Source organism: Bos javanicus, chromosome 26 (genome assembly GCF_032452875.1).
Source record: "Bos javanicus breed banteng chromosome 26, ARS-OSU_banteng_1.0, whole genome shotgun sequence".
NCBI classification, from domain to species: domain Eukaryota; kingdom Metazoa; phylum Chordata; class Mammalia; order Artiodactyla; family Bovidae; genus Bos; species Bos javanicus.
In genome coordinates this window covers 6786138-6930316 of record NC_083893.1, presented here as the reverse complement: position 1 = coordinate 6930316, position 144179 = coordinate 6786138, and the positions used below count along the sequence as shown (strand labels likewise).

At 38.7% G+C, this 144179-nt stretch overlaps 1 protein-coding gene, 2 long non-coding RNA genes and 1 other non-coding gene across 4 annotated transcripts; 2 read left to right on the top strand and 2 right to left on the bottom strand.

Moving 5' to 3' along the window:
• The first annotated feature begins 11253 nt into the window (after positions 1 to 11253).
• DKK1 (dickkopf WNT signaling pathway inhibitor 1) lies at positions 11254 to 14296 on the top strand. Its single transcript, XM_061402662.1, has 4 exons — positions 11254 to 11716; positions 11950 to 12106; positions 13255 to 13398; positions 13515 to 14296. The coding sequence occupies exons 1-4, from the start codon at positions 11474 to 11476 to the stop codon at positions 13766 to 13768; spliced, it is 798 nt and encodes a 265-aa protein (XP_061258646.1). The 5' UTR covers positions 11254 to 11473; the 3' UTR covers positions 13769 to 14296.
• A 38332-nt stretch (positions 14297 to 52628) lies between these two features.
• LOC133239655 (uncharacterized) lies at positions 52629 to 82105 on the bottom strand. The gene is made up of 3 exons (XR_009733920.1): positions 82017 to 82105; positions 81792 to 81848; positions 52629 to 53218 (listed from the first exon to the last, which is right to left on the bottom strand). It is a non-coding gene; the product is annotated as an uncharacterized LOC133239655 (long non-coding RNA).
• A 115-nt stretch (positions 82106 to 82220) lies between these two features.
• On the top strand, positions 82221 to 96158 carry LOC133239111 (uncharacterized). The gene is made up of 3 exons (XR_009733722.1): positions 82221 to 82602; positions 92172 to 92292; positions 95959 to 96158. It is a non-coding gene; the product is annotated as an uncharacterized LOC133239111 (long non-coding RNA).
• Positions 96159 to 99216: 3058 nt separating this feature from the next.
• On the bottom strand, positions 99217 to 99323 carry LOC133239684 (U6 spliceosomal RNA). Its single transcript, XR_009733934.1, has one exon. It is a non-coding gene; the product is annotated as a U6 spliceosomal RNA (small nuclear RNA).
• Positions 99324 to 144179: the final 44856 nt, after the last annotated feature.

Genomic DNA, 144179 nt, shown 5'->3' with positions numbered 1-144179 from the left:
CAAGCCCATGAATGAGCATATACCCTGAGGAAAGCCATAATTAAGGGAAAAAAAAAAAACCACACACATGTACCCCAATGACATGGAAGCAACCTAGATGCTCATTGACAGATGAGTGGATAAAAAAGTTGTGGTATATATATACACAATGGAATATTACTCAGCCATATAAAGAATGCATGTGAGTCAGTTCTAGTGAGGTGGAAGAAACCACAACCTGTTTTACAGAGTGAAGTAAGAAAGAGAAAAACATATTATGTATTAATACATATATATGGAATCTAGAAAAATGGGACTGATGAACCAATTTAAGGGCAGGAAGAGAGACACAGGCATAGAGAACAGACTTGTGGACACAGCAGGGGAAGGAGAGGGGAAGGTGGATTGAGAGAGTGGCACTGAACAAATATTACCACATGTGAAATAGGTAGCTAGCGAGAAGTTACTGTATCACACAGGATGCTCAACTCAGTGCTCCTTGGAAACCTAGAGGGGTGGTAGGGAGGGCCAAGGTGGTGGGATATAGATATATTTATCTGATTTAATTAAGATGACCATTATATCTACTACTGTGGGCAAAAATTGCTTAGAAGAAATGGAGTAGCCCTCATAGTCAATAGGAGTTCGAAATGCAGTACTTGGGTGCAGTCTCAAAAATGACAAAATGATCTTGGTTCATTTCCGAGGCAAAACATTCAATATCACATCAATCCAAGTCTATGCCCCAACCACTAATACTGAAGAAGCTGAAGTTGAATGGTTTTAAGAAGACCTACAGGACCTTCTAGAATTAACACCAAAAAATGTGTTGTTTTCATCATAGAGGACAGGAATGCAAATGTAGGAAGTCAAGAGATACCTGAAGTAACAGCAAGGTTGGCCTTGGAGTACAAAATGAAGCAGAGAACACACTGGTCATAAAACACTCTCTCCAACAACACAAGAGACGACTCTACACATGGATGTCACCAGATGATTAATACTGAAATTAGATTGATTATATTCTTTGAGTCAGAGATGGAGAAGCTTTATACAGTCAGCAAAAACAATACTGGAAGCTGACTGTGGCTCAGATCATGAATGCCTTTATTGCAAAATTCATACTTATATGAAGAAAGTAGGGAAAACCATTAAGCCATTCGGGTATAATCTAATCAAATCCCTTATGATTACACAGTGGAATTGACAAATAGATTAAAGGGATTAGATCTAGTAGAGTGCTTGACAACTATGGATGAAGGGTTCATAATAATGTACAGGAAGCAGTAATAAAAACCGTCCCCAGGAAAAAGAAATGCAAAAAGGAAAAATGGTGTCTGAGGAGGCCTTAGAAATAGCTGAGAAGAGAAGTGAAAGACAAAAGGAAAGATAAACCCATCTGAATTCAGAGTTTCAAAGAATACCAAGGAGAGACAAGAAAGCCTTTTTACATGAACAGTGCAAAGAAATAGATGAAAACAATAGAATGAGAAAGACTAGAGATCTCTTCAAGAAAATTAGAGATACCAAGGGAATATTCCAAAGAAAGATGGGTACAATAAAGGACAGAAATGGTAAGGATCTAACAGAAGCAGAAAATATTAAGAACAGGTGGCAAAAATACACAAAAGAACTATACAAAAAAGATCTTAATGACCCAGATAACCATGATTGTGTGATCACTTACCTAGGGCCAGACATCCTGGAGGGTGAAGTCAAGTGGGCCTTAGAAAGCATCACTACGAACAAAGCTAGTGGAGGTGATGGAATTCTGGTTGAGCTATTTCAAATCCTGAAAGATGATGCTGTGAAAGTGCTGCACTAAAAATGCCAGCAAATTTGGAAAATTCAGCAACAGCCACTGGAAAAGGTCAGTTTTCATTCCAATCCCAAAGAAAGGCAATGTCAAAGAAAGTTAAAACTCCCAAACAATTGCACTCATCTCACACGCTAGTAAAATAATGCTCAAAATTCTCCAAACCAGGCTTCAACAATACGTGAACAAAGAACTTCCAGATGTTCAAGCTGGATTTAGAAAAGGCAGAGGAATCAGAGATCAAACTGCCAACATCCATTGGATCATACAAAAAGCAAGAGAATTCCAGAAAAACATCAACTTCTGCTTCACTGACTACACTAAAGCCTTTGACTGTGTGGATCACAACAAACTATGGCACGCATTTAGGTGACAAACCTAAACAGCATATTGAAAAGCAGAGACATTGCTTTGCTGACAAAGGTCCATCTAGTCAAAGCTATGGTTTTTCCAGTAGTCATGTATGGATGTGAGAGTTGGACTTCAAAGAAAGCTGAGCACCGAAGAATTGATGGTTTTGAACTGTGGTTTTGCAGAAGACTCTAGAGAGTCCCTGACTATACAGTCATGGAATTCTCCCAGGCCAGAATACTGGAATGGGTAGCCTTTCCCTTCTACAGGAGACCTTCGCAACCCAGGGATCAAACAGAGGTCTCCCACATTATAGGCGGATTCTTTACCAGCTGAACCCTCGAGGAAGCCCAAGGATACTGGAGTGGGTATTGAATACTGAAGCTGATCCCTTCTCCAGCAGATCTTCTTGACCCAGGAATCAAACCAGGGTCTCCTGCATTACAGGTGGATTCTTTACTAACTGAGCTATCATGGGAAGCTCACTAGTAAAGACCTTGATGCAGGGAAAGATTGAAGGCAGGAGGAGAAGCAGATGACAGAGGATGAGATGGTTGGGTGGCATCACAGACTCCATGGACATGAATTTGAGCAAGCTCCAGGAGTTGGTGATGGACAGGGAAGCCTGGCATGATGCACTCCATGGAGCCACAAAGAGTCAGACACAATGAGCAACTGAACTGACTAATCAAATCAATGACATTTTGAAAAGTTTGACTGAGGTCAGTATGTTTCACAAAGTCATTGTTGTGAATATATTTTAGATTATAATACTGAGTAGTGTACAATTTTATACTTTGTATCAACATAGCTAAGAATTCAGTATACTACTAAAGTATTTCTTAAATTGAATGTTTAGTGTTTGGCGCATATCTGCAGTAAAATAAATTCTGGTAGCAAAACACTTTTTCCTACAAGGACTTGTGTTTAAGAAAAATGAGTTATAAAAAGAAACTTGGGGAGAAGTTTAGAATTGGTTGTTGTGTTTAGTTGCTCAGTCGTGCCTGAATCTGAGACCCTTCGGATTGTATCCTGCCATGCTCCTCTGCCCTTGGGATTTTTCATTTACTTCTCCAGTTTAGAATTATTAACTGTTAATTAACAAGAATACATTCAGTTCAGTTCAGTCACTCAGTAGTGTCCGACTCCCTGCGACCCCATGAACAGCAGCACGCCAGGCCTCCCTGTCCATCACCAACTCCCAGAGTCCACCCAAACTCATGTCCATTGAGTTGATGATGCCATCCAACCATCTCATCCTCTGTCGTCCCCTTCTCCTCCTGCCTTCAATCTTTCCCAACATCAGGGTCTTTTCAAGTGAGTCAGCTCTTCGCATCAGGTGGCCAAAATTTTGGAGTTTCAGTTTCAACATCAGTCCTTCCAATGAACACCCTGGACTGATTTCCCTTAGGATGGACTGGCTGGATCTCCTTGCAGTCCAAGGGACTCTCGAGTCTTCTCCAACAACATTACTGGTACTAATTTTAACTGCTACATGTATTATGTAGGAGCTGTATTCCAGCATGTTCTTTTATTAATTTTTCTGCTGTTCTTTTTCTACTTGTATAACATGTTGACTCCAAAGAAATGGAAGTATTAAATAGAAGTAAATGGAAGTATTATATAGGGTATATAACAGTTATATAAGTTTATATCTTTTTTGATCATGGAACTCCAAAATGGTTAATATTTTCTCATTCAAATGGATTAAAAAATAATATTCTTTTAAAATTTTATTCTCGTTGAAGTTATTTATGTATGACCTTTCTGAAAATTTATTTGGCCTAGTATGTTCCTATAATATGATATTTATAACAATCTGTAGACCTTGAAATTTTTATCCAGGAGTGCAATATATCTTCAATCAAACAAAACGAACATTTATCGAACCTATGTCTCGAATCCCAGATGTCATTTTAATTTTAATCTGTTGAAGATTTCAATCTGTGAACAAGGAATTTTGTGGAACATTAAGAAGTACAAGAGATTATTCAACTTCGAATATGCTTAAGCATGAAGAAGGTATACAATATGCAAATAACTAGACCTGGAGAAATCAATCTCAAGAATAAATTGCGTGATTAATAAATCCTTTTTATCTTCCCTATGAAGAACTTCTAAGGATCTTCCACCAGGGGGCAGCAGAAGAGCGGCTTTCTCCTACTTGGCGGCCAGACACAGGGGAGCCTAATGCGCCTGAAGCTTTTTATCTTCCTCTCCATCGCCTTTCCTCTCACCCCCTTTAATTAAGTCAGAAGGGCCCTATATTCATTTGCCCATGAACTGACATCGCAAACTAACAGCAGCTATTGTAGTGTGAACGGATTTGTGACCAGGCAAGGGGCTTCAGCCGAGATTACTCGCCCCGCAGCCGGATGAATGTGCTGAGCACAAAGTCTGCTCAAAGCCAAGCAAACGGACTATTTGTGAAAATGCCATCCTGGCTCAAGTCTGATTAAGACCGGGGGTCCCCAGGCCGTTTGATCTTCACTCATCAAAGAGAGTCTTTAAACAAGCTTCATTTTACACTACTATATGCTGGCGACGGGTTGTGACACCAAAGTGCAGCCACCGTGAGCAGCCTCCAGGAGCACGTGAACAATGGGAATTCTCGGCTTCCTTAAATGCACATCACCCAGGCCTGCCTGCTGGAAAATTATCCAGGGCTGGAGGTTGGTCATGGAGCGCAGGGCTCCCACTTTGGAGGTTATTGGGTCTGCCCAACAGGTAGCTCCCCCATCTCGCCCCCTTCCACCCTTCTATACCCCTGAACTCATTTGAAAATTCTTTTTTAGTTTTGGGACTTAGGGGTCAGGAAGAATCTTTACCCAATTTTTACATGTGTCCCCTTTCCTGCTAAAATGAATAGTTCTGTCTCTAGTCTATATTCTGGTCCACTCCCTGGCGATTCTAAGATAGGGTCTCAGGACATAAAAGTGTTTTCAAGGTCCTGATTTATATTTTTCACCTTTAGACCCCATTATAATCCACTAGCCTGAGATTTAGTGATTGTTGGGAAAAAAATCAGCTCTAAAACATCAGAATCAATTTTGTGAAGCAAAAATATTTCTCTCTCTCTTGCTTTCCATCCATATATATGAGTTTGTGGGCATGTGTGTAGAAACTGAATGGTGGGTTTGCACATGGCATTTATTTTGTTTTTGAACTCTCTGTATTTGTTGAATTTTCTAGGACTATGATATAAATCACAAATATATATTTATGTCTATCTATATCCATCTTTTAAAAACATCACCTGGTTCAAGTAATTTCCAGAGACTTAAAACCTGGTTGTTTTCTTCAAAAACTTTACATATTTTCTTCAAAATCAAAATACAGTATTGATGTCAGTGACTATTACTGTATCTTAAGGCTTCTTGGAAAAAATAGGTCTCTTGCAGGAGGTTCTTATTTAATCAGAGTACAAAAGGCCTTGCCCTGGCAGAGCTTAAAGAGGGAGGGAGGGAGAAAGGTGGGGAAGGGAGGGTGAGAGATGCTTTTGTAGTCAGAAGAGACCTCTCTATGCACATACACCCCTAACCCCATTTTATAAGTGAAAGACCAACATCAGCACTGAGAGTTAAGTGGCTTGAGCAAGTTCCCACATTTACCAAGCAGCTGCTGGCTGTCACAGTTCCCCGGTGCACAGAGTTCCAAGCCCCAGAATCCTGAAACCAGGGTACAACATTTCTCTTGGGCATGACCCTTGCAGAGTGCTTGCATTATAAAGGGGGTAATAATAGGAACTCAATGACACAGAAGAAAATGATTTTTCTCTAGCTCTGGAGACTGTTTTAAGGAGATCTCGAATCTCGCCTTCTCCTGTCATTGGTCTGTCTTCATGGCTGGAAATGTCAACTCCTTTAGGGAGTATTAAGGAGGCAGTTTTGTGCTCCCTGTATCTACTGGGTTGGTCAAAAACTTCGCTCAGGTTTGTCATAAGTTGTGGAAAAACCCCAAAGGACTTTCTGTCCAATATATCCTACAGGACCTTTCTGAGTGTCAGGATATCAGAAAAGGTCTTCTCTGATTTTTAGTTAAAAGTTTCTGGGTTCTGAGCTCTATTTTCAGATTAGCTTTTAACATCCTGCTTCTGAAAAACACATCTTCTCAACCAGGGCAGAAAGCTACCATGGAGCCTGATTTATCAGGGCTGGCCATCTCCACTGACCAAATAAACATAATCATTGTCAAATCTCACCTTCTGTTTTTACTGCGGAGTGCAGAAAAGCCTAATCTGTCCTCTCGGGAGTCATAACATGGGCCTGGTCTAAAAGCTCATTTAACATCAAGAAGAACATTGAGACCAAAATCTTTTGAAGGCCAGTGAGAAAGTCATTACACTCACACACACACATACACTATCCTCAAGAATGAGGAATCCCTACTAAAAATTCAAGAGCAGTGCCTCCAAAAATGTTGGCAACACTCATCAGAAATGACATTTATTCAGTGTTTTCCCAGTGAGGCAAAATTATATGACAACAGATCTGCTCCCTTTAACAAAGAGAAAGAAGCTAAGAAGGAGGAAGAAAGGGAGAGAGGGCAGAAGAAGAGAGTTACCTAATGAATTAAAAATGTCGCAGTCAACTAGCTTGCAAATTGTATTGTGTTTATTTGTCTATCTCCCTTATGGATAAAAAGGTTGATGAATATCCCATGGCAGACACTCAGCACTTAGAATGTGAGGAAGGCACACAGCATGCCCTTTGTGAGTTACGTGGTTCAATCCCACAAGGTAAATATTTCACCCATTTTAAAATCTAATGGACAATATTAAACTTATTGCATTGATTATGGTTCTATTTAAATCAGATCAAATAAGAGGTAGGCTTTCCCTTCATAATGAAATAAACTAGGTTGGGAGAAGTATCAACAACCTCAGATATGCAGATGATACCACTCTAGTGGCAGAAAGTGAAGAACCTCTTGATGGAGGTGAAAGAAGAGAGTGAAAAGGCTGGCTTAAAACTTAACACTCAAAAAACTCAAGATCATGGCATTCAGTCCCATCACTTCATGGCAAATAGAAGGGGGAAAAGTGTAAGCAGTGACAGATTTTATTTTCTTGGGCTCCAAAATCACTGCAGACAGTGACTGCAGCCATGAAACTAAAAGATGCTTGCTTCTTGGAAGAAAAGCTGTGACCAACCTAGACAGTATATTAAAAGGCAGAGACATTACTTTACCAAGAAAGGCCCACTTAGTCAAAGTTATGGTTTTTCCAGTAGTCATGTATGGATGTGAGAGTTATACCATAAAGAAGGCTGAGTACCAAAGAATTAATGCTTTTGAATTGTGGTGCTGGACAAAACTCTTGAGAGTCCCGTGGATGGCAAGGAAATCAAACTAGTTAATCTTAAAGGAAATCAGACCTGAATATTCATTGGAAGAACTAATGCTGAAGTTGAAGCTCCAATACTTTGGCCACCTGATGCAAAGAGCCAAACCACTGGAAAAGACCCTGATGCTGGGAAAGATTGAAGGCAGGAGGAGAAGTGGGTGGCAGAGATGAGATGGTTAGATAGCTATCCCTGGACTCAGTGGACACGAATTTGAGCAAACTGCAAGAGACAGTGAAGGACAGGGGAGCCTGGCATGCTGCCGTCCATAGGGTCCCAGAGTCAGTCACAACTTAGTGGCTGAACAACAACAAATAAACTAAATATACCTGCCCTGATTCCTATCACCTCTGTCATCTATCTGCTCAGAGAGACTCAGTCATCAGAACATTCTGTTCCCTGAGACGCGTTGGTCACATTTCCTAGATTTAATATGTCTCTAAATATAATCTTCCCCATGAACTAATAGTTAAAAAAGAATAGTCTATTTTGGAGGAATTCTTCCCCCATTCCATGTAGGCATATTTGTTTCTCCAACTACTCTCACATACAAAGCTTTCTGAGGACAAAAAGACTGCCTTTAATATTTTGTGGGCATGCTCCCAAAGGAAGTAGGGTAGCATTCTGTAATGGGAACTCACTGAAAAAAACTGTATGTTCTTGTAATCCTCCTTACTCATCCTGCTCTTTTGTGGCCACTGAGCAAACTCAATCATGAAAAGAATTTTCAAATGGAGATTCCATTGACAAACTAAATTTTTCCACTTGGTCCAAAAGGTTGGCCTGCTACAGACCCAGGTTTCTCTAAGGACCTCCTACAAATGTTCATTCCTGTATAATTTAGGAGCTTCCTCCCCCCACTAAATTATTTGTATATAGATAACATGAGTGTTAGTCACTCAGTCATGGCTCAGATAGTAAAGAATCTGCCTGCAATGCAGGAGACCCAGGGTTGGGAAGATTCCCTGGAGAAGGGAATGGCAACCCACTCCAGTATTCTTGCCTGGAGAATTCTATGGACAGAGGAGCCTGGCAGGCTATCACCCACAGGGTCACAAGCAGTCAGACACAACTGAGCTGACTAATGTCAGCACTAACATGATACTCATCTCTTTTCATACAGTATCACATATAGTGCTTAACTCATAGCAGAAACTCAGATATTGACCAAATCCCTATTACTAGCTTTCAAATCATGATTACAGGAAGAATATGGGAAGTAGGGAACGATTTGATCATGAAACTGTACTCTTGACTTACCTCCCCAAACTCAATGTATCAGGCTCTGTCCAAGGTTAATGAGTATCAGACCATATCAGATGTACATGGTCAAGGATCAAGACTGAATTTATGCAACATGGCTTTTTGTTAAAGTTTTCCTTTTACATATGAAACTGTTCCACGTTTTTCTTTCTTTCTTCTTCTTTTTTTTTTTTTTTTGGTCTCTAGACAATGGCTTCATTTGTGAATTCAAGCTTTTAGTGGACTAAATTCATGAAATGGATTCACATGTATCATCTCTTCCAAAAAAGAGGAAAAGAAACTGGCTTTCAGTGTGGCAAAGCATATTTTGTATTTAAACATTTAAATAGGAGAATGGGTCTAGGAAGAAACATTTTAAACCCATCCCAAGGGCATGGGGTTCTTTCTCCATATTTTTGTACTGCAAGAATTTAAGATAGACTCTAGATTTCCTACCACATGGAAGGGCTCAACACACTGATTACTGGAATTATTGTCAATATTCTGCAAGTGATAATATAGCACCTAAAATCCCCTATGCCTTTACCTTTTTATGCTAGAATACCTCTCCATCTATAAACATGTAAACTGCATCTTGGCTGAGGGTGATAGCGTATCTGCCCAGGGGAGACCTGGTTCATTGCTGATTCTCAAAAGGTGTACTGACTTGTTCATTTCTTAAGCTCATTTTTCAAAAGCCAATATAAACAACCTCCCCTTTGTTTCCAAATTTCAATTTGTTCCAAAATTTTTTAGGGTAGTAGCCAAGTCTGGGTCATTGTAAATGTTCTTAACAAAATCTGAAGAAATAGGTGAGAGTTAATCCATTTTGGAATCTTGAGGAAGAATTATCAGTAAGCCAGAGGAGATTTCACAGGATAAAGAGTTTGGGATAGGAGGGAATTGCACCAGTGGAAGTAGAGGCATTATTAAATAATTGTTTACAAGATAATCTTAACATGACCTCTGAAACCCAAGGAATTAGAACATAGACCATTGCAAACTTCTTTTTAAAATCATCCCTTTCCCTCTCAACTTTCGGATTATTATACTACTTCAAGACCACCAAGGGTTACCCTTGGTAGTGGTCTCAGTAATGAATATTATAGTTAATCATGCAAAGTGATTATAAATACCCTGGAGGTTAGGGAGCACAAAATAAATATATCCTACTCTTTTTTACTCAACAGTGATTATTCAATCATCTTTTTCTAAATTCACAAAGCAGTTGTCTATCTTCTGATACTTATAACATCAACCTACTTTAAAAAGAACTGTGTACGTTTATTAACTTTCACTATTACTTTAGTCAGAGTATTTGTATTCAGTGTACCCCCACCCCCTCCTCCAGAGGGCAACAAAGCGAAGTACAGACCACTGCCAGGACACTAGGCTTCCAATATATTTTTGTTGAATCAATTACTTGCAATGCATCAGCAGGACGACATTCTTACACACTAGCTTTGCTTTATTATTTTTAAACACTGCTTTAAATGATGATAAATTCACTTTCAGCTTCCCCTTTCCTGAAGCTAGTCTCTTATCTCCCCAGAGCGGGTCCCAGGAAAGGGCTGACTTGGGATCAAACACAGGCGTTCTCAAGCTTTGCAATATGAAATACTAATGAGGAAGTCAGGCGCTAAGCCTTAAGGGTTTCTTATCTCCTTGAGTTAACCCACCATTGAGAAGGGAGAATCAGGGAAGGACCACTGACCCAGTCGTTGGACCCTGTCCGCTTTTGCTCCGGCCACTTTGATCTTGCGTGTCTGCCTAATCAAGTTCATCTACAGCCGCGACTGCTCAGATTCAAAGGACATTAAATAGCTTGATTATCGGATGGTCATTTCCCTCTTCCCTCCGCCCCTGATCTAATTTCCAAACACCAGTCTCTCGCCTCCCTCTCTAAACTTCCCATCAAAAGAGCATTCGTTCTTCTTCCTTCTTACCCTCGTTTGATGTGCAAATGCCCTTCTCTTTGCACATTTTTCTCGTGGGGGCGGGGGAAGGGGAAGAAGGAGGGGGGACTGGAATTAAACAAAGTTAAAGCCAAGGATCTCACCCCAAATCTGCAAATCGTGACTCTAAAGGGTTAATCAGCAACTCGCAACAGCCACCTGGCCCTCTCGCTGAAACGTTTTCATAGGGACTTTGAATTACTAATTGGGTTGTATTTAATATTAAATATTATGTGCACGATAAAAAAAAATAGTACTAGCGTAAAGAAGAGAGGAGAAAAGTGGCTTTACAGAGAATATCACAATGCCTGTCTGAAAGTGTTTCAGATCCCAATACTCCTACTCCAAGGCAAGGGCACCCGAGTTCCCGAGGTTCCTCCCACTTCCCGCATTTATTAAAGTTGTCTCCTCTAATGCTCGCTGATTACCGTCACCCCAAGGTGAGCTGGACAGGGGCAGGACTTAGCAAGGGACGGGTGGGGTGAAGAGTGTCAAAGGCTCCCCTTCATGTACACAAACACACCCCCTTCCAGCCCCTCCCAACGCTTTGAAATCCCAATCCTGCTTTGTTGTCTTCCCCGGAGGGGCCGGAATGCTCGGAGCCCGCAGTATAAAGGCAGCCTCGGTGGCGGTGGCGGCGCAGAGCCCTGCAGTCAGGGTCAGGACTCTGGGACTGGTGGAAGCGCTCGGAGCCCTGTCTCTGCAACTGCGCCAACACAGCTCCGTGGGGACTAGGCGTGCAAAGTGACATTCCTCCTTTCTCTTTTTCTCTCTTGAGTCCTTCTGAGATGACGGCTCTGGGCACAGCGGGTGCTGCCCGGGTCTTGGTCGCCCTGGTGGCTGCGGCTCTTTGCGGTCACCCTCTGCTGGGAGTGAGCGCCACCTTGAACTTCGTTCTCAATTCCAACGCCATCAAGAACCTGCCCCGACCGCTGGGCGGCGCTGCCGGGCACCCAGGCTCCGCAGTCAGCGCGGCTCCAGGAATTCCGTTTGAGGGAGGCGGCAAGTACCAGACCATTGACAACCACCAGGTGAGAAGGGTCTTGGGGATCGGGAATACTGCGATCCTAAACGGGTCTCATTTGGGGACGAGGGCGCAGAACGGGCTGTGTAAGAGTAGTTCAAGGTGCGTTTGGCGACTGCCTTTGGGAGCAGTGAGCGGCAACAGTTTTTGGAGAGGTGGGCTGAAAGGGACTGTGAGGAGTCCAGGAGTGTGGTACTGGGTGCCCAAGGGCCTCACCCTCTCCCGGCCCCGTTCCCGCAGCCGTATCCGTGCGCTGAGGACGAGGAGTGCAGCACAGACGAGTACTGCGCGAGTCCCACCCGCGGAGCCGGTGCGCAAATCTGCCTCGCCTGTCGGAAGCTCCGAAAACGCTGCATGCGTCACGCTATGTGCTGCCCTGGGAATCACTGCAAAAACGGTGAGTCGGGCAGCTCTCTTGCGGACTCAAACCGTCCTCTGCTTGCGCGCCTACAGCTGAGACAATGCTCTCAGCTGAGAACACTTTGGCACTACCTTGCCAATGGGAGTTCAACGTGCGAGGATCCCCAGAAAGGATTTCAGGCTAGTCTTTAACCTGGGAGCAAAGATAAGTACGGAGGTCTTGGAGCTCCTTATATCCCTTTGTGCCCCTCGATTGCTTAAGAGGGCGTCTTACCTCAGAGTGGACACTTCCATAAGAATTTGTCTAGAGAGACTTGATTCAACTTGAGAATGAAGATGGGCAGGGAGGTGGAACTTACAGAGACTCCAAGGAAATCAGAACGGCCATTTAGTTGCCTGTTTAATTTTTCTTACCGTACTTCTCACAGCTCTGCCAGATAGCCTCTTTCAAGGTCTGCGTTCAAGCTGTTGTTATTTCGAGCGATTTATCTGTGCAGATCATTCTTTAAGGAGATCTTGATGCCCTCACATCCTGGCTTCTCCATCTTTATCTGCCTCTACCTCCTGCTATCTTAAAATAAGTACTCCTCCCCCCAACCACAGATCCACGAAATTTTAATGTCTCAGAGAGGTAGACTCAGCCCAAGAAGGCTCCAGAAATAAACTTATGGGTGGCGATCCTCCTTAGGACCCAATAATACTCTGGGATGAACTAACTAAATCTCTCTGTAATATAGAAATTATACAGTAAAGTAATTGGTGGAAAAGAGTGTAATCTTCCAGGCAGCAGGCATTGCATTTGCTTAACTTAGTCTGGCAGAATCCTTATAGCACAGAGGGCAGAAAAGTTATTTTTAAATACAATTTTTTAAGTGACTGATTTTATTTTTCTTACCCCAAGGGTGATATTAAAATGGGCAGAAATTTCATTGCCACTACCATGGTTGCTGAGGAAGTATTTCAAGTGTCTAGATGGGGGCTGTTAAGTATGAGTGCACAGTGCACACACTGATGCTTCTGTCCATTAGGGAGTTTTGCTTTAACACTAGGAAGTTTGGCTCATGTTTAATGTCACCACAACGAGGTAGCTCAAGTTGGCAGAGGCATAGCAGACTTCCACTGTCACAGCTATTAGCAGGAACATATTACAGCTCTGGAGTTAATCACTATCTCCTGCTTCCTTAGGGATATGCATGCCTTCTGATCAAAATCATTTCCATCGAGGGGAAATCGAGGAAACCATTATTGAAAGCCTTGGTAATGAACACAGTACCTTGGATGGGTACTCCAGAAGAACTACACTATCTTCAAGAATGTATCATACCAAAGGTAGGTGAAAGGATCTAAAGACTTTTTTGTTAGCACATTTATAGTATCTTTTGGATTACCTTAATGAAATAATGCAGGCTTAGCAGTGACCAAGTACTTTCCTATTGTCTCCCCAGGACAAGAAGGTTCTGCCTGTCTTCGCTCATCAGACTGTGCTGCAGGATTGTGTTGTGCTAGACATTTCTGGTCCAAGATCTGTAAACCTGTTCTCAAGGAAGGTCAAGTGTGCACCAAGCACAGGAGAAAAGGCTCCCATGGGCTGGAGATATTCCAGCGCTGTTACTGTGGAGAAGGTCTGTCTTGCCAGATACAGAAAGATCACCATCAAGCCAGTAATTCTTCCAGGCTTCACACCTGTCAGAGACACTAAGCCAGCTGTCCGAACACAGTGGACTCCATTTACATAATATATGTTATGAAAACCGTTTGTGACTTTTGTGAGCTCAGTCCTTAAGGATGTACAAGTTCTGTGGTTACAGTTAAGCATTCCAATAATACCTTCCGAAAATCTGGAGTGTAAGAGCTTTGTTTCTTTGTGGAACTCTCCTGTCATTGATTGCAGTAAATTACTGTGTTGTAAATTTTCAGTGTGGCACTTACCTGTAAATGCAACAAATCTTTTAATTATTTTTCTAAAGGTGCTACGTTGTCTATTGTTCCTCTTGTCATGTAAATTTTTGTACACATTGATTGTTATCTTGACTCTGATAAATACTCTATATTGAATTGAAATAAATACTTTCAGCTTATTCTATATTGAATTGAAATAAATACTTTCAGCGTATACTTCCTAAATGTAAAACCCTTCCCCCTTTTAATTCTAGAATCTAGAGTGTAAAGAGCTTTTGGAATGATGATAGGTATGTAAGATTTATCATAAAAATATTATTTTCCCAAATGTATTATCTCAGTACTTAGATCCTATTTATCTCTAGGTTGTGACAGTCCTTGAAATAAAATTTAACTTAATACCATGAAATATTAAAAGTATAGATAAATTTTGGCAGTGTGATCTTAGAGGGCTGTATGTGCCAGGGTGTGTGGGAGTGTGTTTGTGTGGGTGTATAAATACAGTTGACAAATATATGCAGATTTTGTACCAAATTAGTGCGTCTGAACTATCTTAAATACTACTTCATGCCAGGAAGACCTGTTCCAACTACTTTGCTTTGTAAATCATTATTACCTAAAAATCACAAATCCTCTCTCATTTTGTTCTTTGCTTCTCTTGCTAGGTGAATTGACTATTTCAATTTTTGTTCAACCAGACATCTGTTCACTGGAAAAGGATAGGATATACTGTTTAAAAGAAAACCCACAGAAATGAAGCCTAAACTGGCTTTGTATTTGCATTTGCCAACTTTGATACTGACAAATCTGATGCTCTCTCTGAAGAAGAGAGCAACTGTCCCAATTCACACCTATTCTGTAATATTCAAAAAGTCTACATCAAAACCACAAAATGCTAGGTCCAAGGCATTCCAGAGGAAAGTCACTGATCAATTTCTCTAAAAGTTTCATGAAATAACACAGATGTCCTAGAATGTTTGCTGTTTTTGTATTCCCGGAAGTGGTTCAATCTCAAGGGGTTTTGCCAACAGGACACAAGTGTTGGTTGGTTCTTGCCCGAGAAGAGAACTGGCGGGATGTCTGCTATTACATTCCTTTTGTTTGGAAGCTCCGGTTTCCTTACCCTGGAGAAACTTTCTTTTTCTACCTGTGCTAGTTGGCTGATGTGCCAAGAAGGCCAATTCTAAGGCCTGCCATCTCCAATAAAGCACAAGAGAGGAAAGGAAACATGAAGCCCTTTCTTCGGAAAGAAGAAAGAAGGGCCTCTGTTTCCAGGAGGGAGAGGAGCAATCATTTAAAAGGCCTTGGTGATGGGATCCCTTCATTTATACAGGAACCAGCTGTGGCCAGACTTCACCTTTGCATGTATCAGCTCATCAGCCCTGGTTCTAGCCCTCCTTGCTTCCCATCCCATAATGGGGATGGGAGAATGAGAAGCCCACCGAGGAGGCATGCCTCTTCCTCCTGCCCAACTGACTACTTAGGAAGGGATATCACAAAGAGATTCTGCACATCGAAAAAGGTGAAAAAGGAATTTATCAAAACTATAGACACTTTTATTAGTAATGGAGGCTAGAAGTTGGAAGTCAGATACAATACAAAATCAAAAGGATCATTTAAAGAATCTCAAACATTTGAGACAACGGCTGCTGAAACTTGAATTTCTAAACAACTTATTTGAATGGAAGATACATGAACTTGGGAATGCATTCCCAAGGTATTTTATCAAATGAGTTTAGCGTACTGTACACTATCCTGTACCTTGCACTCTTATTTAACGTGCCTTGCAGATTCTTCTGTGTAATACAGAGAGGTGTCTTATTCCTTTCAACAGTTGCCTTAAGAGTGTAGCCTATTGGAAAAGCTATACCTTAGAGTCATTATTGAGAGATATTGAAATTGTCTCCAGTGTTTTTGTTATGACAAATATTGTGCCATCAGTATAGATTTTTTCTGTGTGTTTTCCTGTACTGATATAGTTGTAGGATAAGACAATGACTCGTTTTTGAAGGAAAATTCAAATTTAAAAAGCATGCTTGCTGTAGCTACTCATAAGGTCTAATGTGGGCAAAATGACGAGATGTCTCTTATCAAGGATCCAGTGAGGATTAAACTTTATGCAGTTTAACTGCATAAAAGGAGGAAGAGAGAAGAGGTGTATCTTATCCATTTCACAGTAAACGATAATCTATGACATTCAGTTAAAGGTAGCCTTGTTCTATTGCTTTGATTTTGAAATAATTATTAAATAAAAGTGCAAACAAGTCATTTCCCTATCCTCTCTTCTTATTTTGCTAGGAAAATTCAATAGTACAAACTTTGCTTTACTCGAAATCTATTAATAGGAATGAACATGGGAATATATTGTTTAAAAGAAAAATACAGACATGCAGGCTAAATATCGCTATTCATATTTGGCAGCTGATCAAAATGCTTTATGGACTCTTCCCATGGTAAATAAAATTGTACTAATTCAATCATGGCATTAGAAACAAAATTATAGAATCAGAAACTGTCAGTTTCAGGATTTCTAACTACATAGTCATACTAGTACTCATTGCCACTTATGGAAATATCAGCTAAAATCATTAAAATTTCCTTCACTTCAAACCTGATTGTTGTACCTAACTTGATCATGTTACTAGCTTTTATATAGTCCTAAAGAAAAATGGACATTGCTACCATTAGGTTTATTAAATGTGTTCCACTGAGTTTTATATTACAATTTTCATACTTTCTAAAATACGACTGAGTACAGTATGCAGTACCAAAAAAAAGTAGCTACTTTGAAAAAAGTAGGGAAAACCACTAGGTCATTAAGGTATGACTATATCAAATCCCTTACAGTGGAAGTGAAAATTAAATTCAAGAGACCAGATCTGGTAGACAGATGCCTGAAGAACTATGGATGGAGGTTTGTGACACTGTACAGGAGGTGGTGACCAAAACCATCCCCAAGAAAAAGAAATGCAACAAGGCAAAATGGTTGTTTGAGGAGGACTTACAAATAGCTGAGAAAAGAAGAGAAGTGAAAGGCAAAGGAGAAAGGAAAAGATAATACCTATATGAATGCAGAGTTCCAAAGAATAGCAAGGAGAGATAAGAAAGTCTTCTTCAGTGAACAATGCAAAGGAATACAAGAAAATATAGAATGAGAAAGACTAAAGATCTCTTCAAGAAAATTAGAAACACCGAGGGAATATTTCAAGCCAAGATGAACACAGTAAAGGACAGAAATGGTATGGACCTAACAGAAGCAGAAGAAATTAAGAACAGGTGGCAAGAATACACAGAAGAACTATACAAAAAAGGTCTTAATGACCCAGATAACCACGATGGTGTAATCATTCACCTAAAGCCAGACATCATGGAGTGTGAAGTCAAGTGGGCCGCAGGAAGCATTACTATGAACAAAGCTAGTGGAGGTGATGGAATTCAGCTGAGCTATTTCAAATCCTAAAAGATGATGCTGTGAAAGTGCTGCACTCAACATGCTAGTAAATTGGGAAAACTCAGCAGTGGCCATAGGACTGGAAAAGTTCAGTTTTCATTCCAATCCCAAAGAAGGGCAACGCCAAAGAATGTTCAAACAACTTCACAATTGTTCTCATCTCACATGGTAGCAAGGTAATGCTCAAAATCCTTCAAGCTAGGCTTGGAAAGTATGTGCACCAAGAACTTCCAGATGCACAAGCCGGATTCAGAAAAGGTAGCGAAACCAGAGATCAAATTGGCAACATCCACTGGATTATAGAGAAAGCAAGGCAATTCCAGAAAAACATCTACTTCTGTTTCATTGACTGTGCCAAAGCCTTTGACTGTGTGGATCACAATAAACTGTGGAAAGTTCTTCAAGAGATGGGAATACCAGACCACCTGACCTGCCTCCTGAGAAAACCGTATGCAGGTCAAGAAGCAACAGTGAGAAACGGACTGGTTCCAAATTGGGAAAGGAGTATGTGAAGGCTGTATATTGTCACCCTGCTTATTTAACTTATACACAGAATACATCATACAAAATGCTGGGCTGGAGGAAGCACAAGCTGGAATCAAGATTCCTGGGAGAAATATCAGTAACCTCAGGTATGCAGATGACACCATCCTAAGGCAGAAAAGGAAGAGGAACTAAAGAGCCTGTTGATGAAAGTGAATGAGGAGAGTGAAAAAGCTGGCTTAAAATTCAACATTCAAAAAAATGAAGATCATGGCATCTGGTCCCATCACTTCATGGCAAATAGATGGGGAAATAATGTAAACAGTGACAGACTTTATTTTCTTGGACTCCCAAATCACTGCAGATGGTGACTGCAGCCATAAAATTAAAAGATGCCTGTTCCTTGGAAGAAAAGCTATGACAAACCTAGACAGTGTATTAAAAAGCAGAGACATTACTTTGTCAACCAGGGTCCATATAGTCAAAGCTATGGTTTTTCCAGTGGTCATGTATGGACCAAAAATAAGGCTGAGCATCAAAGAATTGATGCTTTCAAACTGTGGTGTTGGAGAAGACTCTCGAGAGTCCCTTGGATTGCAAGGAGATCAAATCAGTCCATCCTAAAGGAAATCAATCCTGAATATTCATTGGAAAGACTGATGTTGAAGTTCCAAAACTTTGGCCATCTGATGCAAAGAGCTGACTCACTGGTAAGGACTGTGGTGCTGGAAAAGATTGAGGGCAGGATGATAAGGGGGTGACGAAGGATGAGATGGTTGGATGACATCATCAACTCATTGGACATGAGTTTGAGCAAACTCCGGGAGACAGTGAAGGACAGGGAAGCCTGGCATGCTGCAGGGCATGGGGTCACTGAACAACAGTATAAAAATATAAAACAAATACATTATCACCACACCGAGAAAACAGAAAATTAAGAATCTCCATAATTTGGGCACCTGCTGTTTGTTGTTTAGTTGCTTAGTCATGTCTGACTTATTTGTGACCCAAATGGACTGTAGTCCACCAGGCTCCTATGTCCATGGGATTCTCTAGCCAAGAACACTAGAGGGGGTTGCCATTTCTTTCTCCAGGGTATCATTCCCATCCAGTAACTGAACCCATGTCTCCTGTATTGGTAGGCAGATTCGTTACCACTGAGACATCAGGGAAGCTCTTGGGCATCTGATGTTTGTACAAATGCCCATATATATGTGGGACTTTATATGTTTGTCCTAATATTAATGGCTTAGAAAGAAACAGATCAGTAACCAGAGACTACAACCTGGGTAATGCTAGAGAATTTTAATTTAATGTTAACCTATATTGAGCATTTGGTGCTCAATAGGTACTATCCCGACATTTGAAACAATGCACATAGTACCATAACTTCAAGGAGCTCACCATTTAGCAAGAGAGATTATAAACAACTATTAGTGCTGAGGGTCGGTTTAATACAGTGGTTTGAGATGCGTTGCTTGAAATTAGGCAGATTTGATATGCAATCATGGCTCCTTCTCTTTCCAACAATGATGTTGGGCAAAGAAGAAAACCTCATTAATAATAATGGAGTGAATGCCAACTTTATAGAGTGTTGATATGAGAATAATGCATGTATTATAATAATACTTAACATTATGGATAGTTTATAGTGAGCACTTAGCAACAGCAGCAACAGCAGCAGAGTGAGCACTCAATTTTAGGTCTTCACTTGAAAAAACAAATTGGCAAGATATTGTATCATATGTACAAATACCCAATAGATTAAAAGTAATTTAACTGGTCTACAGGTACTCAGTAAAAGCTTCAAGAAAGCAGTGACATTTGATCTATCTTCTTTTCAACATCCTTTTATTTCAAGGGTGAGAAATGGTTTAAACTAGTAGAAAGTATAGATGGATTGGAATTCTACCTCTTATGAAAACTCAGTTATGGAAACTCTTCTGCAGACTGGCTATGATTTCTGCTCTACTTTAACTGTACATGTCTAAGGTTTGTCACATTGGCATCTATTCCGTCCCCAATGCAAGTCACCCTTCAGTTTCAGCTCTGCACAGCCTCTCAGCTGCTGCTGCTGCTGCTGAGTCACTTCAGTCGTGTCCGACTCTGTGTGACCCCATAGACGGCAGCCCACCAGGCTTCCCCGTCCCTGGGATTCTCCAGGCAAGAACACTGGAGTGGGTTGCCATTTCCCTCTCCCAGCCTCTCAGAGACTCTCCCAAATTCCTCAGCAAGTGTTTGGTTTAGCTCAGCTTTGTCCAGTGGTTCACCTCTGGTGCGCTTGGCTAGCCTGGTTACCCAGAATCCTACAATATAAACACTGCTGACTATGTCCAGTCCACTTTTAATGGGAAGGAACTTCAGTAGTTCTACCAGGACTGTGTAGGAACAGGCATCATGTGTCATATCTACCACATATAGTTTTTTTTTAATTTATTTATTTTAATTGAAGGATAATTTCTTTACAATATTGCGGTGGTTTTTGCCATACATCAACATGAATCAGCCATGGGTGCACATGTGTCCCCCCATCCTGAAACACCCTCCCACCTCCCTCCCCACCCCATCCCTCTGGGTTGTCCCAGAGCGTCAGCTTTCAGTGCACTGGTTCACGCATTGAATTTGCACGGGTCATCTATTTTACATATAGTTTTGAAGAGCGAGAAGCTCACCAAAACACAGGGTATTGGAGGCAGAAGAAGCAGTGTGAGCCAGACTACAAAGGGATAAAAATGCATACTGTGTTTTTAAAAAGTACAGTAGTCTACAGTGGCTAGAACATGAAGGTACCTGGGAGAAGCAGGCTTTTGCTCTGATTTTTTTTTCCTGTAATTTGTTACCCAGGAAAGAAAAAAGGTTAAAACTCTTCATTTTTGGCAACAGTTACCACATTAGGTAAAAGGAGTTGAAGACAATACATTTGAGACATATCTTGTCTCAAAAGATTAAACTGTCTGTCTTGGTGATTATTTTGCCAAAACAAAGTTACAAAATATGGATACTATTAATTCATTTCCAGAATGAGTTGTTACATTAAACTTTCTTGAAGTTTAAGAAATTTTTTTTGAGACAATTCTGTTTTTGACTGAAGTACTTACTATGTGTGTGTGTTTGTCGCTCAGTCATGTCTGGCTCTTTGCGGCCCCATGGATTGTAACCCACAAGGCTTCTCCATCCATGAGAATTCTCCAAGAAGAATACTGGAATGAGTTGCAATGCCTTCTTCCAGAGGATCTTCCCCATCCAGGCATTGAACCTGGATCTCCTATATAGCTTTCACAAATCATGTTTTTATTTTTTTTTCCAAGTTTTAAATTAAAATCATATGACAATTTTAGAAATGTAAAATTACATTTGAAGGCCAATGATAATCAACCCCCTAAAATTATAAACTAATAAATTCTAATAGAAAAGTCAAAGTGGTAAAAGACATGAAGCGTGTCTGAGCATAGTAATTGCATATTACAATTTCACAAAATTACACACTAACTTTATCCTGATAAGAAAAATTTACTTTTTTAAAAAAGAGATACTTTTGCAACATTTCAAATATCTGTGAGATTCTGAAGTTCAAATTAAAAGGGGATGGGTAGTACTCAATCTCAGCACGGGGGCAAAAAACAGGACGTTCTCATACATCATTAGTAGGAACTGCAGTCAGCATTAACTTCCTGAAAGGCAATTTGGCAAGTGTTTTTAAAATAAATTCTCTTATTTTAGCTTATAGCAATTTTAAGAACAGAATCATGAATGTATATACAGTCTAACTGCAGTGATATCATCATAGCACAAATTAAAAGTGAATTGTATCCAATGAGAGAAATGTCAGACAAATTATGATATGTCCTAAAAATATCCTGCAATCAAATTTATCTAAATAAATGTTCATAATTCTACATGTAAGATTTTAAAAAATCATATTACAGAACAAATATATAGAGTTGGCCCAAAGTTTGTTCATTCATACTGTCTTATGGAAAAACTTGAATGAACTTTTGGGCCAACCCAATAGTATTATCACTTACCCATAGCAACATCAAATATGTTCATCTAGACAACCATATCTGGAAGATAGGATTATGAGAACTATTGATATTTAATCTTACTTTTCATTGTTTTCCATTTTTCTATAATAAACAGGCAAGAGATGACTATTAGTAGAAAATATAAACTAAAACTTGGATTCTTATAAAGTTTTGGACATATTAGGCAGATATCTTGATACACTTCATTCTAATTAGGAATGTTACTGGCAGTGCAGAGTTTCTCCTCCCTGAATTGCCCAGAAAGTACAGAAAAACATAGCCTCCCCTCACTGACAAAATTATTTTCCATACGAGGAGTACTGACTGGGAGACCCTTATCTGGTACAGAGAAGACCTTCAGCAAGTATTTGCTGAATGAAGGAACAATGAATAAGGGAAACAGAGTTTTTGTACAAATTTCAGTAAAATTACAAAACATACTAACACTCTTTAAAGCAGCGGTCTCCAACCTTCATGGCAGACAATTTTTCCACTGTCAGGGGTGGGGGATGGTTTGGGGATTATTCAAGCGCATTACATTTATTATGCAACTATTTTCTATTATTATTACATCAGTTCTACCTCAGATCATCAGGCATTAGATCCTGGAGATTGAGGACCAAAAGAAGGAAAGGGGACTAGACAAAAGGAATAAAATAGCAATTCCATCTTAACAGATACACTGTTTCCTATGAGCTTCCATATTCCAAAAACTTTATATATCAACAATTAAACATTGTGATAGACTGTTTGACATGATACATAAATCATACAAATACATAAACTACCAAAGCAGGACATGGCCTTTAGCTTAGACATCTTTATTGATGAGAAAAATCTCACCTTCCTGACAATATAGTTAGCCTTCTCAGACAGGCTGGGTTTTAATCTCACAGGCAAGGGCACTGGATTTTATACCTAACCTAAACAGAAAGCTAGAGACAAGGAAGATGGAAATTCTTTATTCAGGGATCTCTACACATTTCACTGTTTTATCACCAGTCTTAATTATCTTTATGATCAAGTAGGCATAAGCACTAGGTTCGACACTCAGGAGTCATATTGCAGAATATGTTTAAAACAAACAAAAAAGCCAGAACTTCCACTTTTCTACACATGGGCCACTGTCTGGCAAAATTCAGAAACTATCCAATGTTTTTCTTATATTAACACTTCATTCAGCAACTTTCTCCTCACTGCTCCTCACACCATCATTCCCTCTCCCTTTAAGAAATGCTATTTCTATTTCCAGTTTCATTCATCCCTTCTCATCTACTCCCTTACTCTTTTCCATAAGACTGTCAATGTCTTCATTTTTTTCCCATTCTGTATGAATACTAAACTTTTTTGTAGCTGCATCCTCCCAGATGTGTCCTTTCAGACCCTGTGGCTGAAACTGTTATCTATTTACCAAACTAGTTTCCCTTTCCTCCTAAGCATGTTTCCCAACCTTCGTTGCAGTCATGTGACCAAACTTGGCCAAGGGGATATTTGCTTAGAGACACCTCACTAGCTTTTCCTCCATCTGTGAATCTCCAGGGAGATAATGACAGCCCTGCAATTTAGTGAAAGAGCCAACCACTCTCAGCGTGCATTTCTAAACAGCAGCAGGAACAGATTCTCTTGTCCCCATTCTCCATTTATATGAACAAGAAGTAAACTTAACTGTGATATACCACTGAGATTTAGGATTTTTGTTTTACTTTAACCAATACCCGGATTTACATTTCTCCTTCCCTTTCTTCTCCAAAACTCTACCAGCCTGCCATTGATAACAATAAGGGCATGAAAATGTGGGGTGCAAATGAATTCATATTGTTACCATTCATATGAAAATATGAAAGCAGGCATCAACGTGCTGATCAGTAATAGGAATTCAATTAACTACTTTTTCATAACTGGGGCCTGTACAAATAAAACCTCCTCCCAACTAAGGAATATAAGTGGCAGGAAATGATTATAGTAATTTTTGAGAGCATCTTTCAGGTACCAAAGATGAACAATACATACATATATATATATATATATATATATATATATATATATATATATATATTTGTTTCATTCTCACAGGACCTCTATGAGGGAGGTATGTTTATTACTCTTATTTTAAAGATGAGGAAACAGAAACTAAGAAAACTTATGGCATTTGCCTGAGATTGTGTAGCTATTAAGTGGCAGCCAGAATTTCAAAACAGAGTCTGCTCCAAATTCTAGGTTCTTAACACTATGAGTATGGATGGGTATTCAACCATCTAAAGTTTTTGCATCCTGTAAGTTACTTAATGTAACTCTGTGTGTTCTCAGTTGCTTCCTACTCTTTATGACCTCACAGGCTGCAGCCCACCAGGCTCCTCTCTCCATGAAATTTTCCAGCAAGAATACTAGAGTAGGTTGCCATTTCCTCTTCCAGGAGATGTTCCCAATGCAAAGATCAAACCTGCATCTCTTACCTGGGAAGCCCAAGTTACTTAACAGTATACTTAAAATGGGCTAAAGATTTATCTGGTGACTTGGAAAATGCAGTATGTCAAGTTTCTGAATTGAAAAACTTGAAATTCTATATAAAGATATATTTGAAATGTAACACCCTCTATGGTCTTTCTTTTGTGTTTAGAAGACAAAAGAAGTCAAAGATTAAATTAATAAAATTGTTGAACTGCTTTAAGTTTAAAAATTATCATCTCTTTCATTAGATAAGTAGTTTAATAAATTAATTCCCAGAAAAATTGAAAGTCACTATTATATTTTTACGCTATTTCTCCCGTCTAGAAGAATGCTTTCTACACAGTAATATAACTACAATATGGCAAAATACTTGCATTTAAGTTCACTTATCAAGTCACCCACACACTATGTGTACAATTTCACAAATGTTCTTGCATTCTGTTTATAGCTGTTTTTCCTTTAAGTCCATCCTTCAAATTATACCTTGTGTAGTGACAGCAAATGATAACCATAGATGTAGTTATTAACAAATGAGGGCTGAGTGGTTTCAACTTCCGGAAGAAAAAAAACCTGGCATAGGATTCATCCTGAAGAGCTAAAAATTGCTGATACACACATACACACCTAAGTTCAATGTTTAAGAGACTGTTTTTCTTAGAGCCCAAAATTGATGAGCTCACAGCTTTGAGGTAGAACTTGGAGTCAAGGTTGAATTTTTACATAGTTTTAGATCTTAGGATAGTGCCTGGCATAAGTATGAGAGTAATAAGTGGTGGTTGTTCTACAATCATGCATCAACTTCAATGTGGCCGTTTTCAGTGTATCCTTGAGTGAAAATCATTTCAGCTGATATATTAATTCAAGATGCTGTAACTACATCACAATGTGATGTGTCTCATGTTATCAGGAATGGATTTTCCTTGCCAGATTAGGTTCAATCAGAAGTTAAGGTACTGAATTTTACTCCTATATATGCTCTGATTACATTTCAAAAGGGATGGTAATTTTATAACTTTCTTACGTAAGTGGTTTCTAAACTCAGCTCACCTTCTGAAACACATGATGTTTCATGAAACACATGGGCCCCTTACAAGAGCTACTGCCTCAAAATCTCTTGGGATTAGGCTACACACTTTTAAGCTTTTCCATTGATTGGTATTGTACACCTAATTTTAGAACCCACTGCTATGTGTCCTTTAATTGCTTTACTTTCAACACAATAGCCATCTGTGTAAAGGGGTTCTGTGTAAAGAAGGAGCTAGTGGTTGAGCACTCATATACCAGTACTTGAACTTGGGGAGTCTCATTGCATATGATTCATTCAAAACCCTAGCACGTGTATATGCACATGTTCTCTGTAATCAACAAGGCAATGAGACAGGAGATGTTTAGAGATAAACTGGTATCATTCATGTCACAGAGCTAGGAAGTGGCAGAGTGATGACTGAGAAGTCTATGCTTATGGTCCCAAAGCTCACTTTATGCCAATGGTGGTAAAAATGGTAACTCTAGGTGCTAATTTTTTATGTTTGCAGACACTTCTTTGTAAAAACTCATTTCTACTCAACTTCAAATTTGTATGAAACAAACAAAAATGAAAACCCTTCACTGGAGTCACCCCCCATTTTCTCCTAGTACCAATTTTGTCTCATGAAGTCCCAGATTCCTTTTATTCAGATCAGATCAGATCAGATCAGTCGCTCAGTCGTGTCCGACTCTTTGCGACCCCATGAATCGCAGCACGCCAGGCCTCCCTGTCCATCACCAACTCCCGGAGTTCACTCAGACTCACGTCCATCGAGTCAGTGATGCCATCCAGCCATCTCATCCTCTGTCGTCCCCTTCTCCTCCTGCCCCCAATCCCTCCCAGAATCAGAGTATTTTCCAATGAGTCTTCGCATGAGGTGGCCAAAGTACTGGAGTTTCAGCTTCAGCATCATTCCTTCCAAAGAAATCCCAGGGCTGATCTCCTTCAGAATGGACTGGTTGGATCTCCTTGCAGTCCAAGGGACTCTCAGGAGTCTTCTCCAACACCACAGTTCAAAACCATCAATTCTTCGGCGCTCAGCCTTCTTCACAGTCCAACTCTCACATCCATACATGACCACAGGAAAAACCATAGCCTTGACTAGACGAACTTTTGTTGGCAAAGTAATGTCTCTGCTTTTCAATATGCTATCTAGGTTGGTCATAACTTTCCTTCCAAGGAGTAAGCATCTTTTAATTTCATGGCTGTAGTCACCATCTGTAGTGATTTTGGAGCCCAGAAAAATAAAGTCTGACACTGTTTCCACTGTTTCCCCATATATTTCCCATGAAGTGATGGGACCGGTTGCCATGATCTTCGTTTTCTGAATGTGGAGCTTTAAGCCAACTTTTTCACTCTCCTCTTTCACTTTCATCAAGAGGCTTTTGAGTTCCTCTTCACTTTCTGCCATAAGGGTGGTGTCATCTGCATATCTGAGGTTACTGATATTTCTCCTGGCAATCTTGATTTCACTTTGTGTTTCCTCCAGTCCAGCATTTCTCATGATGTACTCTGCATATAAGTTAAATAAACAGGGTGACAATATACAGCCTTGACGAACTCCTTTTCCTATTTGGAACCAGTCTGTTGTTCCATGTCCAGTTCTACCTGTTGCTTCCTGACCTGCATACAGATTTCTCAAGAGGCAAATCAGGTGGTCTGGTATTCCCATCTCTTGAAGAATTTTCCACAGTTTATTGTGATCCACAGAGTCAAAGGCTTTGGCATAGTCAATAAAGCAGAAATAGATGTTTTCCTGGAACTCTCTTGCTTTGTCCATGATCCAGTGGATGTTGGCAATTTGATCTCTGGTTCCTCTGCCTTTTCTAAAACCAGCTTGAACATCAGGAAGTCCACAGTTCACATATTGCTGAAGCCTGGCTTGGAGAATTTTGAGCATTACTTTACTAGCGTGTGAGATGAGTGCAATTGTGCGGTAGTTTGAGCATTCTTTGGCATTGCCTTTCTTTGGGATTGGAATGAAAACTGACCTTTTCCAGTCCTGTGGCCACTGCTGAGTTTTCCAAATTTGCTGGCATATTGAGCGCAGCATTTTCACAGCATCATCTTTCAGGATTTGGAATAGCTCAACTGGAATTCCATCACCTCCACTAGCTTTGTTCATAGTGATGCTTTCTAAGGCCCATTTGACTTCACATTCCAGCATGTCTGGCTCTAAGTCAGTGATCACACCATCGTGATTATCTGGGTCATGAAGATCTTTTTTGTACAGTTCTTCTGTGTATTCTTGCCATCTCTTCTTAATATCATCTGCTTCTGTTAGGTCCATACCATTTCTGTCCTTTATTGAGCTCATCTTTGCATGAAATATTCCCTTGGTATCTCTGATTTTCTTGAAGAGATCCCTAGTCTTTCCCATTCTGTTGTTTTCCTCTATTTCTTTGCATTGATTGCTGAAGAAGGCTTTCTTATCTCTTCTTGCTATTCTTTGGAACTCTGCATTCAGATGTTTATATCTTTCCTTTTCTCCTTTGCTTTTCACTTCTCTTCTTTTCACAGCTATTTGTAAGGCCTCCCCAGACAGCCATTTTGCTTTTTGCATTTCTTTTCCATGGGGATGGTCTTGATCCCTGTCTCCTGTACAATGTCATGAACCTCATTCCGTTGTTCATCAGGCACTCTATCTATCAGATCTAGGCCCTTAAATCTATTTCTCACTTCCACTGTATAATCATCAGTGATTTGATTTAGGTCATACCTGAATGGTCTAGTGGTTTTCCCTACTTTCTTCAATTTAAGTCTGAATTTGGCAATAAGGAGTTCGTGGTCTGAGCCACAGTCAGCTCCTGGTCTTGTTTTGGTTGACTGTATAGAGCTTCTCCATCTTTGGCTGCAAAGAATATAATCAATCTGATTTCGGTGTTGACCATCTGGTGATGTCCATGTATAGAGTCTTCTCTTGTGTTGTTGGAAGAGGGTGTTTGTTATGACCAGTGCATTTTCTTGGCAAAACTCTACCTTTCTTAACTCACCACTTACTACAGGTCAAGTCAGATGTTTCATGCTCTCTTATAAGTTATTTTTCATAGTTCTTATTCCAATACTAAGAAGCTGTTTTTATATTTATTAAAGTGAATTTCTTCCTCATTAAACTATAGACTTCATGAGTAAAGGATCTTGCCCATTATTCTACCCACAGCACTCAGTTCTGGTTTTCACCTATAGTATTTAAGGATAAGTTCAGTTCAGTTACTCAGTCATATCCAACTTGTTGCGACCCCATGGACTGCATCAAGCCATGCTTCCCTGTCTGTCACCAACTCCTGGAGCTTGCTCACACTCATGTCCATGGCATCAGTGATGCCATCCAACCATCTCATCCTCTGACATCCCCTTCTCCTCCTCCTGCCTTCAATCTTTCCCAGCATCAGGGTATTTACAAATGGTTCAGTTCTTCACATCAGGTGGCCAAAAGATTGGTGTTTCAGCTTCAGCATCAGTCCTTCCAATGAGTAATCAGGACTGATTTCCCTTAGGATTGACTGGTTTGAACTCCTTGCAGTCCAAGGGACTCTCAAGAGTCTTCTTAAAACCACAGTTTAAAAGCATCAGTTCTTTGGTGTTCAACTGTTTTTATAATCCAACTCTCACATCCATACATGACTGCTGGAAAAACCATAGCTTTGACTAGATGGAATTTGTTGGCAAAGTAATATCTCTGATTTTTAATATGCCCTCTAGGTTGGTCATAGCTCTTCTTCCAAGGAGCAAGCGTCTTTTAATTTCTTGGCTACAGTCACCATCTGCAGTGATTTTGGAGCCCAACAAAATAGAATCTCTTATGGTTCCCATTGTTTCCCCATCTATTTGCCATGAATGATGGGACACAATGCCATGATCTTAGTTTTCTGAATGTTGAGCTTTAAGCCAGCTTTTTCATTCTCCTCTTTCACTTTAATCAAGAGGCTCTTTAGTTCCTCTTCCTTTTCAGCCTTAAGGGTGGTGTCATCTGAATACGTGAGGTTATTGATATTTCTCCTGGCAATCTTGATTCCAGCTTGTGCTTCATCCAGCCCAGATTTTGCATGATGTACTCTGCACATAAGTTAAATAAGCAGGGTGACAATATACAGCCTTGACATACTCCTTTCCTGATTTGAAACCAGTCTGTTGTTCCATGTCCAGTTCTAACTGCTGCTTTCTGACCTGCATACAGGTTTCTCAGAAGGCAGGTAAGGTGGTCTGGTATTCCCATCTTTTTCAGAATTTTCCACAGTTTATTGTGATCCACACAGTCAAAGGCTTTGACGTAGTCAATAAAGCAAAAGTAGATGTTTTTCTGGAACTCTCTTGCTTTTTTGATGATCCAGCGGATGTCGGCAGTTTGATCTCTGGTTCCTCTGCCTTTCCTAAATCCAGCTTGAACATCTGGAAGTTCATGTACTGTTGAGACCTGGCTTGGAGAATTTTGAGCATTACTTTGCTAGCATGTGGGATGAGTGCAAATGCGTAGTATTTGAGCATTCTTTGGCATTGCCTTTCTTTGGGATTGGAATGAAAACTGACCTTTTCCAGTCCTCTGGCCACTGTTGAGTGTTCCAAATTTGCTTGCATATTGAGTGCAGCACTGCAACATCATCATCTTTCAGGATTTTAAATAGCTCAACTGGAATTCCATCACCTCCACTACTTTGTTCGTGGTGATGCTTCCTAAGAACCACTTGACTTCTCATTCCAGGATGTCTGGCTCTAGGTGAGTGAGTACACTATCATGGGTATCTGGGTTATGAAGATCTATTTTGTATAGTTCTTCTGTGTATTCTTGCCACTTCTTAATATCTTCTGCTTCCGTTAGGTCCATACCATTTCCTTCCTTTATTGTGCCCATCTTTGAATGAAATATTCCCTTGGTATTTCTAATTTTCTTGAAGAGATCTCTATTCTTTCCCATTCTATTGTTTTCTTCTATTTCTTTGCATTGATCATTGAGGTAGGCTTTCTTACGTCTCCTTGCTATTCTTTGCAACTCTGTATTCAAATGGGAATATCTTTCCTTTTCTCCTTTGCCTTTAACTTTTCTTCTTTTCTCAGCTATTTGTAAGGCCTCCTCAAACAACCATTTGCCTTTTTGCATTTATTTTTCTTGGGGATGGCCTTGATAACTGCCTCCCAGACAAAATCACGAATCTCCATCCACAGTTTTCAGGTACTCTATCAGATCTAATCCCTTGAATCTATCTGTCACTTCCACTATATAATCGTAAGGGATTTGATTTAGGTCATACCTTTATAGTCTAGTAGTTTTCCCTACTTTCTTTTAGTCTGAATTTTACAATAAGGAGTTCATGATCTTAGCCACAGTCAGCCCTGGGTCTTGTTTTTGCTGACTGTATAGAGTTTCTCCATCTTTGGCTGCAAAGAATATCATCAATATGATTTTGGTATTGACCATCTGGTGATGTCCATGTGTAGAATCTTCTCTTGTGTTGTTCGAAGAGGGTGTTTTCTATGGCCAGTGTGTTCTCTCGGCAAAACTCTGTTATCCTTTGCCCTGCTTTATTTTGTACCCAAGGCCAAATTTGCCTGTTACTCCAGTTATCTCTTGACATCCTACTTTTGCATTCCAGTCCCCTATAATGAAAAGGACATATTTTGGGGGTGTTAGTTCTAGAAGGTCTTGTAGGTCTTCCTAGAACCCTTCAATTTCAGCTTCTTCAGCATTATTGGTTGGGGCATAGACTTGGATTACTGTGATACTGAATGGTTTGCCTTGGAAACAAATAGAGATCATTCTGTTGTTTTTGAGATTGCGTCCAAGTCCTGAATTTTGGACTCTTTTGTTGAGTATGAGGGCTACTCCATTTCTTCTAAGGGATTCTTGCCCACAGAAGTAGATACAATGTTCTGCCGCCACCACCAAGTCACTTCAGTCGTGTCCAACTCTGTGCGACCCCATAGATGGCAGCCCACTAGGCTCCCCCATCCCTGTGATTCTCCAAGCAAGAACACTGGAGTGGGTTGCCATTTCCTTCTCCAATGCATGAAAGTGAAAAGGGAAAAAGAAGTTGCTCAGTCGTGTCCAACTCTTAGCGACCCCATGGACCGCAGCCCACCAGGCTCCTCCATCCATGCGATTTTCCAGGCAAGAGTACTGGAGTGGGGTGCCATTGCCTTCTCCAGATACAATGTTCACCTGAGTTAAATTCACCCATTCCAGTCCATTTTAGTTCACTGATTCCTAAAATATCGATGTTCACTCTTGCCATCTCCTGTTTGACCACTTCCAATTTACCTTGATTCATGGACCTAACATTGAAGGCTCCTATGCAATATTGCTCTTTACAGCATTGGACTTTACTTCCATCAGCAGTCACATCCACAACTGGTATTGTTGTTGCTTTGGCTCTGTCTCTTCATTCTTTCTGGAATTATTTCTCCACTGTTCTCCAGTTGCATACTGGGCATCTACTGACCTGAGGAGTTCATCTTTCAGTGTCCTATTTTTTTTTTTGCCTTTTTATATTTTTCATGAGGTTCTCAAGGCAAGAATAATGAAGGTTTGCCATTTTGTTCTCTAGTGGACCACGTTTTGTCAGAACTCTCCACCAGGACTCTTACATCATGAGTAGCCCTCATGGTTTCATTGAGTTAGACAAGGCTGTGGTTCATGTGATCAGATTGGTTAAGTTTTCTGGACTGTGGTTTTCATTCTTTCTGCCCTTTGATGGACATGCCAAAGCCTTTAACTACATGGATCACAACAAACTGTGGAAAATTCTGAAAGAGATGGGAATACCAGACCACCTGACCTGCCTCTTGAGAAATCTGCATGCAGGTCAGGAAGCACCAGTTAGAACTGGACATGGGACAACAGACTGGTTCCAAATAGGAAAAGGAGTACATCAAGGCTGTATATTGTCACCCTGCTTATTTAACTTATTTGCAGAGTACATCATGAGAAATGCTGGGCTGCATGAAGCACAAGCTGGAATCCAGTTTGCTGGGAGAAATATCCATAACCTCAGATATGCAGATGACACCATCCTTATGGCAGAAAGAGAAGAAGAACTAAAGAGCCTCTTGATGAAAGTGAAAGAGGAGAGTGAAAAAGTTGGCTTAAAGCTCCACATTCAGAAAACTAAGATCATGGCATCCAGTCCCATCACTTCATGGGAAATAGATGGGGAAGCAGTGGAAACAGTGGCAGACTATTTTTGGGGGGCTCCAACATCACTGCAGATAGTGATTGCAGCCATGAAATAAAAAGACACTTACTCTTTGGAAGAAAAGTTATGATCAATATAAAGAGCATATTAAAAACCAGAGACATTACTTTGCCAACAAAGGTCCGTCTAGTCAAGGCTATGGTTTTTCCAGTAGTCATGTATGGATGTGAGAGTTGGATTATAAGGAAAGCTGAGCACCGAAGAACTGATGCTTTTGAACTGTGGTGTTGGAAAAGACTCTTGAGAGCTCCTTGACTGCAAGGAGATCCGACCAGTCCATCCTAAAGGAGATCAGTTCTGAATATTCATTGGGAGGCCTGATGCTGAAGCTGAAACTCCAATACTTTGGGCACCTGAAGCGAAGAGCTAACTCATTTGAAAAGACACTGATGCTGGGAAAGATTGAAGGCAAGAAGGGAAAGGGATGACAGAGGATGAGATGGTTGGATGGCATCATCAACTCAATGGACATGAGTAAACTCCGGGAGTTGGTGATGGACAGATGCCTGGCATGCTGCAGTTCATGGGGTCGCAAAGAGTCAGACATGACCGAGCAACTGTTCTGAACTGATGGATAAGGATAAGAGGCTAATGGAAGCTTATGGGAGAGACTAAGGGGAAACTGGGTCTTATTCTGATGGGCAGGGCCATACTCAGTAAATCTTTAATCCAATTTTCTGTTGTTGGGCAGGGCTGTGTTCTCTCCTTGTTGTTTGACCTGAGGCCAAACTATGGTGGAGATAATGAAGATAATGGTGACCTCCTTCAAAAGGTCCCCTGCAGGCACTGCTGCACTCATGCCTCCCCAGAGACTTCTGGACACTCATGAGCAAGTCTAGGTCAGTCTCCTGTTGGGTCACTGCTCCTCTCTCCTGGGTTCTGATGAGCCCAAGGTTTTGTTTATGTCCTCCAAGAATCTTTTCCCCAGTCCTGTGTAAGTTCTGGTGGCTCTATGGTGGGGTTAATGGTGCCCTCCTCCAAGAGGGCTTATGCCATACCCTGGTCTGCTGTACCCAGAGCCCCTGCCCCTGTGGCAGGTGACTGCTGACCTGTACATCTGAAGGAGATACTGAAACACTCAAAGGGAGGTCTGGCTCAGTCTCTGTGGGGTCTGCTGGTGCACGCAGGTTTTGCTTGAGCCCTCTGAGCATCTCTGGTGGGTATGGGGTTTGATTCTAAACGTGAAGGCAATGGCACCCCCCTCCAGTACTCTTGCCTGGAAAATCCCATGGATGGAGGAGCCTGGTGGGCTGCAGTCCACGGGGTCGCTAAGAGTTGGACACAACTGAGCGACTTCACTTTCACTTTTCACTTTCATGCATTGGAGAAGGACATGGCAACCCACTCCAGTGTTCTTGCCTGGAGAATCCCAGGGATGTTGGAGCCTGGTGGGCTGCCATCTGTGGGGCCGCTCAGAGTCGGACACGACTGAAGCGACTTAGCAGCAGCAGCAGCAACCATCTTGCTGGGGCTTCTCCTTTGCCCTTGGATGTAGGGTATCTTTTTTTGTTGGGATCCAACATTCTCCTGTTGATGGTTGATCAGCAGCAAATTGTAATTTTGAAGTTCCTGCAGGAGAAGATGAGTGCATGTCCTTCTACTCTGCCATCTTGGAGATCATTTAATCATAAAGGCCTTGTTAAATGAATCAATAAACTTCTGTGTTCTTTCAACCCTGAACAGATATGTCTATTATTTGTAATATATGTAAGTATAAAAAGGCTCAGTAACTACATCATTTTTTTCTATAACAGGACCATTTAAGAGAATTAAATAAATTTTAATTACCCAGTTACAAAGGATTCAGTAATTAATAAAGTTAGGTAATAAAGCTAACTCTAATAAAATTATTAAATCATAATTATTATAATTTAGACAAAAATTACTTCCTGATTTACTTTATCTGTCATTGCTTTGGTACTTATTACAGACATAATCTGATCAAAAATGAAAATTAATCACAAAACATTAAAATAGGTAATAATTTTTCTGCTATAAAATAATCTCATGTATTTTGCTTATATAATAATGATTAGATGGTTTTGAGAAAAACTTAATGGATGGCTTGACTTTTCATGGCTTTCAAAAGAGAAATTTTACTTTCTGCTTCAATTTACATTCATTGAGATAAAGTAACCACAGAGATTCCTCTGGCCTCACTTGTTCCTGTAGGTTGACCATAAAAAGATATTTTCATTTATTATAGACTCTACTATTCAAGAGACAGAATGGTAGATTCAATACTTGAGACAAAACTAAAAAATTGGTGGATGCCATTAATTCACAGGTCCCAATTTTTTTTTGTCACATAGGGGTCACCTGGAAAGCTTTAAAAGCTACAGATGCCTGTGATCCTTGCCCAGAGATTGTGACTGACTGGTCTGATGTTGAACAGTTTTGGAATTTTGACAGCTGATTCTAATGGAAACAAGTTTGGGAACCACTGTCACTAGTTTCTGCCTTCTTCAGGCAAAGAAGCAGAAGTATTGATGTTTCCACCTTAATTCTGAAATAGACTTGTAGAATGCCATGTTAACTCTGAAACAAATTTAGATCTGAATTTTTAGACCTAAGCTTGTCTCCATAGGATTGCAGCTAGCACTGAGAATGCTTAGAGTATTTCTTAATTTGAGAATCTTTCATAACCTGTGTGTTAAAACCTGAGACTGGGACCAATACAAGTTTTTAAAGTAAGTTTCCATCGAATGGGAAAGTTGAAAAGGAGTAAGAATAATATATGGATATTTTAATGCTTCCTATCCCTACTCATCAAAACATAGCTGAATTGAGCAGGATGAATTATAACTTTATTAGTTGAAAAGTAGGGATTTAAGTGAGTTTAACATGGTATGATTTATTAGCTGAAGAGACTCATCATAGCATGCTCTGCTGAAGTACCAGTTAAATTATTTTTAACAGAGCAATTTATGGTCTGAGAGGGGAATACACACATTAGCACTATTATTACTATTGCTGTGTGCTGACTTCACAAAATGTTCTTTCCAAAGCATAGAAGGCAATTCAAAAATCAGTCATTTCTAAACCACAGAGACCACAAAGACAATTTAAAAAATCAGTGAAACTAAGCTGATCCATTTTTTTAAAGCTAAAAATGGGCAAACCTTTAGCTAGACTTATCAAAAAAAAAAAAAAAAGAGAGAGAGAGAGGACTCAAAAATCGGAAATGAAAGAGGAAATATTACAACCAATAAAATACAAAGGATCACAAGAGACTATTATGGGAAAATATGTTTAACATCACTAATCAGGAAAATGCAAATCAAAACCACAATGAGCTATCATTTCACACCTGTCAGAATGGTTATAGCAAAAAAAGACACCCCAGTCTACATGCCAATAGAAAATTAAAAACAACAGAACACTGTAAAGCAACTATATTACAATAAAAATTAATTTAAAAAAAAGACAAATACCAAGCATTGGGCAGGAGGAAAGGGGACTCTTAATGCACTGTCAGTGTGAGTGTAAACTGGTGCAACCATTATGGAAAAGAAAATGGAGATTCTTCAAAAAATTTAAAAAGAACTATCACATGACCTAGCAATTCCACTTCTGGGGATCTATCTGAAGACAACGAAAACACTAACTTAAAGACATATGCACACACACACCCCAGCCCTCATGTTCACTGCAACTTTATTTACAAAGCCAAGATATAGAAGCAAGTTAATTATCTATCAATTGATGAACGGCTAACAAAAATGTGGTACACACAGGAATATTATTCAGCCATAAAAAAGAATGAAATTTTGCCATTTGTACAACATGGATGAACCTTGAGGGCATTATGTTATGTGAAATATGTCAAAGAAATACCCTGTGATTTCACTTACATGTGGAATCTAAAAAATTAAACAAAGTTCAGTAATACAGAGAACAGATGGCTGATTGCCAGAGGCAGAAGTAGAGTGAAGGGGATTAAAAAGAATAAACTTTGAGCTACAAAATAAAGTCATAGGAATGTAAGGTATATGATGGTGACTATACTTAATAATTGGAGAAGGCAATGGCACCCCACTCCAGTACTATTGCCTGGAAAATCCCATGGACGGAGGGGCCTAGAAGGCTGCAGTCCATGGGGTTGCTGAGGGTCAGACACGACTGAGCGACTTCACTTTCCCTTTTCACTTTCATGCACTGGAGAAGGAAATGGCAACCCACTCCAGTGTTCTTGCCTGGCGAATCCCAGGGATGGGGAAGCCCGGTGGGCTGCCATCTATGGGGTCGCACAGAGTCGGACACAACTGAAGTGACTTAGCATACTTAATAATACTGTGTTGTGCATGTGAAGTTTCCAAGAGTAGATCTTAAAAGTGCTTATCAAAAAAAAAAAAAAACGTGATTGTATGGTGATGGATGTTAACTAGACTTACTGTAATAATTTTTCAATATACATAAATATCAAATCATTGTATTGTACACCTGAAGTTAATGTTATCTGTCAATTAAAAGAAAATGGGAAAGGAGCAGGTGGGGAGGAAAGGGAAGACTTAACTTGAGGCTTCAGAATTTATAATTATGGTGGTCATTGATTGAGTCTATTTAAATGTTTGTTTCTTAGGTGATGACAGGCTGCTTTTTCCAACTAGATTAATCTGGATTAACCAAAAGTTGCATGAACTGCTTAAGAGATTTGAACACAGATGACAAGACTGAATATGAGCTATCAGTCAATTTTTCTTAAACCAAACCAAAGCAACTTGTCTATAGTTATCGTCTTAATAGCAAAGACACCAAATTTAGTTTTAAAAAAGTTTTAAATGAGCTATAAAACCAGACCCCAGTCATTTTTCATCAAAATTTTCAAATGGAGAGTCCAAACTCACCTGAGTCCCACTTTAGGTAAGAAGCCAAAGACAGAAACAAGGCATTTCTGGTTAACACAAGGCATTTCTGATGCCAACTTTTTTATAGACTCAAAAAAATTCACAGTATGATCTCTAAGTCTCAAGATCTCCATCCGGGACAAATTATCTCTGTTACGTGATGCAGGGAGGGAGATTAGGTGAAGACCGGAGTTGATGTTTTTTGGTCATAGCCACAGTCAATCGTCAGCAAAGGCGGAAGCGTGGCTCAAGTCCATTCAAAAGGTCTCATGTCACTACTGGTTATCACAAACGACTAGTTTCCAAAACTAGTTTACCGAAATTACCTAAATAAATTCATAGTAACGAAAATGAAGTTTTTCCGCGCCCTGCCCCACTTTCCACTTCTCCAGACCAAACCCCAGCCAGCAGTGTACAGAGCTGTCTATTTTCCCTGACAGCAAATGTGGAAGACAGGTCCACGGACTTCGAAAGACCAGAGGTCGTGCAGCGGGGCAATGGCATATCTAGGGGACCAGAGACTGGTTCTCCGGACTTGAGGTCGGAGCACCAGAAGGGCAAGAAGAGAAAGAGGGCGCGGGGGGGTGGGGGTGGGGGGGTGGGAATCGGGAACAAGAAAGCTGGCGTGGAGAGGAGGAGGGACAGGCACGAGGACAAGCCGGATTGGCTGGGCCAGATTGCGCCGCCCGCTCCTGGGTCTTTTCATTGGTGGAATTCCCGCCCGCCCCCCCAGGCAATTTAAATGTTTCTTGATCACACTTCCAAGCCACATCAGGTTGTGGCCATTTACACAGTGGAAAGTGAGGACTGAAAATTATATAAACCATTCTCTTAACCTCTGCCGAAGATACGGGTGTCCCCCACTGCTTCTGGAAAAGCATTCCCTCTTTTAAGAAAAAGAATCTCCCTCAGTGGGGCTCAGGGGTGAGCACACATTTCTAGGCTGCCTCTGGTCCCCAACTCCCTCAGACCTCCTAGTTTGTTCTTCACACACACATACACAAAACCAGAAAAAACAAAATCTGTGGTTTCTGTGCCTAAATGGACATTTAAAAACCGTTAAACTTTTGAAAAGCTTGTGGTCTTAAAAATGGCTGAAATTAGTGTTCCAACAGCATATATTCAAACATCTACTGTGGCCATAAGGTGTTTAATATTTTTTTGTTTTTGTTTTTAATGAATGAATGAACAGACACATATTCCATCACCCTGAAAGCTTTGTTCAGCGGCTGCCAGGTGACACAGTCCTCTTGTATCGGCACAGAGAATATGTAGAAAGTTGTTTAAGTACAAAAGAAAGAAAACCAGTAAACCACCTGCTTAAGCTGATCTCTACTATCTTCTAATTCTTTTGGCTCTACTCTCTAAATAATTGAACCTTGATCTCATTGAGGTGAGAAAATACACACAGGTGGCCTAACTTCTAATTATTTTATTTCCAATGAAAGGCACAGGTGTCAAAGTCTTAAGGACTGTGGGCCTTTATTTAGTGCTCTAAATCTTGTTTTTATCTTTTAAACAAAACATCAACGGCCCTGTTAATCCAGCATGATGTCTGTGGCTCCTTTTACCTTGCACTATTACTTCTACTACTTCCTCTGGCTCTTCTGATTTGCTGTGGCTGCTGCTGCTCTGAAAGTCTTTCATGTTCTCAACCACGCTGGTTTTCAGCCTTAGCTGTTATTCAGATCACTTGGGATGCTTGAGAAACAGCTGACGCCCAGTGTCTCACCAATGGAGATTCCACTATAATAGATATGGAGTGAAGCCCAGCCACTTGGAGGTTTTAAATCTCCCCAGGTGATTCCATATGTTGCTAAGTTCCAGAATGACTTTTCCAGGATCTTTCTTCAGAGCTGACTTGCATCAGCTATATTCGACCTCACGTTCATGAATGTGATGAAATCACATTTAGTGATGAAATGCACAATGCGAGTACATAGTAGGAGGGCACTGTCAACTTAGTAAACCTGTTGAGTGTGTATTAAGAAGTTACTACATTTACTTTTAGCATAGACTGGACTTGGTGCTTGCAGAGTAGACATAGATGTGTGTCGCCACAGAGTACAGAACATGTCAGAACATTATCTGACATGACAACTGTTATCCAGTTATGCAAACAGATTAAAAGAAATAAATAAGCATATCCAGAGAGAGTTATATTTATTTCTGATTCTAAATCTAAGTAATATTAGGAAGTGAAAACCACCAATGAATGCATAATGAAAATAAAAGCTTGTCTCTATCTGACAATAAGCAGTGACTTAAAATCAAAACTTTAATTTGGAATAATGATGCAAGGAATAGTGAAACCATACTAATCCAGATTTTACTGATTCAGGCTCTTTAATTCTGAGATGGCCTAGCTAATTCTTTCTGCATTCAGAGTGACTTCTTCTCTCTCTCTTTTTTTAAAAATAAATCTGTGAATTTCTTAAAGCAGGAAGAATTTGAATTAAAAGCATTGTTTTCAAATGGTTTTAATCAAATGACAATTCTGGGCTTGCTATTCTTTTAGATTATTTACTGGACCAGTATCATTAGCAATAGAAACCAAGTTGAAAGAAAAAAAATTTTAAAGGCAGCCATAATATCCCAAAAGATATAGTATTTCCAAACCTGAAGTTTAACTTTCTATTTTTGTATCTATAGGTAAGCAATTTATCAACAATTCCTCTAGGCAAACATTTTCTTTCTGATACTGATACATTATTATATAGATGGCCTTTCATGGATTAATTTTTTATTGACATGCTTCATTTTATTTATTAAATTATACCTTAGTTTATAAGGGGGGCTTCCCAGGTGACTCAGCGGTAAAGAATCTGCCTGCTAAGATCGCCTGGAGAAGTCCGAAATGTCAGTTCAGTTCAGTCGCTCACTCGTACCCGAGTCTTTGTGACCCCATGGACTGCAGCACGCCAGGCCTCCCTGTCCATCACCAACTTCTGGAGTTTACTCAAACTCATGTCCACTGAGTCAGTGATGCTATCCAACCATCTCATCCTCTGTCATCCCCTTCTCCTTCCACCTTCGATCTTCCCCAGCATCATGTTCTTTTCAATGAGTCAGTTCTTCACATCAGGGGGCCAAACTATTGGAGTTTCAGCTTCAGCATCAGTCCTTCCAATGAACATTCAGGACTGATTTCATTTAGGATGGACTGGTTGGATCCCCTTGCTGTCCAAGGGACTCTCAAAAGTCTACTCCAACACCACAGTTCAAAAGCATCGATTCTTCGGCTCTCAGCTTTCTTTATAGTCCAATTCTCAATCCATACATGACTACTGGAAAAACCATATCCTTGACTAGATGGACCTTTGTTGGAAAAGTAAGGTCTCTGCATTTTAATATGCTGTCTACGTTGGTCGTAACCTTCCTTCCAAGGAGTAAGTGTCTTTTAATTTCATGGTTGCAGTCACCATCTGCAGTTATTTTGGAGCCCCCCAAAATAAAGTCAGCCACTATTTCCACTGTTTCCCCATCTATTTCCCATGAAGTGATGGGACTGGAAGCCATGATCTTAGTTTTCTGAATGTTGAGCTTTAAGCCAACTTTTTCACTCTCCTCTTGCACTTTCATCAAGAGTCTCTTTAGTTCTTCCTCACTTTCTGCCATAAAGGTGGTGTCATCTGCATATCTGAGGTTATGGATATTTCTCCCGGCAATCTTGATTCCAACTTCTGCTTCATCCAGCCCAGCTTTTCTCATGATGTACTCTGTATATATGTTAAATAAGCACAGTGACAATATACAGCCCTGACATACTCCTTTTCCTATTTGGAACCAGTCTGTTGTTCCATGTCCAGTTCTAATCGTTGCTTCCTGGGAAAGTTATGACCAACCTAGATAGCATATTGAAAAGCAGAGACATTACTTTGCCAACAAAGGTCCATCTATTCAAAGCTATGGTTTTTCAGTAGTCCTGTATGGATATGAGAGTTGGACTGTGAAGAGAGCTGAGCGCAGAAGAAATGATGCTTTTGAACTGTGGTATTGGAGAAGACTCTTGAGAGTCCCTTGGACTGCAAGGAGATACAACTAGTCTATTCTAAAGAGCACCCAGTCCTGGGTATTCTTTGGAAGGAATGATGCTGAAGCTAAAACTCCAATACTTTGGCCACCTTGTGTGAAGAGTTGACTCACTGGAAAAGACTCTGATGCTGGGAAGGATTGGGGGCAGGAGGAGAAGGGGACGACAGAGGATGAGATGGCTGGATGGCATCACCCCAACTTGATGGGCATGAGTTTGAGTAAACTCCGGGAGTTGGTGATGGACAGGGAGGCCTGGTGTGCTGCAATTCATGGGGTCACAAAGAGTCGGACACAACTGAGCGACTGAACTGAACTGAACTGAACTGACCTGCATACAGATTTCTCAGGAAGCAGATCAGGTGGTCTGGTATTCCCATCTCTTTCAGAATTTTCCAGTTTATTGTGATCCACAGAGTCAAAGGCTTTGGCAGAGTCAATAATGCAGAAATAGATTTTTTTCTGGACCTCTCTTCCTTTTTCCATGATCCAGCAAATGCTGGCAATTTGATCTCTGGTTCCTCTGCCTTTCCTTAAATCAGCTTGAACATCTGGAAGTTCACTTTCATGCATTGCTGAAGTCTGGCTTGGAGAATTTTGAGCATTACTTTACTAGCCTGTGAGATGAGTGCAATTGTGCAATAGTTTGAGCATTCTTTGGCATTGCCTTTCTTTGGGATTAGAAGGAAAACTGACCTTTTCCAGTCCTGTGGCCACTGCTGAGTTTTCCAAATTGCTGGCATATTGAGTGCAGCACTTTCACAGCATCATGTTTCAGGATTTGAAATAGCTCAACTGGAGTGCATCACCTCCACTAGCTTTGTTCGTAGTGATGTTTCCTAAGGCCCACTTGACTTCACGTTCCAGGATGTCTGGCTGTAGGTGAGTGATCACACCATCGTGATTATCTTGGTTGTGAAGATCTTTTTTGTACAATTCTTCTGTGTATTCTTGCCACCTCTTAACATCTTCTGCTTCTGTTAGGTCCATACATGTTCTGTCCTTTATTGAGCCCATCTTTGCATGAAATGTTCCCTTGGTATCTCTAATTTTCTCGAAGAGATCTCTAGTCAACCCACTCCAATATTCTTGCCTGGAGAATCCCATGAACAGAGGAGGCTGGTGTGTTATTGTCCACGGGGTTGCAACAGAGTTGGATACACCTGAGGGAATTAACAAGAACAAAGTTTATAAGGGCAACTACTCTTGAAAAATCAAGATTAAGACACATTTTTTAAAACAATGCCCCGGTAAGCCAACCTCTCCCAGTTCCTGAAAATGTGTGTGTGTGCTTAGTTGTGTCTGACTCTTTGCAACTCCATGGACTGTAGGCCCTTATGTCCATGGGGATTCTCCAGGAAATAATACTGGAGTGGGTTGCCATGCCCTCCCTCCAGGGGTTCTTCCCAACCCAGGGACTGAACCCAGGTCTCCCACATATGCACTGGATTCTTTACAATTTGAGCTACTGGAGAAGCCCATGAATACTGGGGTGGCTAGCCTATCCATTTTCCATAGGATCTTCCTGACCAAGGAATTGAACCAGGGTCTCCTGCATTGCAGGCAGATTCTTTACCAGCTGAGCTACCAGGGAAGCCCCCAAATTAGTGACACTTTGCTGTATTAAAAAATCTGCTTATTTTTCAACTTTGGTGCTTATTTTCTTCTTATTTCTTCTTTCAGCCTATATCTTTTTAAATGTTTTTACAATAAAAACACATCCATGTACCATTTCTGAATTATTTTCTTCTACCTCCTTTTAATTCAAAATGATAAATGTGTTTTTATTGTAAAAACATTTTTTAAAATATAGGCTGAAAATCTTCTTTATGATTTTATTTCCCAATCCTTCCACTTGCCTAGTTATAATTATTAAATGCTTCAGATTTACCCTTCTTGTATAAATGGGACAGTTCTATATTAATTGGCTTTAAATTCTTTTTAACCCACTAAATATGTCTTGGAGAGTTTTCAAAATGAAATATATGGATGCTTGTCACATTCTTCTACAAAGATTTTATACTATAGCACACATATTCCTGGGGTCTTAATTATTTCCTTCTTGATTGACAATATGTTCCCAATTTTGTATTGTTCCAAGAAAAAGAAATGCTGAACATTCTTATACATTCATTTCTGCATATATATAAATTTTCCATAAAAAACCACTTTCTTTTATAGCTGATAGGTACTGCTAATTGCCTTCTAATAGTTTCTGCCATATTATATTCCTACCATCAGTGTTTGTTAGGGGATTCAATTCCTCACATCTTTACTAGCAGTTCAGTTCAGTTAGGTTCAGTTGCTCAGTTGTGTCTGACTCTTTGCGACCCCATGCACTGCAGCACACCAGGCCTCCCTGTCCATCACCAACTCCGAGTTTACTCAAACTCATGTCCATTGAGTCGGTGATGCATCCAAGCATCTCATCCTCTGTTGTCCCCTTCTCCTCTTGCCTTCAATCTTTCCTAACATCAGGGTCTTTTCAAATGAGTCAGTTTTTCGCATCAGGTGGCCAAAGTATTGGAGTTACAGCTTCAGCATCCAATGAACGTTCAGGACTGATTTCCTTTAGGACGGACTGGTTGGATCACCTTGCTGTCCAAGGGACTCTCAAGAGTCTTTTCCAACACCACAGTTCAAAAGCATCAATTCTTCAGCGCTCAGCTCTCTTTATGGTCCAACTCTCACATCCATACATGATTACTGGAAAAACCATAGCCTTGACTAGACGGACCTTTGTTGGCAAAGTAATGTCTCTGCTTTTTAATATGCTGTCTAGATTGCTCATAACTTTCCTTCCAAGGAGTATCTTTTAATTTCATGGTTGCAGTCACCATCTGCAGTGACTTTGGAGCCCCCAAAAATAAAGTCAGCCACTGTTTCCACTGTTTCTCCATCTATTTGCCATGAAGTGATGGGACCAGATGCCATGATCTTAGTTTTCTGAATGTTGAGCTTTAAGCCAACTAGCAGTAGATAATGCCAATCTTTAGTTTTTAACAACCAAATGGGTGAAAATAATTCACTTATTGCTTTAGGTTGCTGTTCACTATTTACTAATGAGATTCATTTTATTTAGAGTATTTATTGTCCGTTCATATTTCTTTCCTAACTTTATTGCAGAATTGAACTCTTGAATCTCCTTTATGGCTCTTGGTCCCCACACCAGCATTGTAATTAGGACCAATCTCCTGGGCAGAATGTTCATATTACCACAAGGAGCCAATACACAGAGGTTTCTAAAGCATCCCATGGTTTTCCCTTGATCTCACGACCCTGCTAATGATATGAGTGTTCCTTCACCTGGGCTGCCTGCTCAAAATACTGGGTGCTTATGTGATATGTCAACTCCACAGTCTTTGGGTGACTCATGGTATCTGGGAAGGAAAACACGAAATCTGCATTTCAAATAAATTGCACAGAAAATCTGAAGAACAGTAAATTCCTAAGGAATTAACTAGACATGTTTTGGGCTTTATTTTTCTTTAAATGTAAAGTGGGAAATAGGTTGGATTAAAGAGGGCACAATCTCTTAAATTTCCTTGGGAAAAAATGACACAGATATTAATTCAGTGACATTTGTAAGATCTCTCAAAGTAGAAAAAAAAATGTTAGAAACTTAAAAATTTACATCTACTTAAAATTATAATAGCTTGCGTCCTGTGAGAACTGATCAAGTACTTTCTATTCCTGTAATTAATAGAAACATTCTAATCACAAAGACAATCTTTTTTTTTTTTTTTAAGTTGTCTCTGTGGCATGCTAATTGCTAGCAGGATTTTCACCTATGGGAAAGAGGTCCTGGGAACGAAGGGGAAGGGGTATTGAGATCTGAATTCAAGCCTGTGATGGAATGACATGCTGTGCCCCAGACAGACAGGAGAAGAAGGCGGGGGGACATCTGCCAAGCAGAGATGTCACTGAGGAACAAGAGCCAGAGGGAGAGGACAGGGGAGAGACAGTGAAGCAGGAGGAACCAAAAATCCATCTTTACAAAGGAAACCTGGGAGTAGAGGGAAGGAAGTAAAAGGAAAGCATATTAGGAACACATAGAATTTTTTTAAATTAATGGTTAATTTACAAGTATATAATTATAATTTTCAGCCCTTCATTTTGACTGATGCATATGTGACTTTGAGCAACGTTTTGGTAACTCATGAAGTTTATTTGCATATCCGTTTCACTTTTTCACTGAGAGTTTCGTACAAACCACTGTTGATTGTTCTTTTCACTTGATTAACTATTCTAGAAATTAAACTCAGAAAATTTAAAAAGTAGGAGCAAGATTTTGAAACAAGAATGGCTTCTGATTAGTGATTTACTGTTAGTGTTATCATAATCTAATCTTCATTTCTTAGCCCTTTTACTTTGAAATGGATTTTCCTATGACCACAGATATATGATAAATGCTTTAATATATTAGAAAAATACATGCTGATTGTATTGAATAAAGTGCCAAGTCACCAAATTTAAGGCATTATATGAACTGTAAGGAGGTTTTGATTGCTATAATCAGTATTTTTGAAATAATTGACATTGATGTCTTAATAAACAATATAACAATTAGTGTATCCATCTCACCTTTAAGCCTTTCTTATCTCCCTTCCACAGTAGGAAGCAATATCTCTTTATATGATATAGAATGTTAGAAGCAGATTATAGAATTTTGCCATAAAAGCTAAAGGAGAAAAAAAAAGATTATACTATTTCCTGTTTGTTTTATGAAAATCAAAATGAAACACTCATATTGAAAGAGTCTTCTGGATCAAGCTACACATATGCGTATAAACTCAAGCAAGTTCACTGATTCTCATTTCATGCATTTACCACTTCACAGGTAAAAGGACGTCTCCAAAACATGTGTTGATTCTGTTGCCATCTTTTGAATTTCAATGATGTAAGTATGTTTAGTGATAACCTGGAGCTTCTAATTATAGGCTCCAATCTTGACTGTTATTTGGCCTTAATTATTAAGTTTATAAAATAAATACTGCTAAATTGCCTTCAAATGCTTCTAAGTTAAAAGCACTTTAATGGATGCTACATATTCCTGGATTTAAAGCCTAAACCAGAACTAGCTATTCTAAAAATTGTTAATTCCCACTATAATTTTTACTTTATTAAAATATCACTCTAATTCCTATATTGCTCTGAAAGATAATTCTTTTGAACTAAAATCAAAGAGAGTGTTTATGGATAACCCTTTTCTATATAGTAAAGAAAAGATAATATGAAGCATAACTGTAATGAATTCTTTTTGTTCCACCCTATTTTGCTAAATTATCTGAAGACTTAAAAAAAAAAACAAAAAACAAAAAAACACCTTGGAGTATAATGCTTTATAGTGTTGTGTTAGTTTCTGCTGTAAACCAATATGAATCGTATATATATTATCCCTCTTAAGCTTCCCTCCAACTCAAAACATCCCTCTGATAAATTAAAGAATAAAAATCAGAACTTAGAGGACCATGCAAGGGTGATGAAGTTCTAGGAGAGTCTTATGTGGTGCAGCAGAAAGAGCATGGGCTTTGAAAGTATTACAGACCTAGGGTTAAATTTTGACTCTACTTATGATACATTGTCCATTTAGTAGCTATAAAAAAAGAGAAGAACCTATCTTGCATGATTATTTTTCAGAGTACATAAGAATGTAATAATATATGTGAAAACATGATCCTTGCAAATGGCTAATGTTATTAAGGCTTTATTACTGCCAGATACTGTACTAAGGGTTTTTAATGGATTTAGCTCTTCCAAACTAATCCACAGTATAAATATGATGATTATTATGCTTTTTTAGGTAACTACTCCAAGATCAGACAACTAGTCAGTTGTAGACAGAAGCAGCTCAGTAGAGAATCTACACTCTGGACTTTAACCAGCCTTTCTCATCTGTTAGTCAAGTGAATGAGCATTTCAAGACTGTAGACTGGAATCTGAATCAAGCTTTATCATAGACTAAATTTGGGCCTTAGGCAAAGTACTTTAATTCTCTCAATCTAATTTTCCTCCTACTCACAACAGGAATGACAGTACCTACCACATAGGAATGCTACCAAATTTAGGCAGCCTGAACACTAACTCTGCATATGAAGTACTTATTATAGTTCTAGAGCAAAATAAGCTATAATATGTGATTTTCAAAATGTTAATCTAAAAAGAAGTATTAATCCCTTTCCTTGTAGTTCTGTGTAAGGATTTTTATTTTTATTTATTTATTTTTGTAGAATCAATTACAAAATGTTGCTAATGCTGCAAGCTGACATACTCACAAATTTCCTCTATTTTAAAATATTCACCCTGACTCTCTGTACTTTCCCTCCAATTTTTTTTTGGGGGGGAGGGGGGGAAGGCTGAAAGACTAGTACAGTGAAAATCCTTCCCCTAGATTAGTAACGGTAAACCTTTTTACCATTTCATTTCTCTCTTTCCTATGTATATATTGCTGAAGCATTTTGAAATAAATTGCAGACATTATGCCGTTTCCACACCCCCAACCTGAATACTCCACAGTTATTTCAGAAAGAGGATATGCTTCTGTTGTTGTTATTTAGTAACTCAATCTACCTGACTATTTGCAACCCCTTGGTCTGTAGCCCACTGGGCTCTTCTATCCATGGGATTATCTAGGCAAGAATACTGGAGTGGGTTTCCATTTCTTCTTCTTGGAGTTCTTCCTGACCCAGGGATTGAACCCACATCTCCTGTACTGCAGGAGGTTTCTTTACCACTGAGTCACCTGGGAAGCCTCAAATATGCTTCTACATAACCAAATTAACATTATCAAACCCAATAAATGTAACCTAGGTAAATAATATTATCTAATATGCAGTATTTGAATACAGTCAGATTGCGTCACTCGCCCCCACAATGCCCTTTATCACTTTTATTCCTAAATCTAATTTAAAACATCACATGTTTGATTTGGCTATCATTATCTCTTTGATGGAGAAATTGACCCATCTTTGTTTTTTCATTGACACTTGAAGGAAAAGTTTAAGACAAGACCAGGCCAGTTGCCACGTGTACCACAATTTGTATTAACATGATCATTTACTCTGATCAAACATTTTTGGCAAGTTCACCACTATCACATCTGAGCCCCCAAAGATCAGTTTGTTCCATTACTCACGATGTGAAGTTGAATTATTTGATGAAGGTGGTATCCACTAGATCTTTGCATTGTAAAATCACCCTTTTTCTTTTACGATCAATATACAAATAGCCTGAGGGGTGATAGTTTGAGACCATGTGAGCATTCTATTTCAGCAACTTCTCAGACAGTAGGTTTTCTATCCACTGATGAGATCTTCACCAGAGGCATTAGTAGGAATTCATTTGTTTAAAAATATCTATTTTTTTCTAGCTCTATTGAAATAATCTAGAAGCCATGACATTAGTGTACAGATCTTGATTTCTAAATATAAATTATACAGATCTTGATTTCTAAATATAAATTACCTCTTGGGGGGAAAAAAACAAACAAACACTGATTGGGGGAGAAAACTCTTTTAAGAAATTTCTAATTTCAAGTCTGGGACAGGCAAAAAACAAAGTAAATCCCCCAAACCTAGGAGATGCTCCAAAGCTAGTGGGGACATGTAAGAAATACACCAAAATCAGACTTAAGGGGCTCTCACTGGCCAAATTTGAGCATCAGAACAAAAAAATTACCACATTATTCAATAATGGCACAATGTGTATAAAAATATATTCTGATTCTAAGAAGATATATAACTCTAAATTCATTTAGAATTTAGAGGAAGTGAATTTAGAATTATGTGAAAGTGAAGTTGCTCAGTTGTGTTCAACTCTTTGCGACCTGTGGACTGTAGCCCACCAACCTCCTCCGTCCATGGGATTCTCCAGGCAAGAATACTGGAGTGGGTTGCCATTTCCTTCTCCAGGGGATCTTCCCGACCCAGGGATCGAACCCGGGTCTCTCACATTGCAGGCAGAAGCTTTAACCTCTGCACCACCAGGAAAGCCCCAATGTAATTATAGGGAGCTTAATTAGCTACTGTTTTTTTTTTTTTTTAATTTGACCTGATGATTTAATAATGTTCTATAGGTCACAGATTGGAGAACAGCTTCTTCTTTGTCTTATTTTTACCTTTACTCTGAAGGAAAGAAAGTAAGAAGGAAGTTTCATTGTTAATATTTGGTCCTAACACTTCCAAACTGATTTACTGAGCAGGAATGTGTTCCAAATTCTAAAGCAAGGTAGTTGATCAGCTTTTCTATACCTGGAACCAATCTTCTGAGTTGACTGTGGAAACTTTGAGGATGCTGGATTTTAAAATATATTACAAGTTGGGAGAAAAGGTAAAATAACAAAGCCTGTATACTTCAAAAAATATGACAGCTGGAAATAGAATTCCATTCAGAGGGGTTTTATTGAAAAGAATTTAATGAAGGGGCTAGTTATCAACATGTGAGCAGAACTGAGGAATAACTAGAAATTCTGAGAACTATCCCTAGTAGGAAGGAATGGCAAGAAATCATCATGACCCCTTGGCTTGATGGAGAGTCAGAGCAGAGAGAACCAGAGTCATGGGGTAGGGGATGCTGAGAAGAAAAACAGAGACATGGAGAGGGGAAGGGGAAGAAATATCCACAGAGAAATATAAAGTTTGGGAAACTAATTAAAGGTGAGTGTATGTGTGAGAGAGAAAACAACGGTAAATAAGAAAGGTTCTGCTTGCAAAGCATTTGCTATCTACGGGAGGTGAAGAGCTGATATAGAGGAACAATCCAACAAGATAAGTGCTGGAATGGAGGGGTATGAACAGGATGGTCAAGATGGTTTTCACACTGTCTGAGGATAAGGGAATAGAAAAATACAAGGTGTCCATAAAGTCCACGTGCATAGATTATTTTATGAGATATTAGAATGCATTAATAAATCATGTACTATATATCCACCTGTCTTTTCAGACTTAGTAGGTACCCTATTGATTCCAACCAAACACAACATAGAAATTGTCTTGGGACAATATAAGAGATGATAATGAATGTTGTTAAAACCATTGCAGTATGTCATGCCACTAAAATTGATTGGTTGTCTAAAATCTAGAATGTCTACATCTAGGTAAGTGGTGTTTGGGGTTTCCATTACAACCTTAACTTCTACATAATGCAAATATTTCCATTTCTTAGAATAAATGCATGAAGTACTAATATAACTTCACTTAAATTTCACTCCATGGGTATACGTGGGCCACAAATTAAGCTTATTTTACCTTCAATTTCTCTCATAAGTAATTTTGGCAACCAAGGGTTATAGCCCCATGTCTTGCTCCCAAATGAATTAACTATCATGTGATCACCACCTAGGCTATGATGCTATATTTTTTTAGATACTTCATCTCCCATAGGGCCCAGAAGCTTTTGCTGACTGTGACTTCTTCTGAGTATTTTGACATCTACTGAGCAAACCAGGCTGTCTCCTCTAGTTCTAGTTGTAGTTGTCCACTGAGCAGTTAAGCCCCTCAAATAAACACCACCAAAATTGTTGACAAGTTCCCAAGGTGCCTCAGCCATGGGCATTCTGAGTACCATTCAGGAGAATGTGAACAAAGTCCCTGCAATTTTTAAAATTTTGGTTCTAGCCCCTCTTTGAGAATTGAGTTCTGAGAGGCACTTCTAACATTCTATGATAAAAAAGCCATCTTCTCTTATTTAAATTTAATTTTTTTTGTCTGTAATGGATGTCCTAATTAATACCAAGAATTAGACAAAATATTCTTTTGTGATTCTATTTTGGAATCAGAAAAATAAAATTTTGAATAGCATGACTCAATATCCATTCCCACTATTTACAGATATTTAATAGGGGTATTTGAGGAAAAGTATATGTAATAACATAATGAATTGTTCAGTTCAGTTCAGTTGCTCAGTCGTGTCCGACTCTTTGCGACCCCATGAACCACAGCATGCCAGGCCTCCCTGTCCATCACCAACTTCCATAGTTCTCCCAAACCCATGTCCATCAAGTTGGTGATGCCATCCAACCATCTCATCTTCTGTCATCCCCTTCTCCTCCTGCCCTCAATCTTTCCCAGCATCAAGGTCCTTTCAAATGAGTCAGTTCTTCGCATCAGGTGGCCACAGTATTGGAGCTTCAGCTTCAACATCAGTCCTTCCAATGAACACCAAGTACTGATTAGTGATTATAAATTACTTTCATACTATTTCCCCCCTGCTTCCCAAAAATAGTTCTATAAAGGAGGGAAAAATCTCATCCACTTGGAAAGATGTGACATGGTCTCTTAGAGATATGGTGTTCTTGCTAGGGTTTTGGATAAACTGAGATGGGCGCTAAGAAAGGGATCTGGACACGGGAAACCAAAAAATATATGAGGAAGAAAAACAAGTGTTGGCCTTATTGCGTTAGACTGGATTTTCAGGGCTGAGTACAAGAGTGTTTCAAATATAAATTTGGTTACTATCAGCATGATAGTGATGATGAACACAGATCAACATAGGTTTCTTATGAACAAGATACTATAGAACAGTGCTTGAATTAATAGACATTTTCACATTGAATTCTCACAAAACTGTCCTAAGAAGGTACTGCTATTAGCTTCATTTTACAGATGAGCAAATTGAATTCCAAAAATATTAAGCAACTTGCTTAAGTCTTCCACCAGGTAAATGGTAGAACCAGGATTCAATCATAATCATTTCAAGTCCAGAGCTTGTGCTTTTAAGAGTTAAGCTACACTGTCTGCCACATCCTACTGTAGAGATCACAAATTTGTATTTAACACAGCAGCTGAGGGGATCCGGTAACAAGCTTCAGAGGGTACATTGACTGCAGTGTCTAAGGGGAGTGGATTCAAGTGAAAATTACCCAACAGGTAAAGGATCTATTAGGAGGCCTTGCTAATGCTAGGAGGAACATGCCTGAGCTGGAAGACATAGTGAATTTTAGAGAAAGTTCACAGAGACAAGTATTGTCTTCAAGTTGGTTAGCTGACTATGTCATAGGACTTGTGCAGATGGGTGTTAAAGCCTGTGAAGTGCTAGAACGTACTTATACCCACCCATATTCCATAAATTGGAGAGTGAAGGTAGGGAAGCTGGGGAAGGTGGGGAGAAGAAAGGAATGGAGAGAGATTCCAAAAGCTTAGAAAATAAAGTTCTTGTCCTTCACAGGGTTTAGGGTTTTATTGAAGAGCTTAATGGAGACAGATTGGAACTTATGAAAAGACTGGAGAACAATTGAAGATCACTGGCAATTGTGTGAAGCGAATTCCAGTGACGCAGACCTTGGTGGAAGGAGAAAACAAAGGACCAGGTGAAGGGTGGGAGGCCTCAGAGTCATGGAGTGAGGACACTGAAAACCCTTAATGTGTAATCTCAGAGTGCACTAGGAGAGGTCCCTGAGATGGATTACCAAGCTCTGGAGCCTCGAAGCTTCCACCCTCCCAGGCTCTAGTATGTGCTCTTCTCTGCTTTGCTTTTTGACAGTATATTATTTACAAGCACCAATCCATTTTATCACTGTTTGAAGAAATCTCTGGGTGAGATCAGTTTGTTGTTAAAGACTGACTCAGCTGTTTGGTGTTTCTAGGGGTTACTTCAGTATTTTTCAATTGCTCGCAGTGTTTACAGCCTTCTGTGTGTTGAGCCTGGTTGGAATCACTTGAAAAGCTTGGTTAAGATGTAGATTCCTGGTCCTTACACTTAGAACACTCTGCCTTGGGCTGGCTGTGTGACCTTGTTCTGCACCAGATTCCTCCCTAGTTAACAGGAATAATAATATATAGTGGATGAGAATGAGTATAGAACACAGAGAAAAAAAAGAATGTATAATCTGTTTGTAGGACATACATTAAGTTAACCTTAAAATGCATTCCAATATACATGTGCATAAAAATACTGTTTGATTCCACTCATATGAAGTACCTAGAATAGTCAAATTCATAGAGTCAGAGAATGTATTGGTAGATGCTGGAGGCCAAGGGGTTATGGGGATATGGAGAGGGGGAGTGGGGAGTTAGTGATTAATGGGGACAGAGTTTCAGTTTAGGAAAGTGAAAAATTCAAGAGACGGGTGATGGTGAGAGTTGTGCAACAATGTGACCATACTTAGTGCCACTGAAATGTACAGTTAAATATGGTTAAATTAGTATGTTTGATATTAAGTGACTTTTACCACAATAAAAAACATTAAAAAAAAAATCCCTCCACCCATAGAACTGAAACTACAAAAAAAAAAAAAAAGAGAGAGAGAGAGATAAATAATACCTCCCTTTACAGGATTTGGGGATAGGATAAAATGAAACTACACCTACATACAACAGGTTTAGTACAATGCGTGGGATATAGGCTTCCCAAGTGGCATGAGTGGTAAGGAACTTGCCTGCCAATTTGGATGATGTAAGAAACCAGGATTTGATTCCTGGGTCAGAAGATCCCCTGGAGGATGGGATAGCAACCCACTTCAGCATTCTTGCCTGGAGAATCCCATGGACAGGGAAGCCTGGCGGGCTACAGTCCATAGAATCACAAGAGTCGGACACAGCTAAAGCGGCTTAGCATGGCACATAGTTAAGATCGCTAATTATTATAATTAATTCCTAATGTGTCCGGTTTATTTTAAATAACATACTTCGTATTTTAAAATTTCTAGTGGGACTTCTGGAAAAAAGAAGAAAGAGAACTGCTACTGCAATACTCCTTTCCACAGATCACCTTCAGGGCTCCAGGGCCCCAGGTTTTCTCACTTGAAACTTGTTCAGAGTCTCCTCTCCAGCCTACATGCTCTCTTTGAGCTGTCTTGGTGTCCTATCAATTCTACAGTCTCCAGCTTGATGCATGTTCTGGAGCCATGGTGGTATTCTCAAGAGGACAGTATGCCACATGACCATTTAGTTTATTTGAAATAACATTTATACAACTGACCTGGCTTTAATGGCTTCAATGATATGTCACAGAGAATTAGAAATACTTCTCAGATTTACAATAACTAAGTCTGTCAAACATGTTTTGCTAAAATATTGCATCAATGATCCGTGAGAAGAAAACAACTTCTAAGCTGTTCTTTGATGCCTCTCGGGACGGATTTCTGCAGCAGAGGTTGGCAAACATTTTCTGTGCAGAGACCAGTAATGAATATTCTGGCTTTGCAGGCCACACTATCTCTGTTTCAGCCATACTGTTCTGCTGTCTTTTGCAAAAGCAGTTGTTGGTAGTATGTAAATTATAATATCTGTATTTCAATAAAACTTTACTCATGGACATTGAAATTTGAATTTCATGGAATTTTCATGTCATAGTCTTCTTTTTCATCTTTTTGGATGGTCTAAAAATATGAAAAGAATTCTTAAGTTGTAGGCTGAACAAAAATAGGAAGTGAGTTGGATTTGGCCCACAGATCATAGTTTGCCAATTCCTGTCCTAATCTTATGTTTTTGTTGCTTTGATTTTTGTAATAGGAGAGAAATTGACTTAATGGCCACAAATGACACAGTCTATCCACAATGTGATTTTAAGAACAAAGCAGTTTGTATACTCTTGTCCATAGCGGCATTATTCATATTAGTCAAAATATGGAAGCAACTCTAATATCTGTAAACAGTTGAATATGGTCTGTGCATACAATAGAGTACTATTTAGCCTTAGAAAGAAAAGAAACTCTGATACATGAGTGAACAACAACATGGATGAACCTTGAGAACAAAAAGACATATACTGTATGATTCTACCTGTAAAAGTTACCTAAAGTACTTAAGTTCATAGAAATGAAAATCAGAACAGTGGATGTCAGGAGTTGGGGGAGTGGGAGTGTGGAGTTGTTTAATGGGTACAGAGTTTCAGTTTAGAAGATGAAAAGAGTCCTTGAAATTGATTGCACAGCAATATGAATGTACCTAACACTACTGACTGTGAAGAAGGCTGAGCGCCGAAGAATTGATGCTTTTGAACTGTGGTGTTGGAGAAGACTTGAGAGTCCCTTGGACTGCAAGGAGATCCAACCAGTCCATTGTGAAGGAGATCAGCCCTGGGATTTCTTTGGAAGGAATGATGCTAAAGCTGAAACTCCAGTACTTTGGCCACCTCATGTGAAAAGTTGACTCATTGGAAAAGACTCTGATGCTGGGAGGGATTGGGGGCAGGAGGAGAAAGGGATGACAGAGGATGAGATGGCTGGATGGCATCACTGACTCGATGGACATGAGTCTGGGTGAACTCTGGGAGTTGGTGATGGACAGGGAGGCCTGGCATGCTGCAATTCATGGGGTCGCAAAGAGTCAGACACGACTGAATGACTGAACTGAACTGAACTGAACACTACTGAAAAACACTATCCATTTGAAAAATGGTTAAGATGGCAAATTTTGTGTTATATGTGTATATAAATATATAATTAAGAATAAAAAAATGAGGTAACTCTTAAGATTTTACAAATAAATTCTGAGATGCAAACTGAATATCAGTATGCACAGTTTGCAATGAATATCTCTGGCTCATTTGCTGTTTTTATGGTTCTTCTCACCATTTCCTTTTAGCCACATTGATGTAAGTAACAACTATGCTGTTCAGCTCAAAAACACTTTTTAAAATCACCACACTGTGCCAAAGAATCACTTGGAAAGTATGAATACAAGCATGATTAAAACAGTCCCCAATGGTTGTAACTGACTTATGGGTCCTAAGTTATCATTCCCTTCTAGTGGTATTGTGAATTCATACCTTTGCATGGCTTTATGGCAGGGGCAGTAGAGTTTCTTTGAGCTTTGAGCTTGTCCATGTGATTCATTCTAACCAATGGGATGTGGGTATTAGTGGGCTTGAAAGGTGCTTGCACTTCTGCCATTTCCATAAAAACATTTCAGAATGAGATATATGGAACTGACTTGACTGGACCAGAAGCCAAGAGCCCTGTCCAGCCCAACCCAGCCCAAATTTGTCAAACCCTAATCCATCCACAGAGCTGTGAAAATGAAAATCAATGATTTGTTCTTTCAAGAAGCACAAAATTATTGTGGCATGATTTGTTCTTTCAAGCAAGACAAAATTATTGTGGCTAGAGCAAAGGATATATTGTCTTTGAGAAGCCTACAGGCTTACATAGGTGCACAGACATGATTCGTTCCTCTTCTAAACTTATCTCCACAAAGCAGTGGATGTCAAATCTGGGGTGTATAAGAATAATTTGAAGAATGTGATACAACTCTGGATTCTCAGAGACCACTGGCAGAGATTTTGGCCTGGTAGGCATGGTGTAGTGCCCAGAAATACACAGTTTTTGGAAGCAACTCAAACAATTCTGATGCAGGTGAACCCAGGATTGTAATAGCTTCACCATAGTGTACAGTATTAGTGATGGCAAAAGATTCTTGCTTGCAAAAGCTCACAGGGTGGAGAGAAAATTGATAGCAGAAAAACAAAACTAATATCTGCATATTCAAAAAGTCAATATACTCACTATGCCAGCAGTCACCTCCTCAGAAAGATTTGAGGTAACTCTACAGGGCACACCAAAATAGCACCACAACTGAACTGGCTTTGCCTTCTTCCAGCCTGAAATTCACCCAGTGGAGTCATTCCTACAGGTCAGTCAGAAACCTAATACGTCTTCATTTCTTCTGTCACCATCACAGTACGAGGCTCTCATCAAATCTGAGCTGATTTTTCAGAACCCTCCTAAACCAACGTTTCTCCCACTAGGCTTCCGCCTTCCTATGTAGCCTGCCTTTCTGTCACCAATTTTCTCATATCACTCCTCAGCTCCTCTATCTACAGTTATTATTCACCAACACTTTGATGTGATATCCAATATTACTCATAGGTTTTAAAGATTTTTTTTTAAGTGACAAAACAATCGTATGGTTAAGTTCATCACCTGGCTATCACTCAAGAAGCTAGCAGCCTTTCCCATCTCAAGATTGATCACTTCAATAACACCTTTTGTGATAACATCTCATCCTTGACAACTCATCACCTTTACTATATTTAGCTTGTGTTCAATTTAGTGGTTACCCAAATACCATCTTTAGAATGCCCTTTAATTATTTCTTTAAATACCCGTTTGTTGTGTTTCCAAAATGGAAAAGCACTTTTATATTTGTTTAATATCTACCCTTAGAACTGGGATACTATTGATCCCATAGTACTTGGTGAACCAAACTGAACTGTGGCACTGAACTGTTACATTATACATTTTGAAATGTATAATGATGGTAATAATAACAGCAAGTCAAAATAAGAGCATTTGAAATTTGATTGAAGACTTTTTATGCCCCGGGTAATATGCTATTTGATTACACTTTCTGCTTAATTTACTCTTTACAACAACCCAGAAGGAAAGTGCTCATAAGTGTTGTCCTTTGTCAGATGACAGAAGTGAAGGATGAGATTTGTCTAAGGTAACAGTGCTTCCTGGTGAGGATTTGACCTAAGACAGAGCAATGAGCTATTTCTTTACCCTGCCTGCATTTAAACTGAGGTTAGAAGGACTGATGCTGAAGCTGAAACTCCAGTACTTTGGCCACCTCATGAGAAGAGTTGACTCGTTGGAAAAGACCCTGATGCTGGGAGGGATTGGGGGCAGGAGGAGAAGGGGATGACAGAGGATGAGATGGCTGGATGGCATCAGTGACTCGATGGACATGAGTTTGAGTGAACTCCGGGAGTTGGTGATGGACAGGGAGGCCTGGCGTGCTGTGATTCATGGGGTCGCAAAGAGTCGGACTTGTCTGAGAGACTCCAGCAACAAGAGGGCTTCCCTGATAGCTCAGTTGGTAAAGAATCTGCCTGCAATGCAGGAGACCTGGGTTTGATTCCTGGGTTAGGAAGATCCCCTGGAGAAGGACATGGCAACTCACTCCAGTTTGTTATTTTGATTTTCTTTACATCATTAAAATGACGCTGGGTTAAGGGTGTGCAATGAGATTTGCTAAAGTTAAAGCTTTCCCAATTTACATTAATAAAAGGCATATTTTAGCTACTTAAAACCCATTTCACCGATTAGTAAAAAAAAAATAGGAATTGTAATATCACCTAACGCATAAAGTTGTTCTGACCATTAAAGAGGAAAATTCAGATAAAGGGTATAATTCAGAGGCTGGACAGAGAAATCAATTAAGGAATGTTTGCTAATACAGTGATGGTGATAGTGATGAGTTTCTGCAGAGACCCTCCTTCTGAATGAGCAAACACTTCTCCTAGGCTATAGTCCTTTCTCTCAGAGAAAAAAAAGATATAGTAAAGGATCGTCATTCATATTTACTTTACCTGTATGTTTTTGTTTTAAAGAAACAAACAGTTTTAGACATGGTGACTCTCTAGAATGATTTGCAAAATAAAACAGCATTTTCAGCACTTTACGGACTCAACTTTCTGAAAGTAAAAATCTTGGATAACTTTTTAAATTGAGATAGATATACATATTCATGACATTATGCAAAGGAAATCCTTTCAGACGTGGAGACCTAGGACTCAGCTGAAATATCTGTACAGTAATTTGAAGGAAATCATAAACTGAAAAGCATACTGAGCATTCTACTCATCTCCCTATTTTCTTCTGTTCAGTTACAGCAGTTCTGGTAGGTTTTTATTTTCTCACTGAGGACGGCACTACTCTTAAATAAACATGATTATAGCCTAGAAGAGCTACAGACTGCTTCAGATGCTAAAAATAAAATAGTTAAAATGGAGAGACTTCAATTTGATGCAGGCTGCTCAACAATTTAACTTCTAATTGTCTTGTGGTTATTCCACAACTAGGAATTGACCATATTCCGTTTAAAGGAGATTGAAGGGCTCAGAAAAAAATAAGAAATGAAGTGGAAGTTTTTTCTTCCCAAATCCTAATCCCCAGAAACATGAGTAAAAATAATCATATATCTCCTCTAAAACAAAAATATGGATTCAAGTCACATCTTAGAATTGTCTCTTCTCAAAAGAGCTTAGTATTATCCGAGTTATGGAGATTCAAGCAAATTGCTTATGAGTAATGGTGTTTTAGTGAAAACATTCACTTCTTATTGAGAATGACAGTAACAGATAGTTCTTAATAAAGTAAAATTTAGTTCTTTTCTCAGTTTCCACTTTGTTCGTGAAAATTCTCAATGCCATATGCATTAATTGGATACTTTTCTAACTTGTTTTCTTAACTTTAAAAACATGCTGTTACTTTGTAAAGTGTGACTATTTGTATTTCTTTTGGCTTATGATACTGAATTGAAAAGAAGCAATTTGATAATTCAGTGTGAAGGCAAGTATATCATTTTTCATATTATGTTGGTGAAAAGGCTATTTTTAAAGCATGTGAACAGTATAGAAAAAATATACATATATAGGAAAAAATGTAATTATATATATTTATAGTCTTGCCACCCCCAGACCTAAATCCACAGTTATTTTGATATACATAACATTTAGATATTATTAGTATCCCAATCTCATGCACACTGAAATAAAGTCTCGATTATTGGGTGGGTGAAGTGAGTTTTAAGCAACTCAAGTGAACAATCTAGTTCACAACACAGCATATTTTACTGACTGGATCTTCTAGGATTATGTGGATATTTTTTTCTCTTCATACCTTGCCTTCTGGGCTTCACTCATGTCTGTATTCTCAATTATCACTTCACCTACTTTCTTTGAGCAATTCTAACTTTGCTTTCTGTTTTAACTACCATTTACACACTGATGATTTCAGTGTGTGTGTGTATTCAAAATATATGTGTATACCTAAATATACATATAAGCATGTTATGTATGTGTGTATGTGTATTAAAGTTCAGATCAGATCAGTCGCTCAGTCGTGTCTGACTCTTTGCGACCATGTTTTAAAGTTACCTGTAAGCTATAGAATTTTTTCATCCAGTTGCTGACTGAACATGTCTCTCCACCCTGAAGACCCAAAGATGTTCAAAGTCAATATACCTAAAACCAAACTTGAATGTAAATGTCTAAATTGCTATTCTTTCTACCTCAGTTTTTCAATTGGTGGCATCCATTCTATCACCAAACAAAAAAAAGGGGGGGGGGGCGGAATTTAATCAATACTTTTTCTTAATTCTTCCTTCTATATCCATTGAACCCATTTCTAACATGATTCAAGGTTTTAAACTACTTAATCTGTATTTTCACTCGTGTATTTAGGTCTTTTAAATCTTTCTTTGGATTATTGGAATACCCTCCTAAACACTTCCTATAAAAAATATGTCTGATATAAAAAGATTAGCATGTGAGTGTTTTGGGGGAGGAGGGGAGAATATAGTTTTATGTAACCTAAGCCCCAGTCACCCCCATTTATTCCTCTTCTCTACTATTTAAAATACTGAGAAATTCTAATATACCAAACTCTTTCAAATTCCTCTGAGTTCTCTCACATTTTCCATCAACTGGAGTGCTTTTTCTCCATTAGTTGCCTAGGTAATCCCCTTGTTTACCCTTACAAACCATACTCAGATTTCACTTCATTTGAAGAGGCTTTTCTGAGTCAGACAAAATTAATCACTTCCTGTGTTCTGATTATATATTTCTGTGTAGCAAACAACCCCAAAACTTAGCAGTTTAGACTGACATCCATTTTATGATGTTTCCTGATTTTGTGGGTCAGGAAGTTGGGCAGTGCTCAATTGGCTGGCTCATCACACAATACATGGTTACTTGGTGAGATTCAGTTGGTAGCTGGGCAGGTTTGAGGATTTAACATGGTTTCACTCACAAGCTGAGCACTTGGATGCTATTGTCCTTAAGTCGCTAAGTCGTGTATGACTCTTTTGGGACACCATAGACTGAAGCCCTCCAGGCTTCTCTGTCCATGGAATTTCCCAGGCAACAATACTGGAGTGGGTTGCAATTTCCTTCTCCAGAGGATCTTCTTGACCCAGGGATGAAACCTGTGTCTCCTGCATTGGCGGGCAGGTTCTTTACCACTGAGCCATCAGGGACACCTTTGCATTTTGATGGGAATGATTGAAAAACAAGGCTCAAATGAACCCCTATTTTTCTCCCTGTAGTCTCAATAACTCTCCATGTGATGTCTCCAGCAGAGCAAAAGAGCTTCTTACATGACAGCGTTAACCTCCCAGAGACCAAGGAAGCAAGCAGCTAGTCCTCTTAAAACTAGGTAGGTATAGCCTAAATCACTGCATTTCTTTGCTCTATTAATCTTTTCTACAATAAAGACTCATCTGAACTTTGAGATCTCATTTTCAAAACACTGTTCAGTATGTATTTATTTGGTTCAAATGTAAGATATAAATTTCATACAGGATGCAAACAGTGTATTCCTGAAAAATTCTTAGCAATTGATCATCTCTGTGATCCACTAAAAATCAAGGAAAGTTCCTACCGTCTGTTTATAAAATGCCCACATGCCAGTTCAGGGACTGAAGTATATATTTCTTTTTTTTCTTTTATAAAGATGGTATCAGGAGTTGATAGAAAAGCAGAATAGAGTTGAGCATAGGAGTATGTATCAGGAGATCCAATCACTGAGTGACCTTAGTTAACTATCCATTCTATGAATTCAGAATGTCAATAGCTCACTATTTGGAATCACTCTAATTCTGTTATGAATGTTATCATTTCCCCATATTCAAATCTATGTATTGTCAAATGCCAAATACATTTGGTCCTTAAACAACATGGCTTTAAACTGTGTAGGTCTGCTTACATGCAGATTTTTTTGAATAAATATATTGGAAAAATTTTGGAAGATTTGCAACAATTTAAAAAACTTGTAGATCAACTTCATAGCCTAAAAATATTGTTTTAAAAAATTAAGAATGTATGTATGTAGATAATTGTCTATCCTTACACAGACATAAAGTGATGTTTAATATAAAATTAGTGTGTTAGTTTTCTTACAACTTTATAACTTTGCTTTCAAAGAATTATATTAGCATACATTATCTGGTTTGACTAAAGGGCACAGAAAGCCAAAGTTGTTTGAATAACTAAGTAAATGAATGAATAAAGGAGTATTTTGTGAGTATAATTCCTTAATAAGTTGTAATTGAAGAAACTATGTATCAGCCTATCATCATAGGTAAATGTTTTTTTAAAAAAATGTAGCAATGTTTTAAACACTATATTATGAACATGACTGTAATACTGCATACCATAAAAATCTTACAACCATTCATAATGTAAAAGCAAGTTTATTTTGAAGCAATTATATCAATTACACTAGGTACCATATAGCAATCAGAGTGTAGCTCTTCATTATCATTGCCTGAACTGTTATAACTGTAAAAAATATGAATTACTTTTTCACATTATCTTTTTATTTTTTATGTCTAGTGTTAGTAATATGCATAACATCTAGAGTGTTTTGTTTTCATATAAAACAAGATTGATGTAGGTACAGACAGACAATATATCTTGTAAACAGATGATGAACTTATAGCTAAATACAGTACAGTATTATAAATAAGTTTTCTCTTCACTAGGATTTTCTTAATAACATTTTACTTTCTCTAGCTAACTTTACTGTAAAAACACTATGCAATGCATATAACATAAAAAAATGTGTTAATCGTCTGTGTTATTGGTAAGGCTTCTGGTCAACAGTATGCTATTAGCAGTTCAGTTTTAAGAAAGTCAAAATTTATACATATTTTTGAGCTCACACACTCTGTGTCCTTAACTCCTTCATGGTTTAAGGGTCAATTGTAATGATCAGATCAGATCAGATCAGTCGCTCAGTCGTGTCCGACTCTTTGCGACCCCATGAATCACAGCACACCAGGCCTCCCTGTCCATCACCAACTCCTGGAGTTCACTGAGACTCACATCCATCGAGTCAGTGATGCCATCCAGCCATCTCATCCTCTGTCGTCCCCTTCTCCTCCTGCCCCCAATTCCTCCCAGCATCAGAGTCTTTTCCAGTGAGTCAACTCTTTGCATGAGGTGGCCAAAGTACTGGAGTTTCAGCTTTAGCATCATTCCTTCCAAAGAAATCCCAGGGCTGATCTCCTTCAGAATGGACTGGTTGGATCTCCTTGCAGTCCAAGGGATTCTCAAGTCTTCTCCAACACCACAGTTCAAAAGCATCAATTCTTCGGCGCTCAGCCTTCTTCAAAAAGTCCAACTCTCACATCCATACATGACCACAGGAAAAACCATAGCCTTGACTAGACGAACCTATGTTGGCAAAGTAATGTCTCTGCTTTTCAATATGCTATCTAGGTTGGTCATAACTTTCCTTCCAAGGAGTAAGCATCTTTTAATTTCCTGGCTGCAGTCACCATCTGTAGTGATTTTGGAACCCAGAAAAATAAATTCTGACACTGTTTCCACTGTTTCCCCATCTATTTCCCATGAAGTGGTAAGATCCTGCACATGTATCTATACTGAGAATTCTGTGTTGACTCTTCTCAGGGGTTCATTATCTCTCCAGGGGTTTGGAGAGCTTCTGGACTGGTGAACAAACACCCAACCACATGCAGGTGGAGTGATGTCCTCAAACTCCACAGGGACAGAAGCTCCTTACCTTGGGACTCTTTGAGACCTCACCTTTTGAATTTCTTCATCTGACTGTTTATTCCTATCCTTTAATATCCTTTATAATATACTGATAATCTAGTAGGTAAACTGTTTTCCTGAGTTCTGTGAGCCACCCTAGAAAAGTAATCCACCCAAGGAGCTGGTCATGGAAAATTTGTGATTCACATCCATCAGTCAGAAGTACAGGTAATGACCTGGATTTTCAGTGTCTGACTGATTGTAGGACTCCCAGCTGGAGTTGCAGAATAGCTTAGTGTGGGAAAACTGCACACACATTTGGAATACAGAGGATTGCGTGAGTAGTGAGTAAAGGAAAATGACAGAGTTTCCATTACACTTCGCATGAGGTTTTACAGCAAAAATCCTTACAATCATTTGAACTATTTCCAGTCTTTCTACTCTAATCTATCCACACTTGCTACTGATTCAATCTCCATGAAACAAGGCTATATAGCTTCAATTTGACTTTGACAATTGACCCTTATTTTTTTCCAGAATATACCTTATTGTTTTAATCCAACTAGTCTTACCACTCACTGTTCTCCAGGAATATTTTGGATATTCTCACTTCTGCTCTAGCTTTTGCTTGTGTTTCAAATACATGCCTCACCTCGTTTCCATATCCATGAGTATTTCACAAATATCCATCTTCTAGGAAGCTTAATTGAATCCCCATATCAAAAGGCTCTCTCCTCACTTGAGCTGACATAATGCTTTGCTCACACTTCTGCTCCTCTTTATTGTTTCTTTAATGTGAGGAATACAGGCTTTAGGGGAAAATAAACATTGATCCCCTTACTATGTGAATTTAGGCAAGTATCCTAACTTCACAGCATCATAAACTCACCTGTAAAATAGGGTGGAAAGTAAGAGCCATTCTTACCTTGTGAGAATTACTGTGAGGATAAAATGCAACAAAATTTATGCAGAGACCAATGCAGAGCTGGCCCAAGAATGAATGACAACTCTCATTCACATTAAGTTAGATATAAATTTAAAAATATATAATTAATACAATATATGCCTTATAAATGACAGAGGCTCAATAACTGACTTGAATTTAAAAACTAGAGAAATCAGGAATTCCCTGGCATTTCAGTGGCTAGTACTCCACACTTTCACTGCCGAGGGCCTGAGTTCAATATGGTTGGGGAACTGAGATCCCAGAAGCTACATGATATGCCTTAAAAAAAAAAAAAAAAAGACGAGAAAAATCATCACTTGAAAATTTTTTCTTCCACTTGTAGGTAAGCCACCTACTGTTGTGATGAGAATGACCACATTACACAGTTTTAGAGGTTTTACTGCACAAATAACCAATGGGGTATCAGTCACTACAAACCTACCGTCTTAACAAATTTAAAGTAGCTGAAAAAATTAGAGCAGGAAATAAATACCTAAGGCTTTCCAGCTGTCAGCAAAATGCTAACCTGCTTGAATATTTTCTCGGTGTCTGTTTTAAAAACATGACGGCTGAGGTACTAAAATTTGTGATCCAAAACTAAACTTAGTAGGACACAAATAACAGTGTGAATGTTTTGGTTGTGTTATCCATCCTACTTTGGTTGATGGGACTTGGGAAACAGACAGTGATGTCCATGACTGATCACTGACAGATCCTGTATTATGCAGCTACGCATTGTGTTCATCAGAAAAATTTGACCTCTGTGCTGTTCATGGCTCAGAATGTGATACTGATGTGGCAAATGACATGGCGCTCAAAAGAGACCATATTCCGGAATCTGAGTACTTTACCAGCAAAACTAATTCTAATATCACTACATTTCCATGAGGCCTTTGGCCAACATCTCAAACATCTCTATTCAGTCAATGAATAGAAAAGGGAATTTGGGAATAATATGGGAGCAAGTGGGAAGAGAAACCCTTTTGATTTCACAGTGCGTATGATCCTAAAACGAACTAGAAAAGTTACAGTTGAGGATTTACCTAGTAGTTCTTCCCTTGGTTTGATCCTAAATACTTTCATCTTCAGCTCCTGGGGTGAAGTATTCCCTCTGTAAACTTCTATTCCACCCACTCTCTTTACTCCCAACCTTTTAAATTCAAGATGAAGACTAAGCTCTTTCTATGACAAGTATTCAACATTAGCCATTTGCAATAGCTGAGGCAGCATTTGGCTTGATATATTCCAGGAAATAATTTATTATAGCATATCCAATGTATTCTAATTTGCAATATTTTATAGAAAATATATTCAGATTCAACAGAATTCTACTCTTCCCCTTTCTTCCTAGTTTATAAAAATTTCCTCACTCATCAAATGGGGATAATAGTATATTCCTTTGAAAGTTTTTGAAAATATTAACTAAGAAAATTCACACACAGTTCCTGATATCTAATAAGCACTCTATAAAATATGTGTGCATGTGCTAGTCGCTTCAGTTTTGTCCAGCTCTTTGTGACTGCATGGACTATAGCCCACCAGGCTCCTCTGCACTCTACAAAGTGTAGTTATCCTTAATTATGCTACCTGGCAAGTATTTGTTGAACATTTATTTTGCACAATGCCCAGGGATTAAAAAGATTGTAATTGCTGCCCTCAAGGTATTCTCCTGCTAGAAGAAGTAACATGGTTTCTTACAAAATAAGATGAAAATAAGTAGATGCTATGAGAGCTCTGAGGTGGATGGCCTGACTCAGTCTGGGATGGAGGAAGATGTCCGGGAAGGCTGCACAGGGGCGGTGAAGTCTTAAACAACTTGGTAAGTATAGAATTGACTTGGTAATAGGGGCTTCCTTGGTGGCTCAGTGGTAAAGAATCTGCCTGCCAAAGTTTGAGCCCTGGATCAGGAAGGTCCCCTGGAGGAGGAAATGGCAACCCACTCCAGTATTCTTGCTTGGGAAATCCCATGGAGAGAGGAGCCTGGTGGGATTCAGTCCACGGAGTCGCAAAGAGTCAGACACGACTGAGTGACTAAACAATAAAGAAGGTGAAGGAAAACATTGAAAAGGCCCAGAAATCAGAGAAAGGCTAGTGTATCAGAAAAACTGAAAGGGGCTAAGCAAAATGGTTTAGAATTTGTGCGGGTGGGAAAAGACAGGGAGAAAGAAGGCTGGCATGAGCAAAGAGCTGGGGCCAAGAGCCTTGTATGCCAGGGTTAGGAGGTTGAATTTAAAGCTGAAGGAAATTGGTAGGCACAGAAAATTTTAAGGGAGGGCTTGGGAATGACAGGATTAAATCCACATTTCAAAAGATTACTGACAGTAGCCAGGATGGATTAGAGAAGATTATACCAAAGAAAGGAGGCCAGTTCGGGAGCTATTCCAACAGCCCACACTCAAAGAGGTAAGCCAGGCAGGAGGGGAAAAAGGAAGGTTTAAACTGAGTGCTTTGTGTTAGTCCATTGTTTTTCACTCAATGTGATCTTATTTATTTAGTTTTGAAATTTTGGTACTTAAAATTTTTAAAATTTTGTTCATCGAGAGTACACATTTCTAAAATTATTCTTCTGTCTTATTCTTAGTTAGAAACTGCAAAACAATGTGAATTAATTGAAGAGCTTTTCAGGTAGCTGAGTGTAAAAAAAAAAAAAAAGTGAGCAAGCAAAAATAATCAGGAGAAATGACTACACTGTATTTTCTGCTTGCTCTGTACCAGTCATATTGCCCAGAAGTTTAAATGCCTCACAAGCAACAAAAACAAACCAGTGAAGTATATCAAACTGAAAAAAAATAAAATAAAATAAATGCTACCGCACAACAAAGGAAGCCAGCAAAGTGAAAAGGCAACCTATGGAATGGGAGAAAATACTGGCAAATCATACATCTGATAAAGGGTTAATATCTAAAACAGTTAGAGAACTCATAGAACTCAACAGTAACAGCCAATTAAATAAATAAACAAATAATTTAAACATGGGCAAAGGACCCGACTAGACATTTTTCCAAAGAAGACATATAAATGGTCTGTATGAAAAGATGCTCAACATCACTAATCATCAGACAAATGGGAATCAAAACCACAATGATATACTACCTCATAGCTGTTAGGATGGCTATTATGAGAAAGCAAAAAGAAAAACCAAGAGATAAGTGTTGGTGACAGTGTGGAGAAAAGGGAATGCTCATGCACTCTTGATGGGAATGTAAATTGATACACCCATTACAGGATGAAGTTTCCTCATTAATTTATAAATAGAATTATCATATAATCCAGCCATCTCACTTCTGGGAATATATCCAAAGAAAATGAAAACATTATCTCTAAGAGATATCTGCATTCCCAGGTTCATTGTGGCATTGTTTACAATAGCCAAGGTATGGAAACAGTCTTAATGTCCACTAGGGATGAGTGGATAGAGAAGATGAGAGAGAGATATATATATACACATATACATACACTATATATACAACAAAATATTATTTAGCTATTTAAAAAAGGAAATTTGACATTTGTGACAACATGGGGATAAACATTGATGACATTATGCTAAAAAAATAAGTCAAAGAAAGATACTGTATGATCTCACTTTCATGTGTTATCTAAAAAAGTTGAACTCATAAAAACAGAGATTAGAATGATGATTGCCAGGGACTCAGTGGGGAGGGCAATGGAGGTATTAGTCAAAGGATACAGACTTCCAGTTATAAGATGAATAAGTTCCGGGAATTTAACATTTGACATGGTGATTATAGTTAACAATACCACTGTATACTGGAAATGGGCTAAAAGAGCAAATCTTAAATGTACTCATCATAAAAGAAAAAAAAATGTATTTGAGGTGATTGATGTGTTAACTAATTTTATTGTGGCAATCATTTTACAATATGTATGTTTATCAAATTGTCATATATTTTAAGTACATATGATTTTGTTTGTTAGTTATACTTCAATGGAGCTGGGGGGAGGAGTGAAGAAAAAATGCCTCAAGGCAAGGAGCCAGGTAGCATACCTTCATTTTACCTAGCAGATGCTGCCCTTGAGAGAGGGCTAGAGTTTGTCAAAGCCACCCACCTAATTAGAAGTGGAGTTGGGCCACCATGCCTGCCATATCTCCAGATCACATTAGAAGGAATTTGGGCATTTACCTCCTGGGGAGGAGTAGCTTGAATTCTTCAGGGAAAGATGGGAGTGGTGATTAACTTCCTGCTCCAAAGACATTATGCAGAATATTTCTAAACCCTAGAAACTTATTACACACATGCACACACCTTTCATGTGGGTTGGGGTGAAAAATCTTTTAGAAGGAACCTAGAGATAAGAGAGGTGGAGTTCGCGTTCTATCACTTTCTATCTAAGGTACAAACTTTCTCAGTCTTTCAGTAACACTTTCCCTAAGTCACACATGCAGACATCCTCTTCACACTCTCCGCATTTACCTCCAAAGAAAATTAACAGAATGTCTTATAGCATACAGGGAACATAGCCAATGAATCCTTTGATGCTGGGTTTTAACCTCCGGAGAAAGCCGGACTGGGATTCTAGCACTAGAGCACATCAAGTAACACGGGTGGTAAAGATAAGGGTTGATCAAAATGTAAAAGGAACAACAATAAATTCCATCCAAACCAGGATTCATCCTGGGCTTTTACAGGTAAAGGCTGTTAACACTACTACTTGTTTCTCTCCATTCAGTTATATTTTCCGAGTACATTGTATGATGCCTGACTAAAGAGTTAAATTCTTCTGCTTTTAATCTTTGGTATGCTCTTGATAACCTTTACAAGCAGGTTAGATAATGCATTTAGTGCTCTATGTTTCTGGGTTTTGATCTTTGTCTTGCTGATATCCTACTATGCCTTCTTTTTTTCTCTTTTCCTTAACAAAGGAGACTAGCAATATATTAGACATTTATTTACCAAAAATTAGTTGTTAGTGGATTAAGATAATATTTTTATCCCATCAAGGCTAGGAATAATGACATCACAATGGAGTTTGAAGCATTTCTTCAGTTTACACATTTATCTAATTCCTTTTCTTTTTCTTTTCCTTTCCCCACCCCTAATCAGCCCTGTAGAGACTTTAAAGACAGGCTTAATCAAGATGAGAAAACACAAATAAAGATAAGTCATATAACTTGCCAGTCAACAGGTACTGTATATGTTCTTTTGGATTGCATACCAAGGCTCTGACTGCCCGCCAGTAGGTCAGTGAAATTTAGAACAATTAATAATTAAATGTACATATATGGGATGGGAGTGAATAGCAAAATCAAACACTTTCAATTGTGTGAACAAAAAAGTTGAGCAAATTTTTAATGTTTGTAGGGTGATAAACAGTGATATTTAACTGACTTTTATATTACCTTTCATAAAGACTGGAAACTTTGCATAAGTTTGGAATCCAATCAAAGATTGGATCTTCTACCCTTCTCTAATCTAATGCTCTTCCCTTTGAAATGTTCTTGCTATTTAAAGAGAAAAAAATTTCAGCAAGCAAATATCTTATGATATCTTAGCCATTTATAAATCACCTATTATTTTATAGAAAGAAATAAAAAGTTTTAACCTTCCCTTGGCTATTCAAAGTAAATAAATTCATATTGAGAACATTTTCTTTACTGTTGTAAATTGACTTAACCCTTAGCAGAACTGAGATTATATAGGATTTTAAAACGTGAGACAATGCATATTAAAGACTACATGGAACTCTAGGAGTCAAGCTTTGTCTTCATATGCCACAAATTCCTCCCACATTCCTTGCTTTTCCAAGACAACATTAACAATCACTGAAGAGGTAAAGAAAATAATATCTGTTTAAAAAAAAAATTACAATCAGTATAGAGTGAAAATTAGACTAATTAATCCATTATTCAAATCAAACATTATATAGCTACTATTAAATGAGCCAAATCTGAATACTCTGCTGTAATTTTTTCCTACCAATCAACATGCAAATTATACATTTTTCCTCCTCTCTCCCCGAATTTCTGCTCTTTTCGTTTGAGCAGCATTGAGATGCATTGAATAAATACAATTAGCTTGATGTAGATCAAATGTATTTTCATTCTAAAGAAAAAAATCACTTGCTCAACTTCTCTATCCTGACTGGGGACTTTGTTATCACCCATATCTTTTAAACACACAGCATCCCCTTCTTCCTTCTTATCCAGACTGTCACCAAACCTTTTTACTTCTTGCCCAACAGTCTCTTAAACCATATCTCCTCTTAGGTCTCTTTTGTCAAAGCCCATATGTTGATTAGGTCTTTTCTTGTTTGCTTTAAACTCCTTGATTTTCCTTTCCCTGCTTGCCATCTCTTTTCTAGAACCATCTTTTGTTTCTGAGATTTCTATTAAAGCATTAAAGAATTTTTTTCTTTCTAAATGAAATTTAAAATGTCTGCCTAATAGTACCCCACTGTTGCCAGGAATAAGGAATAGAGATATCCATTTGGCTTACCATGTGTTTATCCTATTATTTTCAGGGAAGGCTGTTATATATTTTTAAAATGCATGCTAGTATCTAGAAATATAGAACATTAATATTTCTTATATTTGTCACTTACCTACTATACACCAGCCACTTCATAAAAATAATATTTACCTCTAACAACTTTTCAGGCAATATGCCCTATCTCCATTTTCCAATTGAAGGGACTGAGTGCAGATAATTGACTTGTACTTTGTTGCATATCATACAGCCCCCTCATTAACAACCACTCATCTTTTATCTCCATTGCTCACTTACTTCTTCTGTGATAAACTTCGTTATGTCAGCTTCAGTCTCTTCAAGATTTCCTAAAAGAACTGAGCTGACCAGAAATACGGTTCTTGGCTCAAGAGTGACTTTTTAGACCCCCTGCAGCAAAGCTCTGGACTTGAACTATGAGGAAATGAGCATTGTCTTGCTTCTCAGCTAGACGTTAAAGGTGTGGTTTTGATGTGCAGAAGCTTTTAAGGTTAATTAGGTCCCATTTGTTTATTTTTGCTTTTATTTCCAATATTCTGGGAGGTGGGTCATAGAGGATCCTGCTGTGATGTATGTCAGAGAGTGTTTGGCCTATGTTCTCCTCTAGGAGTTTTATAGTTTCTGGTCTTACATTTAGATATTTAATCCATTTTGAGTTTATTTTTGTGTATGGTGTTAGAAAGTGTTCTAGTTTCATTCTTTTACAAGTGGTTGACCAGTTTTCCCAGCACCACTTGTTAAAGAGATTGTCTTTAATCCATTGTATATTCTTGCCTCCTTTGTCAAAGATAAGATGTCCATATGTGCGTGGATTTATCTCTGGACTTTCTATTTTGTTCCATTGATCTATATTTCTGTCTTTGTGCCAGGTGAAAAGACAGCCTTCAGAATGGGAGAAAATAATAGCAAATGAAGCAACTGACAAACAACTAATCTCAAAAATATATAAGCAACTCCTACAGCTCAATTCCAGAAAAATAAATGACCCAATCAAAAAATGGGCCAAAGAACTAAATAGACATTTCTCCAAAGAAGACATACAGATGGCTAACAAACACATGAAAAGATGCTCAACATCACTCATTATCAGAGAAATGCAAATCAAAACCACTATGAGGTACCATTTCACACCAGTCAGAATGGCTGCGATCCAAAAGTCTACAAGTAATAAATGCTGGAGAGGATGTGGAGAAAAGGGAACCCTCTTACACTGTTGGTGGGGATGCAAACTAGTACAGCCACTATGGAGAACAGTGTGGAGATTCCTTAAAAAACTGGAAATAGAACTGCCTTATGATCCAGCAATCCCACTGCTGGGCATACACACTGAGGAAACCAGAAGGGAAAGAGACACATGTACCCCAATGTTCATCGCAGCACTGTTTATAATAGCCAGGACATGGAAGCAACCTAGATGTCCATCAGCAGATGAATGGATAAGAAAGCAGTGGTACATATACACAATGGAGTATTACTCAGCCATTAAAAAGAATACATTTGAATCAGTCCTAATGAGGTGGATGAAACTGGAGCCTATTATACAGAGTGAAGTAAGCCAGAAAGAAAAACACCAATACAGTATACTAACGCATATATATGGAATTTAGAAAGATGGTAACAATAACCCTGTGTACGAGACAGCAAAAGAGACACTGATGTATAGAACAGTCTTATGGACTCTGTGGGAGAGGGAGAGGGTGGGAAGATTTGGGAGAATGGCATTGAAACATGTAAAATATCATGTATGAAACGAGATGCCAGTCCAGGTTCGATGCACGATACTGGATGCTTGGGGCTAGTGCACTGGGACGACCCAGAGGGATGGTATGGGGAGGGAGGAGGGAGGAGGGTTCAGGATGGGGAACACATGTATACCTTTGGCGGATTCATTTTGATATTTGGCAAAACTAATACAATTATGTAAAGTTTAAAAATAAAATTAAATTAAAAAAAAAAATAAAGGTGTGGTTTTGTCTACTTTCCACTAGTACAAATGAACTGTTCCTTTAAATTTAAAGGCAGAGGATGAAATTTAAGATAAAGACATTTTTGAAAGGAAGTAGAAAATATTTGAAGACATCTGAAGAGGTAGGTCTAGGGAGTGAGTACCCAAGACAAGAAAGAAATTGACTAGGCCTCCAGGAAATGACAGAAATTCAAAACAGCAAAATATTAATTTATAAAGATATAGAAAGAGTCAAATGTTCTCCTTACTTTCTAGGATCGCCAATCTAAAAATATGTTCCTTTTCATTCTTATTCATAATTTGATCATTTATTGGGCCTAGAGAAAATTATTTTCCATTTAATCTTTACAATAATCACATGAGTTTGATAATGTTATTTCCATTTTTAATATGTGTAATAAATAAGTCTTAGAGAAGTTAAGTGATTTTCCTAACATTACTTGTTAGCAGTAGGTAAAAAGGGGAGAATTTGAACCCAAGTCACTCTGACCTCAAAAGTTAGGGCTATTAAGCATTAACCTCAACTGCTTTTTCTAAAGGTTTTCATATATCTACTTTGTGCCACTGAGTATAAGAGGATGAATTAGAAGTTATCCCTAACACACACAAAAAAATAAAAAAGTTAGGGTTATTAATCATTACCCTCAACTGCTTTTTCCAAAGGCTTCTGTGTATCTACTTTGTGTCACAGAGGATAAGAGATTGAGTTAGAGGTTATCCCTGATGTCAAAAAATTGATTGCTCAAAAAGGAAGGTTGACAAGAGAAAGAGTATTTTGTTATGTGGTAAGGAGTTATTGCAGAGAAACTAGCCGTGGGTTCTAACTCTACTGGGTGATAGAGAGCAATTTTTTTTTTTTCCTATACCCTGCTGCCATCACCATTCTGTAAAAGCAGATTGGCCAAAGCTTTCTTCTCTAGAAGATTATTTAGGAATAATTCACATAATTACATAAGCAGGAGGTGAGAGCAAAAGGCAACACTGGTTGAAAGGCAGAGAAAGAAATAAAATTATGTTGTTGTCTTCATCGTAAGAATGTTAAATAAACATTGTAAAAAATTCATAATATTTTAAGCTTAAAATGTTAATGATATGTTTTGAACCATTCTCTTTCCAAAAGAACCCTTATTATTATTATTACTTAAGGGGAAGGGAATGATAAGGAAGAGGAAAGAAATACTATCTATTTGAAGATATTTGACTAAGTGTTAGACTTTGTGTTCAGAACTTTATAAAATGACCTCATGTATTCGATACCGTCAACACCCCCAAAAGGTAGGCATTATCATTTCCATCTTACAGATAAGAAAACAGAGGAGTACAGATGCCTGTATCTTGCCCACGGTCATACTATTAGTTATTAGAGTCAAAAGTCAAATCTAGACCCATGAGACATCAAAGTTCATGTCTTTTTCTAATATCACCACCACGGAACTTGACCATGTACATTTATTACATTAAAACATTGAAATGACAAAGTTTTAAAAAAGGTAAGCATGTATTTTGGGAATGGAATCCCACTATCCATTTGCCTTTTCCTGAGTGGGAACCCTTACTGGGTGAAATCAAATCTGATATTGCCACCTATACTGGGGCTTTTTTGGGGGAGCGGGGCGGGGGGCTTTAAAAAGGCACAGAGAGTGTAGGAAGATACTAATGGAAGAGGAAGAAATAGCTCCAACTTGATTGTTGATCTTGGTCAGGAAATTTGTCCTTGTTTTGTCTCAGCAAAGTCACATACTCTCAATATTACTAACTAAAGAACATACTTCAGTGTATGATTTTAACAACTGATATTTATTAAGCATTTCCTACAAGCCCAACACTTCAATCACCTGCAGTTCTGACCACAACTCAGGAGAACAGGTATTATCAACCACTGTTTACCAACGAGAAAAACAGAGACTGGAGAATGAATAAATTGCCAGAAGTGCTAAATCTAAGACTCTAGCACAAGCACGCATGACTTTAGAGCTGGTCTATAGGATTGTGAAGAAAAAAATAAAAAGACTAGAGTATTCCAGAATTTCAGAACTACAGACGTGACCAGGGGAACTGCCTGCATTCTGACCTTCTGAAAAGGGATTATGATTTCATTTTTTTTCAGTAATGATGACCAAGCCCTCCTCACAAACAATTCCACAAACAAGCTTTTTTGACTGAACTCTTCTATAGAAGGAAATATTTTTGCCCTGACATAGAAAAAAGGGTAAGTATGTCTCAACAAAGACTGAAAAGACATGTAAGCATTTCCTTGGTATATCCAACATTATCTTTTTCTGACTACATAGCAATAGGTCAATATAAAATAGTTAAAAATAATATTTAGCTATACAAATAATTCATGTTTGCTGAAAATAAATTATATAAAAGTATGATAAAAATATTCCCCAATCCACCTATTGTTAACCTCTATCCTCCAGAAAATAATAATTTAGTGTATATCTGATTCAATATTTCATTTGGAATAAAGATTAGGTATTGTAAGGGAAATATGAAGCAGGCTATATATTAAAGAATTATTATTTAGCTAGTAACACTTTCATGGAGTAATGGGGAGCTTCAGTTCAATTCAGTTCAGTCATTCAGTTGTCTCCAACTCTTTGTGACTCCATGAATCACCGCATGCCAGGCCTCCCTGTCCATCACTAACTCCTGGAGTTCACTAAAACTCATGTCCATCAAGTCAGTGATGCCATCCAGCCATCTCATCCTCTGTTGTCCCCTTCTCCTCCTGCCCCCAATCCCTCCCAGCATCAGGGTCTTATCCAATGAGTCAACTCTTCGCATGAGGTGGCCAAAGTACTGGAGTTTCAGCTTTAGCATCATTCCTTCCAAAGAAATCCCAGGGCTGATCTCCTTCAGAATGGACTGGTTGGATCTCCTTGCAGTCCAAGGGACTCTCAAGAGTCTTCTCCAACACCACAGTTCAAAAGCATCAATTCTTCGGCTCTCAGCTTTCTTCAGAGTCCGACTCTCACATCCATACATGACCGCTGGAAAAACCATAGCCTTGACTAGACGGACCTTTGTTGGCAAAGTAATGTCTCTGCTTTTCAATGTGATATCTAGGTTGGTCATAACTTTCCTTCCAAGGAGTAAGTGTCTTTTAATTTCATGGCTGCAATCACCATCTGCAGTGATTTTGGAGCCCCCAAAAATAAAGTCTGACACTGTTTCCACTGTTTCCCTATCTATTTCTTATAAAACATTAAAAACACTAAACACAAAATTTTTTGGTTTCTTCCCTCTTCAAGAAACGGATTATTTCAAGATTTTCTACTCTCATACCATACTCATCCAGTTCTTGCGATGTCTTCCCAATTCTACTTTCTTGGACAATGTCCCCTATTAGACCTTCCTTTTTTCTTCCTATTGCTCCTCTCCTAGTTCAGATCTCCATTTCTCCTACTTGGACAGTTGTGAGAGATTTCTCATAGAGCTCTCTCCACCTGACTCTTTCCTACTCCCATCAGTGCTACAAACATCGTTGTTGTTGTTGTTCAGTCGCTAAGTCGTGTCTGCCTCTCTACGACTCCATGGACTGCAGTATGTCAGACTTCCTGTCTTTCATTTTCTCCTGGAGTTTGCTCAAACTCATGTCACTGAGTTGGTGATGCCATCCAACCATCTCATCCTTTGTCACCTCCTTCTCCTCCTGCCCTCAATCTTTCACAGCATCAGGGTCTTTACCACATCAGGTGGCCAAAGTATTGGAGCTTCAGCTTCAGCGTCAGTCCTTCCAGTGAACATTCAGGGTTGTTTGTTTTCCTTTAGGATTAACTGGTTTGATCTCCTTGCTTTCCAAGGGAATCTCAAGAGTCTTCTCCAGCACCAAAGATCGAAAGCATCAATTCTTTGGCACTCAGCCTTCTTATGGTCCAACTTCCATCAGTGCTGCAAATATACTGCCAGATTAATTTCCTAGAATACAGCTCTACCTGTGTTACCTATTTCTCTCATACACTTTTAAAAGCAGGTTTACTGAAGTACAATGCACACACAATAAAATTCACCTGTTTTAAATGTACAATTTGATAATTTTCAGTAATTTATGAAGTTATACAATAATCAACAAATTCAGTTTTAGAACATTTCTGTCATGCCTAGAAACCCTCTATGCAAGTTTATATTCAATCTTTATTCTCTCTCTGCAGCCTCTGGCAAATACTAATCTATATTCTGTCTCTGTATATTTGCCTTTTCTGCACATTTTATATAAGTAGAATTTTACAATATATGATCATTTCAGTCTGGCTTCTTTCACTTAGCAAAATATTTTAAAAATTTAGTCATGTGGTAGAATTTATCAGTAGTTAATATCATTTCATTGTATAGATACACCACATTTTGTTTATTCAGTAGTTGATAGATATCTGGATTGATTCCAGTTTAGGGCTATTGTGAATAAGCCTGCTATGAAATATATTTACAAGATTTTGGGTAGGCTTATTTTTTTTTTCTTTTGAATACATACTATGAATTGGAATTTTTGGATCATAGAAGAACTGTATGTTTTTTGAGGAACTGTCAAACTATTTTCCAAAGTGGTTTCCCCGTCTTGCATCCCCTACAGTAGTGTGATAAGAGTTTCAGTTTCTTTACATCTTCATCATTGCTTATTACAGTTTTTTAAAATTACATCATTCTAGTAGGTGTGACGGAGAAGGTGATGGCACCCCACTCCAGTACTCTTGCCTGGAAAATCCCATGGATGGAGGAGCCTGGTAGGCTGTAGTCCATGGGGTCGCTGAGAGTCAGACACGACTGAGCAACTTCACTTTCACTTTTCACTTTCCTGCATTGGAGAAGGAAATGGCAACCCACTCCAGTGTTCTTGCCTGGAGAATCCCAGGGACGGGGAGCCTGTTGGGCTACTGTGGATGGGGTCGCACAGAGTCAGACACGCCTGAAGCGACTTAGCAGCAGCAGCAGCAGTAGGTGTGAAGCTGTGTCTTGTTCTAATTTCCTTTTCTCTAATGACTAATGAGGTTGAGTATCTTTACTTGTGATTATTAGCCATCAGTGTATCCTCTTTGGTGTCTATTCAAATCACCACCCCCTTAAAAAAAATAAGTTGTATTTTTATTGAGTTGTAAATACACATTATTTATTTTGCATATGAGTCCCTTATTGAAGAGATGATTTGCAAATGTTTTCTCCCAATCTGTGTCTTGTCTTTATACTTTCCTATTAGTGTTTTCAACTTTAAATTATAAAGTTTTAATTATGTCCAACTGCAATATTTTTCACTTAGGTATCATATATTTTGTGTCCTATCTAAAAATTCTTTGCCTAACCTAAGGTTATAAACATTTTCTACTGTTTTCTTCGAGAAGGTTTGTAGACTCTTACATGTAGGTCTGTAATCCACTTTGAGCTAACTTTTGAGTATGGAGTGACATAATGATTTCAAATCATCTTTTTACACATGGATATTCAACTTTTTAACTGTTGGTTAAAAAAAAACTCCTTGCCTCATCTATTGAAAATTGATTGAAAATCACTGTACTCTGATAAATTTTAATGGCTCCATATTGCCTACTGAATCACTTCAAACTTTTGAGCCTGGGACTAAAGCTCTCCCACCCACAAACTCCGAGATCCATCACAACTTATTCATAACCAATATAATGTTTCGCTATCTTCTTTCCATCCATACTCTGTGTACCAATTAACCTAAATTACTTGATTTTAGCCTGTGTGGTGCTCTTCAGTTCATATTGGCAATGCTGGTGACTTAGTTTATACCATTTTTCTTCCTAGACACTCCTAGATATTTAAATCCTACCTATTCATTCAAAATCTAGCTTCAATGCACCTCTCTGCTAGGTGTGATCTTTGCTTCTGTGTATGCTCCTGGCTCTCATTCTGTCCCTGTCTTAGGATATGTCCGCTTTCCATTTTGCATTATAATTGTTTCTGAAAATGCTTTATCCCCATTATATGGGTAAAAGTCTTTGAAGATCATTTGATTTGTATTTAATTGATCCTCAATCAATATTTATTTAATGAATGTGAATAATGTGAATGAATAATATTCACATATAACTGCCCTTACAGGTTTAATGGGAAGCAGTTTACGGATTGTCAAACAGACTGCACTATCGGAATCCAAATCCTAGGATCTTTGCTGATTCTTTAGGAGAACAGTACAACTACGTTTTATCAAGACAGAGAGTGACGGAGTCTGATTAAAATGTGTTTCCTTTTATCAGAAGGGTAAGACTCTTATCTTGTTTTCCAAGGGCTCGGTGGCTGTTTTCGAACATAAAGATCAAAGAGTTTTTTGCCCCCCTCTTCCAAAACCAATTGTAAGATATTTAAGAAAGTTAAATGTGAGGAATATTGTATTCGAATGCAAATTATTTGAATGTGAATCCTAAACATTATTCACAGTTACTCATTTGACATTTTGAAACAGTGGCAAGACAAATGTCTTAGATTTACAGGTAGTCGTGAACGTTTCCATTGGCCAGTCAATATATTTTTGTTTTCATAGCAACATTTGGAAGGTAGGTGCTTGAATCACAGTTTTCCATTAGAATCTTTTTTTTAAAAAAAACTATTTTTTTCTAGAAATGGACTAATGAAGTTTCCAAAGATCTGACTTTTGAATACACTGGATACACAAGAGAGGCATGACAAGGAAATTCATTACATTCTGAGTTAAGAAACTTGCCAGTGCAGTGAGGTCTTTTCAAAAGAGAGGTGGAAAGTCAGAATAAAATAGGGAAGTTTAAAATAGTGTGATCTGGAGAATGACAAAAAGATCAGAGTGGGAGTAGGGAGGATTATGGAAGAAAGAAGAAACGATGAGATGGGGTGAAGAAGTGGATAGTCTCTCCATAGATTTAAATAAGCTTTAGGCAATTATCTGAACTTTGAAGGGAATTATCTGAACTGCACATCTAAATTTGTTGAGATTTCTCCATTGTAGCTAGTATCTGGTTAAGGTTTGCATGGTAAACTTGCTTTCTTGTGTCATGAGTGGCTTACCAGTCAAAAAGATCCAATGAAATCTTCAAAGCAAATCTGTGTTCAGCAAAGCAATTCACAGGTCTGTTTACAACTTTTCCATCTGTCTCCTAGACTATCTCCAAGGATGCAAACTTTGGACATTACATTTGTTGTTTAGGCATAGAACTCATTTGATCAAAAGGAATCAGTGCATTCTGGCCCACAATTTTAATGAATCCCTTAGTATGAATGTCAGAGTCCTACCTATAAGAAAAAAGTTCACTAAGCAATCATTGAAATGCCTGACTGACAATTGAATAATTAAGATGATCGGCAAAGATAATTCTTGATTGCCTGAAAAATCACTGGAAGGACATTTAGTTTTGCCTATTATAATGTGATTCAGAATCTTAAACATACACAGATCAAAAAAAAAAAAATTGAAGGACTCTGATAATCAGGTTATAAGTTGAAACAGTAATGAGAAAGGAGAATCAGGCAAAAATTGAGGAGAAAGTGGCAAATTTATGAGTAATGCAAATTCTGAAGCACTCTGCAGAATGCTTGGTCTATGAATGTTTGAGTTTAGGTATTACTAGTTGTAGTTTGTCAGTGGTTCTGTATTAGAACTGAACATAGGGAGTTCTAGATATAATTTATCGTATTCAAACAGGCCTTTCTCATTCCACAGTCAGATATTGTAGAATCCACAAAACAACAGAATTCCCTGGGAGGACACTACTTCGTAGTTACCTGATGAAGCAATGGGTGTCACACAGCTTTCATTGAACTGCTGGGGGTAAAGTGGATTGCTGGCCTTTTATCTTTTATCTCTGAAATTGGTCTCCCAGTAGTGACTTTGTTAAATCTGACACATCTTGAATTTACCTTTTTTGAATTGCAAATTTAGCAGCTAGTGCTTTATCTTTTTCAGCACCGAAATTTCCACATTTTGAAGAGATTATTTTTAACGAGAGCCTATTGGAAACTATTGTTATTCAGGTTTTAGAAGGTTCAGTTTGACTCTTTCCCAAACCCAGATACATGCTTACAAAACAGACAAAAAGTAAAAGATGAGGGCAGTAAACACGGCTTATTTGCGATGGAGACATGTTTTGAAAAGCGACAGCATTGAGAACAAGGAAGGGAAGTTAATCCTAAACCTTTAAGAAAGTGTGTGTTAGTCGCTCAGTCGTGTCTGACTTTTTGTGACCCCATGAACTGTAGCCTGCCAGGCTCCTCTGTCCATGGAATTTTCCAGGCAAGAATATTGGAGTGTGTTGCCATTTCCTTCTCCAGGGGATCTTCCCAACCCAGGGTTCAAACCTGGGTCTCTTGCATTGCAGGCAGATTATTTACTTTCTGAGCCACCAGAGAAGTCCTCTAAAATACCTTTGAAATACAGCAATCTGAGCCCAGATACCTTTGCTTTTCTGTTCTCCTGGCATCTGAAGAAATATTAATTTTAATAGCTGTTTCTTGCTGAAAAAAAACATTGGATTATAATACAATGAAATACAATAAAAATACAATAAAATACATACCACAGGAACACTTGTGATATAAAGAGCTTCTATGAGTCTTTTGATTCAGATGGTTTCCTATGAAGTTGACAAATAATGGTTAGAATTTTCCCTTTTACAACTTTAGTTATTTAATTTTAGAAGATAAATTGTCTGACTCAATCAGCTTTAGACATCACTTGTTTTTGAAGAAGCTAAATTAACTTTCATGTATTGGTTCTATTTCCTTCCTCAATTACTAATTACCAAAGATTAATGTTTCAAACAAGGTCTTTTCTCCATATAATCCACCTCCCCTTCCTGCTCCGATCTAGCAGGAAGCCTGCTGAAAGAGGTCATAATCCTTTTGTTTCCAACATTATAGTCTATGACACTGGGAATGTTCACCGTGTAACAATTTCAGTAAGAATCTTTGTGAACAAGTAGAAAGAATCTCAGGGACAGGGGAGCCTGGTGGGCTGCCGTCTATGGGGTCGCACAGAGTTGGACACGACTGAAGCGACTTAGCAGTAGCAGCAGCAGCAGCAGAAAGTATAGATCATGAAAAGATCAATGTAAACTTTCCCCGGTAGGTGAATGAGCTGTGATGGCTCCTTTTCTCAGTGTGCCAAGGACCTGCCTTTCAGATGAGACTGAGAGACTTGAAACTGACTAAAACGGAATGTACAGCAACACTATACAATATTGTGTAAACTCTACCAAAGCAGAAGTGTATTATCACCAACTTCCTACCTCTAAACCGCACCAAACGTATTCAATATAACGGAGAGGGAACCGCGTTTTTCTTGGGATTGACCACCATGGAAATTTAACCTCCTTTGCAGACAGATAGGTATTGGTTAGCAATTCTCTGTTTAATTTAATTATGCCCATGCTTTTTTAATTTTGGACATATATGCATTTAATATATAACTTTCATAATTTTATGACAACTTGTAGGTATCATCATACTGATCCACATTCAGTTGGCTGCCAATTAACTGAAGCCCTGAATCAATACTTCAGTACTGGTAACAAATCTAATTTATTCAAATTTGAGAAGACCCCATAAATACACTATCTATTTGAATTTAAAATATTTGATTTTCCCCCCAAAGAACCTTGAAAAAATTTGAAAACAAAGCTAGCCCAGAATTCATTACTCATTATATAATTGGACTGATGAATTGCAAAAAGTATTTAAGGTTAAGAATATGACTTACCTTATTTCTTATAACTGCTTTGTTGATTTTCACAAAGAAATCTTCTATATTCATATTTATACATAAATGATCATAGTTTTCAAATCCAAATAATTAAAAATTTGGAATGATATGATACAAATATAATTTTTTACTTAGTAGTTATGTAAGCATTGATTTTTGTTTACAAAGATGGAGAGCTTTCCAAAAATTATTTAAGCAAATATAAATATCCACTTTGGAAAGAGGCTTTCGAATGCTGCTACACTTTTTTTCCCCTTGCTTCTCTTTCTTGTGACCAGTCCAAAATCAATCAATGCCCAATCCTAAGAAATTTTTTCTAATTTAGAACCTAAAAGTTGTTTGCTCTGAAATACTTTCATGAATTTAATCCCTTGTCCCACTGGATATTACAACTTTTGTGAAGGAGCAAATTAAGTTATATGAAAATGCCGTGAAAGCATGGAATGACCCACAAATACCCACAAATATACAATGTGATTATAATTATTTACTTAATTTAAATAAAAAATTCAGAATATTTGGCATTAAAAATAATATAGTTAAAGAAAGTAAGGAATTATAGCTCATTGGAAAACAGTAGTAATTTATGATACTAATAACATATAGCTAGGTAGCTAGCCAGACCCATAGAAAAATGGGAGAGAAGAGAAGGTTTTTTAATTTTCAGAATATTAATCCTATACTTGTTGAAGATATAGTAGAGTTGAAAAAAAAAAGCCATTTTGCTTATCTTCAGAGTGAAGATTCTCATGAATGAATACTAAATTTATAGAGAAAAGATTGATGAAAATCAGGATACATGACTTTGATATGACCCCTCACAGATTACTTACTAGTTGCAAAGGGAAAAACAGTAACTAGTCAGTGGAAAACAGAACAAAATTCTAAGTAGATGATTGAAAAAGATATCATAATCAAGGTGCTGATGGGCATAGCATGACTCCAAATGTGGTTCTTGTCAGTTTTCATTCCAATCCCAAAGAAAGGCAATGCCAAAGAATGCTCAAACTACCGCACAATTGCACTCATCTCACACGCTAGTAAAGTAATGCTCAAAATTCTCCGAGCCAGGCTTCAGCAATACGTGAACTGTGAACTTCCTGATGTTCAAGCTGGTTTTAGAAAAGGCAGAGGAACCAGAGATCAAATTGCCAACATCTGCTGGATCATGGAAAAAGCAAGAGAGTTCCAGAAAAACATCTATTTCTGCTTTACTGACTATGCCAAAGCTTTTGATTGTGTGGATCACAATAAACTGTGGAAAATTCTGAAAGAGATGGGAATACCAGACCACCTGATCTGCCTCTTGAGAAATCTGTATGCAGGTCAGGAAGCAACAGTTAGAACTGGACATGGAACAACAGACCGGTTCCAAATAGGAAAAGGAGTTCGTCAAGGCTGTATATTGTCACCCTGCTTATTTAACTTCTATGCAGAGTACATCATGAGAAACGCTGGGCTGGAAGAAACACAAGCTGGAATCAAGATTGCCGGGGGAAATATCAATAACCTCAGATATGCAGATGACACCACCCTTATGGCAGAAAGTGAAGAGGAACTCAAAAGCCTCTTGATGAAAGTGAACGTGGAGAGTGAAAAAGTTGGCTTAAAGCTCAACATTCAGAAAACTAAGATCATGGCATCCGGTCCCACCACTCATGGGAAATAGATGGGGAAACAGTGGAAACAGTGTCAGACTTAATTTTTCTGGGCTCCAAAATCACTACAGATGGTGACTGCAGCCATGAAATTAAGACACTTATTCCTTGGAAGGAAAGTTATGACCAACCTAGATAGCATATTCAAAAGCAGAGACATTACTTTGCCAACAAAGGTCCGTCTAGTCAAGGCTATGGTTTTTCCAGTGGTCATGTATGGATGTGAGAGTTGGACTGTGAAGAAGGCTGAGCGCCAAAGAATTGATGCTTTTGAACTGTGGTGTTGGAGAAGACTCTTGAGAGTCCCTTGGACTGCAAGAAGATCCAACCAGTCCATTCTGAAGGAGATCAGTCCTGGGATTTCTTTGGAAGGAATGATACTAAAGCTGAAACTCCAGTAGTTTGGCCACCTCATGTGAAGAGTTGACTCACTGGAAAAGACTCTGATGCTGGGAGGGATTGGGGGCAGGAGGAGAAGGGGACGACAGAGGATGAGATGGCTGGATGGCATCACTGACTCAATGGACGTGAGTCTGGGTGAACTCCGGGAATTGGTGATGGACAGGGAGGCCTGGCGTGCTGCAATTCATGGGGTCACAAAGAGTTGGACACGACTGAGCGACTGATCTGATCTAATCTGATTTGACGTAGTATTTCTGAAAGAAAATATAAACTGAAAGAGGAAATGTCAGGCAGACCCAAGGGAAGGAACACTTTATAAAGTGACTGGATTGTGTTCTTTAAAAATGCCAAGATTATGAAGCTAAAAATGAAAAAAATCAGTAATACTACAGTGGGTAACTGTTCCAGATTTAAGGGAACTAAGAAGCATGACAACTACATCTAAAATATGATCCTTGATTGAAGGGTGGAGAAACTCTTAAATTCACTATTGGAAAAATTGACAAAATTGGAAAAGGAATGATAGATTTGATTTAAATTTATTGCATTGATGATAAATATTGGACATAACTCCTAAGAAAAGAAAATTCACATTCTTAGAAAATACACATGAAACTATTAAGATATGCATCAGGAAAAATTGTATTATGTACATATGTAAATCCTTTTGTAATAGATAAATACATAGTTGCTGCTGCTGCTGCTGCTAAGTTGTTTCAGTCATGTTCAACCCCATAGACAGCAGCCCATCAGGCTCCTCTGTCCCTGGGATTCTCCAGGCAAGAACACTGGAGTGGGTTGCCATTTCCTTCTCCAATGCACGAAAATGAAAAGTGCAAGTCAAGTCGCTCAGTTGTGTCTGACTCTTAGCGACCCCATGGACTGCAGCCTACCAGGCTCCTCCATCCATGGGAGTTTCCAGGCAAGAGTACTGGAGTGGATTGCTAGTTATATCTATGTAATTTAAATATATATATATACTATGAAATATACCATATATGATCAGATCAGATCAGTCGTTCAGTCGTGTCCGACTCTTTGTGACCCCATGAATCGCAGCACACCAGGCCTCCTTGTCCATCACCAACTCCTGGAGTTCACTGAGACTCACGTCCATTGAGTCAGTGATGCCATCCAGTCATCTCATCCTCTGTCGTCCCCTTCTCCTCTTGCCCCCAATCCCTCCCAGCATCAGAGTCTTTTCCAATGAGTCGACTCTTCGCATGAGGTGGCCAAAGTACTGGAGTTTCAGCTTTAGCATCATTCCTTCCAAAGAAATCCCAGGGCTGATCTCCTTCAGAATGGACTGGTTGGATCTCCTTGCAGTCCAAGGGATTCTCAAGAGTCTTCTCCAACACCACCATATATGATAGTATTATTATATATTATACATTAATGGATGTATTGTGTATGTATCAAAAAAGGGAATGCAAGTAGCAAAATGTTAAAGACTGGTGAATCTGAACGAAGTACATATAGTAATTCTCTCTATTATTTTTGAAACTTCAGTGAGTCTCAAAATATTTCAAAAGAAGTTTTTAATAATGGTATAGTTTTGGCAGTTATTTTAATATTCAACAAATAAAAATGCATGTGTATATCTGTATATATTTTTCCAAGGAGTAATTCTGTTTGAATCATGGTCTTGAGAAATATTTCACCTTTAATTGATAATTTGAGATGTATCTTTCTGGCGGATAGTAGACAACCACTAAATTGGTTGCATAAATGTATTAATATCAAGCTGGATCTCCCATTTCTGTTTCTTGTTTAATTTTTCCCTCTAATTCTTCAGAGATATGAGTTAATGCTCTTATTACAGAGATATATTCACTCCAAAAACTTTACCTTTTAGATATTTTGTGGACAGTATTCCAGCTTGTGAGAATATTTTGAACTAATTTCTCAGGTATCATTGTTTATTATATCCCCAAGATCTGTATCATCCATGTGTTTAAAAGGCCTTCATTCTCATCTTCATCTAAACTCAAGAGAAAAGGGGGAGTTAAATGTCAGAGCCCTGTTCAAAACTACTATAAATTTCCCAATCAGATGATAGTCAGCAAAATTCTCTACGTGAATCTCTTCTAATGGCTTTGAAACCATTGTGTAGACTTTGAGAACATCCACATTTCATGAGTTTATCCATGAGAAGAATGAGATGAGACTGGCCAAAGGAGAGAGGATCTGGGGAAAACCTGCCAGTGACAGAACAGCAAGAAAGGGAGGAAAGCCTTGGCTTGGAGTAACAAACTAGAATTTCTAGCAAAACAGACTTCAGATATAAGAGGAAGGAATAACCACTAAGGCTGGCCAGATGCATAGGATCAAAGAATGGGAGATGGAGGAAGAGAATGTCTTAGGACTCATGGTAGAATGCTGTCAGAGTCATGTATCTCTAGATTCAGACTCTGTGTAACGGGGGCCCACAGGTTGAGATGTCTAGTAAGGCAAGGTTTCCAAATGTAGTCTATGGCAAAGATTATCTGGAAGTGTGGGCTTGAAGAACAGATATAGGGGCCTTGCTTTCACATCTACTGAATTGCATACTCTTTTAAGACAGCCCTTGGAATCTGTGTTTTTAATAAGCAACCCAGATGATTCTTATCAGGGAAGTAATGGAGCTCAGCTGAAAAGCAAAGGGGCCAGAATATTTTAAAAAGAGTTTAAGGTTTCTATGAGCAAATTAAAGACTGAGTGAGTGAATGAGTGAGTGAAGTCGCTCAGTCGTGTCCAACTCTTTGTGACTCCATGGACTGTAGCCCACCAGGCTCCTCCATCCATGAGATTCTCCAGGCAAGAATACTGGAGTGGATTGCCATTTCCTCCTCCAGGGGATCTTCCCGACCCAGGGATCGAACCCAGATCTCCCACATTGCAGGCAGACGCTTTAACCTCTGAGCCACCAGGGCAAATTGAAGCAAATTGAAGATTGAAGTGGGTGGATATTTGTTATCAAGTTTTGATTTTGAGTACAATTTTAAGTACTGTGGATAGCAGTATGGTACCACAATCTCGTCTCTACAAATCCAAAATTCAGAAAGGTCATCTGAAAATTACTGAATTCTGAAAAACATTTGACCATAAAAATTTTGGATAAAAGATCCAGATAACTCTACTCCTATAATCATGTTAATTAGAATAGTTAATATTTATTGAGATTAACCATGGCGCTTGCCATTGTAGGAAGTATCTTACATTTTATGTATTTATTTCTAGCTGGGGTGGGTCTTCGCTGCAGTAAGCAGGGGCTACTCTGTTGCGGTGTGCAGGCTTCTTATTGCGGTGGCTTCTCTTGCGGAGCACGGGCTTTAGAGAGTGTGGGCTTCTGTAGTTGTGGCTCTCAGGCTCTAACAGGCTCAGTAGTTGTGGCCTATGGGCTTAGTTGCTCTGTGGCACATGGGATCTTCTTGGACCAGGGATGGAACCTGTGTCCCCTGCATTGGCAGGCAGATTCTTAACCACTAGACCACCAGGGAAGCCCCAAAGTACCTTGTATTTATTACCACATTTAGTTCTCACAACAAAAACAAGGGGCTGGATTTGCAGGATAAACATCCATCCTTTTATAAAGGAAAGGGAACCTGCGGGAATTTAGATAACCTAAATGTTAAAGGTTACAAAACATATTAAATGACAGAGAAAGACATCAATCCCATGCTTTCTGATTCAACAGTATACATGTAAACCTTGCCATTATTCAGAAAAGAGAATAGGATAAAATAAAAAACTGTTTGTTTTGCTATATACCCAGTGATTTAGACAGTGATAATGAATATGACTTGCTTTTTGTACTATACTTAAGAGAGTGGAATGAATCAGAGGGCTCTTTCTCTGCACTCCTTGTAAGTGACAGACAACAGGATGTAACGGAACCAGAGTCATCATTATCTGCAGGATATTTTTCAGGCCATCCTCATGCAGAATTGTAGGTGTTCTAAGAAAAACATCTGTTATAGCTCCTGAATGATCACCTGACCCATGCATTTTCACTTAGGTGAGTACACACTCATATGTGCACACAGACATATACACATTCAGAAAGGGTTGTGGCAGAAAAGAATTTCTTTGTCTGACAAGGAACAAGAACTGTCATCATCCTGCAATTAGAAGTTTAGGGGACCTTAATCAGTAGTCTTCAAAGTAGAGTATGGGAAAAAAATACTAGAACTTCTGTCTGTACTTATTTTTTTTATTATATAAAAATTCCATTTTCATGTTTTATATTGTTCATCATACAATAGTAATTTATGAATAAATATACACATATTGAAAAGAGTGGAAAATAAATGAAATTTGGAGATCACTAAGCTAAAGAACTGTGTGGATCACAATAAAATGTGGAAAATTCTGAAAGAAATGGGAATCTCAGACCACCTGACCTGCCTCTTGAGAAACCTATATGCAGGTCAGGAAGCGACAGTTAGAACTGGACATGGAACAACAGACTGCTTCCAAATAGGAAAAGGAGTACATCAAGGCTGTATATTGTCACCCTGATTTTACTTATATGCAGAGTACATCATGAGGAATGTTGGGCTGGAAGAAGCACAAGCTGGAATCAACATTGCTGGGAGAAATATCAATAACCTCAGATATGCAGATGACACCACCTTTATGGCAGAAAGTGAAGAGGAACTAAAAAGCCTCTCAATGAAAGTGAAAGAGGAGAATGAAAAAGTTGGCTTAAAGCTGAATATTCAGAAAACTAAGATCATGGCATCCGGTCCCATCACTTTATGGCAAATAGATGGGGAAACAGTGGAAACAGTGTCAGACTTTATTTTTTTGGGCTCCAAAATCACTGCAGTTGGTGACTGCAGCCATGAAATTAAAAGACATTTGCTCCTTGGAAGAAAAGTTATGACCAACCTAGATAGCATATTCAAAAGCAGAGACATTCAAAAGACTAGACATTACAAAGGTCCGTCTAGTCAAGGCTAAGGTTTTTCCAGTGGTCATGTATGGATGTGAGAGTTGGACTGTGAAGAAAGCTGAGCACTGAAGAATTGATGCTTTTGAACTGTGGTGTTGGAGAAGACTCTTGAGAGTCCCTTGGACTGCAAGAAGATCCAACCAGTCCATTCTGAAGGAGATCAGTCCTGGGTGTTCTTTGGAAGGAATGATGCTAAAGCTGAAACTCCAGTACTTTGGCCACCTCATGCGAAGAGTTGACTCACTGGAAAAGACTCTGATGCTGGGAAGGATTGGGGGTAGGAGGAAAAGGGGACGACAGAGGATGAGATGGCTGGATGGCATCACTGACTCGATGGACATGAGTTTGAGTGAACTCGGGGTTGGTGATGGACAGGGAGGCCTGGTGTGCTACAACTCGTGGGGTCACAAAGAGTCAGACACGACTGAGCGACTGAACTGAACTGAAGCTAAAGAAACAAGTAAATGTTTTCATTTAGTAAGCAGCTTGAGGGAGTGAGATAAATAACAATCGCTGGCACAGACAAATGGTTACTGCTTATGATTATGTACAATAGCTTTGCACAACTCTAGGAGGCGCCCTCTGTGTCACGGTCATAGATTTCTATAGTTGTTCTACTTCCCAGCATATGGCAGTGATATGTCTTTAGGAATGAGCACCTTTTCTTCGAGGTAGTGGACAGTGCTAAAGACCACACAAGGCACACGAATTCTTGTCCTTCCCTTACTCTTGTGCTCTTGCCCAAGGATTGTGATGATGGTGCCATTAAATCATATACTCTGATTTCTTGTTATTTATCTTCAGCATTCTAGAGAAACAATGTTCAACTTTCATCACTGTATTGTTGAAATAAAAATGTACCATATTAACACCATTTCCTTAATTTGCTGATCTAATGATGATAATCAATACTACTACTAAAAAAAAAAACACAGCCCTGCATATGTTTTTAATGAATCCATGATTGCTTCTAGTGAGCAGTTACAAAACATTGATTTCATCACCTGTTTTGAAATTTTTTCTGACAGTTATGTAAATTGATATTTCACAGTTTCAGGAATACACTTCTCCAATTTAGCCTTATTTCTAAACTCTCCCAGTCTCTTGAGTGTGATTCATCTGGGCCCATAAGATTACACCTACTTCTTAGGGCTCTATGCTTTCTTTGAATTTCAGATTTCAATTCCCTCCTCCCTCTACTGAATTGAGAAGAAAATGGAAATAAAGAAATTATATCTTTTCTACCATTTATATACATTAATCCAATCTCTGAAAGCAAATGGGAGCATTCTTAAATGGTGTTTTAATTAGATCCTGCATAAGATATGATTACTTAGTCAACTGACATTATTTTTTTCAACCCAGTGCTTAGCACTTTTATGCTTGTCTAACTCAAATTTTCAATTGTGTATCTCTCTAGAGAGTTAATTCTGTATCTTTGCTCCACTCTTTAATTTCTCATAAAATGCCTGCTAATGCAAAATAGTATAGTAAATTGTCAATATAAAGTTCAGTTAATATTTAATAATCATAAGAAAGTTTGAGGAGAGAAACATAAGCAAATAACATATTGGAGTTTCTACTACATTGGTAGATGTGCTTATCCACAATATCGTATTCAACAAGAAATATTTATTATGCAACCACAGAGACTTATATGGAAAGGTAAGAATGTAAGGTATTTCATAATAAACAATGCCCAAAGCAAGTGTCTTTAGTTCGCACATTCCATGGTTAAATTTTTAATTTATGTGGTTTAGTTTTTAATTTATGTTCCCATCCAAGGAAATTCTGTACAGAGAAAATACCTGTAATCAAATCCTAGTTCTGCCATGTACCAGTCATGTGAGCTTTAGTAAATTACTTGCCACCCAGATCCTCAGTTTTCTCATCTATAATTTGGGAAACATAATGTCTCCCTCAAAAAGTAGATGTGGGGATTAAATCATATAGTTTTCACAGGAACCTGATATAATTCCTGATACCTGCTTCATTATATACATGTTTATATTAGAGTTCAGGCCCTTTTTTCCTGTGCCATCTTAGTGGGATGCTTTTGTTCTGTTCCATTAAGTTACCCAGAGAAAACCTTCTCTGGTTCTAAGAAATTTCAAGGAGAGCCTGTGCTTCGGCTTCCAATCTTCTTGTTCCTCCTCAGGCTGCAGGACACCTTTTGAAGTTAATTTCTGTTCTGTTTTAGGAAAAGCAGATACTGCAAGGAAGGATGGAGCACAATCCCTGGATTTCATGTTTCCTGAATTATGAAAATATTCTACGATTATGCTTGCTGTTTTCCCAGTTGGTACCTTGCTTCATTTAAGGTGAAAAAAATTTTTTAAAGAATTAATCCAAGCTAAACAGGAACTCCTTAATAAGCTCCCATTAGGGGGTGGCATGTAGCTCAAAGGACTATTATTAAGTATTTATATAGCATTTTGTTTTTACAAAGTAGTTTATAATTACTCTTTTGAGTAGTTTATAATTCACAAAGACTCTCTCAGCTAAATTGACATTGTTATCTCCATCTCATAAACGGGGAAACAAAGGTAGTTAACTAAAGTCATGTAATTTGCCTAAGGCTTCAAACAGAAACCAGCTCAGAGTGGTTTTCCAAAAGCAGACACAGTCTCAACCTCTCTCCCCTAAGGCACGAAAGAGTAAAATAAAATAGCAACCCCTTACTTATCGTAGTCACATTACAGTCACTTTTTTTTTTTATCTTCTTCAAGTGACCATCTAATATTTTAATTCTGCTTTTTATCCTAGATGTTTGAAGCCTTTGTTTGTTTGGCTTATTTGCCCCCATCAGAAACCTCTTTCATAAGAACCTAAGTGAAATAAGGAAGTTTCTTTCCAAAAACAAACCTTTTCATCATGTATCCCAACCCTTACCACTGTGCAATTAGTAGTATGCTCCCTGTAAGCAGTAGTTTAAGGGGTGCGGTAAGGAAAGAGTTCCTTCCTGTGAAAGTCTAGAAGTCCCCAAACCGGGCTAAGAGCAGCTTGCCCCCGACCCCGCTGGCTTGCCCCCCACCCCGCCGGCTTCCCCGCCTCTCCTGTATTTGTTTCCTGCTTCAAAAAGTCTAATGGATAAGGGCATTTTCTTTTAGGCCAACACAATTATCCATGAAGAGATATTCTCTCCTGTTAATTAACCCTATTCTCTTCCTCAACTCTCCAAGCTACTTCTCGAGTACCCCAAAATTCTCTGTATCTATGCGCTAAGTTGCTTCAGTCGGGTCAGGCTCTTTGTGACCCTAAGGCTGTAGTCTGTCAGGCTCCTCTGTCCATGGGATTCTCCAGGCAAGAATACTGGAGTGGGTTGCCATTTCCTCCTCCAAGCTGGTCAGAATTCAGCATGCAACCTACTTTCAAGTGGTTTCAAAAATAAGTATATGTATTCCAGAAAATAAAAATGTGTTTATTTAATCTTCACAGCAATACTTTGTGTGTGTTGTATTATAAATTTACTGATATATTTATATAAGCAACATATGGTCCCATTTTAAAAATCTATATACTTAGATATTATAGTCATACATTTAGTATGTATAATATATAGTTTACCCTTGAACAACACATGGTTGAACTGTGCAGATTTGCTTATATGTGGGTTTTCTTTCAATAAATACTACAGTACTACATGACCTGTGGTTGGTTGAATCTGTGAATTCAAATTTAGGGATATAGATGATGGACTGTAAAGTTGCAGGCAGATTTTCCACTGTAGCCCCCACATCATTTGAGGGTAAACTGTGCACATATTACATATTTATATCTAATATATAAATATAATTTATACACAAACATTTTATATACAATAAACATATTTTCTGTATATATATATATGTTAATATATAGACATGCATTTATAGATAACATATAGGCATGTACTATATCATCAGTATGTATATATAATATCTAGATATAAAATAAGCATTTTTGGAAGCTACATTGTTTATGTAAACAAATTAGTTTTAAATATGAATGGTAAATTTACTATTATCAAAGCCCTTTGAAAGCAAGTCTCAGGCATCATAACACTTGAAATACTTCAGTTTTAAGCATGGAATATATCTTCTAAGATTAAGAGCATTTTTCTAAATAACTGCATTAAGATAATTATACCTGAAAAGCATTACAATAATTTCTAGTATGTTCTAACATCTAGTTCACACTGAAATTTTCCCAAATACGGCAAGAATTCTCTGTTTCTGTTTGCTTGCTTTGTTTTGGACCAGGGATCAGACTGGGTTCAGCTACTACAGTCTCATCTCAGATTTGACTACCCAACTCTCTCCTCCTCCAAGAAGCATTTCTCTGGATGAGTGTTTTGTGGAATACACCTGGAGAATCATGAATACTGAGCACAGGAACATTTCCAAATAGGACTGATTTAGTACTGGCACAGAATGTGAGTTAAAGAACCAATTAATGAGTTGGGAGAGTTGAAGGAAGGCCAGCCAAGCAGGCAGGACCAAGGCATGGCTTGTCAGGCAGGAAGAGAAATCCGTACCATGAGATGAGATGACAGCACCAGCCACACGTTTCCTTCTTTACAATTTCTCTCTCTAGATTTATACATGTGTTAAACAAAAATACCTATCTATACAGTTTTAGAAACCCAAACAGATATCCACAAGCACACACATACACATGAACATACAAGCTCACACACATACAGTGGGCAAGTGGAGAGGAGAGAAAGAGAGAGGGGAAAAATAATGGAAAGAAGACAGGAATAGACACTGTCCTTTTAGAGAAAATTTGGAAAATATATAAAAGGAAAAGAAAAAGTGATGAAGAGATGAGTGCTTGTGATTATTATCCTATCTTTCATATAACTTAGCTTTCCTGGTATCTCAGCTAGTAAAGAATCCTCCTGCAATGCAGGAGACCTCAGTTCAATTCTTGGGTCAGAAAGATCCCCTGGAGAAGGCTTAGGCTATCCACGCCAGTATTCTTGGGCTTCCCTGGTGTCTCAGGCAGTAAAGAGCTCATCTGTAATGCAGGAGACCTGAGTTTGATCCCTGGGTTGGGAAGATCCCCTGAGAAGGAAATGGCAATACACTCCAGTATTCTTGCCTGGGAAATCTCAGGGACAGAGGAGTCACTCCTCTGGGTTCTCAAAAGAGTAGGACACAACTGAGCGACTAAACAACAACAGCAGTTTAACTTAAGATGAAAGGTTTTTGCAGAGTTTGGAATGTGGGGTGGGGAGAGCCAGGAAAAAAAAAAAAAAAGAGGAAAAGGATTTTACAGAAATTTAGGGAGATAAATGGCATACCTAAGAATGAGAGCTTTGCATTGTATGTTGTTCTTTACTCGAAATACTCTTGCTATTCAAGATCTGGGCCTTGCTTGGACATAATCTGTCATTCTTGCCAAATGTATGTGGTATTCTGGGGATGTGGACAAATCTCCACAGGAACTTGGCTGAGACCTACAGATATATTTTTACCTCCAAAGGCAAACAACCAGGGCATTAACTTGCTCTGCCATTTAGCACTTAACATTGGAACCATAGTGGACTAGTCTAGAGTGGTCCTTCATGAGCTCAAATTAGAGAGCTGTCACTTGCTTTTTAGGCTTTGATTTTTTTTTTTTCTAAGATTTACAGAGAAGGAAATCATAGAAATTAAAGCTGGATGAACCCTCAGTGATATAACTGCTTTGTTTAATAAATTAGGAATTCTTGATCCAGGGAGACATACACAGGATAGAAAGCCTGGAAATTAATTAGCTAAACTCTTCTGGGCTAATCATGAAACCACTCTGAGACTCAGTTTACTCATCTGAAAATCGATGTTATTAAAACCACAGTAACTTGGAAGTGTCATTTAGATCTCAAATTCCCAGATCCAACAGACTATGAATTTGTTATTCTATGAAAGCAGAAAATTTAGATGGTTTTTGCTGTAATTCTTCATATGGAACAATGGAGTTTTAACTACCTTTTTTTTTTTTTCTTTTGCTCAAATTTTAAGGATTTAGGCTACCTTAGAAGAAAATATGCTGAATCAGAGGAAAGAGTTCAATAATCAGCCACCTGCCATGTCTGATTTGATGAGCTGTTGGTACTGAATAATATGAAAAACAGAATATCCCATAAAGTAATGTTGCTGACATCTGCCCTTGTCTTCTCTGTTCTAATAAAAATTGGAGGATGGGGGAAGGGATGATGGATAGCAATAGATATATCACCTTCAAACAAGAATTGATTCTTTATATGTTTATAAAGAGTAGGCATGGCCTAAAAATATCTGCATGTAATAGAGATATTCCTTTGACAATTGTCTGGACCATTACTATTGAAATCATCAAGTTCATAAAAATAAGGAAAGGAGAGAAGGAGAAAAGAAGAAAACCAGGGCATGCCTTCTTTTTTTTTAATACACACAGTTTTGAAATGTATGTGACAGTTGGTCTGTTCTTAGAGATAACAAAGTTGAAGCTACCGGTGGCTATTTTTGCCACAACTTGCTTATTTTGCCACAACTAGTTAAAAGTAAAAATTCAGACCCCAAACTACTGCCTAACTATGTGGATTATTCACTTTTTAGGAATACCTTCTTGTTAGTCAATACAAGTCTTTTCCCAAATTGTTAGTTACTCTGGTCAGCCAGACCTGGGACCTGGCCCTTATACGTTCCCATCTCTCCAACTCTGCGCACAGCTCCTAGTCTCTGTAATGAATCTGATCAAACAAAACCTGTTTCCTGTGAGAGGTCTCTTCTGGTTACCCGGCTCTCAAGGGCTCTCCCATTTCTAAACTCCAATGGCACTTTTCCTTCGGTGCTCTTCTATTGACAATATTTAGCTCTCTTCTCAGTGGTAAGTTTCTTATCCATTTAAGCACACTGACTCTTGAGAGAGGAGTCTTTAGAAAAGGCGGCACATGGCACAGCTTCATCACCAAGCCCATGGCATATACATGTCTCTCCATTGCTATCTGAGACAACAGAGACTTGTGTTCTAGCGTACAAAAGGGCACAGTTTAACAATGGGTCTCATCCTTCCATTCCACCATCTTCTCATGCTCCCTAGAAACTGATCCAAATTTTCAAAGAGGAAGAAATGAGTGCCATATCTGCAATCCTTCTTAATTCTGCCTTTAATGAAAACTTGGTTGAAAATTGTAAAGCTTTTCTTTTCCTTCTGTCTTTTGAAGACAAACACCAAATGGAAAAAGACACAGGTCATACATATTCACCTGTTCTAGTCAATGATTTAAATATAAACACTTAACAGACTAAGGAGCAAAAATGAGGGAAAGCATTGATTAGTGAACCTTGTACATCCTGTTCAGAGATCAAAGGGACCAATGAGCAGGGATCAAAGTTGGGGGGAAATACAGAATGTAGCACCCTTGTGAAGTGGCATTTCTCACGATGTGTATGGCTTAATCAGAACCACTCTGTTCAGCAGCTGCAGAGGAAAAGGAAAACACCCTGAAAATTATTAATTAGGTAAGCTTATGCTCCGTATGCTTTTCATGACATAGAGTCATTTTCAACAGCTTGTGCCAACTTTCAGTGGAGAGGTATTTTTGCAGGAGGGCAACCTGTGTTGCAGGTAGGTTCCTTTTAGAAATGGACACAAAAGCTCATTGTCACAGCAGCTACACAACCACACCTAGTTTGACTCAGGTCTGCAAAAATCCAATATGATGCATCCTGTTTGGAGCTTCTTCACACCACAGGAACCAGTTTCTTAGTACTCCATCTGTGAAAGGTTAAAAAAAAAATTCCTTAAATCTATAGATAGCCAACTCGGAAAGTTACAAAGACTTAAATGTTTGACAACTGCATGGTGCTGTTTAGTTTTCAAAGTACTTTCGCACAGAACCTTTCATTCGCTAGTTACAACCTTACTTAGGTAACTTGCCATGAGGCCACACAGTAGGTAATTAGCACTTTCTTCCTGGTCTAAGCACGATGATATCTCTACCTGTGCTAGGTCATAAAATACAATATTTCATACACAAGCAAATGGCTATGTTTGAGAATTCAAACAGTAAGAACTTTGGAAAGGAGCAGTATCAATGAAGGAAGTAGAATGCTTGGATATAAGCAAGGCATTCAAGCAGGATAGTGATAGAAATGCATTGAAAACTGGTTTCTAAGGCCATACATTTTTGGCTCTGTGCTGACCTCTAATACGCTTTGACTTGTCTGATGATGAATTTCTCCGTAGTATGTATTAGTTCGATCTAAGAGAACGGAGATGTTTTCTGAGGCCATGGTGTTGCAGTTACGGTCATGCTGGTGGCAGTCGTGGCTCTACGGTCCTGCTGTTGCACAGGACAAGTACAGGAGTTAGGATTACCCCTGGCCCCTCTGCAGTGGCTCCTACAGAGTGAAGTCATCAGAGATATGGTGGGACGAGTGTGAGTCTCTATGCTCAAAAAGGTGACAAGCAGAAGGATAACACATGGCTCTTTCCCCTTTGTTCTCTGTCCTGAAGAATGTACACCAGCTGCCTCAGCTGGAACCTATTAGTCCAGGAAGTTAGACTGTCCCTAGAAATTCCCTGTGGATCCATACAGATTGTCTGTGGCTAGTTTTTACCCTTTCCTTTTTAAAATTCTTTATTTCAATTATAGTTGAAAACTTATTTTGGGGCGATGATTTAGTATATCCCAATATCATATCTATTAATGTCCCTGCTTTCCCTTTAGTGTCCAATGACATTGACTTTCAATATTTTGTCATTACTTTGGTCAATTTTTTTTTCAGTTATTTAAAATAATTTTAATCTAAATTTTGAATTTTTCATTAATCAGTCCTTTTTTCTGTGACTGAATTTTCTATATTTATTTTAAAATCTCATTTGTTTTATTAATTTTTTTGTCAATCACCTATGATGTCAGATCATTTATCCCTTCTATATCTTATCAGAAATATGATAAGATACTTTAGACATGTAGGACCAATCCACCTTTTTTTCCCTTCTGTTTTCCTCCCAAATCTGTTCCTATTCAGTAATGCACACATTTTATATTATATAAAATTTGAGTTTTATCCAAAAGACTTATGAGCCAGTATTTCTTCCCCCTCTTAAAAAACCTCAAATGCAACTTAATTTTTCATGTTCTGTGCATTGTTATATGGAGATCTGACATTATAAGTATTGGTATTCTTCTTTTTAAAAATTTAATGCTTATTTTATATTGGGATATAGTTGATTTATAATATCGTGTGTTGCCTCAGGTGTACAGTAAAGTGATTCAGTTATACAAATATTAAAATATGGAGCACTTCATGAATTTACATGTCATACTTATGCAGGGGCCATGCTAATCTTTTCTGTATCATTCCAATTCTAGTATCTGTGCTGCTGAAGCAAGCACTGGTATTCTTCCAAATTTATTAATTCTTATTGGTATTACTGGATACTTTGAAATATTCCTTAGAAATTCCCCCCAGCCTCTTCAGGTGGTATTTTCGATTCCCAGTTGGATCAAATGTATTGTACAGTTGTCTCTGTGGGCTGTTACTTCTTGGATCCGTGCTTCAGAGAACAGCACACTTCAGTATTGGCCTATTGATCCACTGACAGTGTCAATCACTCTCCAAATACTTATTTTTCCCAAATATAAGATTTTCTAGAATTTAGGAGTGATTCCTCCTTATTAATCTAATCATTTATTCATTCAACAAATATTTGTTGAGGGACTTTTGGATGTAGGTTCTGTAGGAAAGAGCTCTTCTCTTGAATATTAGATATAGTCTTTATGGATGTGCTCTCTATGCCACTGACTTTCCAGTGGGGGCATTTCTTTGTTCTCTCTTCCTCTTCTGTGCACACTTAAAGAGGTGCTACAGGGAAACAGAGCTTCTACTTTTCTTCCAATTTCATACCACATTCTTTTATTGAATGTTCTTTGTAATGGATCTGAGTCCTGACTGTGTAATAAGAGTCTTGGTTTCCTAGCTTTCCTTCTGAATTATTATTACCTCCATCTACTTAGGAAGTCATCCTCTCTGATAAGCCAAAATGTTGAAAGGTCCACCCCACCTCTTCCAGCAATGTGGCCACATAGCTGGTATTTGCCACAGAAGGAAGACAAATGTAACACATTCCCTTAAACTGTTTGGAAATAAGCCCCTTGGTTTCTATATATATATATTTCTTTTCTTGGTTAGTGTTGAATCTCAAATAGAATTAGCAAGCTTTGTAACTCCCCTTGATAGCTTTTCCTTAGATGACCCTCTAAGTGAACAATTCTCACCTATTTGGTTCAGGCTTTGATCTTCTGGAGTTATAAGAGTTTGCTTTATGTATAAACCACTCCCTTCTCCCACTATCCTGAACTGTTTTCCTCCACAAGGCAATGCACAGTTGGTTGGCAACTGCCAGCAAATAACACCAATTGCCACCAAACTTCTAGCTCCTCAGAGTAACCACTAGATTACAAGAAAATTGCTCACCTTTTCCAACCCACTAGCTTTTGCTGCAAAGACAGTCTACACTGGTCCATTACTAGATTCATTGTTTTAAAATGGCAGCCCATAGAATGAAGAGTTCATTCTATACTGTGGATGGTTGAGATCAGGTAATTTCAGTATATTAGAGACAGAGTTTAAGGAAAATTAGGGAAATGGCTAATACCTTAGTACTTGTTATCAATCTTCTTAAATTTTACCTTGGGAAATTTTTTCTAAAACAAATTTCTGTTGCTTAAATGGACATATGATTCACTTTACAGAAACACTGTGCATTAAGAACTCAATAATAATTCATTGATAGTTTCTTTGAATAAACATTCAACATGTAATATCGTTGAGAGATTTTGTCAAAACATACCAAGTTCAAACTATTTTTGGAGAATCAAAATCACCAGCAGGCACTGATAACTAATGAAAGAAGGTATAATAACGTTCCTTGCCTGAAGGAGTCAGAAATCTCAGATTGTTTTGTAAAAGTGCCTCCCTTTCTCCGGAGAAGGCAATGGCATCCGACTCCAGTACTCTTGCCTGGAAAATCCCATGGACAGAGGAGCCTGGTGGGAGGCAGTACGTGGGGTTGCTAAGAGTCGGACACGACTGAGCGACTTCCTTTTCAGTTTTCACTTTCATGCTCTGGAGAAGGTAATGGCAACCCACTCCAGTGTTCTTGCCTGGAGAATCCCAGGGACCGGGGAGCCTGGTGGGCTGCCATCTATGGGGTCGCACAGAGTCGGACACGACTGAAGCGACTTAGCAGCAGCAGCTCCCTTTCTCAGGTTATATACTGAAGTGAAAGTCGCTCAGTCATGTCTGACTCTGTGCGACCCCATGGACTGTATCCACGGAATTCTCCAGGCCAGAATACTGGAGTGGGTAGCCTTTCCCTTCTCCAGGGGATCTTCCCAACCCAGAGATCGAACCCAGTTCTCCTGCATTGCCGGCGGATTCTTTACCAGCTGAGCCACAAGGGAACCCCAATATAAGTGGCTTCCGATTGTATCTTTCACTGAATTTTATCATCTAATTGTGTCTTTGTTTCTCACATCTTTTGGCTTATAGTCTCTCCCACCAAAGAAGCCTACTTAGTACCCATTTGAATCTACCTTAGCATTTTCCTCTATGGGATCCCAAAGGGTTGGACACGACCAAATGACTGACATTACTACTACTAGCAAGTCCTCTATTACAAGAGGAAAAGTAGATCAGAACAAATTAGGAGAGAGTTGTACTCATTTCTGCAGCAATCAACCAAGGCTATGGATAATATTGTCATTTTTGAGCAGAGTCATATGAGGATTCAACTGAACCATAATGCAGGATACAAGTAAAAGAATAATGAAAGACTTTGGTTTGACATTTGAGAAGAGATTTAGTGAAAAGCATAGTAGTTCTTTTGTTTTCTGTATAGTCATGATTGCATGGGTGTGTGCACGTGTGTGTGTTTCTGTGTGTATATCCAAAGGCATAATTTAGTTTAGGTCTGGGACATTAATGGTAAATATTATAGAGTGAAAATTTTGACTTCATAATAAGGAAACATATTTTGGCAATCATATTTCCTGGAAATGAAGGAGGCTGCCTCCTAAAGTAGTGAATTGTATGTTTTGGAAGATGCTGGAGTGGATTCATAAAACTCATGAGACAGGTAGGGTAGTAGAAGTCATTACTGAATTAGATCCATAGCTGTGCTGCATGATCTCAAAGGTCATCTACCAGTTCCTCCTTACACACACACACACACACACACACACAAACCACTAACTGCTTCCACACATCTTATTCTGAGAAAATCTAAACAGTGCTGGGACAATAGATGGTTCTTACTAATTGGATAATGATGATTATGATGTTTTGTGTTTTAGTTATTGCTTTTTAAAAGAAAGGGTTGTATATGTATAAAATATCAGTACTTAATTCATGTTTGATGGAAATACCCTGATAATCTGGAAACATAATTATTATACTACTTCTTTTTATATTCTAACTCTGTAGGACTGATTTTAAGAATATTTTCTTGCTCTTTCTACCATGGTCAATTCCCATTTGACTATTTGAAATAGATATTATGTTGAGTTAATACTTAAGTCTATTATTACTATGCTGATAGATATTCCCTGCTACATTCATAATTTCAGTTTGCAAGAAAATACAAGTCACTGTCCTGATATATGTCTATTGTACCCTGCAGTTTTGTTTTTGTATTTCAAACAACATAGAGTCCCAGGTTTCTTTCTCTGCCTCAAGTCTTATTCAAGGCATCTTCTATCTCTTTTCCTCTCCTATTTCTTTTATATTTAAAAAATGGCCTTTCAGATGTTTCCTAATTGCTTCTTCTTTCTACAAAACCAGTGTGAGGAAAAGAAAATATGTGTATTATTGGTAACTAGCATGCACTTCCTGATCTGATGGGCTTCCCCACTCCCCATGAATAAAGTTAGGGAGCAAAGTAGATTTTTAACTGAGACCACAACTGGTCTCCAGTTTAAGTGATCTATTGGCTTGCCCTGCCTTTTAAAATTTTTTTTTAGCTTCATTTTAAACTAAAGTAGCCCTCACTGACAAAGTCAAGCTGTACCAAACCTCAGGCCAATTAAAACCACCAGTACACAAACTCACACTTGGTATTTGTAAAAGGGACTTGGTTCTTTCAGAAGAAGATTTTGAGTATTCAATTTAATATTTACTCGGAATGACACAGGTTGTCTGCGGAAGTACCTGCAGTCCCTTCCTGCTTCTGCTGTATCTTTAAGAAGGAACACAGGGATGAGCAGGTTTCAGTTTGGCAGATCATCTCCTCTCCTCGTGGAAAGCTGGGGGAGGAGCCCTTCAATGACTTATCGGAAGTTTGCTCTTGGACTTTTAGGTCTGAAATTATGCTTGTTATATACACCATTTGGTTAAAATTTACTGTAACTTTTTATGAGTTTGAGTTTAATTACTCCTCAGTGTGTGAATTATATTCTTTGTCTTTAATCCTAATTTATTAAAATACTCTTTAGAAGGTATAGTTGAGCAGCAGAAACATTTCATTTCATATATCACCATTAAAAAAAAATAATGTATTACCACATACATACACTTAATGTATTACCACATACATACGTTTAATACCAAAAAACAACACTCACACACACACACACACACACACACGTGTGTGTGTGTGTGCAATGCAGGAAATGTGGTTTCAGTCCCTGGGTTGGGAAGATCTCCTGGAGGAGGGTGTGGCAACCCACTCCAGTATTCTTGTCTGGAGAATCCCATGGATGGAGAAGCCTGGTGGGCTAGGCTCCGTAGGGTGGCAAAGAGTTGGACACAACTGAAGCAACTTAGCATGCATACACACACACACACACACACATACATACATATACACTGGAAAAAGAAATGGTTACCTACCCAAGTATTCTTGTCTGGAGAATTTCATGGACAGTGGAGCCTGGTGAGCTATGCATGGACACCAAGAGTTGGACACTACTGAGCGACTAACACACACACGTGTACATATATTTATATACATGTATACACACATTTATATATATATATATGTATATCTGAATCACTTTGCTATTCACCTGAGGCTACCACAACAGTGAAAAGTAAATATACCTCAACTCAAAAAATTGTTTAAAAATGGTAAATATGTCATAAGAAAAATGCAAACTTAAAAAACCACTGAGTGAAGTTGGAAGCAGATCCTATCCCACTGTGAACCTGTGCCAGAATCTTGGCTGCAGTCTTGTGAAAGGTGTGGAGCGGCAGGGCTCAGTTAAGCTGTTCCTGAGTCACAGAAAGTGTGAGAAAATAAACGTGCTCTATTTTATGCTTCTGTGTTTTAGGATAATTGGTTACGTAGCGATAGTTACCTGGTACAGACTATATCCTCAACCATGTTCTTAGTTATAGCTTCCTTCAGGTCTCCTGAGAGGTTTTTGTTTTCTGTACCTTTTAAGCTTGAACATGGATCCAGGCATAACTTCATCCTTATAATTTCATCCCTGTAAATATAAAACTGTATTTATATTCTTGATATGTTTTTAAGTTTTTATTACCACTGCAAGTGTTAGATATATTCTGAATTACTTGCTGACGGAGGCACTGCCATTGGACATGAAGTACAGTAACAGATCATTTTTCTGATATTCAACTCTTTGGAGATGGTCAGAAAAGGTCCGCAGCCAAGACTGTCCTTAATTACAGTTTATGTAAAGCCTCCTCTCTGGACCTTTTTCAGTCTTACCCGCTGTCCCTCCCCTTCTCCTTTACTCCTCTTTCTGCTTCCTTACCTTCTTCCTTTCTTTCCTTTCCTCCCTCAATTAACAAATATTCACCTAGTGCCCATGATGAAACAGGTAATATGTAAGAGTCGGGGAGCTGTGGGTGATGAACCTAACTACATACGATCTCTGCTCATGTGGAACTCGTAGTCTGTTGGGAGGGTTGACTGTTAATCCCACTATTTTTTTAGGGAATGTTTAATAACCAACTGATATAAGCATTCTGAGGAAAAGCAACAGATCCTAGAAGTTAAGAGGGAGGGCTCTGAGTTGCCTTGATTTGAATCCTATGCCCAATGCTCCCTAGTTTTGTGATTTTGTACTTGTGCCTCAGTGTCTTCATTTGTAAAATGAGAATAATAGGGTCTGTAAAACAAGGTTGATGTGAGTATTAAATAAGTTAATTCAGGTAAAATTCTTAGAAGAGAATTTGGCGCATAGTAAATACTCAGTAACTGAAGGATACTTAACAAAGGAATTTGACCTTGATGTAGGTGTGGAAGTCCTTCCTGAGGAAGTAAGGCAGGAATTTGAAGCCTGAGGTGTAGCTCCTATCTCTAAGGTCATAGTGGATTAAAAGAAATTAGTGGACAATTCTCACCTGTTAGTGATTAATTTCCTAGCCTGTAGAGTGATAGTAGATAACAGGAGAGGAGATACAAGCTATATAAACTAAGCACAGGAACAAAACACATAGAAAATTCTGAATTATTAATATCTTACCTAATGAAATAAGGCAGAGGCTGTATATTAGCCTTGCAGGTATCACTATCAGAATAAATTATTGTCTCAATAGGGTACACTTAGTTACAAATGACAGGCAACCCAGCTCAAAACCAATATGTTTCTTGCGCGACACAGTTATAATAAAAAGGGAAAGAGAGACACAAATGCAGAGAAAGAAAAAATTTGATGAATGGTTTGATTTAGCTACTCGATGTCATTCCAGGCTGGTAGTCTTTACTTTGCTCTTTTCTGCCTTCTAGTCTGTAACAGAAACCCTAACAAGGTGGTTTCAAGGTGGTTTCGAATATGGCTACTCTTACAGTTGAACTGTGGCTGTTAAGTCCTGGTAGCTAACTTCTGGGACATCATCCACTATATGCAGAAAGATTTAGGAAGTTTTCGCTTAGAAATCCCAAGGAAATACCTTCTGTATTCTCATGGGTCCAAATGGAATAGAAGCCTGACTGTGAAATGAAAGTGTGGGGATAGCATGTATAATACAGATGCCTGAGATCCCAGCCTCCCACCTCTGTGCCAAAGAAGGTGGGAGTGGGAGATACAGCCCCCCAAGCCTGGACGCCATGCTATTTGGGAGAGTGGGGCATACATTTTAGGGCATAAATCCTTGGGGATGTACTTGTAATGTCATCACGCTAATGTCCACAATGATAACCTTGAATTATATAAGGAAATATATGTCAATAACAATAAATATAATTCAGGAAAAAAAATCCATCTGAATTGCTTAAAATTTTGCTTAAATGTGGGAACATTTTAGCTAATTTAGATATTCACATAAGTGAAATATTATGTTTCCTGTCGATGTCTCACAGATATATCTCATTATTCTTAGTTAGGTCTTGCATGAGAAATTCTTGAGAATATTCTTGCCAGTAGGAATATTGAAATGACATATGAAGCAGTGAGAATGATTTCTTTTGTAACATACTAGTTATTCCTAGAAATAGCATGATGCTAGTGACCTCAAAAACCTTAAATAATGACAGTTCCCATGTCCAATATGATCTTAATTTTTTAGCCTATGATATTTAGTTAAATTGAATTAAATAACTCTCAGGTATGGAGAAAGTTTGACAAAATTAGACATACATTTATAGGTAAAAGAATATATAGATTCAAAGAAAGAGTTACTTGTGAGTTTTCTTTGCCTTTTAAAATGAATTTAAAGTTGACTGGACATTTGGTAGGAAAATATGCAACAAGAATAAAGTGCTATAAAGGAGGCAGGGTCATTTATGAGAGAAAAAGTTAATTAGCAATGAATAAAAATATATTAGGGTCATGGGGAACCGATTCAGAAGCAAATTTCCAATTGCCATAATTGTCTCTTTGGTGGCCAAAATTCCATACATGCTGCACATAAACACATTCATTTTTAAATGTTAAACAGTTCCAGAGTTATTTTAAAAAGATATTTTTTCAACACATGTAGAAGTTTAAAGTTACAGCATTATGAAAATATCCCTTGGTATAGATTCATGTGTTTATCATTTACTGTAGGAATATTTGTGCCCCCAGCTCTTTGTGAGGAGTATTTAGGTGGTCTAGACTGAGTATTTCATATCTACGGGAAATTTTAATTTGCTAAGGAAATTTTTCAAAAACATTAAAGTTAACACAATCTTGGTATTTCTGACTTACATTGAATTAAGCTGTTTCAGAGAATGAATAAACAGAACATTTTCTACTGTAATGTGCTCACTCAGTCGGGTCCAACTCTTTGTGATCCCATGGAATGTAGCCTGCCAGATTCCTCTGTCCGTGGGATTTTATAAGCAAGAATACTGATGTGTGGCGTGCCATTTCCTTCCAGGGGATCTTCTTGAAACAGGGATTGGACCTGCATCTTTTATGTCTCCTGCATGGCAGGCAGATTCTTTACCACTAGTGCCATCATAAAATATAATTATAATTGTAAGTAAAAGTAAAATTATTAAGACTTTTCTTATTTTTCTTTGAAAAAATTTACATTTACAGAAGTGCAGTTTTTTTTTCTTTTATGCCACCTTCCTATCTCTACTATTCTCTTACTTTGTATATTAGAAGTAACTTCAAGTTTTGCAATTTTCATTTAATTTGAACAATTTTCAACTTCCCTAAAAGTTTTAAGAATTTTGAGAGCAAATTACCCCATCACATCTAAAATCTTGAGTGTGTATTTCATCAAATCAAGAACACTCTCCAAGACAATACAGTATAACCATCCAAGAAATCAACACTGATATGACTATTGTCCAATTTACAGACCTCATTCAAATTTTGCCAAGTGTCCTAACAATATTTCTTTTCTGTTTTGGGAAAAAATGATCCAGTCCAAGAATTCGTATTACACTTAATAGTCGTATCTCTTTATTGTCCTTCAATCTGGAACGATTTCCCTTGCTTTTCCTATTCTTCATGATCCTAAGTTTTAAAGCATAGTCTTATCTTTTATTTTGTGTGATGTCTTCAAAGAGATCCATTCAATGTTTCTTTTTTTTTTTTTTTTAATTGGAGGATAGTTGCTTTACAATGTTCTGTTAGTTTCTGTTGTCCAGCAGGGTGAATCAGCCATGCTTACACATATACTCCCTCTTCATTGGATTTCCTTCCATTTAGGTTACTACAGAGCATTGAGTAGAGTTCCCTGTGCTATACATAGGAACGTTTTTTTCTTATTACTGGAATTGAGCTGTCCTCTCTTGTTAGGAATAACCCAGAGATTATTTTTTAGTGGATCACATTGGGAGGCACAATGTCAAAACTGTTTTGTTTTTTTTTAAATCAGTTTCAAAAATCTGGAAATTTTATATGAAACTTGGAATGCAGACTCTTAAAAAATCAGATGAAATGACATATCCTACATCCTTGTGTGACAATAACCAGCTGGAGACAATAACTGCCAATCATCTTCAGATAGCTTATGTGGTCTCTGTTTAATTGCAGACTCCATCAGTGCCTATAGCGTTGTTCCAAGACTGCTTTATTAGTCTACTTCTTCCTGGCTGGGCTTTTTGGGCACTGATTTGGAACTTGTTTTGTACTCTTAAATCATCAGATCAGATCAGATCCGTCGCTCAGTCGTGTCTGACTCTTTGCGACCCCATGAATCGCAGCATGCCAGGCCTCCCTGTCCATCACCAACTCCCGGAGTTCACTGAGACTCATATCCATCGAGTCAGTGATACCATCCAGCCATCTCATCCTCTGTCGTCCCCTTCTCCTCCTGCCCCCAATCCCTGCCATCATCAGAGTCTTTTCCAATGAGTCAACTCATCGAATGAGGTGGCCGAAGTACTGGAGTTTCAGCTTTAGCATCATTCCTTCCAAAGAACTCCCAGGACTGATCTCCTTCAGAATGGACTGGTTGGATCTCCTTGCAGTCCAAGGGACTCTCAAGAGTCTTCTTCAACACCACAGTTCAAAAGCATCAATTCTTCGGCGCTCAGCCTTCTTTACAGACCAACTCTGACATCCATACATGACCACAGGAAAAACCATAGCCTTGACTAGACAAACCTTTGTTGGCAAAGTAATGTCTCTGCTTTTGCATATGCTATCTAGGTTGGTCATAACTTTCCTTCCAAGGAATAAGCCTCCTTTATTTTAATGGCTGCAGTCATCATCTGCAGTGATTTTGGAGCCCAGAAAAATAAAGTCTGACACTGTTTCCACTGTTTCCCCAACTATTTCCCATGAAGTGGTGGGACCGGATGCCATGATCTTCGTTTTCTGAATGTTGAGCTTTAAGCCAACTTTTTCACTCTCCACATTCACTTTCATCAAGAGGCTTTTTAGTTCCTCTTCACTTTCTGCCATAAGGGTGGTGTCATCTGCATATCTGAGGTTATTGATATTTCTCCCGGCAATCTTGATTCCAGCTTGTGTTTCTTCCAGTCCAGTGTTTCTCATGATGTACTCTGCATAGAAGTTAAATAAACAGGGTGACAATATACAGCCTTGACGTACTCCTTTTCCTATTTGGAACCAGTCTGTTGTTCCATGTCCAGTTCTAACTGTTGTTTCCTGACCTGCATACAAATTTCTCAAGAGGCAGATTAGGTGGTCTGGTATTCCCATCTCTTTCAGAATTTTCCACAGTTTATTTCGATCCACACATTCAAAGGCTTTGGCATACTCAATAAATCAGAAATAGATGTTTTTCTGGAATTCTCTTGCTTTTTCGATGATCCAGCAGATGTTGGCAATTTGGTCTCTGGTTCTTCTGCCTTTTCTAAAACCAGCATGAATATCAGGAAGTTCACAGTTCACATATTGCTGAAGCCTGGCTGGAGAATTTTGAGCATTACTTTACTAGCGTGTGAGATGAGTGCAATTGTGCAGTAGTTTGAGCATTCTTCGGCATTGCCTTTCTTTGGGATTGGAATGAAAACTGACATTTTCCAGTCCTGTGGCCACTGCTGAGTTTTCCAAATTTGCTGGCATACTGAGTGCAGCACTTTCACAGCATCATCTTTCAGGATTTGAAATAGCTCAACGAAGCTCACTTCCACTAGCTTTGTTCATAGTGATGCTTTCTAAGGCCCACTGGACTTTACATTCCAGGATGTCTGGCTCTAGGTGAGTGATCACACCATAGTGATTATCTGGGTTGTGAAGATCTTTTTGTACAGTTCTTCTGTGTATTCTTGCCACCTGTTCTTAATATCTTCTGCTTCTGTTAGGTCCATACCATTTCTGTCCTTTATCGAGCCCATCTTTTCATGAAATGTTCCCTTGGTATCTCTAATTTTCTTGAAGAGATCCCTAGTCTTTCCCATTCTGTTGTTTTCCTCTATTTCTTTGCATTGATTGCTGAGGAAGGCTTTCTTATCTCCCCTTGCTATTCTTTGGAACTCTGCATTCAGATGCTTATATCTTTCCTCTTCTCCTTTGCTTTTCACTTCTCTTCTTATCACAGCTATTTGTAAGGCCTCCCCAGACAGCCATTTTGCTTTTTGCATTTCTTTTCTATGGGAATGGTCTTGATCCCTGTCTCCTGTAGAATGTCATGAACCTCATTCCATAGTTCATCAGGCACTCTATCTATCAGATCTAGGCCCTTAAATCTATTTCTCACTTCCACTGTATAATCATAAGGGATTTGATTTAGGTCATACCTGAATGGTCTAGTGGTTTTCCCTACTTTCTTCAATTTCAGTCTGAATTTGGCAATAAGGAGTTCATGATCTGTGCCACAGTCAGCTCCCGGTCTTGTTTTTGCTGACTGTATAGAGCTTCTCCATCTTTGGCTGCAAAGAATATAATCAATCTGATTTCGGTGTTGACCATCTGGTGATGTCCATGTATAGAGTCTTCTCTTGTGTTGTTGGAAGAGGGTGTTTGTTATGACCAGTGCATTTTCTTGGCAAAACTCTATTAGTCTTTGCCCTACTTCATTCCGTATTCCAAGGCAAAATTTGCCTGTTACTCCAGGTGTTTCTTGACTTCCTACTTTTGCAATCCAGTCCCCTATAATGAAAAGGACATCTTTTTTGGGTGTTAGTTCTAAAAGCTCTTGTAGGTCTTCATAGAATCGTTCAACTTCAGCTTCTTCAGCATTACTGGTTGGGGCATAGACTTGGATTACTGTGATATTGAATGGTTTGCCTTGGAAATGAAAGAGATCATTCTGTCGTTTTTGAGATTGCATCCAAGTACTGCATTTCGGACTCTTTTGTTGACCATGATGGCCACTCCATTTCTTCTGAGGGATTCCTGCCCACAGTAGTAGATATAATGGTCATCTCAGTTAAATTCACCCATTCCAGTCCATTTCGGTTCGCTGATTCCTTGAATGTTGACATTCACTCTTGCCATCTCTTGTTTGACCACTTCCAATTTGCCTTGATTCATGGACCTGACATTCCAGGTTCGTATGCAATATTGCTCTCTACAGCATCGCACCTTGCTTCCATCACCAGTCACATCCACAATTGGGTATTGTTTTTGCTTTGGCTCCATCCCTTCATTCTTTCTGGAGTTATTTCTCCACTGATCTCCAGTAGCATATTGGGCACCTACTGACCTGGGGAGTTCCTCTTTCAGTATCCTATCATTTTGCCTTTTCATACTGTTCGTGGGGTTCTCAAGGTAAGAATACTGAAGTGGTTTGCCATTCCCTTCTCCAGTGGACCACATTCTGTCAAATCTGTCTACCGTGACCCACCCGTCTTGGGTTGCCCCATGGGCATGGCTTAGTTCATGGAGTTAGACAAGGCTGTGGCCTAGTGTGATTAGATTGACTAGTTTTCTGTGAGTATGGTTTCAGTGTGTTTGCCCTCTGCTGCCCTCTTGCAACACCTACCATCTTACTTGGGTTTCTCTTACCTGGGACATGGGGTATCTCTTCACGGCTGCTCCAGCAAAGCGCAGCCATTGCTCCTTACCTTGGACGAGGGGTATCTCCTCACTGCTGCCCTTCCTGACCTTCAGTGTGGGATAGCTCCTCTAGGCCCTCCTGCGCCCGCGCAGCCACAGCTCCTTGGACGTGGGGTTGGTCCTCCCGGCCACTGCCCCGGGCCTCGGTCTTGTGGTTGCTCCTTCCTGCCGCTGCCCTTGGCTTAGGGCTTAGGGGTGTGGGGTAGCTCCTCCCGCCCATTGCCCCTGGCCTCGGATGCGGGGTAAGAGGAGCCACCCCACGTCCGAGGTCAGGGGCAGAAGCCAGGAGGACCCCATGCCCGAAGGGTGGCGGCCAAGAGGAGTTACCCCACGTCCGAGGTCAGGGGCAGCAGCCAAGAGTACCAGACCGTGAGGGCGCAGGAACAGCGGAGAGGAGCTACCCCGAATCTGAGGTCAGGGGGGGCGGCCGATAGGAGCTACCCTGCGTCCGAGGTCAGGGGCGGCGGCCGGGAGGAGCTACCCCACGCCCCCACGCCAGAGGCCAGGGGCGGTGACGAGGAGGAGTTACTCTTAAATCATAGTCTACAAAAATTTTGCTACTGAGTACAAGGCTAACTTTTATGTACCATACTGCTTGTAAGAAATCCATAAACTATTTGTAACAATTTTTAAACGAATTTTCCATAGCGATCTATACAGTTATGGCAAAAATTGGATGGTAATACTTTTGATAGTAATTTAAATTATCAGTAATGAGATAGGTCTGATTCATAATTAGCTTTGATCCCTACTAATTCCACACAGACTTACATATCATGTATGTTTTTCTCCTATGTTTTGATATAATTTGATCTTGCCACTCAAATTTTACAAGGTTCAATGCATTTTGATTCCATCCTTGTTTTTAGTGTGTTTCTAGGAACCCTGTTTTTCAGAAAAGGCAATGGCACCCCACTCCAGTACTCTTGCCTGGAAAACCCATGGACAGAGGAGCCTGGTGGCCTGCAATCCATGGGGTCGCTAAGAGTCGGATACGACTGAGTGACTTCACTTTCACTTTTCACTTTCATGCATTGGAGAAGGTAATGGCAACCCACTCCAGTGTTCTTGCCTGGAGAATCCCAGGGATGGGGGAGCCTGGTGGGCTGCCATCTATGGGGTCGCACAGAGTCGGACACGACTGAAGCAACTTAGCAGCAGCAGCAGCAGCAGCAGCAGGAACCCTGTTTTTAGGCATATTTTCTATAATCTATTGGATTTTCCTTCATATCAGAATATTTTGCACACTAAATCAGATTCTATGCTCAAACAATCCTAGGTAGAGTACTTTGTGTATTGTGTGTGCTTACTTGTTCAGTCATCTCCAACTCTTAGTGACCTCATGGACTGTAGCCCACCAGGCTCCTCTGTCCATGCGGATTCTCCAGGCAAGAACACTAGAGTGGATTGCCATGCCCTCTTCCAGGGGATCTTCCCAACCCAGGGACCGAACCCAGGTCTCCCAGATTGCAGGCAGATTCTTTCCCATCTGAGCCATCAGGGAAATTTAATAAAGCCTAAAATAGTTTTTATTTCTAATGAGCTTTTACTGTATCTACTAGCATTGTGTTTGTTTATTTTGTGGGGGGTGACAATCTATGACTTCCTGTCACAAGCCAGCTGTTTGCTGGACATTGTGGTTAATAGATAAAAAGATTAAAAAAATAGCTGTCAAATAATCTTTAGGATAACTTTATATTAGTGGTACATATTTCAGGTATTTTGCTGTTTTCATTTATGAGAAAGCATGGTATTCTGTAAATTTACTTATAAGATAATGATATGTGGTATTGAAAATCCCACCTAAACAAATAGAATATATGGTTCTCACCTGTTATCCAACTTTTTCCAAGCTAGAAGAGTTTTGATAGATAAAACTCCACTGGAGCAAATTTATTTACATGTCTTCAGACCAGGATTATTTTTGCATTGCTATCAGTTTTCTACAACTTGTAGAGTTATAAAATAATAGCTCCCCACAGATAACGCATAGCTTTCCAGTGAAGAACACATTTTTCCCTATAGTAATTATATTATCAAAGTCATATGTACATTTTCTCTACTCTGCTCCTTTGCTTTCTTTCTAGAGGTAGTCAGAAAGTAACATCAATTTAATATCTCCACCAACCAACCCTTAATAAAAATGTGACTTTTTGAATGAGGTCAATACATGTGGAAATAGATACATTTCAGTTTTGAAATTTGGCATTTAATCTGGTTTTGCTTCATGAAGTTTTTATCTGAACTTGAGAAGTTAATGGATTAAATTGAATTTTATAAATAATTTACAAGTGTTTATCTATGAGATATTTAGCCATAGATAATTCCAATAAAGAACAAAAAGGAAAAAATACATTTGCTCATTAAAAGATTCTAATTAAAAGAGAACTAACCACTGAATTAAAGTTGAAACAATATGGAAATTCCCTTCTGCCAAAATATACTTGGCTCCTGCAAGTGGGGAATGCCTGCATATTTGTTTAAATATTTAAATTCCCTTTGGGCTTTGTCTTTTGATAAAATGATATTGTCTGTTCCTTGTGTTTCTCTATCTGCTGGTTTCTTCTCTTTCCAAACCCAAAGGGCATGTCTGTAAGGGTCTTGCCTGTTCCCTGAATGAATAACACATTTATAATAAAAGATTCTTTGTTAGAGGGTGGAGTCATTTCACAATAAAGGCATTGACACTAAGATCATAAAATTTGTGAACTCTTTCATGAATAGAGACTTCCAATGACTTTCTAAATGACTGTGTAAATGCACTATGGAATTTGACCAGGATAGTCTTGATAAAATGGTGATACTAGCTGAAATTACCTGCGAAATTTTCTAGTTCTAAGGTTTCCCTGCCTTGAAATATTCCTTTTATTTATACCCTTCTTCAAGGGCCAACTGTGGTTTATTTGAGCCCTATTTCCAGAATTCCATACTCCAGGGTCTGTTTAGTTAGGCTCTGAGCCCTCAGGTTTCTAAACTCCAAGAGTTTTTCCTCTGCTTTATTATTCCACCCCATTTTACATCATAATTTATTGCTTCTACATTTTATCTCTTCAGAGTCAGATTCTTCCACTGTGAACCTTCAATGGTGTCGACTATTGGTGTCAACTTCAATGTGTCAGCTTCAATGGTGTCAACTTCAATGGTGTCAATCATCATTGCCTTAGCCTCTGCTAAGACAGTAATTGTATTCTCTAGCTTAAAGTAGGTTATTTGTTATGTGAAATCTGTATGTGCTGCTTATATTTCTATCCCTCTCTATTTTACTAAACCCTAAAAATAAGAGAAACTGGCAACCAAATCATGTTAACATATAAGAAGAGAGGACAATTACATATATAGGCATTTTACATGCCCTTCTGGATACTAAGTCTTCTCTCCCTTGGTTATTTCTTTTCCTAAAAATTAGCTTTTTTTTTTTTTTTTTTGCTATAATTCTGAAATCAACATTCTTATAGGTATAGATTTACCAACATCATTTGAACCACTTCTTTATTGAAAGAGTATTTCATGGGCTCCGATTAAAGTAAATAATTTTATAATATTGTATGTGCTGTGAATGTTTGAAACTCATGCTGCTTTGTAGTTATAATTCATAAGCATCAATGACAATCATATTCTGTAACTTCTTTCTCAGAAAGAATTAAGCCTCTATTTTTTCCTTTATATCATGCTCGTGTTGATCTTTCAAGATAGTGCTCTAAATTGTGATCTAAATGACCCAGAAGCTCTGAAAAGATTTTTGCTGGTTTTCACTGCCGACCTGAGCTTTGGATGGATCCCATGACCACTGTATAACTTAATGACTGGTGGGAGAAAAAGAGAAATAACAAAATGTTATTGTAAGCAGTCAGCTTAAACTTGAGCTTGAAATCTGTGCAGCTCCAGTGAACAGCATTGGCCTCCTTCCTTGTTCCTCAAATGTCTCTGGACTACTTCTGCCTTGGGGACTTTGCACTTTCTCTTTTCTGGGATATATCATTTCCTCACAGTTTTAAGTCTTTATCAAAATGTTGTAATTTCAATGTTACCATCCTGTGGACAGTTTTTTAAAAATCAAGGTGTCTGCTTCTTCTTACCACTCATTATCATCTGACATATATTCTTATTGACTGATCCTGTTTTTTTTTCCATCTCCCTCACTTGATTGTGGGAGAAGGCAATGGCACCCCACTCCAGTACTCTTGCCTGGAAAATCCCATGGACAGAGGAGCCTGGTAGGCTGCAGTCCACGGGGTCGCTAAGAGTCGGACATGACTGAGCGACTTCACTTTCACTTTTCACGTTCATGCATTGGAGAAGGAAATGGCAACCCACTCCAGTGTTCTTGCCTGGAGAATCCCAGGGACGGGGGAGCCTGGTGGGCTGCCGTCTATAGGGTCGCACAGAGTCAGACACAACTAAAGCGACTTAGCAGCAGCAGCAGCACTTGACTGTGAGTCAAGGATTGTCAAGGATTGCTATGTTTGGTTCATTTCTGATTCTTTAGGGTCCAGAGCAGAACTTGTTACATAGTAAGCACTCATTAAAAACTTGTTGAAGAAATGGTTGCTTCTTGAACTTCCTAGCCATGGAGCAGCATCCAAAAACATACCATTAAAAAGCACCAGACCAGCTATTATGTCATTCAGGGAAGTGGCCTTCCTTCCATTCAAGAAGCCTTGATTCTACCAGCAGTTTTCAACTTGAGACTTGAGGGGTGATTACAGGAGTGAACTTTCTTAATATTAAAAAAAAAAAACAAAGAAAATTATTTGCACCAATGAAAAGATTAAGTCTTCCCCTGCTGCCACCCCCAACTGATTAGTATGAATGTGGTGGAGAGGTGTGGAAATAGCTAGATACTCAGTATCTTTAACTAAAAATGATAAAGCAAGTATACAAGAAATACAGTTTATTTGGATTAAAACCACATCTTTCAAACATTTATCCATGATAAACATATTAAAAGAGTTCTTAATTATAAAAATAAAAGAATTCTTATTTTACATGGTCAATGCAGAATTTACCTAATAAGTAATGTTTCTCACACAATATTAAAATGCTCTGAAGGGATGATTCATTGATTAGCCCTATACCTCAAATTGTTTACACAATTTACTTAGAATAATAGAGAATAAGTAATGATTTCCAGGTAGCAAAGAATCCACCTGTCAATTCAGAAGGCACAGAAGAGTCAGGTTGGATGGAGAAGATCCCCTGGACTAGGAAATGACAAACTGCTTCAGTATTCTTGTCCAGAAAATTCCATGGACAGAGGAGCCTGATGGGCTACAGTCCATGGAGTTGCAAAGAGTCAGATGAGACTGAGCACATAGACATACATACTAATGATAAAATATGATAAATACAAATACAGTATTACTTAATTTTTGCTTACATCTTATGCTGTATAAAACACATAGATGTCATACACAGATACATAAGTTATATATTAAATTATACATGTAATATGATGCATTTCTGAATATGGCACTAAATAAAGCTATGCACAGTAAACAGAGGTGCTGAGGAAAAAATAATTGGTTAATTTAAGCTCTATTTTTAGAGCATTCCTAAGCCAAACCAATTTTAAGAGAATTAGAATATAATGTAAAAAAAAAAAAGAAGAATATAATGTAATCTCTCTTTGGATCATTTATAATAGTCTAAGAAAATTTAAATGATTCAGATTTATGTTTATAAAGATAATTACCTTGTACTGTGGTGCAAAAATCATTCTGGTGATTCCCATCTCTAGCTACTTCAATTCTGAAAAATGAACGAGTATTGAATAAATGGCACTACTAACCTTCACGTGAGCCCTCTTTCTCAAAGTCAGCCAGTAATCAGGAACCTCATGATAAGATCTCTAAAAATCAGGCATCTAGCCAAATTCCTACTCAAATAATTACATTTTATCTATCTAAATCCCGTATGTAATTGCATCGGAATAAAGGCTTAATTTTCTATCCATTAATTTTCTTTCATTTTATCTTAAAAGAGCTTGCAATTTTCTCATTCAGAAAAGAAGTCCAAGGAGTAATTCTGAGCTTCCAGTATGATCTGGAGAAATGGAAAGCTTATGCAGATCCTTCTAGTATCCATTTCTTCTTTTGCTAATAACAGTCCAATGTTTCTCAAAGAACATGCCAGTTCCTCAGAGATAAAATGTATCTCTTTAACATGGTATTAAGTAGACTTATTTAATAAAATGTGATATTGATGAGATTTGTGATAGTCCAATCATGGGCGGTCATATGATCTACTCTATGTTTCAGCCCCTGGCCTAAGTGATTGGTTTGGGGGTGACAAGTGACCTAATTTATCTCAGTCTAACCTCATTTATTCATTCAATCAACACTGAACAACTACCCTGTGACATGCACCATAGGTTCTGGGGATATGATGGTGAAAACAGGCACAGAAATCCCTGTCCTCATGGAGCTTACATTCTAGCAGGTGGTGCCTTCTGTGGTAAAAAAGAGAGTTTTCTCAGAAAAAAAAAAAAGCCAACATTCTTTCCTTCTGCTGGACTTAGAGCTGACTGAGCATATAGAGCTTGAACTGCTGGAACTTAAGGAGCCTACTCAGAGAGAAGCACTGCTGAGAGAGGAGATGGTGAGACTAGGTCCTGGATACATAAACTCAAAATGTCTATCATTAGTCTTTGAGCCCTTGGATGTCTAAAGTTAGCCGAACACCTGGATTTTCAGTAATATGAACCAATTAATTCTTCACTGGGTTAACTTAGTTGTAATAGAGTTTCAAGTGTCCCTGGTAGGCTCAGTGATAAAAGAATCTGCCTGCAATGCAGGAGATGCAGGTTTGAATCCTGGGTTGGGAAGATCCACCAGAGAGGGAAATGGCAATCCACTCTAGTATTCTTGCTTGGGGAATCTTATGGACAGGAGGAGCCTGGAAAGGCCACAGTCCATAGGGTTGCAAAGAGCTGGACACAACTGAGTGACGAAACAGCAACGACAATGGAGATTCAGTCACTTGCAATGAAAATGTCCTGATTAGCCACCAGCCCAAAAGATTTGGGTATAGTGCCACTGCAATTGCAGCACCTGTGTTTACGTGTAAAAACAATAAAGGAGGCCTGAATGATCAATCTGTAGCTCCCAGGTGGATTCTTGATTTACCTGGCCTGGTTGGAAGAAGGAAAGGTCCACAGGACACCATCCAGGGGTGGTTAATTTTGTGAAAATTAGTTGGGGACTCTCTGAAGCTGGTTGCAACACTTTACAACAGTGATTTCTGTTTGTTTTGTTTGAAATTTAAGCTGATTTTATTTTGGAGTATTGTGTTATGTATTGATAGATGACTAATACATAAACAGAATTTGTATAAAGAGCAACATACATGTTCAATAAACATTTTAAGAGTTTAGCTAATGAAACACAGGTAAAAACCTATAGATATATGATTTTAGGTGAACAGGTGCACATTTAATATTTTAAAATAATTCAGTTTGAGAATCAGTTCAGTTCAGTTACTCAGTCGAGTCTGACGCTTTGCGACCCCATGGACTGCAACAGTCCAGGCCACCCTGTCCATCACCAACTCCCGGAGTTTACCCAAATTCATGTCCATTGAGTCAGTGATGCCATCCAACCACCTCATCCTCTATCATACCCTTCTCCTCCTTCCTTCAATCTTTCCCAGCATCAGGGTCTTTTTCAAATAAGTCAGCTCTTTGCATCAGGTGTCCAAAGTACTGGACTTTCAGCTTCAACATCACTCCTTCCAATGAACAGTCAGGACTGATTTCCCTCAGGATCCACTGGTTAGACCTCCTTGCATTCCAAAGGACTCTCAAGACTCTTCTCAGACACCATAGTTCAAAAGCATTAATTCTTCGGCATTTAGCTTTCTTGATAGTCCAACTCTCACATTCATACACGACTACTGGAGAAACCTTGACTAGAAGGACATTTGTTGGCAAAATAATGTCTCTGCTTCTTAATATTCTGTCTAGGTTGGCCATAGCTTTTCTTCCAAGAAGCAAATGTCTTAATTTCATGGCTGCAGTCACCATCTACAGTGATTTTGGATCCCAGAAAAATAAAGTCTGCCACTGTTTCCAGTTTCCCCATCTATTTGCCATGAAGTGATGGGACCAGATGCCATGATCTTCATTTTCTGAATGTTGAGCTTTAAGCCAACTTTTTCACTCTGCTCTTTCACTTTCATCAAGAGGCTCTTTAGTTCTTCTTCACTTTCTGCCATAAGGGAGGTGTCATCTGTATATCTGAGGTTATTGATATTTCTCCCAGCAATCTTGATTCCAGCTTGTGCTTCATCTAGCCCACCGTTTCTCATGATGTACTCTGCATATAAGTTAAATAAGCAGGGTGACGATATACAGCCTTGACATACTCCTTTCCCGATTTGGAACCAGTCTGTTGTTCCGTGTCCAGTTCTAACTGTTGCTTCCTGACCTGCGTACAGATTTCTCAGGAGACAGGTTAAGTAAGTGTTAGTCACTCAGTCGTGCCTGACTCTTTGTGACCCAATGGACTGCAGCGCACCAGGCTCCTCCATCCTCAGTCCATGAGAATTTCCAGGCAAGGATACTGGAGTGGGTTGCTATTTCCTTCCGTGGTCTGGTATTCCCATCTCTTTCAAAGTTTTCCACAGTTGGCATAGTTGATAAAGCAGAAATAGATGTTTTTCTGGAACTCTCTTGCTTTTTCTATGATCCAGCGGATGTTGGCAATTTTATCTCTGGTTCCTCTGCCTTTCCTAAATCCAGCTTGAACATCTGGAAGTTCACAGTTCAAATATTGCTGAAGGCTGGCTTGGAGAATTTTGAGCATTACTTTACTAGCCTGTGAGATGAGTGCAACTGTGTGGTAGTTTGACCATTCTTTGGCATTGCCTTTCTTTGGGATTGGAATGAAAACTGACCTCTTCCAGTCCTGTGGCCACTGCTGAGTTTTCCAAATTTGCTGTCATATTGAGTGTAGCACTTTCACAGCATCATCTTTCAGGATTTGAAATAGCTCAACTGGAATTCCATCACATCCACTAGCTTTGTCCATAGTGATGCTTCCTAAGGCCCACTGGACTTCACATTCCAGGATGTCTGGCTCTAGGTGAGTGATCACACCATCGTGATTATCTGGATCATGAAGATCTTTTTGTACAGTTCTTCTGTGTATTCTTGCCACCTCTTCTTAATATGTTCTGCTTCTGTTTGTTCCATACCATTTCTGTCCTTTATTGAGCCCATCTTTGCATGAAATGTTCCCTTGGTATCTCTAATTTTCTTGAAGAGATCTTTATTCTTTCCCATTATATTGTTTTCCTCTATTTCTTTGCATTGATCACTGAGAAAGGCTTTCTGATCTCTCCTTGCTATTCTTTGGAACTCTGCATTCAAATGGGTATGTCTTTCCTTTTCTTCTTTGCATTTTTCTTTTCTTCTTTTCATAGCTATTTCTAAGGCCTCCTCAGACAACCATGTTGCCTTTTTGCATTTCTTTTTCTTGGGGATGGTCTTGATCCCTGCCTCCTGTACAATGTCATGAACTTCTATTCATAGTTCTTCAGGCACTCAGAACTGTCTATCAGATCTAATTCCTTGATTCTATTGGTCACTTCCACTGTATAATCATAAGGGATTTGATTTAGGTCATACCTGAATGGTCTAGAGGTTTTCCTTACTTTCTTCAATTTCAGTCTGAATTTGGCAATAAGGAGTTCATGATCTGAGCCACAGTCAGCTCCTGGTCTTGCGTTTCCTGACTGTATACAGCTTCTGCATCTTTGGCTGCAAAGAATATAATCAATCTGATTTTGGTAATGGCCATCTGGTGATGCCTATGTGTATAGTCTTCTCTTGTGTTTTTGGAAGAGCATGTGTTCTATGACCAGTGCATTCTCTTGGGAAAGCTCTATTAGCCTTTGCCCTGCTTATTGTACACCAAGGCCAAATTGGCCTGTTACTGCAGGTATCTCTTGACTTCCTACTTTTGCGTTCCAGTCCCCTATAATGAAAAGGACCTATTTTGGGGGTATTAGTTCTAGAAGGTCTTGTAGGTCTTCATAGAACCATTCAACTTCAGCTTCTTTAGCATTACTGGTTGGGGCATAGACTTGGATTACTGTGATATTGAATGGTTTGCCTTGGAAACGAACAGAGATCATTCTGTCATTTTTGAGATTGTATCCAAATATTGCATTTTGGACTCTTTTTTGGCTTTGATGGCTACTCCATTTTCCCTCAGTAGTAGATATAATGGTCATCTGAGTTAAATTCACCCATTCCAGTCCATTTTAGTTCACTGATTCCTAAACTGTCAATGTTCACTCTTGCCATCTCCTGTTAGCCCAACTTGCAATTTGCCTTGATTAATGGACCTAACATTCCAAGTTTCTATGCATTATTGCTCTTTACAGCATTGGACTTTACTTCTGTGACCAGTTACATCCACAACTGAGTGTTGTTTTTGCTTTAGCTCCATCTCTTCATTCTTTCTTTAGTTAGTTCTTCACTGATCTCCAGTAGCACATTGGGCACCTACCAACCTACCAACCTGGGGAGTTCATCTTTCAGTGTCCTTTTTTTTTTTTTTTTTGCTTTTTCATACTGTTCACTTAGTTCATGAGGAAGTAGTTTGCCATTACCTTCTCCAGTGGACCATGTTTTGACTGCAGAAAGACCTCTAAAACTGTAGACCTTTAGGAGCAATTTGATCCCAGCATCTTTGGGCTCTTATTGCATATGATTATGTTACAGACTGTCAGTTTAGTTCAGTCACTCAGCTGTGTCTGACTCTTTGCAACCCCATGAACAGCAGCACGTCAGGCCTCCCTGTCCATCACCAACTCCCAGAGTCCACCCAAACTCATGTTCATTGAGTCAGTGATGCCGTCTAAACATCTCATCCTCTGTCCTTCCTTTCTCCTCCTGCCTTCAATCTTTCCCAACATCAAGGTCTTCTCAAATGAGTCAGCTCTTCGTATCAGGTGGCCAAAATATTGGAGTTTCAGCTTCAACATCAGTCCTTCCAATGAACACCCAGGACTGATTTTCTTTAGGATGGACTGGTTGGATCTCCTTGCAGTCCAAGGGACTCTCAAGACTCTTCTCCAACACCAGAGTTCAAAACCATCAATTCTTCCGTGCTTAGCCTTCTTTATAGTCCAACTCTCACATCCATACATGACTACTGGAAAAACCATAGCCTTGACTAGATGGATCTTTGTTGACAAAGTAATGTCTCTACTTTAAAATATGCTATCTAGGTTGGTCATAACTTTCCTTCCAAGGAGTAAGTGTCTTTTAATTTATGGCTGCAGTCACCATCTACAGTGATTTTGGAGCCCAGAAAAATAAAGTCTGACACTGTTTCCACTGTTTCCCTTCTATTTGCCATGAAGTGATGGCAGATGCCACGATCTTAGTTTTCTGAATGTTGAGCTTTAAGCCAACTTTTTCACTCTCCTTTTTCACTTTCATCAAGAGACTCTTTAGTTCTTCTTCACTTTCTGCCATATCTGAGGTTATTGATATTTCTCCCAGCAATCTTGATTCCAGCTTGTGCTTCATCCAGCCCAGCATTTCTCATGATGTACTCTGCATATAAGTTAAATAAACAGGGTGACGATATACAGCCTTGATGAACTCCTTTTCCTATTTGGAACCAGTCTGTTGTTCCATGTACAGTTCTAACTGTTGCTTCCTGGCCTGCATACAGATTTCTCAGGAGGCAGGTCAGGTGGTCTGTTATTCCCATCTCTTTCAGAATTTTCTACAGTTTATTGTCATCCACACAGTCAAAGGCTTTGGCATAGTCAATAAAGCAGAAATAGATGTTTTTCTGGAACTCTCTTGCTTTTTCTATGATCTAGTGGATGTTGGCAATTTGATCTCTGGTTCCTCTGCCTTTTCTAAAACCAGCTTGAACATCTGGAAGTTCACAGTTCAAATGTTGCTGAAGCCTGGCTTGAAGAATTTTGAGCATTGCTTTACAAGTATGTGAGATGAGTGCAGACTCTTGGAGAAGACTCTTGAGAGTCCCTTGGACTGCAAGGAGATCCAACCAGTCTATTCTGAAGGAGATAAGCCCTGGGATTTCTTTGGGAGGAATGATGCTAAAGCTGAAAATCCAGTACTTTGGCCACCTCATGTGAAGTTTTGACTCATTGGAAAAGATTCTGATGCTGGGAGGGATTGGGGGCAGGAGGAGAAGGGGACGACAGAGGATGAGATGGCTGGAAGTCATCACTGACTCAGTGGACGTGAGTCTGAGTGAACTCTGGGAGTTGGTGATGGATAGGGAGGCCTGGCGTGTTGTGATTCATGGGGTTGCAAAGAGTCAGACACGACTAAGCGACTGAACTGAACTGAACTGAGATGAGTGAAATTGTGCAGTAGTTTGAGCATTCTTTGGTGTTTCCTTTCTTTGGGATTGTTATGAAAACTGACCTTTTCCAGTCCTGTGATCACTGCTGAGTTTGCCAAAAATGGTGACATATTGAGTGCAGCACTACACGCCAAAAAAAAAAAAAAAAAAAAAAAGGCCTTAACTTAAATGAACTATTTTAGAGATACAATTTCTTTTACTGTTTCTAGCTATTCCATTTAATAGAAATATGCTCACTCTAATAGAAGAGTCATAATGATATGGTTTTCTGTTTAGACCGTAACTAGACCAAATGACCTATACTGCTCAAAGTTCTTGTAAATTATATAACCTGCTCCATCCTTGCTGTTATGTTTCCATAGGAGAATGAATGATGCTCTCTATTCAAGCAGTGATTAGGAAGCTGAGGCATTCATCTCATAAACTAAGTTAAGTAACTCTCAAGAAAGACTCACCATCACATCATAGATTAGAATTATAGAACTTAATCAGAATGTCAGAACTTGGAATTCCAAGAAACCTTGGCAAAGCATCTGGATCACCAGTTCTCACACTTCAGTGGCACAGAATCACTTGGGGGTAGGTGGGGGGTTGTTAAAACACATATTGCTAGACTACATCCCAGACGTTTTTATTCAGTATGTCTGAACTGGACCTTGAAAATATGTATTTATAACAAATTCCCCAGGCTGCTGCTGGTGGTGGTGCTTGTGCAACCACACTTCAAAAGTCATTAATTTAGTCCTATCTTCTTTCTTTAAGCAGAACAGTATTTTTGGCTCTATTTTGCTTAAGGGACCATGGGAGTTGAGGAAAGCTACATATTTTTTGGAGATCATAAAACTGATAACTAGATATTTTTAATGCAATGATATCAGAATTTTCTTGACAATGATGCTGATCATGTGACTTTAGCATTGTGACTTCATTTACTCACCTCTGACAAACAATTGTGCTCATCTTTTTGAATTCTAATAGTATTCAATTCTGAAAACTGAGATTTACATATATATATAGGTTAGATATATATACATAATCACAGAAAACTAGTCCATCTAATCACACTAGGACCACAGCCTTGTCTAACTCAATGAAACTAAGCCATGCCCTGTGGGGCCATCTAAGATGGACGGGCCATCGTGGAAGGGCTGACAGAGTGTGGTCCACTGGAGAAGGGAATGGCAAACCACTTCAGTATTCTTGCCTTGAGAAACCCACGAACAGTATGAAAAGGCAAAATGATAGGATACTGAAAGAGGAACTCCCCAGGTCAGTAGGTGCCCAATATGCTACTGGAGATCAGTGGAGAAATAACTCCAGAAAGAATGAACGGATGGAGCCAAAGCAAAAAGAATACCCAGCTGTGGATGTGACTGGTGATAGAAGCAAGGTCCGATGCTGTAAAGAGCAATATTGCATAGGAACCTGGAATGTCAGGCCCATGAATCAAGGCAAATGGAAGTGGTCAAACAGGAGGTGACAAGAGTGAATGTCGATATTCTAAGAATCAGCGAACTGAAATGGACTGGAATGACTGAATTTAACTCAGATGACCATTATATCTACTACTGCGGGCAGGAATCCCTCAGAAGAAATGGAGTAGCCATCATAGTCAAGAAAAGAGTCCGAAATGCAGTACTCGGATGCAATCTCAAAAGCGACAGAATGATCTCTTTCATTTCCAAGGCAAACCATTCAATATCACAGTAATCCAAGTCTATGCCCCAACCAGTAATGCTGAAGAAGCTGAAGTTGAACGGTTCTATGAAGACCTACAAGACCTTTTAAAACTAACACCCAAAAAAGATGTCCTTTTCATTATAGGGCACTGGAATGCGAAAGTAGGAAGTCAAGAAACATCTGAAGTAACAGGCAAATTTGGCCTTGGAATACGGAATGAAGCAGGACAAAGACTAATAGAGTTTTGCCAACAAAATGCATTGGTCATAGAAAACACCGTCTTCCAACAACACAAAAGAAGACTCTATACATGGACATCACCAGATGGTCAACACCGAAATCAGATTGATTATATTCTTTGCAGCCAAAATGGAAAAGCTCTACACAGTCAACAAAAATAAGACCAGGAGGTGAATGTGGCTCAGATCATGAACTCCTTAGTGCCAAATTCAGACTGAAATTGAAGAAAGTAGGGAAAACCACTAGACCATTCAGGTATGACCTAAATCAAATCCCTTATGATTATACAGTGGAAGTGAGAAATAGATTTAAGGGCCTAGATCTGATAGAGTGCCTGATGAACTATGGAATGAGGTTCATGACATTCTACAGGAGACAGGGATCAAGACCATTCCCATGGAATAGAAATGCAAAAAAGCAAAATGGCTGTCTGAGGAGGCCTTACAAATAGCTGTGAAAAGAAAAGAAGTGAAAAGCAAAGGGGAAGAGGAAAGATATAAGCATCTGAATGCAGAGTTCCAAAGAATAGCAAGCAGAGATAAGAAAGCATTCCTTGGAGATCAATGCGAAGAAATAGAGGAAAACAACAGAATGAGAAAGACTAGAGATCTCTTCAAGAAAATTAGAGATACCAAGGGAATATTTCATGCAAAGATGGGCTTGATAAGGGACAGAAATGGTAAGGACCTAACAGAAGCAGAAGATATTAAGAAGAGGTGGCAAGTATACACAGAAGAATTGTACAAAAAAGATCTTCACGACCAAGATAATCATGATGGTGTGATCACTCACCAAGAGCCAGACATCCTGGAATGTGAAGTCCAGTGGGCCTTAGAAAACATCACTATGAACAAAGCTGGTGAAGGTGATGGGATTCCCATTGAGCTATTTCAAATCCTGAAAGATGATGCTGTGAAAGTGCTGCACTCAATATGCCAGCAAATTTGGAAAACTCAACAGTGGCCACAGGACTGGAAAAGGTCAGTTTTCATTCCAATTCCAAAGAAAGGCAATGCCAAAGAATGCTCAGACTACTGCACAGTTGCACTTATCTCACACGCTAGTAAAGTAATGCTCAAAATTCCCAAAGCAAGGCTTCAGCAATACGTAAACTATGAACTTCCAGATGTTCAAGCTCATTTTAGAAAAAGCAGAGGAACCAGAGATCAAATTCCAACATCTGCTGGATCATGGAAAAATCAAGAGAGTTCCAGAAAAACATCTATTTCTGCTTTATTGACTATGCCAAAGCCTTTGACTGTGTGTACCACAATAAACTGTGGAAAATTCTGAAAGAGATGGGCATACCAGACCACCTGATATGCCTCTTGAGAAACCTATATGCAGATCAGGAAGCAACAGTTAGAACTGGACATGGAACAACAGACTGGTTCCAAATAGGAAAAGGAGTACGTCAAGGCTGTATATTGTCACCCTGCTTATTTAACTTATACACAGGGTACATCATGAGAAACGCTGGACTGGAAGAAGCACAAGCTGGAATCAAGATTGCTGGGAGAAATATCAATAACCTCAGATATGCAGATGACACCACCTTTATGGCAGAAAGTGAAGAGGAACTCAAAAGCCTCTTGATGAAAGTGAAAGAGGAGAGTGAAAAAGTTGGCTTAAAGCTCAACATTCAGAAAACAAAGATCATGGCATCTGGTCCCATCACTTCATGGGAAATAGATGGGGAAACAGTGGAAACAGTGTCAGACTTTATTTTTCTGGCTCCAAAATCACTGCAGATGGTGACTGCAGCCATGAAATTAAAAGACGCTTACTCCTTGGAAGGAAAGTTATGACCAACGTAGATAGCATATTCAAAAGCAGAGACATTACTTTGCCAACAATGGTCCATCTAGTCAAGGCTATGGTTTTTCCTGTGGTCATGTATGCATGTGAGAGTTGGACTCTGAAGAAAGCTGAGCACTGAAGAATTGATGGTTTTGAACTCTGGTGTTGGAGAAGAGTCTTGAGAGTCCCTTGGACTGCAAGGAGATCCAACCAGTCCATTCTGAAGGAGATCAGCCCTGGGATTTCTTTGGAAGGAATGATGCTAAAGCTGAAACTCCAATACTTTGGCCACCTCATGCAAAGAGTTGACTCGTTGGAAAATACTCTGATGCTGGGAGGGATTGGGGGCGGGAGGAGAAGGGGACGACGGAGGATGAGGTGGCTGGATGGCATCACTAACTCTATGGACCTGAGTCTGAGTGAACTCCAGGAGTTGGTGATGGACAGGGAGGCCTGGCGTGCTGCGATTCATGGGGTCGCAAAGAGTCGGACACGACTGAGCGACTGAAGTGAACTGAACTGAACTGAATAGGCTAAATAATATAATCCAAGTTGAGATTCACGCTGAAGGACTGGAGTTGATTTTAATAGAAAATTGAAGCCTCAGTTTAAATACAGGACATAAAGAGACATAAAGAGTAGGTTCATTAGACACATTATTTTTATGTCATTTGATTAGAAGAACAAACTAGAAGAAAGCTAACCGGCAAACAAGATTGAAATCACATGAGTATTGAGAGAATAGAGACTTTCAGAAATAGAGAGGAGTCAAGAGTTGAATATAGCCATGCCCTGCTCTGGGGGATCTTCCCAACACAGGGGTGGAACCTGTGTCTTACGTCTCCTGCCTTGACAGGTGGGTTCTTTACCACTAGCGGCACCTTGGAAGCCCTACTGAAAAATGTGCTGTGCTTAGTCGTTCAGTTGTGTCTGACTCTTTGCAGCCCCATGGACTATAGCCCGCCAGGCTCCTCTGTCCATGGGGATTATCCAGGCAAGAAATACTGGAGAGGGTTGCCATGCCCTTTTCCAGGGGATCTTCCCAACCCAGCAATGGAACTCAGGTCTCCCGCATTGCAGGCAGATTCTTTATCATATAAGCCACCTTAAGGAGAGGGAATTATCATTATATTTTGCAAATAGAATGTAAGTGGTAAGTTGTGTAAGGCATTTCAGTAGCATGATGAAGGGGAAAGCCAGATTTAAAGTGGTTAAGAAGAAAATGTATAGATGGGAATGGCAATTTCTGAGTCACAGAGCACTTGCACAGAATTTAAAATCTACTGTTTTCCTTTTGAAGATCTATTTATGGTTCTGTCTATATATCCTGCCCTGAGGCTTTAATTTCTGATACTGGGAAGTAATTTAAAGCTATACAACATTCTTCTATAATTTGATCTCCACTATAACTGCTGTAACCTGAACTATACAAAGACAATGGCAACCAGAATTTAGAAGAAAAGCAATATTTTTAGGTCTTGGATTATTACTTTGGCTTAGCTGGATGGACAGCTATAATGTCAGTGTCCCACATTAAGCATCTAAGGAAAATAAACCCCTGGAAAAAAAATTGAGCTAACTTCAACTGACTTAATTACTGGGAGGTACACATTCCTTACTGAGAAAATTTCCTTAATAAACTCTTTAGATAGTTTTGTTTCAAATTGTCTTCCAGATGCTTTCATTTATATTAGTTCTTGTTACACTGCACTAACACCCAGTTAATAAGGTTTACGTAAGGAAACCAGAGATCAGAAAGGTTATTTTCCCCTAAATCACACAGTATGTGAAATACTGAGGCAGAAAGAACACCCAGGCTTCTTGACTGTGTTAAATGGTGATATTCAGTACATACAGGCTTCCCTGGTGGCTCAGTGGTAAAGAAGCCACCTGCCAGTGCAGGAGTTGCCCGAGGCACAGGTTTGATTGCTGGTGGGGAAGATCCCCTTGAGTAGGAAATGGCAACCTGCTCCTATATTCGTGCCTGGGAAATCCCATGGACAGAGGAGCTTGGGTAGCTACATACAGTCCATGGGCTTGCAGAGTAGGACATGACTGAGCAACTGAGCATGTGCGTGCGTCGCGCACGCGCACACACACACATTCATTATGTATATAATGTAAGTCAAATATGTAATTTTAAATTTTTAGCAGCACCCCCCCCAAAAAAAAAAACAGAAACAAATGAATTTAATAACCTCTCTTATTTTAATCTGACATATCCAAAATATTACTTCCAAAATTTGTACATCAACATGTGTTAACAGGTACTGTATTAATGGCAACCTACTTCACTATTCTTGCCTGGAAGATTCCATGCAAAAAGAAGCCTAGCAGGCTATGGTCCGTGGGGTTGCTAGAGTCAAACATGACTTAGTGACTAAACCATTACACAGTATAGCTTGAAACTACCTAGTTGGGAAACTCAAGTCAGAGATTACTGCTTAAGGTTGCAGCTTGTAAGGGTTAGTGGCAGAGGTCTTATTCATGAATACTAATGACTACATTTGATCCTTGACACAGGTTTGCACTGGGAGGGGCCCACTTTCATGCAGATTTTTTTCAATAAATACTGCATGATCTGTGGTTGGTTAACTCCATGGAAGCCAAACATAGATACGGAGGGATCTCCATGGGACTTGAATATCTGGAGATTTTGGTATTCTAGGTCTGAGAACTAATCTCCGATGGCTACCAAGAGAGGACTATATTAATAAGAGGGAATATATTTGTAATATACTTCAGCTGATGGCTGGTGGTATAGAGATGCCCTATCCAACAGTAGCCACTATTCTCAGGGCTACTGAAATTAAAAATAAATTTAATTAAATTAAGTAAAGTTAAGAATCCAATTTTTCAATCACACTAATCATGTTTCAGGAACTCCATAGTCCCATGTGGCTAGTGGTTACTGGGTAGTTCAAGTGTAGAGCTCCTTTCACTGTTCTCTTTAAAGATTCTCTTTAAGCATTCAACAATACAGAGATATATTATTTTTCTTCAATTAAGAGTCCCCATTCATGCTCCTGATCCAATTTTCCCTCTACTTCCAAGAGGTATACTCTGTAAACAATTTGATATACAATTTTCTAATCCTTTTCTATGTAGTTCATACATATGTACATGCGTATGTATTACTTCCTGGTTACTTATATGAATGGCATCATTCTTTATGGATTTTGTAGTTTGCTTTTATTCACTTAAGGTTTCTTGGGAGAATTCCATATTCACACACATATGTCTGCATCATTCATTTTAATAGTTTATAGTATTCCATTATGTTTACAATATATATTTTAAAAATACATCTCTGTGTACTTAGTCTATTTTTAATATTTTGCTCTTGTAAACAATGAAACAATGAGTATCATTTTGCTTACTCTTTTTGCATTTGTGATAGTTTTTCTTTTGAACAGTTTTCTAAAGATTTACTTCATCCTGTTATAAGGATATCTAATTTTGATAGATATTTGAATCTGCCTTTCAAAAATACCTTCGTATTTGAAATGCCACCTCTATCTCAGGCTAAATTTCCATATACAAATAACTTGCTTCTTAACTAATTCTTTCCCATGATCAATTTTCCTATCCCTGAATAAATATTTTTTAAGTTACCAAGGATCTTAGTATATTTTAACACCTACTGTCACAAGTCTGATCATTCATTCAACCATTTAATGTCTTTATTAATCCTGACAATTATTTCTGTCATATGAAACTTAGAGTCAGATCACTCCTTCAGCCTAAACTCAAAGGCCAAGTCCACTTATAATAATAATGTATTTAGAGCATTTGGGTACATTTCCTTTGAATTTATCAGAAATCAAGATATAGTAGGCAGTGGGCAATGCATAGATTTGCTAGTTAACAAACCTATTTCATGTAGAAGACAGATATTTTAGGGAGTTGCTCAGTCTTTATTGAATGAGGAAGATCAACATTGCAGGTAGCTTTTAAATCATGTATTTTAAGAATAAATAGCCTCCTTGCAATGACCACTAACATTCAGATTTTGATGTATTATGTTTTGGTACTGATTTATCTCCAAAATCCTTTAGAACGTCATATCTCCAAAATTCTTTTCTTTTCTTTTTTCATATCTCCAAAATTCTTTAACACAATTAAACCTATGTTTTAGGAGTTCCTTTCTGAATTAAGAGAAAGTAAACATTTCAATTATGTTTTTCTATTGTGATTGCCCTTCAGCTCAGGATACATGTAAAAATGATAATTTAAAACGTTTGAGAATTGAAGTACAATTAAATGTTTGTGTGGATCAGCTGGCATAACATATTTATTCATTTCAAATAAAGAGGGCAAAAGTATGAGAAAGAACTTTCAAATCTTCTAGCTGTTTCCCTAGTAACACCATTTATTTTAAATTTAAAACATTTAAGGAAAAGTTTTGCAGTTCTAAGAAAAAGCTGCAAAATTCAAGCCTTCCAAATGAAAATCTGAAGCAAGAGAAAGAAAAGCTTCTTTCTTTTTAATAAGTCATATTCAAGGGAGGTGCTTTTTCTCTAAATTCTCTTCTGTTTACTATAAACCTAAGAGAAAACTTTGTGGGTGTAGAAGAGTTGAGCACATGCCTGGGCTATTTGAACCTAAACTAAAAGGAGAGAAAAAAGTCCTAGGCATTGATGCAGACTAAATCATAAACCACAGAAGTCTGCATTTCTCCCCATTCAATATATGCTGTTTGAGAGTTTCAAACGTATTTTCCAGACTTCTATCAAAAACTAAATTAAAAAGAATGAGAAAATTAACTATGTGATGGTAAATAAATTTCTAAGGTGATGTAGTAATGTGCATTTTAGTGCTCTTTGTATTTTTACTGTATTTTTTGTACCAGTATGCCAAAGAACATTTTCATACTTCAGTCATCTGTGTGATTAATTCAAAATTGCACATTCTTACAATTGGAACATGTTGTGTTAATTTGTTTCAGTTTCACACCACTAAGATACAGGATGTCACACTTTTAGAAACATCAAAATAGCAACTGAAACCCAGTGAATGTGAAACTCTGTTGAGAAGTTCCATATTCTGCAAAAATCAGATGTTTCATTTTGTCTTCCTTCTATACAAAACAAAAAGCATTCAGAGAACAATTTGAGGATTGGAGTCATTTTATGTGTGTTCTATTAAAAAAGAAAAAAACATCCCCTTGTCTTTTCTACCATCAAAGACTCTTTCTGGGTCTGAAATAAGTCTGAGTGGAAGGGTAAAGAATATTTCCAAAGGCCTTGCCATGCAATGTACGGTGTACAATTTACTGGACTCCAGTAAATCATGATTTCTTGCTTTGTGACCTCACCTCATGACACTCACACACGTGGATTCCTGCAGTGGAAATGGTAGGACCTCCCTGCAGATGACTGAAGGCTGTTAAACTATCATTTAACAAGTAAAAATAACATGTCAAAGAGTGGTGCTTCCAAAAGTATCCGTGTTTGCTTTTTCCCAGCCATTAAATTGATTCAAATATAATTTTATATGCTTCAGAAGAGGGAAAGATAATTTAAAATGTAGCTATTATAATACATCTAACAAAATACAATTATGTTGAAGGTTGTGCTGGAAAACATCCAAGTAAATATGTCTTTAATGTTTATGAGATCAGGGTTTCTCAATTTTGACACTGCTAAAATCTGGATCCAATAATTCTTTGCTGTGGTGGCTGTATCATGCATCATAGGAGGTTTAGCCCATCCCTGGCCTTTACCTACTAGGTCCCGGCACCAAAGCTTCCCCCATGCCACCCCACCACACGCACACACTGCGTGACAACCTAAAATATCTCCACTTCTTGGCAATTGTCACCTGGATCACAAAATATCCTAGACCATGGATTTGCTTGTTTTCCAAGTCCAAAGATAGTTTGCTGATGAGTCCATTCACCCATTCATAATTTTGATTTTAATTTAAAAGTTTTAGTGTAAGGAGTCAGAACATTTTTCCCTTGTGAAATCAGAATGATTGAATTCTATCAAAACCTCATTTAAATAGGGTCAGGAAAAAGAATATGTTGAGTACATTTGAAGGGATCAAACAGGATAAAACTTATTGCAATTGGTAATTGTCTTGCCACAGTAGGTAAAATATAATTAGAGGTGAGAGGGTATCAATATTCCTATAGAAGTACTAAAAATCTATAGAATCGTTACTTCCTCTTGATGAACTTACATACAGAAGAACAAAAATGGAGGAGGGAGAAAGAAAGCTGACTCCACTAAATAGCTGATAAAGATAGTTAGCATTTACTGGGCACTTACTCTGTGCCAATAACAGTATTACATACTTAACAGATGTGACTTCATCCTTGAAAAATTACCACTATTATTCTGATTATACAAAGGAGAAAGCTGGTATTTAGCAAGATTAAATAACTCCCCCAGTTTTATATCTAGAAAGAATTAGAATTAGAGTGAGGTAGGCTCAACTCCTAGGCCAATGGAATATGATGCACTGACTATGTTGGTTTACCTTTAAAAGATTGTGTTATTCATGAAAAACACTTATCTTCCAGACATTTTAAGATATACAGTGACTTTAAATTCATCAATATGTATTCAGCAAAAAGAAACTTATTTTGTGACGAATGAAACCAAGGGGCTTCTCTGGTGGTTCAGACAGTAAATAATCTGCCTGCAATTTGGGAGACCCGGGTTCGATCCCTGGGTGGGGAAGATCCCCTGGAGAAGAGAACAACAACCCACTCCAGTGTGCTTGCCAGGAGAACTCCATGGACAGAGGAGATGGCGAGTTACAGTCCATGCATGGAGTTGCAAAGAGTTGGACACTACTGAGCAACTAACACACACACACACACACACACACACACAATGAATCCAAATATCTTTAGATCAGTTCATATAATACATAGCTTCCCTGGTAGCTCAGCTGGTAAAGAATCTGCCTGCAATGCAGGAGACCCCAGTTGGATTCCTGGGTCGGGAAGATCTGCTGGAGAAGGGATAGGCTATCCACTCCAATATTCTTTGGTTTCCCTGGCGGCTCAGCTGGTAAAGAATCTGCATACAATGTGGGAGACCTGGGAAACCTGGGTCCGATCCCTGGGTTAGGAAGATCCTCTGGAGAAGGCAACGGATACCCACTCCAGGATTCTGGCCTGGATAATTTCATGGACAGTATAGTCCATGGGGTCACAAAGAGTCAGACACGACTGAGCAACTTTCACTTTCACTTTTTCAGGATAATATATATGTATGAGTGTGTAAAAAAATAATGTATTCCAAGAAAAATACAAATAATTTCTTTAAAGAACACTGTTTCAGATTATTTTTACATTCTAGTTCTTCTTATTACTGTGGACAATTGGCCATACTGAAAATTTAAATCTTCAGGAAACAGACCACAAAATCTCCTTTAGGTGTTTTGTGTTGCCAATTCATAATTTGTATAACATAAAGCACGTGTATCTCATTTTATGAATTATACACAGTCCAAGAGTTTCCAACCTATCCAATTAATTATAAAGTGTAAGAGCATAGGTTTCAGGTCTTGTTGTCAGAAATCTTTATGGTCAGATTCCATTTTTACTATATTCTCCCTGTAATTTTAGACCTCAAATTTTTTATCTGTAAAAATGAGTATAAAAATAGTGTTTCAGTTCAGTTCAGTTCAGTTCAGTCACTCACTTGTCTCTGACTTTTTGTGACCCCATGAATCACAGCATGCCAGGCCTCCCTGTCCATCACCAACTCCTGGAGTTCACTAAAACTCATGTCCATCGAGTTGGTGATGCCATCCAGCCATCTCATCCTCTGTCATTCCCTTCTCCTCTTGCCCCCAATCCCTCCCACCATCAGTGTCTTTTCCAATGAGTCAACTCTTTGCATGAGGTGGCCAAAGTATTGGAGTTTTAGCTTCAGCATCAGTCCTTCCAATGAACACCCAGGACTGGTCTCCTTTAGGATGGACTGGTTGGATCTCCTGGCAATCCAAGGGACTCTCAGGAGTCTTCTCCAAATAGTGTTTACCTCATTAATTTCCTGTATGTTTTAGATGATCAGATATAATGTATAATGTATGTAAAGCAATTACCACCTCCTCCTCTTTTGCAATAAATTTTCATTAAGTGGTTGCTGTTCATTAAGTGGTTCATGCATCTGTGTGCTTTGCTGTTTAGTTGCTAAGTTGTGTCCAACCCTTTTGCAACCCCTAGTCTGCCAGGGTCCTTGGTTCATGTGATTTTCCAGAAAAGAATACTGGAGTGGGTTGCCATTTCCTTCTCCATGGGATCTTCCTGAACCAAGGATGAACACCCATCTCCTGCATTGGCAGGTGGATCCTTTACCGCTGAGCCACTAGGAAGCCATCTAGGATATGCATAGGCCCAGTGCTTTTTCATGAAGAGATAGTTAAGTTCAGTCATGTTTCTATTGAACAGTGATCTTCAAGCCATGGCTACCTTACCAGGAGTCACTTGAAAGCTATTTCTGTTATGGTCTTAGTAATTGCTCAAACATTGACAAAAGTTGTGGCCATGGTCCTGTGAGGCAGGTGAGGAGCAGCTGATGATCTTGTGAAACTCCTAGCAGCAGTTCTAGTGGCATTTTCAAGTAGACAAGTGACTGGTACTCCAGCAAGGGTTGTAGACTGAAGTCATCTGCTTGAGATCTTCAATCATAGATGCTTCTTATCTTCTAATCAAGACCCTGTTTAACAGGGTCTCTAGGGAGCCTCTTTATTGCCCTCTACCTTCCTCCTTTCCCTCTCAGAGTTGTTTCCCACTCTTAGGTATTACTGCCGGTGTGGCATCCATGTCCTCATCTTTGACCTGCTACTGCTGCTAAGTCGCTTCAGTCATGTCCGACTCCGTGAGACCCCATAGACGGAAGCCCACCAGGCTCCCCTGTCTCTGGGATTCTCCAGGCACGAATACTGGCGTGGGTTGCCATTTCCTTCTCCAATGCATGAAAGTGAAAAGTCAAAGTGAAGTCGCTCAGTTATGTCCGACTCTTAATGACCTCATGGACTGTAGCCTACCAGGCTCCTCCGTCCATGGGATTTTCCAGGCAAGAGTACTGGAGTCGGGTGCCATTGCCTTCTTCCTTCTTTGACCTACACAACCCTAATTTTCTTTGTGAAGCCACCCTTCTATTTTCTGCCATGTGGTTTTGGTGGTCTTGATCCCTTCCTTAACCCAAGTCTGGCCCTGATTGGCTTAAGCCAATTAGAATACCCACACTTCTGGTCAAAATGATTGGTTTGGAATTGAGCACTTAAGACAATCATAGTCCAAGTGATGAGAGGCGACTTCGCTGGGGCATCCGTGAAACAGAATCTTTCTGTCTTTTTCCTAGATGTGGGGTAAGAATATGTGAGCTGTGGAATACTGATAGCCATGTTGCTACCATAAGGTAAGATCATGGGGCTCAGGGCAGCCACTGGGAAGGGATTCAAATTGCTGGATGAAACCTAGCCTCCAACTAGATCTTCATTGGTACATTATGGCTAAGGAGGCCAGTAAACATCTTTTTTCTTTTTTTGGCCAACTTGTGTAGGGTTTTCATTTACCCTATAGAACTCTTGATCCACCCACATTTTCTTTTCATAATATCCTAATCTTTTATTATAGAACTGACACTGTGCCTTACATTATGGTTATTTATGTACATGTATTCTGCACTAGTTTCAGGGGTGGTGGTTGGATAGAAAGGAATATTTAGGTGACTTTCTTCTTTCTCTCCCTTTGGTAAATGGCAGTATTTTTATATGTAGTTAGTATTTAGCGGGGATTATGGTTGAGTAAATGAATGAATAATGAATATACACCTGTAATAATACAGCTGTATTTAAATACAGTTTTAAATTTTTCAGGATTGGCAAGGTGATCCTGTTTGCAATTTGCTTTTCGAATCCCCAAAGAACTAATGAATTAGTTGAGTATTATTCATATTTAATTAATCTGTCTCCATTGGGATAAAAGACAGGGAAAGATAAAAGATTATGAACCATTGCTCTGATCTTGGGTAGCAAAAAATTTTTGTGGTCCCAGAGTAGAAATAAGAAATGAATCCATCTGTTACTTTTAGTTAATTTTTCTTTCTCCCTAAGAAAATAGTGTGTGATGAGGTTACATATGCCAGTGGGTGGCGGCCTCATCATTAGATATAGATAACAGGTACCCTGAGACTTGTTTAATTCACTAGGAAAGGCAAGAATAACAACAGCCCCAGCAGCCACCAAACAGCAGCTGGATATCTCTCAGAGCTTGGGAATAATAAACTCAGGACTATCCTCTGAGTATTCATGGTCCTCCACTACTTGTTTTTCTTAATATGTTTATTTATTTATTTCATCAGAATGATTTGGTATCTGTGTAAGGATCCAGAGGGGAAATGCTGCTGGAACAGTAATATCATTTTTTAGAAAGATTCAATTTGATCAACATTGGACTGGAGTTTAATATGCACTCATGTCACCTTCTCTGGTGGCTCAGAGGTTAAAACGTCTGCCTGCAATGCAGGAGACCCAGGTTCAATCCCTGGGTCGGGAAGACCCCCTGGAGAAGGAAATGGCAGCCCACTCCAGTATTCTTGCCTGGAGAATCCCATGGACAGAGGAGCCTGGTGGGCTACAGTCCACGGGGTCGCAAAGAGGTGGACACGACTGAGTGACTTCACTTTCACTTTCATGTCACCTTATAAGTGACACAAACAATACCAGTTTCATGTGCCACTCTTCTCTTAGGGAGCAGTGACTTCTTCACATGGAGGTCACCTTTGTGCATGTATGTGTGTGTGTGTGTGCAATTGGGTTTGGGGGGGGTGCACAGTTCAAGTTCCTCTTTACTCATGCTAAGTTAGCCCCATCTAAGACAGAAGAACAACAGCTAGACAAAACAGCTCTAACTCCGTGTTATGTGAAGTTCAAGTTTTTGTCTGGTGAAGGCAAAGGCCCTGATCACGCCCACTCTGAGTGTTGCTGATACAGCTTTGTGTGTGCTTGCTTAGCTGCTTCAATCATGTCCCACTCTTTGCCATTTCATGAACTGTAGCCCTCCAGTCTCCTCTGTCCTTGGGATTCTCCAGGCAAGAATACTGGAGTGGGCTGCCATGCCCTCCTCCAGGGGATCTTCCCCAACCAGGGATTGAAGTTGTGTCTATTATGTCTCCTGTGTTGGCAGGTGGGTTCTTTACTGCTGAGCCCTTGGGGAAGCCCCCTGATACAGCTTCACTGAAGCTCCAATGTTGGCTACTCTTCTGTGAATATTGAGCTATAGTTTCTCACTGTCTCAGAGCTGAGTTTTCTTTTGATTGATGAGCACCTGGTTCTTTCTTGTTATTTTCATTACAATCATTATTTGATACTTCGTCAAACTGGTGAGTCTGATTCCTGAATCTGTTCTAAAGAAAGGATCTAATCCCTTAAGAAATTGTGCAACACCTCTTAAAATAGATTGCAGTTACGCCCATAGGGCCACTGGGATTGTCTCTGGAAGATGGCTGCAGTGGCAGTTTAGACCCTCAAACCGCTTGTTGTGAGCTTGGTTTTGTCCCTCTGCCCTATGATGCTGGAAAAATTACTTATTTTCTTCACGTTGCAATTTCTCTTCTGAAAAATGGAATAAAAACAATAATGCTTTCATAAAGTCAAACAGAGATCTGTTTGTGACTTTTAAAAATTAATTAATTTTAATTGGAGGCTAATTACAATATTGTAGTGGTTTTTGCCATACGTTGACATGAATCAGCCATGGGTGTACATGTGTTCCCTATCCTGAGCCCCTCTCCCACTTCCTCCCCCATCCCATTTAGCACACTACTTTACTGGCATTTAACTAGTGCACAGAACATGTTAGCTATTATGGTGAAAACTCTATTTTTACCACACTGAATTTGTAAAAGGACAGAAACAAGAAAAGGATACATTGGTACTGCCTTAGAACTCCTGCAATCCCTCTCAAGAGAAAAATCATCAATGAACCCACATCATTCAATTCTGAGCCGTTGGGTTGGCAAGTCCATGTGTACTCAGGAATAATAATAGCAGATGTCAGCATCCCCACGTCAGCCACTGAAAGACGCAGTAAGAACCCCTGCATGCTGCTCTATAACTGAAAGTACCCTTTCAAGGGGCAGTTTTATTTTCTCTTAACTTTTCTCACTCTGTTGTTTTTCATATAAACAAGTGAAACTTTTTTAATTAAAAAAATGTGAGTTAGGAATGTCCTGGTGACTCTTTTTTGTGATGTATAATAAATAGACTATCTGAAGAAATAAATCATACTAATTTCTGGTTAGCTGGCTCACACTGATTTGAAAGCAGTCTCCCACACCCTTCTTGCTCTCCTTTTCCTTTCCTCTCCACATTGCTTCCAGAACATGTAGATACTTTCTCCATATCAACCATCTCTGCCAGTCTATCCAGTCCAGGAAGACAGAGACTGTGTCTTTTCCTCCACATTTTATCCTTAGGAGCTAGTATGATACCTGATTCATTCACAGTGCTATGCCATTAAATATTTGGTAAATTGGTAGCTGAATATTCAAATGCTAGCTAGAAAATTAAAGCATGTTGAATATCAGCATCAGTTGCCTTGGAAATAATAGGTCAACCATTGCTAGAGAACCAGGCAACTACTCTCTGAAGAATTTCTTCATGAATATTTACGGCTTGATTAAGTGAATATTGACCAATGAATGAAAATTGATGAATGATATTTTGGGGTGACAAATTACATCTCTTTTTAACTAGAATTTATACAGAGCTACAACCAGAATCATACCAAAGGCATACAAAATTCCTCCTTGAGAAATCCCTTTAAAGGAATATAAATGGGAGGAAAGAGCTGTGTTAACCCAAAAGTTAACAGTTAACCCAACTTGGTAACAACCTTTACATTGCTCTTTGTTTTACAATGGATGATCATGGAATACTGAGAAATACAAATATCCACCTCCTAAAAAAGGGAAAGACATGCTTTCCATTTATCTTCAACCAAGGATCACTTAGATTAACAATTGAGTGTATGTTTTTCTAGTCACATAGATACATATATAAAACTAAATTTATTTTACTAAAACCTGGAGGAGGAAATGGCAACCCACTCCAGTATTCTTGCCCCATGGGCAGAGGAGCCTGGCAGGCTACAGTCCATGGGTTTGCAAAGAGTTGGATACGACTGAGCGACCAAGCACAGCAGCACACTTTACTAAAATTACTTTATTTTTCTCTTCTCTTTATTTTAGAAATAAAATGTGCATTAAAATCAAACTATATAAAATATAAAGAAAGAAATGGAAAGTTTTATGTAATCTCATGCTCTGGAGTTGGTCTACTCAAAACGTGGTTGACAGACCTTGGATGGTCGATCTCAGACTGTTTGTTACTAGTCTGCAAGGAGACAGGAAACAAAAACTTTTTGTAGCAATTTGATATTTTAATTATATTTTACAAAATGTGGATTCCCATGGGATTAAGATAATAATAATAACTTTAAAAAACTGCTTCTTCACTACAGATTGATTAAAAAGCACTGGACTAAAGAGACACTGTTTTCAATACATATGCTACTATATTTATATATTTTTAAATCTTGTAAAATTTTTGTATATATATCTTGTGAATGAATATATGTATGTAAATAAATTTGGACAATGTATATGGGCAAGTAGATATAAATAGTATTATATTTATATTATAAGTAGATATAATATTATGCTGCTGCTGCTGCTAAGTCACTTCAGTCATGTCCGACTCTGTGCGACCCCATAGACGGCAGCCCACCAGGCCCCGCCGTCCCTGGGATTCTCCAGGCAAGAACACTGAAGCGGGTTGCCATTTCCTCCTCCAATGCATGAAAGTAAAAAGTGAAAGTGAAGTCGCTCAGTCGTGTCCGACCCTCAGTGACCCCATGGACTGCAGCCTACCAGGCTCCTCCGTCCATGGGATTTTCCAGGCAAGAGTACTGGAGTGGGGTGCCATTGCCTTCTCCACTGTAATGTATACCTGGTAGTAAATTTTCAGCAGAAGCTACTTAAAGAAATTCCAAAAAGAAATATGCGTATAGAGATTATTAAAAGATAAAAGAGTAACTTCAGGATTTTCTTGTCAGTCCAGTGGTTAAGACTCCATGCTTCTAAAGCAGAAGATGTAGGTTTGATCTCTGGTCAAGGAACTAACATCATGCATGCCACACCGCACAACCAAAAAACAAACAAAAAAGAGGGCAAGAAAACCATTTTGAAATAACTCAGGAATCCAGAGAGTGGACTTGAAGAATCAATAAAATCCCACTGCTTTATTTTATAGGTGAAGACACTGAAATATATAATAAATATGTGCAAATTGGTTAAGTTGACACTGTGTCAACCTGGAAATGTGTGTGGATATTGTTAGATTCAGGACAAATTTCCAAGACTCCAGAGTCTCTTTCCTCTGTTATACTGAGGAATTGATGGTAGAATCACTGTTAATTGTAGATATTGCCGCCCACTCCCTCCTTCAGGTAACAACTGATGTTGATTCCAAAGGTGGGAGTCAGGGCTGGAGTCAAGGGTGGGTCATCCTTAGAGGAAATCAGGAATGATTGTTTGTGTTGACCATTCTACTTTAACCAGACAGGAACGCTAAGTAAAAATTTCTGGGAAGTTCTCTGGAAATCTGAGATAGGTCTGCATGGTCAAATAAGATAATGCAAGAATAGGAGAACATTTTGCCAACGATTTGTTTTATACTTTCATTTGCTTTATGCCAACACACCCCTAAATTCGGCATGTGAGCAAAGATCTGGGTCACTGATTTTGCTTACTACAGGCTTATTCTATAGATGAAAAAGCTTTTATCTGTAAAAAGCTAACTTGCATGCTTCTTCAGTCAGCTCAGAAGTTGTACATTCGTGACAAATTATTCTTTGTCTCTATTTTCCCCTTCCTCTGAAAGAAAACCAAATATCTACTTTATACATATGACATATATGGCAATTTTGATAGAGGAATTTGACATAGATGTCCACTGAAAAGTTACTGATTTACTTTATTTTTAATCTGCAATAAGAACTTAATTCATCAGTCAAGGAACTTTTTTTTCCCCTTGCTCTATGAGAAAGTGAATCATAGTGATGAAGCCAAGCTAATTTATTTCAATTCTGAGAGGCTTTTTTACCAGCCACACCTGTATCATCCTGTAGCCATCTGAAATACTTCACATTAAGTCTGGCTATAATAAGGGTCAACCATCTGATATAGATCATTAATCTCACACTTCAAAAGAAGTGAGAATTTCAGTGGGAAGCTTTCACATCTGGTATTCTACTTGCTGATTTTTGCAATCCAAATCCTGATAATTGATTGCCAAATCTCTATCATCACTTACTAAGCCCAGAACAAAGAAAAAAAGTTGTTTTTTTTTTTTTTTAAGTCACTCTGTATTTCAAAGGATATGTAATACTGGTTCTATTTTTTAGATTTATATGTAGCTACTTATATAAAAAAGTCAAAAGAGTATATAAACTAAATGATAAAGAAGTTATCTACAATGAGAATTGTGTTTTTATTTCTTATTTGGTTTGTATTTAAACTTTTCAATGTAATTATTATTGCTTGTTTAAAAGTCAGTTTTTAAGAGTAGAATATCATATATAATTTTAGTTATTTAAATAAACTTTTAAATGTGAAAATTACTTTAATTTAATGAGAAAATGAGTGTGCTTAAAATTGTTATGTATGTGGTGGGTATAATAAGGAAGAAGTAATATATACTTGAGTTTTATGCACAATAAATCTGCATTTAAAAGCCTGACTGTTTATTGTTCATAGGGTTGCCAAGTGAAAAACAGGCTAAGAAGATAAATATGAATTTCAGATACCACGAGAGCATTTTTAAGAATAAATGTGTTCCAAACATTTTATGGAATATACATTTCAAAAATTATTTGTTGCATAGTGAAATTTAAATTTAATAGTCTTCTATTTTTATTTGCAAAATATGGCAACTCTAATAATTGGATAGGTGATCTCTGTCTGATTAACCTAAGAAATTTTGTCTTATGTTAGATAGAAAGAATATTATGTATTAATATATCATTGTTTGCTCTGAAAATTACAGGAGGAACCATCAGAGAGATTTCCTATGAAAAATTAATGAGGCTTATGCTTCACCTCAGTGGCATGGGATGCATGCATATTTCTGTAAATTTCATATTCATAATTTCCTTAGAGGCTATGCCACTGCTAATATGTAAGGTTTGGTGCTTTCAAATTTTTCATCTCTTAGAAAACATATTCATGTTTATCTTGTACTTCAATAGAGTAGGCACTCAATAAGAGAA

Coding starts and splice junctions, on each gene's coding strand:
- DKK1 (XM_061402662.1), top strand. CDS start 11,474: ATGACGGCTCTGGGCACAGCGGGTGCTGCCCGGGTCTTGGTCGCCCTG. Junction 12,107..13,254: donor TGGGAATCACTGCAAAAACG/GTGAGTCGGGCA, acceptor CTGCTTCCTTAG/GGATATGCATGCCTTCTGAT. Junction 13,399..13,514: donor AAGAATGTATCATACCAAAG/GTAGGTGAAAGG, acceptor TTGTCTCCCCAG/GACAAGAAGGTTCTGCCTGT.